The sequence below is a fragment of the Onychomys torridus genome, chromosome 4, assembly GCF_903995425.1.
Source record: "Onychomys torridus chromosome 4, mOncTor1.1, whole genome shotgun sequence".
Lineage (NCBI taxonomy): Eukaryota > Metazoa > Chordata > Mammalia > Rodentia > Cricetidae > Onychomys > Onychomys torridus.
Window position 1 is genome coordinate 99,944,512 of NC_050446.1, and position 124,850 is coordinate 100,069,361.

Consider the following 124,850-nt stretch of genomic DNA (forward strand, 5'->3'; position numbering starts at 1 on the left):
ACAGACTCATCTTAGTCGTACATTTCTTCTACTATAGCAAAATTTAGAAGCTGATTCTGAATTCCTGAGCAATGTTTGCTGATGCTGCAGCTGTCCTCTACTCCAGCCAAAGGATCTGAAATATGCTCTGACCACCAGCATACCCTGGACAGTCACTTGACACAGCAGAATCTAGCAGCATCACTTCTTGGTTTCGACATGATATGGCCTTGGTATTCAGGAGGAGGTGGCAGAACAGGAAAGACTTCTCTAAAAGTCCTTCTTTTGTATACATGCATCCCCTACAGACAGTCTGGCCAGAAATAAACGTAACTTTCCCTGTGTGTCTCCATCACAGGAGGAGCATATGGTTGGATGCAATTGGCTTCTCTGAAAGCCTTTCCAAAGAACACAGTCTAGTACTCAGCAAATATTTACTGAGCAACATGGAAGGAGGAAGAGCATTCCAGGGAGAGGCCAGTGAAAGGGAAGAGACTGAATAAATTAAAAAGGGATAAAGCAACAACAAGGCTATGTAAAGGGCACAGTGAGCAGTAAAAGTCGAGAAGAAAGGGAACAAGCAGGTCCAGCTCTGGATGACTGGGAAAGGTCTTTGAGCTTACTTCTACAGGTAAGAGCGACTCAAAAAAGATGGAGAACAAGCAAGAGCCATGCTCACAATGATCAGTAGAACTAAACGGGACCAAAGTAAAGAATAGTCTAATAAAACAGCCATCAATAGCTAAGTTCTTACTTCGCACCAGCAGACTATCAAGGTCTCGACACAGAGTATCTTGCTTATGACATACTGCCTGCCGACCCAGGTGTCTTCAGTCCTCACAGTCATCTCCTGAGCTGAGCTGAGAGTTACTGTCTCAATTTGGCAGATGATGCCTGCGCTTGAAAGATAAATGTATTATACTCAAGGTCAGGCGGCTACAATGGCAGAGCCAAGATTTAATTTCGGTTATTCTGACTCCAAAGCTGACTTTTGAGGAGATGCTAAATAACAACTGCAAGATTCTGGCAAGTGGTGAAGAATTGTAGAAGGGGCGAGAGGGACACAGACAGGAAAATAGATATGCAACTAAGTTACGGATGCATAACGGGCATGTCATGGCAACTGATAAAACTTCAAATAGTGGTGAAATCTGAGCCAAGGTTTTGAACAAGGTAGCTAACAGAAAGATAGATGTACACTAAAACTCAAGAACACAGGAAGCATCGGGCGGTGGTGGCACACACCTTTAATCCCAGCACTCGGGAGGCAGAGGCAGAGGCAGGTGGATCTCTGTGAGTTTGAGGCCAGCCTGGTCTACAGAGTGTATTCCAGAACAGCCAGGTATACACATGAAACCCTGTTTTCAAAACAAAACAACAACAACAAAGAACACAGGAGCCAGCTAAGTGCTGTGGCTGAAATGAAATGTCCTCCACAGGCTCATAATTGGGTGTTCACTCCCCAAGAGCACTATTTGGGGATGCTGTGGAACCTTAGGAGGGAGACATGGCTAGCTGGACTAGGCCAATAGGAATGGGCCTTTGAAGGTTATACCTAGCTCGCTCTCGCTCTCTCTCTCTCTCTCTCTCTCTCTCTCTCTCTCTCTCTCCTCTCTGGCTAGCAATGATATGAAAGTCTCTGCCCCATGTTCCTGCTGCCACGCCTTCCTTACCACAGTCTGAAACCCTCTAAAACCATAACAAATAAAACAAATCCTAACCTAAATGTTTCTGGAAGATGTTACAGTCACAGTAATGCAGACACAACTAATACAGTAGGTTAAAGGATTCCAAATACGTTAAATTTGACATAATGGTGGCATAAACAAGAAGAGGTATTCTGCAAACATTTGGAAAAATCACCTTACTTATCAACTCCTTATTTATCTATCTAAAAGTTTTTAAAACATGATAAAATTTAACATGTTAACCACTTAAATTATATTGATTAGCAGTTTCTTATCCAGTGTGTGAAGAGCTGGGAGGTCATCTCAGCAAGTAAAAACCTGAACAACCTGAAAAATCAGCAACCTGAAAAATTGCTTTGGATCTCTCAAAGCAATGGGGTCCCATCAGAAATGTAGATACAGAGAGTGACAGGTAGCGCAGAACCGGAGTAGAAAGCTCCCTCGGAGGCACAGGAGAAAACCTGGACTGTGACGGGGGACTTGCCAGCCCTCGGGGTGGAACCAGCTTGAGCACCAGCTGCAGCAGCTCCCAGGCAGTGGGCAGAGTGGGGGAGTCGTCATTAGCTCTAGTCCAGGAGTGCGTCTACTTCCCAGGCAGTGGGCAGAGTGGGGAAGTCGTCATTAGCTCTAGTCCAGGAGTGCTTCTACTCTCTCCCAGTACCCCTTTGGGGGTCAAACGACCCTTTCACAGGGGTCACCTAAGACCACTGGAAAACACAGATATTTACATTACGATCATAATAGAGCAAAATTACAGTTAGAAAGTAGTAATGAAAATAATTTTAGGGTTGGGGGTCACCACAACATGAGGAACTATATTAAAGGGTCACAGCATTAGGAAGGTTAAGAACCACGCTATAGAAAAAAAATAATAATCTGACACTTCTGGTGATGAGCAGCCTTGAAATACCAAGGCCAGAACACTGTGTTTAAGGACTGCCCTCCAGAGTCTCACCTAATAAATAAAGTTTTACCAGTGTCTAATAACACAGAGAAGGGAAATACTCAGCCACGAGCAGTAAGGAGTATGTGAGCAGAGCCCAGGGAGCACAGTATGATCATAGCTCGTTGACCAGATTGCTTCTGAATATTTGCTCCCAATATGTACACATCTGCACACAAGAATGGCCTCTTTCCCAGAGTTCCTTTCACCAGAACATCCCATCTGAGATAGAAAGGGGAATGAATGGTAATGAATAAACAAGCATCAACAGTAACAAAAACTACACCTACTAGATTTAAACTTCAGAAAATTAAAACAAAAAAAAAAAAAATGAAAGCCAGAGGATAAAGAGCCTTATCTATTCAGGAGCAAAGACAGGAATTATTACATTGAATTTCTCTGAAACCAACCAAATGAGAAGAGCGTGGAATGAAATGCTTACCATGTTGAAAGGGAGAGGAAAAACTAGTCTAGAGTCTGAGAAAGGAGCCTTCAAAAGTGAAGCAAGTGGGCACTGTGGCATATTCCTGGAGACCTGGCTACAGAAAGCCCGGTGAAGGATAACTTGAGCCCAGGAGTACAAGACCAGCCTGGGCAACATTCAAGATTCCATTTTTTAAAGGGGGGTGAAGAAGAAGTAAAGATTTCTCAGATGAACAAAAACTGAGGAAATTTGTTGACTGCCTTGCATGAAATGTTAAAAGATCTTCAGAGATAAGAAAAGCAGCAGAGATCATAGACAGACCTCCCTGAAGAAAGAGTCAGAGAAGGACGACACTTCTCTGTCATGTGTGTATGACTAAAGTGTGTAATTAGAGTAATTAAGGTGACAGTAATTAAAACTTCAATTCCAAAAATCTTAGTTAACTTACAGTTTGTTCAAAATAATAGCAATAATATATTACGTATGTTTCCAAGTATAAACTTATGAATCAGGATAGGAGGGAGAAATTAGGAATATTTTGTTATTATGAGATATTTACAATATGAAAAAAATTTTAAAGAGGAAAAAGTAATAAAACAAAAGTGTTTAAAATGAAGAAAAATAAAAAATGAAAGAGATATTATATAAATATGGATTTGGATTAGTTGTAAATGTATATTGCAAACTCTAGAGCAATTACTAAAAGTACATTTTTGTTTTTGTTTTGTTTTCTGAGATAGGGTTTCTCTGTGAAACATTCTTGGCTGTCCTGGAACTTACTCTGTAGACCAGGCTGGCCTCGAACTCACAGAGATCCACCTGCCTCTGCCTCCCAAGTGTTGGGATTAAATGTATGCACCATCTCTGCCTGGCTAAAAATACATTTTTTAAGAGAAAGGTAAAAAAAAAATTTTTTAATGTAATTGATAGTTGGGGAGTTAGCTCAGTGGTAGAGCACTTGCCTAACAAGTCCAAGGCCCTGGGTTCCGTCCTCAGCTCTGGCAAAAAAAAAAAAAAAATGTAATTGATACAAAAAAAAGTAAGGAAATTTGGGGGAACATGGTCTAGGGATATAGTTCAGTTGATAGTGTGCCTACCTAGCACGCCCTAGGTTCAAGTATTGGCACCATATCAACCAGGTATAATAGCACATACCTGATACCTGTAATCCCATCATTTTGGATGTAGAGGTAAGATGATCAAGGTTATCCCCCAGGCTATATAGAGTTCAAATGAGGTCATGAGGGTAAAGCATCCACAATGATCAGTGTCCTTATAAGAAGAGACACCAGCACTTTCTCCACCATGTGAGGCTATTGCAAGAAGGAAAGAAAAAGTAAAAAAAGAAAGTGAAAGCCAGGAAGGGGACCCTCAGGAGAGTCCACCAATGACAGCATCCGGACCTTGAACTTCCCAGTCTCCAAAAGAGTGAAAAATCAATGAACATTATATCCCTATGTCCAGCATGTCAGAAAGCAAAGCAGAGACCAATCAAAGAGCCATAGGTTGACTTGGTCCTACAGTTGTCTCCTGGACACCAGTTATTGAAACTTTAGGTGATCTCTCCTAATTTGTACCTTTTGAGGTTTAATTTTCTGTAGATCACCTACAGACTCTTAATGACTTTCAAAGATTATTTGGGGACATTTCTCATCTACGAACTACTTACTAAAAGATACACTCCTTGTGCATCACAAGGACTTTTACCTTAACGTTGTGTCTTAGTCATGATTCTATTATTGTGAAGAGGCATCATGACCAAGGCCACTCTTACAAAAGAATGCTTTTAACTGGGGACTTGTATAGATGTAACTGTCTTGTTAAATAAGAAACACAGAGCCAATTGCAGAGTTAAAAGCCAAGAGGTCAGAGCAATAGTTGAGAGCTGAAAACCTTACCCTTCACTGCTGCTCTGTCTTTCCTCTCTGCCTGAGAGCTACTTCTGTGTGTTTTTTCTTTTTTATGGATTTTCTGTTCTGCTTTCTCTTTGGTTGTAAACCCAGCCACATGACCTCCTCATCACTGCCTGTCTGTACAGACCTCCAGGTCTTCTATGGTTGGTATTGAGATTAAAGGCGTGTGTCGCCAGCTGGCTGTATCCTTGAACACACAGAGATCCTGCCTAGCTCTGCCTCCCAAGTTCTGGGATTAAAGGTGTGCACCACCACCACCCAGTTTCTGCTATGGCTTGCTCTGACCCCAAGGCAACTTTATTAACATACAAATAAAATCACATTTCAATACAAATAAAATATCACTACATTTCCCCTTTTCTATTTTAATAAAAAGGAAAAAGGAAAAAAAAATATAACTAATATAAGAAAAACTATATACAAAAGTACAATAACTATATACCATATATACAAGCAATAAATACCTAAACAATGTCTAGTCCATTTGCATTTGACAAATTCAGAGAAAATAATTCCATTATCTATCCTATTTTGGTAAGTCCAAAATGTACCTGATTCACTTTCTATCCTAACTTATATTACTAACGGAACTGTCTCATAACGTCTTTCAAATTTATACACTTACACCTCTAGTGAGTTTCTTTTCTGAAATTCTTAACAAGGAAAACTATAACTATAACTAACTGATCTTCAACTCCCTCAGTGACCCAAGAAGGAAATAATACTACCTAATAAAAAATAAAAGCAGGAAGTGCATGCAAGCAGCTTCCAAAAAAAAAAAAAAAAAAATTGTGAGTTGACAGAAACAGCCAGCTGCTTGGACAATCAACTGAGGTTTCTCCACAGTGTTGGGGCATCATCTTCAGCCTATAGGCTTAGCGTATCTGACAGACGCATTTGTGAAGTAGGATGTATGCAAGGTCAACAGTTCAACCTCACATTTGGTGAGAGCAGTCCATGTACCAGAAACACCCGAATTCCATTAGTGTCATGTCATGATTCAGGATTTTAAATTCTGAAAATTATTGATTTTTTTTAATTCAGCTGTCCATTCTTCTTGGCTCTGTGTGTGTGTGTGTGTGTGTGTGTGTGTGTGTGTGTGTGTGTGTGTGTGTGTGTGGCTTCATCTTGGCATCCTGTTCTTCTCCACATCCCTCTATTAAATGCCAGTCTACTATTGAGAGGGGTGAGCTTAGTTATTCTTCAAGAATAACTGTTTCATATGCTGTTCCACTGCACCTCAGAAGCCATTGGACCACTGCCTGTTCAGCTGCCTTCGAAGAAAAGGGCATGGTACCTTTTCCAGATTGCAAAGGCCACTCACTTCAGGGATGGTGCCATATTGTCCTGGCTTCAGAAGATGCCTTTTGTTAAAGCCACAACCACACTTGTTTTGGCAAGAATTGGTAGTCCTTGGTTTCATGTCCTGTCTGTCCTGTCTGTCAACAGTTGATTCGAGGATACTTTGTTGTCCAGTGGCTAATTTTTGCCACAATGAAAGTTAACTCCATATGCAGTTTCTTCAATGCCCATATTTTCTCTGAAGTAGATTGGTACTGCCAGGAGCCAACATGTCTCATAGTCATAGCAAAAAAGAAAAATTCCTAAGTTATTAAAACATTTTAAATGCCATATTCTGTAGATCTTTGAAGGGTTTGAAGATGACCTGTCTATTTAAAATATATCTGTTTGATCTTGAAAACACACCTTATATGACTACAAGTTTGATTGTAATGTCTAACTACTAACTTTCATTTCTATATATCCTAATAGTTGGTAATAATAACATTCAAGGATTAGCAAATGGCATTACATTGTTAAATGAATGGTATAAGTACAATATCTCGAGCAAGATTCTAAATATGTGTATGGCATATTCTAACAATATATGTATTTATGTTATGTATTAACAATATATATGTATGTTAATAAAGTTGCCTTGGGGTCAGAGCAAGCCATAGCAGAAGCTGGGTGGTGGTGGTGCACACCTTTAATCCCAGCACTTGGGAGGCAGAGCTAGGCAGGATCTCTGTGTGTTCAAGGATACAGCCAGCTGGCAACACACGCCTTTAATCTCAATACCAACCATAGATGACCTGGAGGTCTGTATAGACAGGCATTGATGAGGAGGTCATGTGGCTGGGTTTACAACCAATGAGAAAGCAGAACAGAAAATCTATAAAAAAGAAATATAAATATATAAAATTTGTATACAATATAAAACAATCCAATCCAATGTAAAGTATTTAAAACCAGTAATTGTCCTTTCCTTTTTTCCTCTTTTCTTTTAAACAAGCACCTTAAATCTAATCTCCTTTGCTGAGCCCTTTCCTAACCCTTAACAACAACTTGTAACCAACCCTCCTAAACAATGAAAACTATCCCAGACCCAAAACCCATTAAAAGACCAAAAAACCACCCGCTCCACACCACCCCTTTGGGAATGTGGGTGTCGTATTCTTAAAATTGCTTCCCGCTGGGTATGGGCGAAGGTATCTTTATTCTGAAAAGAAAAATTTTGGGTTAATTGACAAACTCTAGGAAAGGTAACTATATTCTTTGTTATCCATAATGCCAAAGTTCAGGGTTTATCTCAAGTCCTTATTCAAGTAGTCTTTGAAACTGGATCATCTCAGCTAGTCATCTCAGAATTGCTCTAAGCACTTTGTAATCCAGAGCTGATCTGTAGATGATGTTTGTCAGCTTAATGATACTACTATTGTCTACGTGGAATTGTCGTTGTGGGGCCCCATCTTCTTCCCAGAGATTTCAGTTGATGTTAGGCCTGGCCGTGATTTCCTGCAGAAAACTGATAAGAGACTCCAACACAAAGACATGGATAGGCAGCTAATTGAAGCCTTTTCTCTAGAATTAATTAGTACTCTATATGACCATTATTATCTTAACCAAGTTTATATATATTTATATATTGTAAATTTTGATATAAAATTCATACTCTAAGAAAAGTTTAAAGAATCAGAATAGAATCAAAGAATTGAGATTAGTAATAGAATAGTCCCTTAATTAATTTGGTTTTTCTCCTGTCCCATGTCAGAAGATGGCTCTTTCTTCTGGTATGATACAGGGAGTTTGCATGTTCCTTTTAACAACATGCTTGAGTTTAAAGAAGGAAAGAGCCATTCTCCAACTGCAAAGTCAGCTTTAAATTTTAATTGAACTGGGACTACGAGAAGACCAATAGTGTTGATTTTTTTTTTTTTTTTTGAGAAGAGCTGAAACAAACATTTAGGAAGACTTATGAAATTTTGTAGATGATATACCAATAGGCCATTTTACTGTTTCCTGGATAGATGATTTGTCCCTTTTCTTCAGTTGTCTCATTTGTCCAGTGTTCTTCAGATTCCTTAGCCTTCATTCTCCTAAAAGACAAAAACAAAAACCCTTCCCCAAGACTAATTTTGTGGAGGTTCCCTTTTGGCAAGTTATATCTGATTAAATGAAAAGGCATGTATTAATGGTATAAGTTAGTTTAAATTGGATGGTCATGTCGGTTGATGAACTATTACCTCCTCTAATTAAGAGATCTCTCTTGTTCAAACCAAACCTTCATCAATTTTGATGGTACCCACAGCTTATCTTCTCCTGAAGAAACAAAAGCAAAACCTCATCCTCAACGTAACACATACCCTGGTTTCCATTCTGAGGCCAGCACATCCTTGAAGTGTATAGGCTGATTTAATTCTGCAGTTTTTTATATTATCCAATGTCTCTCTGCAGCTGTTGTTCCTTTCTCATTAGCACTGAGAAAATTCAAAGTTAATAGAGCATTGTGAAGTCTATTCTGGGGGGTTTTTGTTACCCCTTTCTGTTTATTTATCATGTCCTTTAGAGTTCCGTTTAATCTTTCTATAACTGCTTGGCCTGTAGGATTATGTGGTATACCTGTAATATGCTTTATATTATAATAAGCAAAAAACTGTTTCATTTTAACAGAGACATATGCTGAGCATTGTCAGTTTTAATTTGTGCAGGTATACCCATGATGGCCATAACTTCTAGCAAATGAGTGATTACAGAAATCAGCTTTTTCAGAACTCAAGGCAGTTGCCCATTGAAATCCTGAATAAGTATCAATGGTATGATGTACGTATTTCAATTTTCCAAATTCTGCAAAGTGAAACACATTCATCTGCTAGATTTCATTCCTCTGAGTACCCTTTGGGTTACATCCTGCTGGCAATGGCATCTGATTGTAGAAGGAACAAGTAGGACATTTCTTTATAATTTCCTTGGCTTGTTGCCAGGTTATGGAAAAATCCTTTTTTAAACCTTTACTATTGACATGTTTTTTTTTTTTTTTATGAAATTCTGAGGCCTCCTGTCGCGCCCGCCTCGACCAGCAAGGAAGACTCGACACCGGGATCCTTCTCATCACAGTTTATTCAGACCTTTGATTAATTGCATTGTGTCTCTCTCTCTGGGGCAAGCCTCTCCCAGCACCTAAGTAGGGCTGGGCTGCCAACCCCAAGCAGCCACGTGGGCACTGTCCACAGGTTCACGCATATGCCAGCAACACACGAATCCAGCCACAGCCAAATAAGGAGCTGTTTACCATAAAGAGTGTTTGCCATCGGGAAGGCAGAGGGTAGAAGCCAGAGCCATCTTTAGGGTGCGGCTACACGCGGCTCTCTACAGCCTCCAGCACATTTCCTATCAACGGTTTATCATTCTCATCATTACCTTGTGCTAGAGGGCCTGGCAGACCAGTATGAGATCAGATGTGAGTTATATATAAAGGATGACTCCTTTCCCTGATTATATCTTGTAATTGAATAAATAGTGAAGTTAATTCTGAAGCATCAGGGATAAATTCTTCAGTCTCAATATGAAATACCACTCTTTCAGCATACTGAGAGTCAGTAACTATGTTGAAAGGTTCTGAAAAATCCATTAATACCAACAGAATAGCATACAATTCTGATTTTTGAACTGAATTATAAGGACTTTGAACCACTTTACTTAAATTTTCTGATTTGTAACCTGCCTTTCCTTATTTGTTGGCATCTGTATAATATGTACAAACTCTAGATATGGGTTTCCTCATACAATTCGAGGCAAGATCCAATCAGCTCTCTTTATAAGATCAATTATATTGCTTTTGGGAAATTTGCTGTTAATTTCTCCCAAAAAGTTACTGCAAGCTCTTTGCCAAGGTTCACTTTCTGTCCATAATTTTTCAATGTCCTCTTTAGTTAAAGGTACAACAATTTCTGCTGGGTCTATTCTTGCTAATTGATCAAGTCTCAATTTTCCTTTCAAAATTAAGTCAGAGATTTTTTTTCCACATTTTTAATTTTTTATTTGGTTTATTTGGTAAAAATATCCATTCCAATATAATACCTTCTCTCTGAATTAATATTCCTGTAGGAGAATATCTAGAAGGTAAAACAACCAAAATGCAGTCCAGCTTTGGATCAATACGATCCACGTGTCCTTCATGTACTTTCTCTTCTACCAATGCCAATTCTTTCTCAGCTTCAGGTGATAATTCTCTTGGACTATTTAAGTCCTTGTCACCTTCTAAGGTTTTGAACCAGTTATTCAGTTCATCATTTTTTATCCCAACAATAATTCGTAGATGAGAAATGTCTCTAAATAATCTTTGAAAGCCATTAAGAGTCTGTAGGCGATCTCTCCTAATTTGCACCTTTTGAGGTCTAATTTTTTGTAGCTCTATTTTATATCCTAAATAATTAATAGAATCTCCTCTTTGTATCTTTTCAGGAGCAATTTGTAATCCCCAGCAAGGCAATATTTTCTTTACTTCTTCAAACATTCTTTCTAAAGTATCTGCATTTGAGTCAGCTAGTAAAATATCATCCATATAATGATAAATTATAGAGTTAGGAAATTTTTTTCGTATCACTTCCAAGGGCTGTTGTACAAAATATTGGCACAGGGTTGGACTATTCAACATTCCCTGTGGGAGGACTCTCCATTGAAATCTTCTAACCGGTTGAGAATTATTGTAAGTAGGCACTGTGAAAGCAAATCTTTCTCTGTCTTTTTCTTGTAGAGGTATTGAAAAGAAACAGTCTTTTAAATCGATAACTATGAGAGGCCATCCTTTAGGTAACAGAGTAGGCAAAGGAATTCCAGATTGTAGAGAGCCCTTTGGCTGAATTTCTTTGTTAATTGCTCTAAGGTCTGTTACCATTCTTCATTTACTAGATTTCTTTTTAATAACAAATACAGGAGAATTCCAAGGGCTGGTAGATTCTTCAATATGCTGAGCATTTAACTGTTCTTCTACCAGCTCTTCTAAAGCCTAGAGTTTCTCTGTTGTTAAAGGCCATTGCTGAACCCATACCGGCTTGTCTGTTAACCATTTTAAAGGTAGAGCTGTTGGTGTCTTTGGAAGATCATTAGTTTTTGTGACCTGTTCTTGTATAATATGGATGGCTGGTGACCACTCATTAGAATAATACCTTCTAATATTTCTCTCAGAAACATGTGCTGGTTTATGATTTATTTCTGAGGTTGGAGGGATGTTAATCTGAGTATTCCATTGTTGCAACAGGTCTCGACCCACAGGTTCATAGCTATGTTAGCCACATATGGTTTTAATTTTCCTCTCTGTCCTTCTGGGCCTATACATTCGAGACATCTTGCACTCTTTTTCACTTGAGATAATGTTTCAATTCCTAACAGCTGAACATTTACCTCCTGAAGAGGCCAAGATAGATGCTAAAATTCTGGTGCAATTATGGTCACGTCAGTACCTGTGTCTACCAGACCAGACAATAAAACACCATTTATTTTTATTGTTAATTTTGGTCTTTGTTCATTTATGGAAGTTTGCCAAACATTTTTCTTTATGGTTTCTCCTGAATTTTCTGTTCTCTCTGTCTCAGTTGTTCCATTACTCTGAGTAGCCTGGTTTATTCCAATAGGCATTTGGTCATTTAACTGCTCTGAGTAGGGTTCTCCTCTATGATTGCAGGAAAGGTCTGTACTGGATTCACTGTAGGGGCCTGCCTGAGGCCCCTCTGGGAGTTTCCCAAAGACTGAGGCAAAGTATTACCTTGTCTGTCCCTTGTTGATCTACATTCGTTAGTCCAGTGTTTTCCCTTACCACACCTTCTACATACTCCAGAAGGAAGGGGTATTCTGTTGCCATTGTTCCTTGAAGAAACATTGTTTCTAGAAGTGCCCTGTTTACAGTCCCTTTTCAAATGTCCTCGCTTTCCACATCCAAAACACCTGACATTTCTCAAACCTCTTGAAATTGCTTTTCCTACCCACATATTATCATGATCATGAGCTTCAACATTAACCGTGTTGTTGCATGAATCTTAAAAGTCTTATTAATAAAATCAAACCTGAGGCCAGTTATTGGGGTGAATGCTGGAAGATCAGAGAAGCAGAACAAGCCACAGTTTCCTCACCTTGCCAGTTCCTCAGCTGGTCTTGTTTCCTCAGACTGCAAGCTTCTGTGTCCTCATCCAAATGAATCTCAGCTGAACTGTGCTGCTCAAAAGCCTAAAAGCTTAACCAGCCAAATGCTTCTAGTTTCTGGTCTTCATGACTTATATATCTTTCTGGTTTCTACCATCACTCCCTGGGATTAAAGGCTGGATTTCTGGGATTAAAGGCATGTGTCACTATGCCTGGCTGTTTCTAATGTGGCCTTGAACTCAGAAATCCAGAGGTATTTCTGTCTCTGGAGTGCTAGAATTAAAGGTGTGTGCTACCACTGTCTATCCTCATGTTTAATATTATGGCCACCCTGTTCTCTGACCCCAGATAAGTTTATTAGCCTGCACAATATTTTGGGGAACACAATACCACCATACCTTGTCTCTAATCCAATCTTCCAAGGATGCAGATCTTGCCTTTAATGTCCTGATTATTCTCTTGCATGCTGCATTTGTGTTTTCAAAAGCCAAAGATTCGATTATTATCTGGCTAGCTTCTGAATTCAGGACCATTCTATTTACTGCTGAAGTTAGTCTTTGTAAGAAATTTGTGAAAGATTCTTTTGGGCCCTGTATAACCTTTGTAAATGACTCAGTTTTCTTTCCTGGTTCCTCAACTCTGTTCCATGCATTCGAGACTGCCATTTGACATAGAATTAGGGTTTGGATATCATATAAACATTGTGTTTGTGCTGCAGCATATTGGCTTTCTCCAACAAGCTGATCCTGGAAGACTTGTATACCTTTATCCCTACATTGTTTTGCTATGCTTTTAGCTTCCTCTTTGAACCACATTTCCACTGGAGTTGTTGTCCGGGTTCCAGAACAGCCTGTGCCAGCTCCCACCAGTCCTGTAGTATAATCCTATTATAAGTTGACCAGGAGTTTAACATTTGCTTTACATATGGGGAATGCATGCCATAAGATACTATTGCCTCCTTAAACCTTTGTAAATCTAACATTTCAACCTGAGTTCAAATATTTTGTGTATTCACTTAACCAGGTAGCTGTTGTATAGTTACCAGATAAATTAAGGGTGATTGTGTGAAAACAGGCTTTATTTCTGTAGCCTTATAATCCAATCCTAAAACAACTTCACTGTTAATTTCTTCTGTCTGAATCTGAATATCTCTATAATTAATTTTAACAGGTTTAACAAGTTTTTCTAAAATTTTTATCCTGGCACTTAAATGGACTATCTTTTTAAATTGTAAAATAAGGATAAGAAGAATAATGATATAATTCGATCAACATTAATCTTCTCATATAGTTGTTCTATTGTCAGACTGTCTAAAATTTCAAACAAAGCCCAATTTTCTTCCAATGTACACATAAAACCCATTTTTTTTTAATGTGGAAAAAATTCTCTTTTAAATAGTTTCCACAACTCCCCAGGATCAGCTGTGACCCCCATCCCAGGACCTTCCACGGCTCCTCAGGATCAGCTGTACCCCCATCCCAAGACCCTCCACAGCTCCTATATGCAGCCATATGGCTCTCCAGATTCTATATCTGCTTTCACCCTCTCCCTTCTCCTGGGCCCAAGAGAACTGCATTCTGCTTGTGGTTTCTCTATCCTTTAAACATACCTTAAATACCCTTTATTAATCTCTCCTCAGATTACTATGTTTGAGTGAACCATCTGTTTCCTGTCAAGACACTGATCCACCACACATATGATAAATTTCCAAGTCCCAAATACCAGACATATAGTGTCAGTGGTCACAAAGCAATATTCATTTATTTTTTAGAAAAGGCATTTACAGATATTTACAGGCAAATGAACCACCATTTTAAAATAGAGGTTGAGAATATGAGATTAAGTAGCATGCAGACATTTCTTGCATCTTGGGTGTGTGTGAACTTTAGTGTCTTTAGTATCAGAAAGTGCAGTATTTGCTTCCCTAGCTACAACACCACTGGAGTCCAGTGTTGACTGCCCATGTGTGCTGCTTACACTATCAGTGCTCCCTGCATCTGGACCTCCTGGCTATCCCGTCTCTGTGCATCTGCTGGAAGGAGACCATAGTCTTGCCCTGTGTCTGATGCAGGTTGCCTACAAGTTCCTATCACTACACTGATCCATTTTATGAAGAAAAAATTATTAAGACCTAAGATATATGGGGGAAATCAATGACATATATATTATTTTCTAACTGTGGAAAGGAAACCTACATAAGAAGCCAATGGTAGCGGAAATAAAAATGGTAGCTGTTACATAAAAACGTCAGACTTCAATGTATTTGATTTCTGATGATTTCTATCCAAAATAACTATTCCATATTGTACTCAAAACTTACCAAATATATCATAAACCACAAAGGTTAAGTTGTATCTACTTAGCCAAAGTGAAGTAGTATTGAGATAACTATCCAGAAAACTCAGAATTAATTCAGAATTTATCTCTCTCTCTCTCTCTCTCTCTCTCTCTCTCTCTCTCTCTCTCTCTCTCTCCCTTCCTCCCTCCCTCCCTCTCCATCTCTCCTTTAGTAATGGCCATTTCTTTATATGCAAATGCAAGTAAGAACTGACTGAGTATTTCTGCTATTACTAAAAACAACCAGATCCACTTATATCAACATTACCTGCTTTACACTGAAACTCTTGGGGTGGAGCTATGTGAGTGATGACTTGTTTAAACCCTTGATCAGTTGAGTATAGACACAGAATAAGGGAAAGTCCTAAGTGTTTCCCCTTCACTACACAAGCTGCTTATCAGTATTAATTTCTAACAAAGGAAAAATTATGTTAGGATGCCAAAGGACCTTGGAATGCACCTCTGAGCTCCCTCAGCTTATAAACAAGAAAACGGGAATCCAGACAGGTTTAGCAACCTGCCAAGAGCCACAGAGATGAATAGTCTGAGCCTAGAGCTTCTCTGAGGATTCTTAATTTCACCACCAGTTTAACCATTGGGCTGTGTGTGGCAGGCCTTTCCAAACCCTTCACCCTATGTGTTTTCTCACTCTGCATTTTGTCTGATCACATGTAGAGAGGGAGATAGGACACATATAGAGGTGACACTTGGATTCGGTGGCAGCCAATCAAAAGGAAAGTTTCCTATACTTTGAATTACCTTCTCAGTAAGCATGGCACCAGTGCGGACTGAGCATGAACACTGGTTTTGTTTACCGTCTTTTATATCCATGTACTCAAAATCAGAAGTAAGCAAGAGATTTGGCCTCATGAACTTGCCCTATGCTGCATAAGAACAGTTCAGGTAGCAAAGATTGAGGAACACTGGCCAGTGAATTTGGGCCCCAACCTTCTCATCATCAAATGAGACAGAATGATGAAGCCTCCATTGGCTTTTGCTTTCATTGCGCAACATAGAACCAGTCTGAATTTGATGTCAGTGTCATATTTAACATGGCAGCAACAGTGCTACTAAACAGAAAATGGTTCAAGTCAACACTGCTCATCAAATTGCTTCCCCTTGCTTTTTTAGCAAGGAAAAGCTTTTTTGGCAACTGGTTCTGTAGCTATAGACCACGAAAACACCTGGTAATACTCTCCCCCCATATGAAAATGGCCCCAGATTATCAAGTCGAAGGCACATATCACTGCCTGAGCAGTTCAAGTTATCTTTAGCATATGAAATTGTAGTTGTGCTTTTAGCTTTTAATCAATGCAATGTGACCTTTAAAAGTGACCTCCGTGCATATGCATAAGTCCTTTTCCAATGGATTGAAATTCTTCCTCTCTGATTTTCATATTTAGAGGGTATTTTATTAGTTCTCTGTTTTACAAAAGACATAGTCCATGGTGGTCTCAGAAAGACATGTTTCACAGTTTGTGTTCTATTTCATCTGGAGAAAAAGCTTGAATTGTCATTGTCCCTGACAAAAAAAGGATATTCTTCTGATGTCACTGCCACAGTGTCTGGAGCGGTCATTTCCTGGAATGCCAAAGTCCTGTAGTATTACCTTTCCTTACTGGCTGTTTAAGGCTTACTTCACTTCCAGAAGAGATGATTGGCAAACTATTATCCATATGGTATTTGATAAGGTGGCCAACATTATCAAACACATGGTCCTTGGTCCTCACCTGGAAAAGGAAGCACAAATATATTCCGGTTTAATACTAGTAGTTCTTCTGAAAGATGTAAACGATTGTGGAGGGTGTGTCCCTAGCGTAGATATTTCACAGAGTAAAGGAAAGGTGCTTTTTCACTCTATCCTCCTTAATAAACCGTTTTATCACTCCCCACTACCCTTTTACAGTGGCGTTCCTATAGGCTCAGAGGATGGCAAGCCCTTGTCATTTAATCCAAGTCTACTGACTGTCAGCCTCTCTGCAGTGCTGTTGCTTGATCAATTCCATCATATCACCACTTCCATAAATCTCCGGGTGATCTGTGGACAGGCACATTACCAGGATTACAGTTATCTTCCATAGAATGGAGTGTTCCACGTTACCCCGTCTCTAACAAAAGCAGGCCTCTTGGAGGAGTCCTGCCTCTCCCTAGAGCCTCAACACAAATCCTATCTCCTCCAAGAAGGCTCCTTGGACCTTCCCAACAGGCATTCATTCATGTCACCTTCCTGCAAGCTTCATTAACTGTAGCTGACTCAGAAATGTCTGTTTCATGGTATTTACTGTCCGCATGCTGAAGGAAATGGATTTGTAGTATTTCCTCCAGGATTGCCATGCACCTACCATCTGCATGCTTTTCTGTCTCCTGGGCTCACTGCCTTGGTCACCTGACCCCATGCATGCTCCTGTGTGGAGGACAGTGAAGCCTTCCAGGAGAGAGAAGGCCTGCCACCAGCACACACCTACTTAATAATTTTGCCAGCTTCCTACAGGGGATTCTGAGTTCTGCCTGCATACTGGTTTCAGCATACTGGAATAACCGGCAGAATTTGAATGTGGACTATAACTTAGAGAATGAATTTACAATTGAATTTCCTGATTTTGATTACTACACTAGAGCTATGAAAGAAGTGTCCTTAGTTTTTGTAAGCACAAGACAAGGAAAAGGAGACAAGGACTTCAGTATATTCTCTATGGCCTTCGAACCTTAGTGAAGGTTTTCTCTCTTCCTGTTCCAGTTTAGCTGAGGAATCCTGCTGCATTCTTAATTCCAACTCATTCTGTTTCTTCTCCCTCCATGTTTCTCCAGCCAACACTGTGGTCTGGGATTTCACAGTTCCCACCCCGAGGTACCAGTTATTGTCCCTGTGTATCCCACACACTCCCCTGTATTTTCTAACCAATCCTGCAGATGTTAAGTTACCCCTCCTAGCCCAGAGACCACAAACTAGCCACTGGACAAATGTACAGATGCTGTTAAACCAGAAGTTTTAAAGTACTGTAAGTTGAAAAAGCAGAGAGTGTACATAAAACTCTATCTGGTGACCCTACCAGCCCCTACTCTGCATGGCAGCAGTCGGGTATCACTGAGTGGTGACTGTTTTTTCAGTTCGGCAGAGTCAGCCACACCTTGTGCTCACCCCATTATTTACCCACTTCTTCCTTATATACAGTTGGGCCCAGTAATATTTGCATTTGTAAACCCACCTACAAAAGCTTTCAAAAACTGTGTGATTAAAAAAAACAAAAACAAAAACAAAACAAAACAAAACCATAAGCTGGTCGGTGGTGGCGCAGACCTTTAATCCCAGCACTTGGGAGGCAGAGGCAGATCTCTGTGAGTTCAAGGCCAGCCTGGTCTATAGAGCGAGATCCAAGCCAGGCACCAAAATGACACAGAGAAACTGTCTCAAAAAACCAAAACAAACAAGCAAACAAACAAACACATTACATGAGACTTGAAATATGTAGTCCAATACTGTCAACTCAGACTTTCTCCAACTGAAACTATGCTACTTTCAGAACCACAGCTCATTTCCCCAGACGGTGGCAACCATCCTTCTACTTTGTGATTTTAGGAGCCTGGCTTCCTAAGACACCTCGTTTAAGTGGAATCATGTGACATTTGTCCAGCGACTGGCTGATTTTTACTTAACCAAACTTAACGTGCTCTCAATATCCTAGAACATGGTGGCATGTGACAGGCTGTCCTTCGCATGTTTCAGCAGTGTTCCTTTGCATGTCTACAGCATCCCTTCTCTCTCCTCTCACCCATGAACTTTGACGTTACTTCCACCTCTTGGCTATGAGCACAGTGGAGTTCTCCTGAAGATCTCCATTCTCCTGCCCAGAAGTGAGGCTGCGACTTTGCATGGCCGTTATATTTTTAAGTTTCTGAGAAACTTTCCAACTGTTTTCTGTTTTTAGGGATGGATAATATAGCCGGCTTAGTAGACTTGAGGTGGACACTCAGTGTGGCTTTGATTCAAATACGTGTTGATTAGAAATGTTGGGTACTTTACACCATCTATCACTCGGCTGGCTGTGTGCCTTCTCTGGAGAAATGGTTCATCCTGGAGGGGTGTTTTGTTTTGTTTTTGTGAGTTGCAGGGTTTCCTTATGAATATTAACACCACCAAACTTATAGTTGGCAAACATTTACCTCATTCTGTGGTTGACTATTAACTTGGTAGTACAAAGCATTTAGTTTAGTGCAGACCCACTTCTCTATGCTTGCTTTTTTTTTTTTTTAATATTTGGTCCATTTCTTTATTGTCCTTCAGGATCTCAGAATTCCCCGACACAAGGAGGCTACCAATTCCAGCTCATTTATTGGAACATCTATTCCAATTTGGTGGCAAACTTTTTAAAAACAAGAATTATCAAAGATTTAGTCACAATAAATACAAGTGGCAGCAGCTGCCCCAGCCCCCCATACCCTGAACTACTGTAACTGTTATACATGAGGACTTAGAAAATACTTTTTGGCAATAGTCCAAGGTCTTCAGGCTGACATGATTTGGAATGGTGAGGACCACCCTTCCTCAAACATCATTCATTCTGATACTCATCCTGGTTCTCTGCTTCCAATTAAATGTGGCATGGGTGTATTATAGCCAGCATTGCCCCTTTACTCCTCCTGCCTGGGATAAGCTTTGGCTTCCCTAAGGTGGGGGAAGAGGTCCCAGGATGCTCAGGGCCACTGTTCCCCTGACCCAGGTAACACTTGGGAGTCTGACAGAGGTCTGGTTCCTGATGTTTCCACAAACTTGGCACCAAGCTGGGGAGTGGTTCAATGGGCAAGTGTCTTGCACTTGGTCCCTTCAAACCTGTACATGTGCCCCCACTGACCAGAGCCATTGATAAGTTTGTGATTGCCTCTGGGCAATCAATGAAAGAGGGACCATCACCTCACCTTCAACTCCCAAGTATAGGCATGAAAGTACCATTCAACTCCCAAGTATAGGCATGAAAGTACCATGCCAACCACATTTAACTTTAAGTTATTTTTAAGTCAGGTGTGGAAGTGCAAGCCATTAATCCCAACACTCAGGAGGCAGAGGATGGCAGATCTCTAGGAGCTGCAAGGAGCCCAGGATCCAGGTCATCAGAATAGGGATGGGAGCCAGCTTTGTAGCTGGCACAGCACCCTAAATACCTAGTCCTTCCGGCCAAGTCCTCAGCTCTAGTGTTCCTCTGAGGCTGGCTGTATGTTTGCTTTTTGACGCTTGAATTCTGGCAATCTGTTTGTTTGGTTGGTTGTTTGGTTGGTTTTTGGTTTTTCAAGACAGGCCTTCTCTGTATCACAAACAGTCCTGGCTGTCCTGGAACTCACTCTGTGGACCAGGCTGGCCTCAGACTCACAGAGATCCTCCTGCCTCTGCCTCCCAAGTGCTGGGATTACAGGCGTGCGCCACCGTCACCTGGCTTCCGGCAATCTTGTCTGATAAATAGTTAATAAGACCATTGTTATAGAAGCACTCTCCTTCGCTTCCTCCTGGGATTTTTGTTGTTTCATGTCTTACAGCTGAGTCTTTGACCCATTTTGAGTTAACGTTTGTTGGTAGTGTAAGAATCCAGTTTCATCTTTCAGTTTCCCATTGGCATTTGGAGAGCATCACTTCTCTGATGTTTGCTTTGAGAAGATTTAGTGATCTTCTTAAAGATCACTTGACTGCACATATAAATTTGTTCCTAGGTCCACTCTACTGGTCCATTGGTCTAGTTGTCTAACTTTATGTCAACACTACTGTTTTGATTAATGTAGCACTGTCCTGTGTTTTGAGGTCTTCAGCTTTATTATTCTTAAAAAAAAAAAAAAAAAAAAAAAGAGGGAGAGGGTTTGGTTATTCAGACCTCTTTGTACCAGTTGACCATGAATTTTAGGATTTCCTTTGCCTATAAAATGCCATCAGGAGTTTTATAAGAATTGTAATTGCGTGTGTAGATTGCTTTGGGTAGTGTGGACATTTAGTGATACTCAGTCTTCTAACCCACTCAGGAGATGTCTTCCCATTTATTTGCATCTTTTTCAGTTCCTTTCATCAGTGTTTTAGAGTTCTCCCTGCAGAAATATTTCTGTTGTTGTTGTTCTTGTTTTCTTGTGTGTGTGTGTGTGTGTGTGTGTGTGTGTGTGTGTGTGTGTGTGTGTATGTTTTGTTTTCCATACAAGGTTTCTCTATATAGCCCTGGCTGTCCTGGAACTTGCTTTGTAGACCAGGCTGGCCTCAAACTCAGAGATCTGCCTGCCTCTGCTTCCCAAGGGCTGGAATTAAAGGTGTGCACCACCACTTCCAGGCTGTATTTCTTCTTGGTTGAGTTTATTCCTAAGTACCTTTTTATTGTTGGTGCCATTATAAGTGTAACTGTTTTAATTTCTTTCTGGATAGTTTTCATTTGTGTGTAGAAACTCAACTAATTTTGCATAAAAATGTGCTGTCTGATGTGAATTCTTCCTATATGACATTTACTATGTCCTTCCTATTATTGTTTTTGTAATTTTATTACTATTAATTTCTTCCTTGAGTGTGTGTGTGTGTGTGTGTGTGTGTGTGTGTGTGTGTGTCTGTATGGGTGTGTTTCCATCATGAAAGGATTGAAATTCTGTCAAATGCCTTTTCTACATTCATGGAGATGATCATGCAGTTTTTAACCTTCTTCCCATTTCTGACAGATAATCTTGGTTGTCAACATCCAAAACACCTAAAACCCAAGCAGCTGGGCACACCTGTGAGAGATTTTCTTGACTGGGTCATTTGAGGTGAGAAGACCCACTCTATATGGCCTTGGTGTCTAGATAACACTCATCAAAAAAGATGAGTTCAAATGTCCCTTTCAGCATGAGCTTGAAAAGGGTCAAGGCTCATTCTCTAGATAACATTATCTAATAACATATCATTCACCAGTAAAGCCACTTGGCCCAGAGCCTTTCTCTGGTCGGGAGTTTTGATTATTGAGTCCACCTTCCTAGCAACTTTATTATGTTTAGATTCTCCATTTCCTTGTGCTTCAATCCTGGGGTATGATGTGTTTTTAGATACCTGTCCATTTCTTCTAGCTTATCCAGCTTGTTGGCATATAGTTGAATATAGAAATCTTTTCTATCTTAATTACTTGATACCCATTATAGTGCATTTCCTATTTTATTTGTATCTTAGCTAAAAGTTTATCAGTTTTCTTAATACTTGAAAAAGATCTTGTTCTAGACTTTATGTCATTTAATTCTGCATTGCTGTGACTTGGCTGTGCTATTCACCTGCAGGAGTCCTGCTACAGCTACAGGTTTGTCCTACTGAGCTGAACTGAAAAGGACAGAAGAGGCTGCCCTCCACATCGCATTCCAGGGTGGCTTCAGGCTCTAACCACACCACTTGTTCTGGCTGTATGGCTCAAGGAAAAGTAAACCCTTAGCCTTGACCTCTGCTGAATACTATGTGTAGATGCGAACTGTGATGTACAATGAAAACACAGCCATACCTTGCCTTCGGGATCCACCAAGAGGAGGTGCTTTGCCTGGCCACCCTGTAGTCCGCTCAGCACATACTGGCCAGGAGAAGTTATGCTCTCTCGAACCAGAAAGTCCCCATCCTTCACCAGCAGTCTCTCCGCTGCCTTCCTGCTCAGCCTGCCGTGGAAGCATTCCTCATTCCACAGCTGCTGCTTAATGTGTGGCAACGAGTGTGCGCTTACAGGCTGGGCTGTGGCTCCTGGCTGCACAGTTTCTGGTGCCTCTAAAAGCAAAACACAAAAGAGATACCACAAAGTATCTCCTCATCAGTCCATTCATCCTTCCATGCTCAAGGCCCTGTTTAAACAATGCTGTAGAACAAAAGTCCTGCCTGGCAGGCCCTAAGTTAGAAGTGAATTTAAACACTGTCACTAGGAAAGGTGACCAGGCACAAGAGTGTCTCCTTCAGTGGGAAGGGGAATCAGCCTCTGAGAACGGCTTCTAGAACTGTGGAAAGGGGCTCTTTTCTGGGGCTTCACGTTAGAAAGGAAACAGCTAATGTTCAGCCTGGCTCATGAATAGCTTCCACAATGTTTCTAAACTTTTTTTAAAGCCACAACAGAAATTTTGAATTGTGCTCATTTTTTTTTTTTTTTTTTTTTTTTACATTTTAGCTTTTATCATTTTTTTTTCTTTTGGCTTTTTTGAGACAGGGTTTCTCTGTGTAATAGTCCTGGCTGCCCTGAAACTCCCTTTGTGGACCAGGCTGGCCTCGAACTCACAGAGATTCTCCTGCCTCTGCCTCCCCACACACCCGAGTGCTGGGATTAAAGGTGGGCAACACCACCATCCAGCTCATTTTCATTTTTATGCTATTTTAAAAATTTATAAATTTAGTGCACCTAGACATTCTTCACAGCGAACATTTTAGCTTAGCATTGTTAAGTGGCCCTGCTGTAGTAAGTAACCTTCACCTGTCTGAACTGCAGAGGTGGGGAGAGAAAAGAAAACATAGTATTAGTGGAGCTCGGCCTACAGCAGCTGCCCGGGGTCCTAAAGAAAGCGTTGTCCCAAACTGGGAGTGTTGGGGATTCCAACATTGGTTTGTCAGGTAAACACAGTGCTACTGTGGACTGTGGTGACGGTAACTACTGTGGTTCCCATTCATTATAGAAGGTGCTTGTAGGGGCTTTACATAGTTCGTGTTATTTTATTGTCACAATTAGACAGGCCCCCACATTGGATTTTAAGAAAGTATAAGTTTCTTGTTCAAAGCCTCTCTGTTAATGTTGTAGATCTGGGATTCCAAACAAGGACCATCTGACTCCAAAGCTTGGGCTTTTTAGTCCACAAACGCCAAGGCACTGGCGTTGGATGTAAAACTCTTTACATTTTCCAAATTTGTCTAGCTACCCTCCCTATCTCTGTAGTGCCCGTGAAGGTCCCTAGGAGACAGCAATGGTGTCAGGATGATACACAGCATCTTCTAGACATAGCACACTTAGAGGCTGAGACAGGAAGATTGCTGAAAATTTAAGTCTAGCCTGGGCTACACAGCAAGTTTGAGACAAGCCTATACAACTCAATGAGGTCTTTCCTCAAAGCAAAATAAATGGCTCAGAGGTTAAGAGCACTTGCTGTTCTTGGAGAGGACCCTGAGTTCAATTCCTATGACTCACAGGTGCGCATGCAACTACCTATAACTCTTAATTCCAAGGGATCTGGTTCCCTCTTCTGGCCACCATGGGCACTACATGCATGTGATGTACTAGGCAGGGCCCAGGGCTTGACACACATGACACACACACTCACATATATGTATATGTATATATGTATGTACATATATATATATAATTAAAATAAATAAATCTTTTATAAATCCACCAAAATAGTTAACTATCCATTTTTATGATTGAATTTTGATAAAAGTCATATATTTAATGGCAAATTAACACAAAATAAACCACAGAAACCAGCACTGTGTTTTAGGAAAGGCTCTTTGCATAGAGACCAGTCTTCATTTCACTAACACAAAGGAGCATTTACAGGCCCTTAGGGAAGGGTCTCATCAAGAGGAATGCACTGGATTCAAACTGTGGAACTTACATTCCACCATGCTTCGACATCACTGGTGTCAACAACCTGCAGTACCCTATAGATAGCCCAAGTCCCCTGTCAGTATGCTGGAGCCCTGCCCTACTTAAGAATGTCTGTGCACATGACAATTATAGTCAGCACCACGAACATATCTTGTAAAAAAATCTTCAGTCTAAAAGCTAACGGTTGGAAAGAATGTTCCCACCAATCACCACCTCTTCCACTGCTGCCAGAAAGGGCCTGAGGAAATGTGTCCAGACACTGACTAATACTTGTAGTTGGCCTTGGTACTGCCTGTTCTTGGGTACGATGGAAAATGTCTAATGAGCAGTCCTGTGTATGTTTGTGTCAGGGACAGATGCCACACAAGTGCAGAGCAATGCATGCAGGCATGCATCATGTCAGGGACATGCTCTGCACAAGTGCGAGGCAGTGTACACAGACATACATTGTGAGGGTGCAGGCAGCTTAATGTGGTGTGTGCTTCTGGCTTGTTCTGAGATTATGAACAGCTTTTGGACAAGGACAAAACAAAAGAAAACAGACATTATATCATCTTGAAAAGAGTCAACAGTCATGGGCCAGCCTGGGGATGCAGACAGCATTTTCTAACACAGGTTCCCAGATTAGGATACGACACAGTGCACTGAGCAATTTCAAATGTTCTCTTAGCATCAAATTCTGTTAGAAGCAAACTATGTGATAGATTTTCCAATTCATTTTAACTTGAAAAGTTATATATGTTCATTTGTTTTAATTTGGGAAACAAAAACAAAGAAAAAGTCAACCTTGGTCTCATCACCGGCTGTCATGGCTCAGTGCTGTGGTGCGTTACTCAATACCTTGTTTCTGTGTGATAACTGACGCTAAGTGAACTGCATGCTTATGATATGCCGCGCACAGACACACTTATTCTAAAACAGAAGGGCAGGTTCAGAGGGGAGTGCTCATTTTTTAAAGACAGGCAGAGGGGTAAGTAGTAGGTCCTTAGTAATTCATCAGCATGGAGAGTAATCAGAGGAAACTGTTGACATAAAACAATAAGCCTAACAAAGGGCCACTCAAGTAATGAGAAAGCAGCTTAAGAGAGGATAGATTACCAGAGATCCACAAGACAATAAAGCAACAAGAAAAGGATGATTCTGTACCAAGTTTCTGAAGAAATGACATTGCCAAGGAATTGACATGCCTTCCTGTTCTGTGTTGTGACTCCTAAAACAAACTTCAAACTCTCATGGCCGTGGCAGTGTGAAACAGGCTGGAAAGAGGTGAAGACTCCCGAGAGGCACCCATGCTGGCATCTGGTCCAGGTGAAACGTGGAGGGTGGTGGCAGGAACAAGCCAGGGGGCACAGCAGAGACCTCAGGACAAGAGGCATCTCGCAGAAGTGGGCCAGGGTGGAAGCAAGTGATGCCTGTCTCTGGCTCAGAAAGTCTTCAGAGTCCCTGCCATCAGGACTCCCAGTGCTGCTGTCCCTTGGTGAATGTGAGTGTTCAGGGCAGTTGTATACCTACGCCACCATCGGGCTTGAGTACAGATGTAAGGCAGTTTGGTGGGTGATAAGGACAGCACAGCCATTGGATGCTGTGTGATATGTTGTATAGAGCGTCACTTGGCTGTTTCAGAGGTAGAAATGTACACAGCGGCCGAGATAGCTAGTTGTCAACAGGTAATGTCCTCCCTGCCACCTCACTACTGAACCCAGATAGAGTAACTTCTAGCTTCCTTTACAGAGAGGTGGCCATGTGTCTGGGTTCTACAATGGTGAGTGAAAAAATGAATGATGTCTTCCAGTGAGAAGAGATGATGTCTGCCACTTTGGGTTACATCATTTAAAGGAATATTTATGCACTGCTTGTCTTTCCTTTCATTGTGTAAATACAGATAAGGACCCACAAAGACACCTTGAACCAGCCATGGAAGACAGATGTTCTGCCTAGTCCCAGCCCTGGGCCCCCAATTCCTGAATAAGTAGGAAAAATAAATAAGCCAGTCAATTCTACACTACAGTATCTGGGAGCCTGTGCTGTGTCCGGCCTTCCCTCTGCCCAGGCATATCCTCTTCCTTTGCATCCAGATACGGGTGCCCTGAGACCTGAAATGCCGACCCCCACTTTAGTACTTGCTTCCACACAATGAGCCTGGCTGGACTGTGTGAGAAGAGTCATCTTTCTTTTCTGCCAAAAGATAGACTACCTGTCATACAGTTGACAGTGAGGGCCACTTCATCTAAGGCTCTGTTGAAGGCCAGGCCCAACCAAATTTTGAAATGTCTCAGCCCACAGCCTCCCTAGCTGAAATGCTGAATTTTGGCAGCTCTGAGGAAGCTTCCTTGGCAATGACAGGCCCCCCTCAGCTTTGGAGCAAGCCAAGTTTAGTATCACACTGCTGAGCCCAGTACTTTGTGAAAAACATTGTTGTTTATTTTTCAAAAGATTTTAGGCTTTAGGCTTATTTAGCTTTTATTTATCTGTGTTTCTACTTACACATTCACCACCCCAAGCAAGTTGGCAGAAAAACAATTGCTCGCCTCATAGTGTTTGACCCACAATTGAAGTGTATGACTGGAGAACAGAACATCTGTACATTTCAATGTTGTACAGATGCCTTATCTAGGGGTTTGATGGGGTTAAAAATAGCACGGTCACTAAACAGAACAGATATAGTGGCCATTGTCTCTCTTGCAAAGAAACAAATGCAGGATTACCGTCTGGCTTTGAGAGCCCTTCCTTGATTAAAAATACACACCAGAGACTCAAAAGAAATGGAAGTGAATTCAATGTTGGAAGAATTATTTAAAAACCATGTGCTAAATCCTTAAAATTCACAGCATGTCCATAGAGATCTGATTGTCATTAACTACAGCAAAGGACTGAGGTCAAGAGTTAGCAGGTAAAAGCACTTGCCTACAATCCCCACACTCGTGTGCAAGACCCAGACCCACAATGTGAACAGAGAAAACCCGCTCCTGAAAATTGTCCTGAGTGCCTTTGTATGTATTTGTGCATGTGTATGAACACACAAAAATAAATAAATAAATAAATAAATAAAATTAAAAAAAAATTTTTTTAACTTTTTTTTTTTTTTTTTTTTTTTAAAGACAGGGTTCTCTGTGTAGCTTTGTGCCTTTCCTGGAACTCACTCTGTAGCCCAGGCTGGCCTCTAACTTACAGAGAACTGCCTGGCTCTGCCTCTCGAGTGCTGGGATTAAAGGTGTGCACCACCATCGCCCGACAAAAAAAAAAAAAAAGAAAGAAAAAAAGAAAAGATGAAGCCAAGGCGATAGATTTTAAAAGTGAGAGACTGCCTATGTGTAGTGTCCCCTCAAAAGATATGTTCAAGCCCTAATCGCCTGTCTAATTTGGCAAAAGGGTCTCTTCAGATATAACCAAATTAAGGATCGGTCACAACTACCTCATCTCACCCAAAATGCAGTGACTTGTCCTGTTGGACAAAGAGAAGGGAGCCACAGGAAGAAGAGAGGTGAGGCCGACACAGGGATTGGAGTGCCTGTAAGCTAGGCATTGTTGACATTTCCCAATTCGCGGCAGACACAAGGACAGGGGCGCCGGGCAGATCGCTCAGGGCACAGAGAGGAGTCCGTGCTGCCAACAGCTTGATTTGGACATGCGAGCTTCATAACCAGGAGAATCGGGAGCTACTGCGCTCAGACGCCAAGCGCATGGTAATCGGTAGTGACCAGTTGCCACAACACCAGGATACTAAGAACACAGGCAGTGGGAAGGCACTTACTTCCAAGGTGCCATGGGCTCCCTTGTAGCTGAGTTGACCTTTGATTTCCAGCATAGCCAGGGGTACTCTGAAGAGCCTGTGTATTGACGTAGCAGGGGTCATCAAAGAGATCCACCCGACAGTTCTTCATGGTTGCAGCGTCACTGTGCGTCCCGCTCTCATGGGGAATACCTGGCGTGGTGAGCAGTGAACATTCTAATTTTGCTATGTAAATCATGTCAGAATTGAAGAGCAACAGGAAGCTGTGCATCACGCATGCCCACCCCAAACAAGGACTGAACTCTGACCCCAACAAGGTCTGGCCTCCCTTCGCCTCTCTGCCACAGTTCCTTTCCTCAGCGGCACCACTGACAGAAGCAGCCACGAGCTAACAGGAAACCCTGAAATAAATGGCCAGGGAACACAGGCACCTGGCGAGCAAACAGCGCCAGCGCAGGGGGATAGTCTGGGAGGACGGAAAATTTATCATGCTGAACTGAATGAACATCGGTCGCTAACCCCCTTTTAAGGACTTGTGATTTAATACACAGTCTTATTTCCTTTGCACTGTTACCTTAAAAGTAATCAATGAGTGGATCGAGTGAAGTTCTTATATTTTTGCTGTGAGCCCAGCCTTTTTTAAGGACTGAGCCGTCTCTCCAGCCCTTGAGTACAGAAAGGACAGAAAGTCTAGTGCTTGTCTCCTCTCTCAGGTTTTTCTCGTCAATTTCAGCCTCCCACTGATGGTTAGCTATATTCGGTAGAATGGATTCTACCCTCCCACCACTCAGCCTGTTCTCTCCACTTCATCCCAGTCGACCACCGTGGCCAAATGCTCTCTTAAGACTGAAAATCCAATCACAGTTCCCAGAGCTTTAAAAACCTTCTTGTTGCTTCCCACACTCTGCTGGGCTCCTCTGTCTACCTGGCCTCACTTGCACGGCCCTGCCAGAGTCCCATTGGCCTTCAGCAGTATGTATGATGGCCACTTAAGCCTCAAATGTCAATTCAAACCTTTTCTCAGTAGAGCCGTCCCTTACCCTCCAGACTAGATGGCTCTCTGCCTCCCTGGAAGTTTGGACTTAAGCTTTGAAGGCCATTCCATGGGAGTAATTAATTCTCTCATGTCTGTTACTGGCTAAGGTCTGTACTGCATCAAGGCTGCATGTTCTGTAAAAGCAAGGGTAATGTCCACCTTGCTCACAGCTGCAAGCCTTCCCATGTCTGTTATGTGATGCATGGGTATTAGCACAATCTTTCATGATCTGATGGCATGAAGGACTGACTCCACATCATCCAGATGGTTGTGACCTAAGGATGCCAGGGTGAATTTTTTGGCGTCTCTGTTTAAATGAGCACATTTATAAGTTTCAGCTGTACATGCTCCAGGATCGGCATGAGGTTGTACCCGAAGCAGTGATGTTCCCTGCACCCAGTGCCGTAGCTCTTGACTGCCTAACTGTAAAACAGCATTTCTTCTTCTATTTCTTCGGCCCTGCGACCCCTTTGATGTGGTCCGAACAGGACAAGCTCACACCAGACTTCACACGATGGTGAAGAGAGAGGCCCAGCGGTACAACTACACTCTTAATGCTGCTCCTCGTTCCCTGTTTCCATCTGTCAGCTGTTCCTGTCATCTCTCCAAGGTTACACTTTGTATGTAGGAAATCCCAAGGGAGGTACCAGTCTCTGTAGAGGGAGGGGCCACCAGGGCATTGTATTTGTGCATTCTGTGACTGCTTGCTTGGTCAAGTGGATGTAGGGTTGGGGGTGCCAACTTTAAACTTATTTCACAAATAAAAGGCGACTAGAAGATCACTGCAAGACAGTGAAGGCCTGGAGACAATGCTTCTACTGGTAGGGCAAGCTCTCTCTCTAAGCATCATTATGAGCTTAGAGATGATAATGACCTAACCAGGTTAGACTTCTGCTCCCAAATTCTAATTCTTCCCATACTCAAAATTATCAAGAGCTGAAATGTAGATGCACATCTACTTTTATAATTAAGTGCGGTGAGAGGCCTCAATAATATCACTGAGGAGATTGTAGAGTAAATACAGACTACATGAGATACAGCAGTCACCTCCAGCTCGGGGGAACATGTGAGAGTATTGTGGAGTGGGAAAGGTCCAGCCCATTGCTAAATCTAGCTGGGAACTCCCAGGAGGGGAAGGAGGAGTTACCGTTCTGAGAGAGCACGGTTTCAGAGGTACTTGCACTTAGCGTCAGTTCGTTTCATTTTTCAGATGCGGAACTAAGAATTAGTTTAGAGTTTTACATTTGATCTCAGCCAAAAGGCTAAGAAGAAATTAACTTAGGGTTTTAATTGACTATAAGGAATTTCTTGGACAAAATTTTTTTTGAGACACAGTCTCACTATGTAGCTGTGGCTGGCCCCAAATTGGTATGTACACCAGGCTGGCCTTGAACTCATAGAGCTCTGTCTGACTTACTTCAGAGTGCTGGGATTTAAGGCAAGTACCAGTATGGAATTTAATTTCTATCAAAAGGAATTATGTTTTTAGGAGGTTAAAATGCTGCCTTAGCTCACGAATCTTTTGGTACAACATGTAGAATGGTGATAATCAAAGATATTCTACAAACAAAAGACCTTCGTGTGTCTCCAATTGTATAAAAATGGTGAGTAGGCTATACTGGCAAAAATAGATATGAAAGGTGATTAATGGTCTGCTGAGTCCTTAAAAGTTATCTAATTCCTTCCCCACCTAACCCTGAAAGACTTACCTTCCTAAATAAATAAATAGTTCTGACAATTAATTAGAATGAAACCACTAGCTGGCAGTACAACTGCTTTTATAAACATATTTCTAATACGACAGTTGAAGCCTTGCATTTGTGTAACAGGAACTTCTGTCCTGTAGCCGTGAGTACACACAGTGATGAGCACAGAGCTCCTGGGCAAGGTTATGGTGGGAGGTTATCGATACACTCACATCTCAGTTATCTCCCCAGTTCCCTCTGCCAAACCAGAACACAGGTTACATCTTAATCACAGTGGAATCGGCATCTGTTTCTATACTAACTCATCACCTAGTCTTTGGAGTGGAACTTCCTTGAGCTTTGCACAGAAGACATCCCTTTCCAGTGAGAGCTTTCATGATGTCAAAGTAGTGCAAAAGCCCAGAGGTGCAGCCCCCAGCTTGGGGACCACATGAGATCAAGGGAGAAGCGTGAAGCTGTTGAATGATACATGATGACATCCTGGCTACTCTGAGAAACATGCAGCCCAAAGACTGCATGTTTAGTCTGATGTCTGCCATTTAAGAGCAGGGGCCCACACATTCATATGACTTCAAAGGAGTTGGAGTGGCAGCTGGGACTGCAGTGTACCTACCTATTGACCCGCTCTGTCCCATACAGTTCTCGTACACACCGCTGCACTTAGAGTTCCCGGGCTGCACAAACAACAGGTTGCAGGATGTTTATCAAAAGGACACATTCATAAAATTCACCAAGAAAAAAAAAATACCTTTCAAGTAAATAGAGCAGGCAACTTCACTTTCTGGCACAGAAGTCTGACAAGCTGGGAACAGAGAATCTTGTACTTGATGGTTTTCCTTTTGGAATTAGCTGCAGAAGTGATGGGGGGGGGTCTCAAAAGGGTTGTCCACATCCTGTGTCTTAAGAGCCCCTCTGCTCCAGAAGTCACATTCCAGCACTCAGAGTCTAAGCTAGAAAGTGATGCTTAATTCATTTGTGTGGATGTTTGTGGATGTGTGTTGTGAGTGTGTGTTCTCATAAGTATGGAAGACAGAAGACGATCTTGGGTGTGGTTCTTTGGGAGCTGTCCACTTGGGTTTTTTGAGACATGGTCTCCCACTGGAACCAGGGGCCTCACTGATTAGGCCAGGCTCGCTGGCTAGCTGAAGAGCCCCAGTTAGCTGTCTCTTGCACCCCCCACCCCCCGTAGTACTGGGACTATAAGCACATGCCACTTCACCTGACTTTCTTTTTTAATGTGGGTTCGGGGGATTAAGGTCAGGGCCCCATGCTTTGCATTGCAAGCACTTTACAAGCTGAGCCATCCTGATCTCTACCTCATTTTGAGACGACAAACTAGAACCCTCCTCTACTGAGGTTTGTGCTAGACTCACTTGTCACTCTTGCAAACCTCAGCCAATTAGAGGGCTTCAGTCATCCTCATCTTCACATGTATGCTCTTCATCAATGGAATGAAGATGTGCTGGTGCCTTGAAGAAGTGCAGCGTGCATGCTTTAGAAAGATTTATCTGGGGCTGGAGAGGTGAGGGCTCAATGCTGCATAAGTTGTAAAGGCTGGAGTTTGGATTCTCAGAGTCCATGCAAAGCCCTATGCAGTAGAACTCTGTAATCCCAGTGCATGTGTGGGAGAAATGGGAGGCAGAGGTGGGTGAATGCCCAGAACCTCCCAGAACATCTAGCCTATGGTATAAAGCCAAACAAACAAAAGACACCCTGTCTCAGCAAGTAGAAGACAAGGTTACTCACCCTCATATTGTCCTTTGACCTTTATGTTCATGCTGCAGCATGCACATATCCTCACACATGAATGTGTGCACAACACACACACACACACACACACACACACACACACACACACACATTTTTAAAATTAAAATAAATGAATAGACTTATAGACTTATCTACCAATAGCATGTAAGATGATCTGCGGTCATGAAATCAGTGACAGGCATGTGGCTTTCAGAGTCATTTAGGCAAGTAAGACCAGAACTTGATTAGGTTCAGCAAAGTCTGAGTGGCTAAAAAGGATATTCACATGGTGGAAGCCTGGATACTGGACGCCAGCTGATATGGGCTCCAAAATGTAAGAAAAGACAAAGTCTATTGATGATAGAAAAAGGGAGAGTAGCGTGAGTAAACATGACTAGGGGAATGGAGTGTGGCATGGTAGTGCACCTTTAACCCCTGCACTCATGAGGCAGGTGGATTTCAGTGAGTTCAAGCCAGGGCTACATAGTTTGGTATTGGAGCTGAAGAGAGAGGTAAGGGCTGAACGGTAGAAAAGGTAGAGGACAGAGGTATACTCGGGCTAGAGGTAAGATCTAAGCCCAGGAGGAGCCACGGACATGTTTACATGGTGGCAAGTAGGTCTGGGTTTTCAAGGGGGAAACAGAAGAAAACATGGTAGAAGGGAAGGACTGAACTTGCCTTTGAAAGCATCAGAAAAAGGTGGAGGCATACCTCAGTGGATAGAAAGCTTTCCAGAGAAGCCAGGGGACTGTGGTCTAGGTCTCTAGCACCCATGTAAATACCAGACAGCTCCCAGCCATCCCAACACATGAAGAAGGGAGAGAGAATCTGTTGAGCAAGCTGAGTGCTTGACTAGCTGAACGGGCAAGCCCTGGGTTCAGCAAAAGACCTTGCCTCAGTAAATATGGTGAAGAGTGCTGGACATCAACCTCTGGCTCCATGTGTGCTCACAGACATACAATTACACATATATGAACAGATCTAGACACAACAAATATGCAAAAACAAATTTCAAGCTGGATCATGGATGATAAATGTTACACATGTGAGTGTTCACTGTCAGGATTCTTTCAACTACAATGAAAATGTCCGGCGAGAGACGACACAGGAGCAGAAATGAAAGGTTCGATAAGGGAGGACCAAGATGAAAATGATGTTTAGGAAGCCAACAGAAGAGGACTCTCGGAACAGCATCCAATAGGTGCCAGCCTTAAAGATGCAGGAGAAGGTCATTTAACAAGTAAGTCAGTAGGGGCCATTGTAAGTCATTTACACCAGGTTGTCTGTCGGCATTGGGGGGTCTCAAAGTCACAGTGTCCATGTGAGAGCAAGGATAAAGATGGTGGTCCTTACAAGCGGGAGTGCAAGGAGGTGAGGCAGTGTTGGTTGGGTTGCAGTGGCCAAAGCTTATCCACAGGCAGAAGAGAGAGAACCAACGGGGTGACTTTGAGACAGAGATTGGACAGAACGAAGGCACAGGGCTGGCAGGAGGGTTGCGTCAGCACAGGGGAGGGTCATATTTGGACACAGTGGCTCATGAAGAGAAGCGGGAACATGGGAAGACTGGGGAATGCGGAAAGATAAAGATGATAGTGATGCATTGGATGGTTTTAGTCTTCCTAGTGAAGACAGACATGACGCCATCTGCAGAAGCTGTGGGTAGGGTAATGGGAGCGTTAGACTGTAGATCACCCTGCTTTTGAGGAAGATGGTACTTTTGCTAAACTCACTTTTGAAAAATCCTCAAATCGAGGGCTCTAGTGGTAAGAACAGACTCATGTCTATGGTACCAGTAACAATAAAACATCACTTACTAAATAGCACAACTTTTCACACCGGATAGGGCAGTAAGCCATTTGGTCTGCAGCTTGAACTTTGATCCGCACATCTGAAATGCCTCCTGCAGGTGGCTGCTTCCCTGGAATTGCGTTGTAGTAGTCATGATCTCTGTCTTCAGGTGTGCCGTCGACGTGTACCTCCTCGCTGTAAGGGGAAAAAAGAAGTCCCAGGAGGCTGGGTTGGGATTCAAAGGCTATAGGAAATACAAAGAGATCAGAGCCAAGCAAATCATCCTGAGAAACTGTGTGTTTGAGTTTTAAGTTTATTGCTGTGATTAAGCAATGTCAAACATCTGGACTGCTGTGTGCTGAATTGTTTAGAAGTCTGTAGATAATCCAAATGGAGGAAGCCAATGAAGAGTGTCAAGAGTGAGACTTTTGCATTTCTCTCTAGCAGTAATAATATTGATAGTAAACAATGCCTTGCATCACAAAAATGTAAAGTCTTCTTGAGTATCTCTGGCTTACTCCAATTGTTTCATTTTGGAAATGTTTTGGTCAAAGAAAATCTATATATTGTTCTTTGGGTAGAGGGTCTAGCCGAGTTTACCAAACTAAGATGAAATAGAATAAGAGATCTATGGCCACTATCTTGTCTGCACAAACCTAGACAAGTATGGCTTTCATAAAGAACTATTAGAGTCACATGTGGCAAGTGGGAGAATTCTATAAACATGCAATTGATTTAAAAATTGAAACAGGATAAAAAAAGAAACAAATAGGCTTTTCTTCCAAATTGGAATTAACAAAAGTTTCTTATAAAAAGAATAAGTCAAATCAAATCTCTTTGTGATTTTGCATGCCTATGAAGGGCGATGTGATTGAGTGCAGGCGTGTGTGTGCCGTGGCACGCATGTGGGAAGTCAGTTCTGCCTTCACCCTTGTTTGGGGGAACAGTTCTTATTTCTGCTGCTTCACTGTGGACTCCAGGCGAGCTTCTCCTGACTCCACCTCCCAGCTCACCATAGGAGTTCCAGGATGGCAGGTGCATGCCCCAGGGCCATCTTCTTACTTGGTCTCTTGGGATCAGAACTCAGGTCATCAGGCTTGAGTGCTGAGTGCTTTTACCCACTGAGCCATCTTCCCAAGCCAAATCAAGTCTTTTTAGAATGAGCCAACCTGCCATTCCACATGACCATGTAGGACTATTGGTAAAAGTTAGCATCAAGGGCGACCCTTTCCTCTGTTGCCCTGGATGATCTACCTCATGGAGAGGCAGCCCCAGACCCAGCGCTTCTTGATATACGGGATGACAATTTGGGAAAGGGAACATTTTAAAATGCTCAAGGATTTAACTTCTTGAGCGTGAACTTGGTGGCAGGTGGTGGCCTGAAAAGATCAGCTTTCATGGCCTCAGACACCAGCTTTTTGGGTCACATCTGCTTCAGCCCACAGACTATTAACAATAGCAATGAACAGCTTCCCGCCGAGATTTGATCTTACTGGTTTACTCTTCAGTTTGGTTCTTGCTAATATGCACGAGATCCAGGGTTAAAGAAAACCAGGGGAGCTTGTTAATGTTCGTTATTTTAGAACTCCATGCTGTCCATAGCTTTGTGTAACCCTGGAGAAACACAGTTGATTCCTTCCACTTCAGTGTCAGAAGAGTGTCTGAATAAACGTGAGTGGAAGAAAAGTAAGCAGCTCTGATTTTCGTACTGAAACTTACTTGTAAGAAAAAATATTCATCGCATTAGTGGACTTCAAAACATCATAGTAAGTGTTTTGGTGTTTTGTTTTCAGATGGGGCCTCACCATGTAGCCTTGACTGGCCTAGAATTTGCTGTGTAGACCAGGCTGACCTTGGACTCACAGAGATGCACCTGCCTCTGCCTCCCCAGTGCAGAGATCAAAAGCATACGCCCTATGCCCCACCATCATAGTAACGTTCCAAATATTCAGAAAGAAAGAAAGTTAAATAATTATGTAACTCCTGACTGACCTTTCCCAAGTGTTCAAGGAAGGGTTTTTCAAGTACTGTTTGAATCGGAGTTCAAAGGCCTGCCCTATGGTGCTTATGACATCTTGGGCCATTCCACTGTGACACTCCAGGATGTGGCATGCTGTGAGGAGATACACAAAGAGTATCATGAGAACGTTATACAAGTCAAAATAGTTCCAGAACACGAATTTGTAGTCACATTAAAAAAAATCAGGCTTACAAACTCATCTCTAAAATGGCTTAATCAAACCTCATATTCCGTGGGAATCAGTGAGAAAAATACTCAGAATCTACATATCTAAAAACTTAGAAAATTTGGTCTCAAGGCAGATATTTAGGGCTCACACTTTAGGAAGATCATCTTAGAGAGAGAGAGAGAGAGAGTAGCTCTGAGGACAACTTGTGAAAGTCTGTTCACTCCTTCCACCATGTGAGTCCCCGGGATCAAACTCAGGCTTGGTCCCAGGTATCCTTACCCACTGAGCCACCACTCTGGGCCTGGAAGAGCATCGTGACTGAATGATGTTACTACCAGTGAGAAGTGCAGCAGTCACACCGGAAGTAGTCACATGGGTTTGAGGCCTCGTGTTGTGTGGTAGACCACAGAAGTCAGAAGCAAAGACGAATGTCCAAACCTATCCCCTAAATGAGCGGCTGTCAGGACACAATTGAGGAGACCCTTCCTCCACTCACCCTTCACCTTATCATTTCTGCCCTAAACCAGTGACGCAGATGGGGAGCCTCACTGAAACCCCTCTTAAGAACTTTGCAGTAAGACTGAAATTCCAGATTTGGTGACGATGTCATTGCCAGACACTGACAGGTTCACTGGATGTATTCTCACAGAAGCAGCTACTAACACTAATTTTCACATGTTAAATAAACAAGGTAGAGCCATTAATAAATCGTTTGCTACTCTGTTGCCACATGCAACTGCCTTCTTCTTGTCTCATGTAGCTCAGGCTAGCTGCCACCTCTCTGTAGCTAACCTTGAACTCCTGATCTTCCTTACCTCCATGCCCAGGTGCTGGAACTGCATCAATGGTACCCAGCTGTAATGTCATTCTTGGCTTGGTTAGAGTATGGTGTCATGCTTAGGACCTTGCAATATGGAGAGTTAACTGGCTGAGGTTTTCTAAGGATGACTAGGGAGAATAATTAATTTATAGACAGAAGCAATAATAGCAAGAAGGTTACATAGAGAGGAGTAATAAGCCCCATGAGAAATAAAAGATAATAAAGCAGAATATTTGTATACTTTAAAGAATAGAGGCATAAGGGTGTAGTGGATAGCCATTCCAGCCTTGGCCTGGAAGTTCCAACCCTCATTGAGGCTTCGGTAATGGTCACATCTACAAGCTGGGGCTGAGGGAGGAAGCTGAAGACCCAGGATCAAGAGGAGAGGCTTCTCTTGGTTTCAGGACCCTGGACACTGGAGGTAGACCAAGCAGAGTTCTCCAAAGAACACTGCCAGACTGCACCATACCTTTGCCAGACCCTGCAACCTACCTACCCCTTCATTTGTAAGTTACCCCACAAAATAAACCTCCCTTTTGACTACATGGAGTGGCCTTAATAATTTCACCAATATAAGGGAAAGTTTGATAGTAGTTCAATATATGTGAGACTGTTGTTCTGTTTTATGTGAACTATTTCCTTAGAACCGGAAAGGTCGGGGAGGCTAAAGAGGGCACATAGGGAATTAGATGAAGTACTGGGGACCCATTGGGACGTTCTTTATTGTGACTTTGTCACTGGAACAAATTCATCACAGGGGAATCTGGGGAAGGAGGGAGGCCTGCTTTTGTGAGACCTTAAGAGTTCTAACCTGCAGCCTGAGTCTTGGGAGAGACATCAGCTATGTGAATGTAGAAAGCCATTCACACCCCCTGCCAGAACCCTCAGAGCTGACGGTGACTGATAAAAGGCTCTGGAGCAGGGTTTCTTCAGCTTGACAACAACTCAAGAGATCTCCCATAGTCTCACTCCGGAATTAACCTGACTTTTGGACGAATGATTTTGCTAACTTGAACATTTTGTCTGAATCTCTTTCAGGGCTTTTAGCGGTGTGTATTCGTTGTGCGTAGTGTTGGGTTTCATCCACGTGTTCATCATGTAATTTGACCAGAGTCATACATTCCCTCTTCCCCCCTTGTCTGTCCCTCTCCAGGTCTCATCCCTTCCCTCAGACTCCCTTTGCTTTCATGTCGTGTGTGTGTGTGTGTGTGTGTGTGCGCATGCGCAGATGTGTGGGCGTGTAGGTGTGCACGTGTGTGTACATGTATGTGTGCACCTATATGTGCGTGTAAAGGTTTTATGTATCTGTAGAGAATCTCAGTACTCACAATTGAGAGAAAACACATATTTATCTTTCCACACCTTTATTGAAAAGATTTATGTCTCTGAACACCTTCAGAAGGAATGTGCTCTCAGAAACTGAAACTGACAGGAGCTAATTATAATTTTTGAAAACTCAAAATATCTTTAAATTTACATCACTTCTACAAACAGAAAATGTTTTGTCTCTCTTTAGACTGTCCTTTCATATTGCCCCTATATTTTTCTCTATTTTTCTTTACAGGGTAAAAACACATAGGAGCGGTTTTAAGGATATTTTATTGAATGCATATTTGGTTCATCACATCAACCTCACTGTTGTGAGAAACAGTTGTGGAGTTTACTGAAGTAAGAAGTGAGTGATAGATATTTGCTTTGATTGCCTGAGGAAAGAAAAGTCTCTCCCTGCAGGTAGTCTCATATACTGAGAAGTGCCAAGTACCCTTAGAGGTGTTCTCCAGCTACAGCAAGACAAGTTCGGCCATGTTATAGAAAAAGGCCATTTACTTGAGGTTTTCTGGTTTGTTCATTTCTAATCTCATACATCTGTGGCTTAATTAGAAATGAAATCGAAATGAAAATGATACCAAAGTAGAACCAACAATTGTAACTTTTTTTCCTTCGGTTGAGAAGATGTCAAGAGGTAAAACTCAGGAAGACAGAGAGGCAGGAGATTCCAGCACAAATAAGCAAACAGACAACACTGGCTTCTGCTGAGAGAAGTGGAGGAGGAGAAACTCGAGGTGCTCTGTGAAAGGATTTCGAGCCGAGTTCCAATTCCAGTCAATCATCACCTGTGTATCCCTGGACATGCAGCTTGTGAGGCTTGAATGAGAACGGCCCCCACAAGCTCCTGTACTTTAATGATTGGTCCTGAGTTGATGGAACTCTTTGGGAAGGATTAGGAAGTGTGGCCTTGTTAGGGGAGGTGTGCTGCTGGGGGTGGGCTTGGAGGCCTCAAAAGCCCCTGCCATCCCGGTGTGTTCTCTGCCTTGTGCTTGTGGATCAAAATGTGAGCTCTCAGCTACGGCTCCAGTGCCAGGCCCGCCTGCTTGATGCCATGCTCCCCACCGTGATGATCACGGTCTCACCCTCTGAAACTAGAAATCCTTCATAAGATGCTGTAGTTGTGGCGTTTTGTCACAACAATAGAAAAGACTTATGACACTACTGCATGGTGAGGTCCTCACTTGCAAGGACAATAGAGTGGTGATCTGTTTACTTTGGAGGAAGTCTGGCTTTTCTTGTTCATAGTAGCTTAAGCTCTCTGAGGAACAGGACAAGCACACAGGAAGAATTAAAGCCAATTACCATCCTGTGGTAGTTTGAAAGAAAATGGCCCCCAAAGAGAGTGGCTCTATTAGGAGGTGTGGCCTTGTTGGGGTGGGTGTGGTCTTGTTGGAGTGGGTGTGGGCTTGTTGGGGTGGGTGTGGGCTTATTGGAGTGAGTATGGGCTTGTTGGAGTAGGTGTGGTCTTGTTGGAGTGGGTGTGGGCTTGTTGAAGTGGGTTTGCTCTTGTTGGAGTGGGTATGACCTTGTTGGAGGAGGTTTGGTCTTGTTGGAGTGAGTATGGTCTTGTTGGAGGAGATATGGTCTTGTTGGGGTGGGTGTGGTCTTGTTGGGGTCGGTGTGGTCTTGTTGGAGGAGATGTGGTCTTGTTGGGGTGGGTGTGGTCTTGTTGGGGTCGGTGTGGTCTTGTTGGAGGAGATGTGGTCTTGTTGGGGTGGGTGTGGTCTTGTTGGAGTGGGTGTGGTCTTGTTGGAGTGGGTGTGGTCTTGTTGGAGTGGGTGTGGTCTTGTTGGAGTGGGTGTGGTCTTGTTGGAGTGGGTGTGGTCTTGTTGGAGGAAGTGTGTCACTGTGGGGGCAGGCTTCAAGGTCTCTTTTGCTCAAGTTCCCCTCAGTGTGACTGTCAGTTGACTTCCTGTTGCTAGCAAGATGGAGGACTTTCAGCTACTGCAGCACTACATCTGTCTGCATGCTGCCATTTTCCCTGTCATGATGATGGACTGAACCTCTGAAACCGTAAGCAAGCCACCACAATTGAATGTTTTCTTTATGAGAGTTGCTGTGGTCACGGTGTCTCCTCACAGCAATGAAAACCTTAACTAAGATACATCCTTAGCCACTTGAGCACACTCTAGGTTGCTCTGGCATTTGTGTTGTTTTGGTTTGGTTTTGGGTTTGGTTTTTCCCAACTTCTCTGATTTGAATGCCTAGAGATTTGGGTTTTGTCTGTCCATAGGCAGATTCTCCAAAATAATTTTCTGCTTTGCTTTGATAACCCTGTTGCAGGCCTATTACTTTTTAAGAAGATTGAATAGAATAAAGAAAAGAAAGAAAAAGAAAACAGAAAAAAAAAATAAAGGAAAAAAAGCAAGGGCACCCATCTCTGTCCATGGAAATGGCACTGGATGGCAAGCTGGCCCTGGACAGGTGCCACGCCCAACCTCCCCTTGTGAAACACCCCGATTCTGACAGCGCTACTCTGTGAACTGTCTCTTTTAGTTTGATCACAGGCCAGCAGCACAGGAGTAGACTTCGAATCTATACAAAAATGCCAAGCTGGAATGCTTGGTCAGGATCCGCCCCCACCCCCACCCCCTCTGTAGCTACCAGGCAAAGGAAGAAAGATGAACACATAAGAAGTTCCATATTCCCAAGCAGAGAGTGACTCTTGGTGACATCAAAAATAGCCATGGCAGTCTGAGCTTTACTGTCCATACCTGGAATTAGTGCAGACCTGGTTTCTTTGCCAAGCCCACAGCCTGTGTATATCAGTAAGAGTTAGAAAGAGTCATAGGAGCCCGGCAGTGGTGGCACACACCTTTGATGGCAGCACTCGGGAGGCAGAGGCAGGCGGATTGCAGTGAGTTCGAGGCCAGCCTGGTCCACAGAGTGAGTCCACATCAGTCAGGGCTGTTACACAGAGAAACCCTGTCTTGGAAAAACAAACAAACAGCAAACAAAAGGGGGGGGGGTTGTTTCTTTAAGTTCCTCAGAGGATGAGTCTGTGACCCTCAAGGCTAGGAGTATGGTAGCAGGGAGGCAGGCTTGGCAATGATACAGCTGAGAGATTGCATCTTGATCTACAGCATGAAGCAGAGAGAGAACTGGGAATGATGTGAGCTTCTGAAACCTCAAAGTCCACCCCTGTGACACACCTCCTCTAGGATCTCACTCTGTACCCCTGGCTGTCCTGGAACTCACTCTGTAGACCAGGCTGGCCTCCACTCACAGAGATCCTCCTGCCTCTGCCTCCCGAGTGCTGATATTGAAGGCATGCACCACCGCTCTCAGCTAGCCGTGTGTTCGTTTTTCATAAAGACCAGCATTTGTCTAGCATTAGATCTTGAGAAAACGATACTGTCCATAGGTCAGTGGCTCAGATCATCCACCAGATGGTGCTGTGGGACGCAAGTACAGTACATGCCTTCCAAAGCAACTGACTGAAAAGACAACAGTAGATTCACAGACATCGGCCTGTGTACTTTCTAACCACAGGCATGAGTTAGCAGGTCCGTTTAGGTTGGTTTTCCTTGGGCTTTGGTTTTACAATTCTCCTTCAGTATTCAGCCCATGGCTTTCCTATACACAAATAGTCCAGGTAAACAAGGGCCTCTTTTCAGACTAACTTGAGACAAACCTCCTTAGCCTGCCACAACTTTGGAGAGCTGAGGACAGCACGGACTTCTCCCAGCCACTACAGGAGAAGGCTGGCCTTGCCACTGACGTTTTGACTGGAACTTGCCTTCTCTACAAAGAAGGCCTTTCATAAACTGAAGGGTTCATGAAAGGGCCTTAGCCAAGATAGGAAAATGTGAGACCAGCTTGATCTGAACACAAAAGTTGAACTAGGTATCCGGGGCGGCACATGGAGGAGTGTTAGCAGGAAGCCTGTTCCCTGTGCCCATCTCCACTTCCGGCCAGCCGTACTTCCTCCTCACCCTTGCCCACGCTCCTGCCTTTCTAAGGTCGCCTCGTCTGTCTGCTCTCTGCTGGACTGAATGGTGCTCTCTTCCCTTCAGCCCCGACCTCTCAGTGGGTGACCATTCCCGGTGTCTTTTCCAGGACAAAGTGCTATTCCTCCTAGGTCATTCTTAGCCGCCTTCCTCCCCTTCCCCTCAAGTTGTGTCTCCTCTGGCTTCCCCACTCTCCGGGAGCCTTCGTCCTCTCCATTCTGGATTCCTCTGTTGGTGATCTTACTCTCAGCTAAGAAGTTCTCATTATTTTCCCAAACCTGGCCCTGCATCTGGCTCTTGTTTCCTCTTCCCGTCTTCCTTCTTCTCGTCCACCTCGTCTTAGTCAGGGTTTCTATGGCTGTGACAAAACACGGTGACCAAAAGCAAGCTAGAGAGAAAAGGGTTTGTTTGGCTTACACTTCCATATTACTGTTTGTTGTTGAAGGAAGTCGAGACAGGAACTCAAGCAGGGCAGGAACCTGGAGACAGGAGCTGATGCAGAGGCCATGGAGGGGTGCTGCTTACTGGCTTGCTCCTCATGGCTTGCTCAGCCTGCTTTCTTATAGAACCCAGGACCAGCAGCCCAGGGATGGCAGTGCCCACCATGGGATGGGCCATCGTCCAATGATCACTAATTGAGAAGATGCCTTACAGTTGGATCTCATGGCAGCATTTCCTCAACTGAGGCTCCTTCCTCTCTGATGACTCTAGCTTGTGTCAAGTTGACACACAACACCAGCCAGCACACTCCTCTTCCCTCTCTACTTCTCCCTCCCCTGCCTCTGGCTCTCCCCATCTCCCACCCCTCAAGACCTGCTCCTGACGTTAGGCACTTGATAGGTATTAGCAGACTTGGAGTCCATAAGGCCAGATGCCTACCTCATGGTCAGTTTTGGGCCCCACCTCCTCCCATTTACCAGGTGAAAAGGTGGAGGTATCAGGGCTTTATTGAGGCCCATGAGGGGAAAGGTATTTCCTCCTGGACCGAGGAACAAAATCTGGCCCTGGGAGGACACATGGCATTTCCAGACACCCCAAAGATTAGAGCATTGTATACTACTGAATCCAAGTGGGCCTATGGGTCACCTGGCCAGGAGGCCAACCCTCAGGAAAGTGGGAGATAAGCTGAGCAGATAGAAGGGATGATTACCCCCTCAAAAAATGATGTGCTTGTAGCCCCCAGAAGTCTCTCCTTCCATGCAGATGTTCGCAGATCGTCATTGCTAAGCATTCTGCTTTCTGAGTTCTACCTAAAAAGCTTAACTTTTCTTTCCCCCACTTTCTATCATCCCTTCACTGGATACCGACCAAAATCTTAGGCACATTTGGCATGTCTAGGCTTTCTCACTGCGTTCTGTGAAGGCTAATCCCCCTTCTACAGCTGCTTGCAGACTCCCGTTGCTGATCCAAATTCAAAGGCTAACTCTCTTGATCTGCTCCACCTCCTCTTCCAGGCAGCTGTCGGGATTTACAGCCTATCTGTCCTGTGGTTATTCTCTCAGGCTTTAATAAAATGGTTTTTGAATTTCAGAGTCTGTTTAAACTAAGAGCCTATGAAAGGGGCTCCCCAACCCTAGTGACCCCTGGAGAGGAGAACTTCCCTTCTCTCAGGATAACTCTAACTTACTGGGTAATTGTATGTCACCTTCCCATTCCACTATTTTATTCAAGGAGTTGGGACATTTAAAATATATAATAAATATTCATTTTAAGAACTGTGGAAAATAAAAGGCACCAAAAGAAAGTTGAAATCACCCCAAATCTCAGGGGTAGTCACGGTTTAAAGGTCAGTTGGGGCAATAGACTTTTGATGCAAATTGCCAAATGTTTGGATCTGTGCTCTTGTTGGTGAGACTCAAAATGAACTGCTTCTCTAGACCACACTTGCCATTTCCCAATAGTAGAAATGTAAAGATGAAATATGACATCTATAACTCTTATGTTCCTGAGGGGGAAATGTCTTTTGGTATGCTGTGAAAATATGTTGCTCTCATTGGTTGATAAATAAAGCTGTTTGGCCAATGGTGAGGCAGAATAGGGTTAGGCAGGACATTCTAACTAGAGAAGAGGAAGGAGAAAGGCAGAACAACGGAGAAGCAAGATGTAAAGACACGGGTGAACCACGAGCCACATGGCAAAGTATAGATTTATAGAAATGGGTTAATTTAAGATATAAGAACTAGGGTTGGGGATTTAGCTCAGTGGTAGAGCGCTTGCCTAGCAAGCACAAGGCCCTGGGTTCAATCCTCATCTCAAAAAAAAAAAAAAAAAAAAAAAAGATGAGAACTAGATAGCGAGAAGCCTGGGCCAATAGGCCATACAGCTTTAATTAATACAAGCTTCTGAGTGATTATTTTATAAGTGGCTGCAGGGTCCGTGGGGCTAGGCAGGACTGGAGAAAACTTTAGCTACACAGCTCCTTAGTGGCAACTTCACAACAGCTCATGCTGGATGATGCTAGCCAGCAGGGAGCAACTGGGAGCCAGTCCCTGAGCTAGTGGGCTGCATACAACACCTCCCCAAGCTCCCCAGGAACATGCACCCCCATTCCTTCATCAGCCCCTCTGTGCAAAGGTTCATCAGATACTATTAGTCCACAGATTTGGTTCAGACTGTCCCTCCATCCTTGAGGCATTAGACCATTAATGACCTTTTCTAGAACAAATGAGATCTTATCTGAATTGGCATCTACGATTCCAGACTGCTTTTCTGCTCTTCAGTATCACTATCCAGATACAACTGCAAGAAGCAGAAACTACAATTGCAGTGCAATGGCCTGGAACTCACTGTGTAGACCAGGCTGGCCTCGAACTCACAGAGATCCCCCTGCCTCTGCATCCTGAGTGCAGCCCAGACATGATACTTTTTATAAAGCTCAAAATCTTTGCTGGCACCTGGTGACCTACCACCATCCTTCCTTTTCTGGCCTGTCTTTCTAGCTGCGGCTGGCTCCCTGGCTTCCCTTCTTTTCTCTTCTCTGAAATCCTATCTTTATGGATGCCCTAACCAGTCACACATACAGCTATCTCATTACACTGTTTCGCCTGCACAGATCCTGAGCACAGACCCTAGGCTTCTAATCTCTTGATACCTCTTCTCTCCCAAGCACATCCTACAGGTTATCTTTGTCCCTCTCAATAGACGATGAGTCTCTGCCAGCCACACTTTTCTTCCACATCAGCTAGCTCACCCTTGCGCATTAGGATGCAATTAACCTCTCTCTCTCTCTCTCTCTCTCTCTCTCTCTCTCTCTCTCTCTCTCTTTGTGTGTGTGTGTGTGTGTGTGTGTGTGTGTGTGTGTACTCAAAACTGTGATGGTTCTTCTCTCTGCCGATACATAAAACTGGAAAGGGAGGAACAGGTAAATAGGGAAATAACTAATTTTTAAACCCAGGAAAATCACCTTATGACTCTAAGTCATCTGTTTTGATAGGCCTGTTTTCCAGAGGAAAGAAGGATGAAAGAAAAACAAAATTTTGCTTTCTAGGTGTTTTCTGTTATTTATCCCAAAACACCAGGAGCTACATTTAAAAGACAACTAATATCTGGCAAGATGTTTCAGCAGGTAAAGGCACCTGCTGCCGAGTATGATGATCTGAGTTCGATTTATTTCTGGGCCCATACAGCAGAAGGAAAGAATGACTCCCACTAATTGTCCTCTGACCCCCACTGCCCACCATGGCACATGTATGTGAACATACAACAGACAAACAAATACAGGCCACCACACTGAGGCTTGGGAATTTGAATCAATCTATCATCTCACACGCTGAAATGGGGGAACATTACTATTCCACCCAGTCTTTCTGACTTCGCCCAGCTCTAATTACCCTATCACAAGCTGACACATAAAGAAAAAAATTGAACCCTCTGTACTGTTGGTTTCTGAAAACCTCTCCACGAGCTCGGTCAACAACGCTCAAGAATGCCTTCTCAAAGCCCACATGCCACTAGCTGTGGGCTCCCTTCATGCAGCCCAGCTCTACCAAGCCACTCAGCCTAGAAGGAGCATTCTGCATGAACATGCTGTATCATAATGTTTTCTGCTTGTTCCCACTTAATTAATCAAGAAGAATGATTTGCAATTACATGGCCCTCACCCTCAGCACCTAACTCTGAACTTTGAACACTCACTATAGTTGACTCAAAATCAAAAGCAACAACATGTCTGCCGATAGCCATTGACTCTGATGTTTGTGCCAACTATCAACTTGACAGAATGCAGAACCACCTGGCAGGTGGCTTCTGGGCATCCTGTAAGGAATTACTTTGATTGTATTAAGTGAGATGGGAAGATCCACCCACTATGGGTGGCGCCATTCCCAGGTTGGGATCCTGGACAGTATATAGAGAGAAAGGGAACAGAGCAGCAAGCATGTGTTCGCCTTTCTCTGCTTCCTGATGATGGATGTGACGTGACTTGGTGTTTCAGGCTCATGATACCTTGACTTCCCTGCCTTGAAAGCCACCCTTAAACAGTGAGCTGGAATAAACCCTTTCTCCTTTAAGTTGCTCTGGCTGGGTACTTGATCACAGAGACAGAAAACAAACGAAGACAGTGAGAGATGCCAAAGTAAATACACATCTGGATTCCAGATGCTGTTCTTTATCCTCTTTTTAACGAGGTATCAGGGTCTCAGACTGGCCTGGAGCACAGTGCATAGCTCAGTCTAATCTCATCTGGGCAGTGATTCTCCTTCCTCATCTGTACTTTGTGGTAAGAAACAAATGTTCAGAGGACTTCCAAAATACAGCAGGCAGTTAGCGGTGGCTCTCTCTGCTGGAAGCTTTTCCTGTGCTCTGCTCCTTCATTTCCTAACTCTTCTCTGACCATCAAACACGATGCTGCTTAGAGTGACTCAGTGTCAATGGACTAAAGTGTCTGTCACCTGCTCTTTCCTTTCTACCTTCTCAGGACTAAGTCCTTCTTGGCAAGCAATTCCCAAGCATCTACTATATGCCAAGCTCTATGCCAATGGCTGCTTCTCTTAATTTCACTCTGACAATCATACTGCTTCCATGGCTTCAAGTTTCTCCATGAATGCACCTACTACAGCCTGCCAGACCAGTCTTTCTAGACCTCTGCTTTTAAACAACACCTCTACCCGTCTACCCATGGAATCAAGACCCTGCTTGTTATTAGCTCTTTCCTATCTGCCCTGGTAGAGTGTTTTCCTTCATCCATATGCACTCTGAAATGTGCTTCCCAATATGCCTTGGACATGTCCATCTTTCAATTCCCAAATACCACTCCATGGTAATTTAATCCATTACTTGGGAGCAAATCCCATCACTATCGGGGAAGTAGTTCTCCAACTCCCAGTTTCTAATTAAGGGGAACTGGCCTAAACCCATCTCTAAGAGGAGTCTGGATGTCCCAGGCTAAGGACAAGAAACAGGACTAACCACATCTGTCCAGAGAGGACCTCAGGCCTTTAATGCAAAGCATGGCCAGGAGATGCATTTCTTCAGCATCCTTCTTATACCCTGGGATGAGACATTCACTCAACTCTTCCACTAAGTCATTCAAAACACAGTTTCTGAGCATCACTTATGTCTGAGCCATTGTGAACAGTGTCTGAGAAACAGCAGTGAGAGAGATAGGTCCCTGCCTCCGTAGGGATCTCAGCCTGATAGAAGACATGAAGCATTCAAACAAGTATGTGAGGAAAGCAAGTAACAAAGTGTGGCTTCTTTATAAGAAGAGAAATACAGTGTCATGGTAGGAGAGGGGAGCACATGACGAGAGGCAGGAGATGCTGTCAGTCAAAGGCCTCTCAAACATTGGAGCTGAGACCTAGAGGAGAGCAGGGCTTGCCTAGCACCCACCAACCCCTGAGTTCTAGCCCCAGCACTGCATAAGGCTGGGCATGGTAATGCATGCCTACAATCACACTCAGGAGGTGAAAGCAGGAGGATCAGAAGTTCAAAGTTATCCTTAGCCACATGGTGAGTTCAAGACCAGGCTTGTCTGAAAAAGAGGCCATACTGTAATTCAAAGTAACATTCCAGGCTCTTCAGCAGCAAGTGCATAGGGACGGACACACACACACACACACACACACACACACACACACACACACACACCAATGCCTCCTTGAGTTTTATGCGCAAATTCTTATCATCCAGGGATATGGGAGCCCCGCTACCACAACAAAACAGCCTCTTTTCTGAGTGTGTAAATACATAAGCTTTTTAGTTTGTGAATCTTTCTAGTGATTGAGCTTCAAATTCTGCCTGTGAATTTTTCCACTTTTCTCTGCTGGTAGGATTATTCATTTCCAATTCAAATTTACAGTTTTCTTGGAGTCCTTCAATATCACACTACAGTGATGGTACACCATTACTCTTTGTGACGCTCATTCCTGTGTGCATTAGAAACAACCATTGGCTTTTATAGTTGACACTTAACAGCTCTTAATGAAAAACTGGAAGTTACTTTTCCATACCTCGTTGGTTGACTGGATCTTTAGCTACATAGGCAACATAGTCTGTGGTATCCTATTAAAAAGAGAAACAATTGCATTTAAAATCAATGAACTGTAACCACTGGAAGACAAGACTTCCTTAGGGCCCAACATTTAGTCATAGCTTTCTCTAGGCCAGTGGTGCTCAACCTTCCTGATGCTGTGGCCCTTTAATACAGTGCCTCAGGTTGTGGTGACCCCCAACCATAAAATTATTTTCATTGCTGCTTCATAACTGTAATGTTGCTGCTATCTGTGTTTTCCAATGGTCTTAGAAAACCTCAAAAGGGGTCAAATCCCACCAGTTGAGAACCACTGCTCTTCAGCCTACATTGTAGAGTTTAACAATTAAATCTGCATTTTCTGGCCCTCATGGGGAGGGTGTGAAGACTGGAGATTCAGAGGCAGATTGTATCATTAAAAATAAAAGAGAGCACACCTAAGGAGTTCTTTAAAACTGTGTAGGAACTGCCTTCCCAAGCTTGGTTGAAATGTGCATGAGATTGTACAGCCACACAGCTAACAGAAGCTGAGATGTGGCATCGAGATTGGCCTGTGTACAGCAGACTCGTGTGTATCAGAAAATGAATCAGTCAGAGACCTTTCTTTGGTTGCTCGCTTGCATGTGTGTGATGCGAGCTAGCTTACAGAATAATACTGCAAAAATACAAATTATTTCATCAATAGATGGGGCAAATGGTTTTCAAGCAGAGAACCTATGAATAACTTAAGTTCAAAAAGAGTTGCTGCTGACCTCATAAAAACAGGCAAAAGGGTGCTTGGAATTTCCAGATTTTACTGAAAACAGTAAGCTGATGAATGGTAAGATTTTAATAATTAAATATGCTTTCATTATCTTAACTCTCAGAGGGAAAAATACCTACAATGCCATTTCGGAGTATAAAAAAGGTCTCTAGAGGGAATATGCAGCCTACCGGTAGGAAGTAAAAGCCTTGTAGGTAATGCCCTTCAGGACAGCCACTTAACAGCCACAATGAATCACACAGGAAGCAGATCTCAGAGTCAGCAGAACTGTCTTAAGTCATTTTTAAAAATAGCACACACCTAAGTAGATGTCTCCAGCAAAGAGAAAGATGGGTGGAAGTGGCTTCTAAATAAGTAAGGTCCGATCTGTGCACTGCGTTCTGTTTTCTCAGACTCAGGGTCACTGCCCACCTGAGAAACCCCAAGACCACTCCCGGCCTGGCTCATCATCTTCCAAATGCTCTCCAACTTTCTAATAGTTTTAAAATTCTATGACTGCAAATATCTGGGAGACACTGCAGAACAGTTAAATGGGAAGAACACATGTCAGGAAATAACTGCAATTTTTCCACAAATCTGTGCCATGCTCTCAAAACAGAGAAAATACAGCAGCTGTAGAAGCGTTTGCAAGAGCTGCTGGAGCAGTGGCAGACAGACACAGGCTCTGAGAGAGAACAAAAACGAAGGCGAGCAGACATCACGGCTTAGGAGGAGCGGTCCACATTTTTGAAAACTGGAGAAATCTGGTAGAAAACAGATGACACTGCCGGACCACAAGGGAACTTCTCACTCAGCTTCACCTTCCCCGTGCCCAGTTAGCGAGTCAGCTGAAGTAGGGCAATCGGAGGGCATCCTAAAGCAGATGTGGATAGGAATCCTCTTTGTGAGCGCATGCCCTGCTTGTGCATTATCTCACTTGACTCTTGCAACACTGAGGTGACAGGAACTATCCCTATCCTGTAAAGGAAGACCTCAAACCTTAGAAAAGTTAGTACCTCAAATCTACTTGACTCTAATGTTTAACACTAGCCTACACTGCTTTCCTGACACGATGGGGAGAAAACATCCTTGGCGGGGGTGGGGGTCCTAATGCCATCGCTGAGGATAGAGTCAGATCGTCATTTAAAACCCAAACCAGTGCATTTTTCACCTGCAGAGATGTGCGAATTTTCCCACAGTGGTTGCGGATGATTAGATTTTGGCAAGGACAATCCTTGAATGAATTTAAAGCTTCGAAGCTATTTGAAGACAGGATAGAAAGCCTTACAGTTCAGAAGAACAATAACAAATCATGTTGGATGTAGAGTAAATGAGGGTCTGTGCACCAGCCCTAACATGACAGCAACCCTGGAACCCTGAACAGGGTCAGTTCAGGACAAACACCAATCATTTTTTTTTTTTTTCTCCAAAGATTTATTATGTATACAGCATTCTGCCTGCATGCCAGAAGAGGGCGCCAGATCTCATTCCAAATGGTTGGGAACCACCATTTGCTAGGACTTGAACTCAGGACCTCTGTAAGAATAGCCAATGCTTTTAAACCACTGAGCCATCTCTCCAGCCCCAATTTTTTTTAAGTACTTCATAAATAGTAAGTCTCTTTAAAAAGTGCCTGAGTCCCTTCCCGATAGAGCTTGGAGGAGAAGAGAAAGCACCAGTGTTCTATCATCTAGACTCACTGCCCCTGCCCCCCATATCCAACTTTTGGTTTCATAGTTGAGGACAAATTATGAAGTTGAATAGAGTATAAATATACCGCTGGGCACATGGTGAAGCAAAAGCCATCCTGCACGCCCTGTTTGCTAATGGATCAACAATTAATTAACCATGTGTAGAGCCCTTCTCTAAAGACTGATCCAGAAATGAAGCAGTGAGGAACCAAGGAATGACATCTGAAAAGCAGTCTTGGAGAGAAACCCTGCACAACATGTGGGAAATGAACACTACACAGCCTCTTGATAGAGAGGATCTGCAAATTCTCCCTCCATAGGCTTTTGCAAATCTGGATGGTCATTATAGATTGGCCTTGGCTGACAACAATGATGGTGAATGGAATTCCCATTGTGTATTAAATCCAACTGGTAGTTTGCTCAGAATGCTCTTGGGATGATTCTGGAAGAGGATAGCAATACACTTAGGGCACATACACCTCTCACAACTTCGATGTTAACAACAAAAATTTATCAGACAATTACTAACACCACAGGGTGCTAGCAGTCTTTCTAGTCAAGCCTAAGCTTTTAAAATCCAGGCGCAGGAAACTTGCCCAAATGATTTTGTTTTGTTTTGCTTTGCTTTCTATCTGATACATGTAGCATTTAACAAATTGCAATTCTGGAAATGACATATAACAGTTAACACTCTGTATATGGGAGTTCGTAGGAGTCACAAAAAGAACTTCTATGAATCCATACTTACAGGGTCCCCTCCAGAGGCAAATGAAATCGATTGCATTTGATGCTTTGCAATAATCTGGAAAAACAAAAACAAATTAAACATGTATAATGCTATAATGTAGTTGTTCTATCTCCCTAGCTTAGGGTCCCTTTAGAAACCAGTCTGCCTACATTCTGAACCCTGTTTGTTGTTTTTTAGTATAGGGGTTGAAATCAAAGTTTTGTGTATCCAAAGCATTTATTCTACCACTAAACTGTCCCCAAACCCTGAATAATCTCATTTAACCCATGGATTTGGCATGCCTTTCTCTCTGTCCCTCCCCAGCTAAACATATATATGATTCCCATCCAATCAACAAATACCAGTCTCTCAATTAGCCAATCAGTGTTTTATGGGAGGAACTGAGATAGACAGTAGGAATGAGGGCAGCTCTCTCTTTCACTAAGGACCATACTGGCCTAAGATTTCTAGGGGCCATCTTTGCTGTCATGTGGGCAAAGCCTGCTGGAATATGAAATTTTCCATCTGGAAAAACTAAGAGCTGAGAGTTAAAAACAGAAAAAAATAACTGGTGGGGACATGTGTTTCATCTTTTTAAACAGCACTTTTCCCCACTCCCCCTTATATTTTTAACAATTTTTTTCTGTTTATAGACCCATTATATTTACTTTTGGTTTAGTCATTCACTACCATGTATCCAAACTAATATTAAGACTTCTAACATGGGACTGGAAAGGTTTCTCAGTGTTTAAGGACCAAGGTTCCAATCCCAGCACCCACACGTTGGCTCACAACCATGTGTAACTCTGATTCCAGAGGATCCATTGCCCTCTTCTGGCCTCTTGGGGCACCAAGCATGCACATAGTACACAAACATATGGATAGGCAAAACATCCACACAAATAAAAGTGAAATAAATCTAAAAACAATCTAAAATTTAAAGATTTCTAACGTGAAACATAACCTGCCAAATTAATTAGCCCAAAATTACTGTTTTATTTGAGATATTAATTTGTTTGTGTTTGGAAAACCAATGCAATACAATGCAGTACAATAACTGATTTGTAGGGGTTAATTAGTATATAGTTTTAAAGGTTCATTAAAATACCAACTGTGCAACTACTGATGAATCCTGATGGCAGAACGGTGTGGTAGAACCTACAACCTGGACATATAAGACAGCCAAGCACATCAGCTCCTAGACGGGCATCCAACGAGAATTGAAGAAGTATGTGCAACAAAATGGATTCTCGGAAATAAATGACTATTTAAATAGCCCTGAATTAGAAGCAGTCCCAAAGGTGACTGTTGTGATACTCAAATAGTAGACTACTTACACTGTAACGACACGTTTGTGAGGTTAGAAAAAAGAGTCAAAGACAAAGAATAAATTAATGCATCGTTTAGTTTATGAACAATGGCAAAGATTTTATTGAAGTATTTGCTTAAAGTCTGTTCAGTGCTTATTCACGAGGCACAAGAAAAGGGAAAGTGATTTTCTGGGGTTCACAAATGGCTCCTTTTTTCTTCTGGTTAGTAGGTAAACAAACACATTCAGTTTGTGATAATTAATTAAACCACACACATTACTTGGGCACTTTCCTGTATAAATATTTCAGTAAGAACAAAATCGGGGTTGGGGATTTAGCTCAGTGGTAGAGTGCTTGCCTAGCAAGCACAAGGCTCTGAGTTTGATCCTCAGCTCCACAAAAAAAGAAAAACAGAAAAAGAAAAAAAGAGAACAAAATCAACATGCAGGGATCATATATCAATAATTGCTCATCAGAAACTGCATTTAATGGGCAAAAAGGAAGATTTCATACAAATATGCCCAAATATAAAACCAGTAAGAATCATGTAACACTTTAGGGAAAACATCATTGAAAGGTATAAAAAATGACCTTTGGCAGAAGAGAAGGTAAAAATTATGTACGGCCAGAGGATAAAGAGGAGAGCTGTGAAATGCTGTCTTCTGGACACGACAGAGCCATTGCCCCCATGAATTCACAGCAGCTGTGGTTATCCTCACAGTTCCTGCATGAGATCAAACCAGCCCAAATCCCAGCATTGGGAGGGAAGTGCTCTCAAGGCCGGATGCCTAACTGAGGAGCCATTAGCAGAGGATAGTTTCTGGGAGAAGAGCCATTCTTCTTTGGAGGGATGATTACTGGTAAGATGCCCATTCTCCAATGAATGTCCCCGCATTCAAGCACAGATGGGCAGCACTAAATGGGTCATTAAAAAAACAAAACAAAAAAGGGGATATTAATTTTGGAGGGGATATGACATGTTGGGAGGCCTGAGGGGAGTTGGTGGGCAGAAATGGGGAATTAATGAAATCATGTGTCATTGCATAAATGTATGAAGTCCTAAAAGAATAAAATTTAAATCTGCTTAAGTAAAAAGATATATATCACTTTATTATTATTATAAAGATGTCAATGATTGTCCCCTAAACTAATTTACAAATAGCATGAAATTCTATTAGAAATTCTACCAGTCATTAGTGTAGCTTCTCAAGCTGCTTAAAAAATGTATAATGAAGGATAACAGCCAGGGTATTTTTTTCAAAAAAGCAGACAAGGGTTACCTTGTGAGGTGGCAAGGCATATTACTAAAGTTGGAAAAGCCATCTTAATAGTACAAAGAGAGGGAGGGAGGGAGGAAGGGAGGGAGGGAGAGAGAACTTACTTGATTACATAAAAACTAATTTTTAAAGTTTTATATAAGACTCCTTCAGCATACAGACTCAAAGAATATATGTGTAAAATGAAAAACGGTATTCATACATTTTCAAAGAATTCCTACAAATCAGCAAAACAAACATAAAGCAAGGCCTGTTAATGCATTGAAAGAAAGCAACCGTTCCCTATACCTACTGAAAGATAATTGTCCTCCAAAAAATTAAAGCCATGGGAGGATTATAAAGATACAGTCAGGGCTGGAGAGCCAGCTCCACAATAAACAGCATCAACTGCTCACACTAAGGACCAGAATTCCAGTTCCAGCACCCACAGGGCAGTGCACAACTGTGACCTCATTTGCAGATCAACAGCCTCTTCTGGTCTCCGCAGGTGATGCACACACATGACATGCAGACATTACAAGCAGGCAAAACACGCTTACACATAAAAGAGAACAAATTCATAAAACTGAAGTTTAATTTTATTAATTCAATAAAACAACAGATGACAAGGGTGTGGATAGTCTCAAACACAGCAGCTTAAGTTGGTGGAGCAACTGTGGAACGTTATTACCTGTGTTTATGTAAAATATGCATAGCCTATGATCCACCTTTCCTGGTCCTAGGAAAAGTGGCTTCCGTTTCCCCATTGTGTCTGAATGCGCACAGGCGGAAACACACACACACACACACACACACACACACGCCAAATTCAGTTTATTCAGGGGGAAAAAATGGAAAGCTGAATTTTCACACTGCGCAGGCTGGCGGGCGAGGTGTTTTTGAAATGATGCTCGGTAGCGGACACCCTGATCACGGGATGCTGGGGAGACCGGGTGGTGGGGGCAGAGGCGACTGTCCGTCCCTGAAGCCCAAGGAATTTAGAGCCGGTCCGCAGGAGGAAAGGTCCAGACCCCGCAGCAGCTCCCCGGAGCCCGGTCCGGGGCCCGGGGTGAGGGTGGGGGATGGTGGGGGGGGGGGGGGGGGGTGTTGGCGGGGCACAGAGCTCGCGCACGCGCACCACGCCCACCGCGCGCGCCAGGCCGCCCAGCTCGCCTGCGCACGCGCGCCAGGCTGGGCACGCGCGCCACGCCCGCCTCCTCGACCGCGCACGGGTGTCCCGAGCTTTCCCGCACGCGCACCACGCATGCCCCGCCCCCCGCCTCGCCTGCGCACGCACGCACGCGCACCACGCCCGCCCGCCCGCCCGCTCGTCTGCGCACGCGCACTACGCCGGCTCCTGCCGGCCACGCACGAGCGCCGCGCCCGCCCACTGGCCTGCGCACGCGCACCACGCCCGTCCGCGCGTCCATCGCCGTGGAAGCTCTGGGTTTTTTTTCGGTATTTTTTTTTTTTTTTTTGCCTTGCCTGAGTGAAGCGGCTTCCACCATGGCGGAGATGGCGGAGCTTTGCGAGCTGTACGAAGAGAGCAACGAGCTGCAGATGGACGAGGGCGACATGGAGGTAGGCCGCGGGGCTCGCGGGCCGGCCCCGGAGGAGGGCCCCATGGAGGAGGAGGCCGCGCCGGCCGCCGCCCGCGCCCAGCGCGGCCTGTTCGCCGAGGCTGGCGCAGACCTGGAGGGCGACGAGTTTGATGATTGGGAGGACGACTACGACTTCCCGGAAGAGGAGCGCTGGAGCGGCGCGATGCACAGGGTGTCCGCCGCCCTGGAGGAAGCCAACAAGGTGTTCCTGAGAACGGCGCGAGCCGGCGATGCCCTGGATGGCGGCTTTCAGGCGCGCTGCGAGAAGAGCCCTTTCGACCAGCTCGCGTTTATCGAGGAGCTGTTTTCGCTGATGGTTGTCAATCGACTGACCGAAGAGCTCGGTTGTGATGAGATCATTGATCGAGAGTAAATGCTGACGAAAGAGGAGGAAACTACCTGAGAGGGAGAGATTCAACATTCTGCTGTTTTTGGGTTCATTCCAAATAGTTTTGTGCAACAAAAAAAATAAATAAATAAGAACGGTTTTTGTTTCTCGGAAGAGAAGACCAGACAGTGAGTGACCTTGCAGTTGTGGAAAAGGAGAATCGAGGAAGGAGGGGCTCGGCAAAAAGCTCTGGCTCGGACTGTTGAACGAGATGGTTTTCCCTGCGTTGGAGGAGAGCTTTCCTGGGTTAAGCTTGTAAAGATGGGTTTGCAAGAGAAAATCGTGACTGCCGATACAAGAATCTAATTACAGAATGAGGAAAAATACATCCACAAGATACCTTTGATTCGAACTGAAAGCCTGTTGAGAAAACTTTCCAAATTCTGTTTTATGGTTTATATAAATCAGTTATCAAAAACTAAATTTGAGATTTAAGATTGAGTATTCATCAACCCCAAAGGATAAGCAAAGTAAATACGTGTGGTGTATAAGTGTAGACGTGTTATCATGTGTGCTGTTATCTTAAAATGTGTTACAAAAGCTTCTGGAATTTTGACTGCACATGTATCTTTATGATTTATAAAGCTACTGGAATCTGTAATTTGGAAAAGTGCATTGTAGTGGTTTTTAAAGTTTAAAAAAACAACAACTAGGATGTCTTTTTAAAAACGTTTTAAGTTCATGCATTAAAATGTATGGGAAAGCCCAAAGATAAAACTTTCTAATACCTTTTATACTAGGGAAATTTTGCTTGCTGTTTTTTACCTCCACAGATGGTAAGACTATAGCTGAACTTCATATTGTAAGAATTGTTTGTGAAGATTGTGAAGTAAAAGGAAACCCTGTATCTATAAAAGATTTTATGTGCTGTCCAACTTGGAAGGATTTAAACCTGCTCAGAAGTCCACCTGGGTACCTGATGCTCATAGGCTCTCTCTCTCTCCCTCTCTTCCTTTCTCCACATCCCTCCTTCTAATTATGCTTGTTAGTCCTTATGCACCAGCATTGGCGATAATAAATGTTCCTGCTCTGTGTGTATTGTTTTGTCTAATAGCTCTGCATACAAACTTCATACAAAATTATTTTACAATGTGTATCATTGCATCCACCTTAAGATCTAAACAGCCAGTGCTTACAACATAAAGTGAACCGTTTGCAGTCACCTGACAAATGGATTCTGAGAAGTCAAGATTAAGTAAACTTGGGAATTTTCAGAAAGAATTGACCAGCCTAGGGAAACCTGCTCAGTGTACGTGTTGCTGTGGGTTATTTGGTGAAGATGCAAAAATTCCTTGAGTGGTAATTGCATCAAAGGCCACACCAAGGGAAATGATGTATTAGCACATCTTTTATGGTGAATTTAAAAAGTCCTGAATGTCCCTGTGTCACAATGGCAGTATAGGACAGTAGGATAACTCCTCGGGTTTTTGTGGGGGTTTTCTGTTTCCTCTTGTTTGGGAGGCTGGGCTGGGGAGATGGCTCTGGGTAAAGGCACCTGCTGTCATACAGCCAAGCCTTATGACCAAGTATGATTTCAGGAGCCCGTATGATGCGGGGACCTGTTAGTAATTTTAGACCCTCCTTTGGGGTTCTAGTCAGTCCCTCCTGTTCCTCCATGGTACCTGTACCTAATTCTCCGGTTGCATGTGGTTTCAGTAGGTACTAAAATACATTAAAGAAGTTGACTGACGTGGGACTCTGTTTATGTGACATTTGGGAGACATTTGGGTGCCATGTTAGTATGGGACCTTTTGGTAGTGCAGCTATAAACACTTCTGTGAGTAACCCCTTAACCCTCTTTTTTACTCACCCAGTAAATTCACTGGCTCACTGGTTGGATTTGGGGGGGGGGATCATTCATTTATTTGATTTACTGGTGTCTATTTGGGGTAAATAGTCCTTTGCTCATCCTCTCCCCTGGAAAAGTAATACAATGTCCATAAAATTGGATATATTTGTGTATATATTGGAGCAAAGTGTATCTTGGAAGTTAGAAGGAACCATGCATTGGTATTTCTTTGTATTGGTTTTTAACTGTGTATGTATTTATTTGTGTGTCTATGGGGAGGGTGCCAGCTGTAGCAAGCAGAGGGCAAAGGCTAGCCTTCAGAAGTTTGTTCACTCCTGCCATGTGGGCCTGGGAATTAAACAGGACATCAGGCTTAGTAGCCTATCTCTCCAGCCCATATTCCCTTAAATTTAATAACCTTTAAATACTTAGTCATTTTCTCATGCTGTGTCCATGGGGACTCTTCTCCACTGGTTTCATCCATTGAACATTTTAACTGTCCTTTCATGGTATATATGAAACATCTCAGAAATCTGAGGCCCCTGCTCAAGGTTCTGCAAGCTGTAACAATGGGCAGAGGAGTCTCAACAGCCCAGCTAGAGCTAGTTGTTCAGGGAGCCTCAGAGATGCAGCTTTTGTGAGTCCTCATCCATCCTGGATGGGCTTTTAGTTTCTCATTGGTGCAGCTGCCTTTGAGGTCATCTATGCACCTATAAATAACCCCTCCTCACCCACTGTCTTTTAAGTGTGCTCAATAAACTCACTGCCCACCAAGCTAGATTTCAGTGGAACTGATGGTTCTGTCATTGGTGCCTTACCCAGAGCAAACATGTTTGTTGACGGATGCCCCAGCAAAAGTCACAACACAGCTCTAACTGCTATGGTTAAGGATAGTGAAGAGAAGAAAGAGAGCCTGGGTGATGCCTTGCCACCACATTCACCACAGCCCCGTTGTTCAGATCCCCCAACCCAGTTTAATCTCCTCATGGAAAGGGCCCTTAGAAAACAATTATTAGTCAGGGTGGTGGCATACACTTTTAATTCCCACACTCAAGAGGCAGAGGCAGGATCTCTGAGTTCAAGGCTAGCCTGATCTATATAGCAAGTTCCAGGACTACCATACAGAGACCCTGTCTCAAAAAACAAAAAGCAAAACAAAAACCGATGATTGGATTCTGCACATACGGCTGTCACCATGGTATCTCTAGCTCTGCCTCTTAAAAAATAGTGGGGAATTGGAGTTGTTAATAAGATGTCATCTGTAAACACAGTGAGTCTCCATGGTAACATCTGCAAGTAAAACCAGAACTGCAATGTACATATACAAACACCTTGAGGTCAGAATGGATGAATGAATGAAATTTCACTTGTGTTGCATCTTCCACACTGGCCCCTCAAAACTATGCAGCCATTCACCTACTGTAGGTATCACTGACACTTGGATAGATAAATCAACACCCAACTAAACAGGAGTATTAAGTAATTTCATATTTGACAGTGTCCTCTGAGGACACTACTAAATGAGCTGTGCATTTCATCATTAGAAAAAAGCAGCAATGAAGTTGCTGACAATTTTACATATGCTTTTGCCCTCTTGAGCACTAGGAATGTATCTGAAAAGGCCTTGGAGAAAGAATGAGTAAACAACAGTGGGCAGCACATTGCCAGTGTTGTGCTAAGTGATTTGCTCTCATTGCCTCCCTTAATCCTCTAAATAACCTTGTAACAGCATTCAAATGCAAGAAGCCTTGTAAATAGGTACTGTGACCCACAGGTCACCTTTGAGAAAAACTAAAGCTAAGAGATGGAGGGAAACTGTCACCAAGTGGCAAAAACCTTATGTGGTCTCAAGGGTCTTAAATGCTTTGTCATTGCCAGTGAGACTGAGCCATCCACGAGTCCTTGGTAAACAGCATTCCCTGTAGAAAGAGCCTCTGTCACTATATATTAGTCAGAGAGCAACATCAGGCTCCAGCAAGTATAAGTAACCTGGCATAAGGATCTTACATTGTAGTTCCCATGTCTATTTAGCCCAGGGTCTGTGCATCTTCTACATTTGTTGCAGTAGTGTGCTTCTCTAGTGAGTCACATTTGCAGGAAACCCAGGCAGACCACAGTGTTATAAACCAAGAAAGGAAAATAATGTCCACATTGTTACATCTCCGAGAGCTTTTCAACTAAAAACCTGAAAGGTAACATTTTTTGCACAAATTTCAGTTAGCTGCTTTTGCTAAAGATGGAGCCAAACTGCCTCCATCTTCAAGAATTCAGCTGTACCCATTTGCAAAAGATCAGTCAACAAGACTTGACATTCCCTCACAAGTAGGAGGAACAGGGAGGGTCACGGGACCCTCAGCAGAGTATCCAGCCACTCCTTCCAACCAGTAGAATGCAATTCTACCCTAACTGCATGTGGTCTCCAAAAGGGGCTTCCATAAGGTGGGAAGAACTAGGGCCGGGGCTCTGTCTACACAATAGGAGAGTCACCATCCATGCTGGATGCAGACTTTTCAGTGTGACTGTTTTAAGGTCATCCATGCTCCTGCCTGGAAGCCTTCCCCTATGCTTCATAGGGGAGCCAAGTCCATTAGTTCTCCAGGGTAAACTATGGGGGACTATACAATTTGTCAGTGGGACCTCCTGAGGAGGGGAGGTAAATGTTGCCTAGTCCCCCACCTGTGGAGAAAATTCTCAGAACATGGTAACCTAACGCGTTAACCCAACACCACCTTTGCTCTTTGTTCTTCATCTGATCCCAGTCCAATAACCACATCAGGGATATTAATTGGCAAGCAATACTAGCTATGCCCTTTTGTCTTCGGTTCTTTATACAGAGCCAATCACGGACAACAAATGGTTTTGCAGGCAATTAAACTCCCCAGCAATAGTTAATCATGCTGTTAGGATCTCTGAGTGCATAAATGTTGGATATTTTTCCCTGTGTGGCTTATTAAATTGTAAGCACAATCTGACACCTTATTCTCTTAATAACCACAGACATCCAGGAAAAAAAATATACTAAACTATAATCCCTGGCTACCTTACCTGTTGGTTGTCAAGATTCATCAGTATGAGGCTGCATGTCGAAATGGTCAGTTTTATATTCATTCCCGAAAACTGAAGATTGCTTTTGCCAAGAACCGTTGACAGGACCTTAACAGGAGCCTTTAAAGATAACAAAACACCGCTGTAAGTTATGGATGTGCACCACCTCCTCTCTGATTTCAGATAAACCAAATGACCTGGAATGGTTGTGTGGTAGTACTTCACCGAAACTGTGGTTCTTCAAGTGATATGTGGATATCAAAGTGCATGTGTCAGAACTCACAGCACCATTGCATGTTGCACCAATGTATGCCGCCTAAAACTTCTTGACACAGATTAGAAATGATGTCATGCTATGGCCACTGCAGTATTTCACCATACCTACAGAGTTTCTGCTCTTATGAAAAATAGTGGTTTGAATACAGAAGAGAAAAAGACACAGTATTTTCCAACTGTTGTTCCTTAGCATATTGGTATCAAATTATTATATCTTTGTATTGTGTTATATTTCAATGTTGGATTATGAAAGAAAGATTGGTGTTTGAATCATTCACTTGAGTTTCATAAAATATCATTAAGTGAATTTTGGCTTGAGAATAGGTCAAAATATCAAAGAATTTATGAAATGTCCCTAGACATACTTCTGCCACTTAGTACTATGTATTTATATGAAGTGACATTCTCAGTCACTTCAGTAACAAAATAAAATAGTGACCAAATCTGAAGAATGTATAAGATGTCCTATATCCTGCATTATCAAATATGCAGCCAAAATTTAACTCTTTATATGAAAACAAATAAGCACACTCTCTTTAGTAAGCAAATTTGCTTTCATCATTAATAATGTCTTCAAAAATCATATGTATACCAGACATATGATTTTTTATTTATTATTATCATTTTATGTGTGTGTTTCAAAGTGTGTTTGTGGGCATGTGCATGTCACAGCATATATGTGGAGGTCCAAGAACAACTTTCAGGAGTTGGTTCTATCCATCCACCAGGGGATCCTGGGACAGAATTTAAGTCATCAGGATTTTTGGTGGCAAGTGTGTTTTTGTTTGCTTGTTTGTTTTTTAAAGATTTATTTATATAGTATACAGAAGAGGGTGCCAGATCTCATTACAGATGGTTGTGAGCCACCATGTGGTTGCTGGGAATTGAACTCAGGACTTCTGGAAGAGCAGTCAGTGCTCTCAACCTCTGAGCCATCTCTCCAGCCCGGTGGCAAGTGTTTTTTACATTCTGAGCTATCTCTCCAGTCTAGAGAATTGTTTTACAATAAATCTCTTATGTCTTTCTATCAGTAAATGTTTGGTTTGTATACTTACACCTCTATAGCTGGGGTTGTGTAAACTCTTAGGCTGGGGATCTCCCCAGCTATCTAGCTCAGCCTGGAAAAATTCAAATTCAAGGACCCAACTTCTAACCTCAGAACACACACACACACACACACACACACACACACTTTGGGTTGTGCATGCTTGTAATACCCACAATGGTGGGGCAGAGACAGATCCCTTGGGCTCACTGGCCAGCTAGCCTAGCCTACTTGGCAAGTCCAAGGCCAGTGAAAGACCCTGTCTCCAAAATAAATAAATAATAGATAGATAGATAGATAGATAGATAGATAGATAGATAGATAGATAGATATTGGAGGGAGACTGAGCCTCCACAACCATGGGCACATGTGTACACCCACACCCACATACAAACATGCACACACATACATAAAATTCTCAGGCAAAAAGGGGCCAGATTTAAAAAAAAAAAAAAAAAAGAGTAAAGAAGCTTGAGAATAGGATGACCACTTTTATATTATTTTCCATAGTTAAATTGACATAAAACAAGAAGCTCCCATAAATATTCACCTTTCGCTTTTTAATGGCTCCATGGGCCCCAGGGACAGCGTCACACAGGCGGCTTATTGCTTCCCTAAAGACAGAAACCGGAGAGAGTCTGAACATTCTACCTGAGGACTGTAAGAGATCAAGAACAGCATTCAAAGGGGTATACAGACAGGACAATGGTGTGGCTGGTGTAGTGACTTCAGCTCAGTCCCACACTATTAGGCACTGTACTTGATTTTTCTGCAGCTCAAACCCAGGAAGACTTCGCAACAGTCTAATACTGAAAAGGTGTCTTACAAGGAGTCCTATGATTCACTTTATTGCTCTCCCCCATCCCCCTTTTGGGTTTTCAGATTTATTTTATTGTGATGTTGATTTTTATCAAGCAAGGACAAAGCATTTTCTTGGAATAAATCACAATTCCACCCTGAGCAAAGTCCTCACCATGGGGTTAGGACTCAAGGTCATACTATTTCACCACAAAAGACAATTAAATATGAATGAATCTGACAGGAGAGGAAGCTTATGAGGGATGGGAAAAGCATTGAACTTCAAGGTGGGGCCGTATTGACTCAGTCACTGTGGCAAGCCGTTGAACTCCCATGTAACCTCACAGAGCAGAAGAAAATCAATTTCAAGTTCTCTCCTTTGCTTATTTTATGACCTTACTGTATACTGTGCTTCCTGAGCACTACTGATAAATAAGAGTTGCTGTTAATGGAGGTGCTGAAGGAGCAGGCGCCTCCTCCCTGGAAGGGTGGTTATGATGAGAAGCTTCTGGTCCAGGGTTGAACATTCATAACCAACCAGGCTTTCCTTCTATAAGTGGAACACCCAGGCTGTTCGCAACGCAGAGGGAAAAGATCGTTGTTAAAATTAACGAATTCCATCTGTACATACATAACAATGATGTAGTGCAGCTTTTAAAGATATTTTATGATGATTCAAAGAATGGTTAGGAGCCATCAGAGCAAGACTGCAGACATGCTGCTAAAAAGCCAGCTAGGACAGGTTGGAGATCCCTGTTCTAAAGGATACTTTGCAGAAGTAAGCAGAATTTCCAGAGAGTCTCAGCATCGTTTCTTCATAACGTTTTGGCTCAGAATCTCTGGTTTTCTCTGAATAAATGAAACTTTCTTCCAAGGCATTCTTCTTCTTTCACATAACTACTTCCGCAATTCACCAAAGAAAAGAACTGCTCACTGGTTTAGTATTCTCTTGGGAGGCCACAGTTATTGTTCCTCCAATATTCCAGCCTTTGTTTTCTGGAATTAACTGAAGGATGTTGCAGAAGGTTGTGCTTTCTTGCTTGGTTGTTTGTTTGATATTTTAGTCATCTAAATGATTATTTGAATTGATGAGATTCTTATAATTGGTCCAAGTTGACCTCTGGTATCACTAAAATAACTCATCTATGCTCCTTACTGTATTGATAGAATTCAATAGAGTATTTTAAGAAATGGAAGACTGCTCCCTGGGAGCCATCAGAAGTGCCAGGTAAGTGGTTTGAAATAACAATAGAAACGGTGATGGAGGTAGATGCTGCCACATAAAATAATTGCTAATTTGCATTAAATTGCTACTTTATATAGTATCTTGTATTTTTACAAAGTGCTTTTCCAAACACTCTGATTCTTATACATCCACTGGCAGTATCATCTAATGAAATCAGCAATGTTAATCTGACTTGAAGGGCTCTCTCAGAAGGTGAACTATCCTGGCAGAGTGGAATTGGGATCTCAGCACAGAAGTATGAGCAAAGACAAGTGGGCATCCAGTACTGGATGAAGGGAGCTCAAGCACGTGACAGCACTGGAGCCTGGTGTGGGAAGATGAGGGACAGATTACCTGTTAAAGGCCAGATAGCAACTGTGTTAGGGTTTAGTTCCAACAAAAAGCAGCCCAAGACAATATATAAACAAGTGAACACAGCGATGTGCCAATACAACTTCATTTTTAGGAATAAGGGCTGGCCAGGCCATAGTGTGCCATCCCCTGAATTAAACCACTTACACAACAATAGAAAAACTTGGTCTTAGAAAACAAAGCTGGGTATGGCAGCTTCATATCCTAGCACTCAGGAGACAGCCTGGAAGAGCTTCCGTTCTACACCAGCCTGAGCTACAAGCAAGTCATTGTGTCAAAGGACAAAGGAAAACAAAATGGGAGCATGTTCATAGTCATCGTGCTTTTAAAACTGAAAATTAAAACAAAACAAAACAAACAAACAAACAAAAACCAAACTGCAAGGTACCTCATGCACATTTAAATTAGGGGGAAAAAGAAAATACAAAATTGGTTTTTAGGAAAAATGGGAAATTCTAGTTGAAACATATTTACCTGCTGTTAGGAACCTACCAAATTATTCTAAAGGTAATTTGGTAAAATTTGACAAATATTGGGCCTGTGAGGTAACTCAGTTCAGAAAGGCATTTACTATGACCTGAGTTTGATCCCTGGGACCCACATGGTGGAAGGAGAGAATCAACCCCTACAAGCTGTCCTCTGACCTCCACAAGTGAACATGGCATGCATGCCCTCACACACGTACCCAATAAATAAAGTGTAAAACATTTTTTTAAAATATTTTTTAACTTTATTTTATGTGCATTGGTGTGAGGGTGTCAGATGCCCTGGAACTGGAGTTACAGACAGTTGTGAGCTGCCATATGGGTTCTGGGAATTGAATCTGGGTCCTCTGGAAGAACAGTCAGTGCTCTTAACCTCTGAGCCATTTCTCCAGCCCAAACATTTAAAAATAACAAATATAAAGTTGACCAAGAGTTTGATGGGGGAGAATGTGATTGAAATAGTTGAATACTGTGTATGTAACAGAAACTCTTTAATGAATACTGACCCGCAATCAAGTGATAGATAAAATGTAAAAGCTAGATACTGTGATTTGGGATGTTAGCTACAGAGGTACTAGGGGGAGAATCACATAAAGCACGGGGGAAAAGGGAGATGTTCAAATGTGACATGCTGGTTACATTCATCCTGTACAAACAACATTACAGAAAGTGAGTATGAAGTTATGTGACTGTGCTGCCAGCCTGGGAGCCCAGCACTTGGTCACTTGGTCACAGCACTTGGTTGGGAATTGGCAGCCAGCCTGGGCTACATAGCAACATTGTCTCCAAAATCCAAACAAGCATACAAACACTAACTTGGGTTATTTATTGGCATTTGTGACTTAAGGTTACTCTTGCTTTTAAATGTTTATTATGTATCTTAATTTTTATGGGTAAGTGTGTGTATGTATACCATGTATATGCAGAAGTTCACAGAGCTCAGAAGCAAGAAGACATCAATCAGATCCTCTGGAACTGGAGTTACAGACATTGTGAGCCACCATGTGGATGCTGGGAAATAAACCTAGATCTTCTGAAAACTGCTCTCCTCATTCTTTTGAGGATGGCTCTAGTTAAGAGACCTTCACACTCTCAGAAGCTACAGGAACCTCAGTTGGCCTAGGCTGTATGAATGTATCTTTCGCGAATGTTCTTGACAAGGCTGGGAGAAAGCTAGTCTACCACCCATGCCTGTACTGGGTAAACTGCCGTAGCTCCCCAGTCCGTGCTCACCACCAGCTGAGCCATCTCTCTAGCTCTGGATTATTTCTTGCTTCAGATTCTTGTATTTAGATATAGGCAATATAAAAAATGTTTTACTTCCATTTGAAGTTGGTTGGATAAACAATCTTTTAAAAATATTTTTGGTGGTTGTTACTTGCTTCGTTTCGGTTCCGTTGTTTTTTGAGACAAGGTTTCATGGTATAGCTCAGGCTAGCTCTGAATTCCTAATTCTCTGGCATGCTGGAATTAATGAACTGCCCCGTAGCTAGGCTTGCTTTGTTGGCCACTCTCTGATCTGGCCTCTGAGTACTTCAACTTTGGTCTCCCCAACACCATTTCAAGGCAAGTATTTGATCCATTTTGTAAAGAGGAATCGACACTTGAACAAATCCAAATTTTACCGTTTTCTAATAAGGCAGCAAATGATGCCAGGGAGCAAATCCAGACCCACACTTGGCAGGGGGAAAAAACAGAAGGAGCTTCCAGCTCTGGGACTAGAGCAATGTGTGTTGGTTGTTCTTTGCTGACAAATGCCCCCAATAGAGAGATGGGTCTACACTCTGGACAGCCCCTTACAGCAGTGAGGCTCAGATAAACTGCTAAGGGAAAAAGGCTACAGCGGTCTACCCAGTACAGGAGCTATTGGTGGACTAGCTTTCTCCCAGAACATTCGTGCAAGGTACATTCACACAACCTAAGCCCGGTGAGGTTCCTGTGACTTCTGAGAGTGTGAAGGTCTCTGACTGTGTCCATCCTCAAAAGAATGAAGAGAGCCTGTGCCTTTGTGCCTGTGAACTTGGCTTTCACAAATATGTATTTATGGATGTATGTGATGGCACATACCTACAGTTTCAGCTCTCATGAGGCAGAGACAGGAGAATTGCTGAAAGTTCAAAGTCAGCCTGGGCTATATAGTCTCTTTCTGTGTCTGTCTGTCTGTCTGTCTGTCTCTCTCTGTCTCTGTCTCTGTCTCTCTCTCTCTACACACACACACACTTGGATTTGAGACTCCAAAATCAACCATGGGTTATCTCTCCCAAAGCAGACCTATTGTACAAACTTTATTCAAATTTAAAAGACCAGTTTCCCACCCTGGCCTCACAGAAAACATTCTAGAAATTGCTTCAAAATAACCTTTCACATTTCTGCTTTCTTTGCTTGCTATCTGGGCTAACTAACCTAGAATCCCAGTCATGGGAGACAAAAGCCCCCGCATTTGAGGCATTTTGTTGCTTTTTTTTTTTTTTTCTTTTCCACAAAGATCTTTTCTGTCCCTGAGACGGAGACCAAGAAATTAACTGTAACGTTGCCAAGGATGAGTATGACTCTTAGTGACTTTGGGAGCCTCAGCCACACCCCAAGCCCAAGGCACTGACTAGAAAGGCAGTGGGGGACAGAAAAGGATCTCTCCCAGGGCCCAGAGTGCCAGGCTGTACTCTGCCTGACCACCCTGCAGAGGCCTTTTAGGAGCTGGGGCTGGAACACACACACACACACACACACACACACACACACACACACACACACAGAGAGAGAGAGAGAGAGAGAGAGAGAGAGAGAGAGAGAGAGAGAGAGAGAGAGAGAGAGCGAGCCTCTGACCACAGCTCCAACAGTGGCCACTTTGTTCATTGATTCTCCACGCGAGAGGGAAAGGCAGTGTGGGCTGATGTAAGGGGATGAGAATGCGGCTGAAGCTTTGCTGTTGAGACTGCAAAACTCCGCCCACGCCAGAAGACAGAAAAAGAAATTTTGCCTATCTCCACAAAGTCCAAACTAATCATCCCAACAAAACCATCTTTCTTTACAGACTCTGCCCACTCCAGGACTTAAGTTAGATTTTATTTTTTCCTATGTCTTTAGCACTTAAACAGTTGTCCTCCTCTGGGAGCCATGTTGCCTAGCAGTCCTCTCCCTGCCCGGCCGCCGCCCTCCACCCTACTTCAAGTTTGTAAGACAGTCCAGACACTGCAGCACTTTTCATGCGGGAAGTGCCATAGAGCAACCCCTTTGCCTAGTGAAAATGCAGTTCTTCAATAAATAGGAAAGCCAGAAAGTAAGTATGGGGTGGTGGGGTGGGGGTGGAAATGGATGGACCCCAGGTAAAGGACGAGGGGGAACCATTCAAGGATCTTTACCACGCACACCCCACACCCCCATAGAAAGAGACAGATCATGTCGAGCTCCGCCTCAGTTTTGTCTAGGCCAACAGACATGCGACTCAAATTTCAATCATAGCAAGAGCCTTTCCAGATTATTGTCAAAAATAGTCAAGTCAAATAAAATTGCCTGGAATTCCCAGGGGCATTCCCTGACTTTTGATCTACCCAGGAATCCTGAAACAGTGGCTGGCTGTGCCCCTGCAGCCTGTGATTGCTGTGCCCCTGCAGCAACCACGGGCACTCACTCCACATCCATGCCTCCTGAAGTGGTTGGGATCATCCCGGGGAAACATGAAATCTTTTCCTACAGAACACCAAGACTTGGCTACCTCTGTGTTCAGTTTTGTTCGGCGTGGTGAAGCGAAAGACAGGCTGTGAAAGCCCCCAGACAGGACGCTTGAGAACGGAGCCTGCCTTCACCAACGCGAGAACACAATGAACGCAGTCAGGGCCCTCAGACTGGGGAACAGTGAAAGGCTTCACACTCTCTTTGTGCCCTTATCAAGGGGGCATCACCAGCACCCCAGGAAGGTACACCCAGCTCTTAAAATATATCCTTTCACTTTAGAAGCTGGCCTCTCTGGTCCCAGAGCAGTAAATAAAGCCTTTCAGTGTGCCCAGCATTTACCCTCGCAAGGACTTACCACCCTACTCTGATCGCTTGAATTGAATTATGCTTAAAATCTGATTCCGGAGAGCATTTGCAACCTAACCCAGCTCATTGTCCGTGGGTTGCTCTGTCTACCCTGGTGTTCTCTTTTGGCTTGGATGTAGACTCGTGAATCACACTAGAATCTGGTGGAACACCCGTTTCTCTCCTAAGTAGCACATTTCCCCAAGTCTCTCAAACTAACCAGCAGGATGATGTCTGGCACCCCTTCGTCATGATCTCTTGTAAGAGATTCATATGGCTCAAAATGTGAACACCTACACCCACAAAGGATGGCTCACAGGGTTTGCAAATGGTTAAACTTTGTGAAAATGGCAATACAGAAATAGAGTTGGTTCAAGAAACAACAACAAATTGTCTATCCAAAGTTTTCCTTTACTTTAGGATATGCTGGGCCTCCTTAAGACAACTCTGCTTTACATAAAATATTTAAAATATTATGAATCTCTGTCTTTTTGGATTTAGCAGCTGCACTGACTTGCTGTGTGACTGCTGACCTCATGTTTCCTGGTCTCCAGGTGTAGCAGTTCTGGCCTTGTACATAGGAGCACTGATTTGATCCCCGGCTCTGAAGAAACCGAGGGAGGCAAGAGCTTATTTTTAAAAGGCAAGGTCAGCCAATTCAATCAGCCACTTTATTTACCCCAATTCATTTAAATGGTGAGCATGCACTTCTAAAAGTCAGGCCTATCTTCAAAGAAGGAAGATTTAGCCCCGTTTAATCTTGCTATGGACAGTTTGCCGTAGAGATGTCTGTGATACTTAGAGACAGCAACTGATGGAGTGAATGGGTAGCTTCTGTTATGTCTTCCTTTTTAAAGAATGAGCTCTCCTAAAAGCAAGGTTGGCATATCTGCCACAGACATCGTGTGGGAGCCTCCACCGTGTGGATACATAACCCTGAGAGGAGTCGCTAACTGGCCTGGCTAGTGAAGCCCATAATGGTAAATAGTGGGAGAACAACCCTGACCTGCACATCTGCCAAGAATGTATGATATCATAGCTATTCAGGTAAGCGTGACTGAGCTGAGGTGATCTTAGCTCACTAGTAGCTGGTTCAAATGCAGATGTCTGGAGCCATTCCTAGAGACATTAACTTTGCACATCTGAGCTGGGGCCTAGCAACATGCAGCTTAACCAGCTGTGCAGGCATAGCTCACAGCCAGGATTGCACAGCGGATGAAACCTTCTCTTGGCCACACTGTACAGGATGACAGCTGCTCTACAGCTTTGACCAGATGGCTGTATTTATGGACATGAAGGAATTAGGGTACCCACTCCTAGAGGCTAGGGTAGGGAGGGCTGTACTGCCTTTACATTTAATGATAGTCCATTTTGGAGAAAACCTGCTAGGATGGATATTTGGCGTGATTCTCCCTCTGGCTCTTCCCAGCCTGCTCTGGAAGAGGGATTTTATTTTAGGTCCTTCCACACACAGGTGGTGATGGTGACCTGAACTTTCTTTTACCTAGCAGCCTGGGGGCAGACAGGCCTCCAATCTGCCCATTCAAAGGCTTGCAGGCATTAAGCCTTATTCCTTGACTGTGGCTACACAGAGCAGAAACACCAGAAAGTGTTGGCACGCACTGCAGACCGAATCTCACCTCCAGGCATTCTAATTAGATTAGTGAAGGATAGGCCTGCAGGCCTGTGAGGTTTGTGTTTGATTCTTTGCTTTTGAGACAGGATCTTATGCAACCAAGGCTGCTCTCAAACTCACTATAGCTGAGGATGAACATGAACTCCTAATGCTCCTGCTTCTGTTTCTCAATTATGGAACTACAAGTTTTCAACTCTCTTCCAAGTCCTTCCAACAGAGCCTTAGCTTCATAGCACTCAAGGGCAGCAGTCCATAAACCTTTTCTGGAAAAGTCTAGAAATCAAATATTTTAGGCTTTTCAAGCCAGACAGTCTGTCACAATTCTGCTACTATGACTTTAAGAACAGCCACAAGCAATATATAAAGAGTAGAAAGGCACAAACAACATACATCGTCATAATGCCAGGATCACTCATGGACACTCTTATTTAAATTTAATTCCTGCACAGTGCAGAATTACTTTTCTGGTTTCTTTTTAACTAGTTAAAAGTATCCAAAGCACTCTGGGCTGAGAAGGTGGCAAGATAAAACCCAGGCAGGAGGTCAAATTTAGCTCACAAGGTCAGAAGAGAGGGTTGGATTCCTTGGAACTGGAGCTGGATGGTTGTGAGCCACCTTGTGGGTGCTGGGACCAAACCCAGGTCCTCTACAAGAGAAACAAGTGCTCTTAGTCACTGAGCATTCTCTCCACTTCCATTCTGTTTCTTCTGTGTGGAGGCTAGAGCAGGAAACCATTTTGGGGGGGAGGAGGGCTTTAGTATCAACTAACTTTCATCAAGCTATATCACACACATGATGCTACAGTGTAAGGTTCATAAGGATTCAGGAGTAAAACAGAAACATAAAATTATAGAAGGTGCTACAAGGCACCCAAGTGAGGAGCTTAATGTCTCTCATCTTGCTCCCATGATAATGAGGAGTGAGGAAGGCTGTTCATTCAGAGGTCACACTCCAGTGGCCTTTATCATTATCTATGGCCTTGAACACGTTTCTAAATCTCTCTGCGTGGTTTAAATGAGATGGCCTCATAGGCTCACAGATTTCAATTCTCTGTCACCAGGGAGTGGCACTATTTGAAAGGATTAGAAAGATTAGGAGGGGTGGCTTGGTTGGAGGAAGTGTGTCCCTAGGGGTGGGCTTTGAGGGTTCAAAAACCCATGCTGAACCCAGAGTCTCTCTCTCTCTGCCTGTGGATCAGGATGTAGCTCTCAGCTACGTCTCCAGGACCACACCTGCTTGCATGGTGCTGTGCTGCCGCAGTGATGATAATGGACTAAGCCTCTGAAAGTGTAAGCCAGCCCCCAATTAAATGCTTTCTTTCATAAGAGTTGCCTTGGTCGTGGTGTCTCTTCACAATAATAGAACAGTGACTGAAATAGTGTGTTTCAAACCCTTAAATATATAAAGTAGAAGTCAATAGTGCTTTGAACAGTGTCTCAATAAATGACATTTTCTTATTTTCATGGCTACCTTAAGACCTGGATCTAACCTTTGTAAAATGCCCAATAAAGAATTCTACCAAGTAACTGTGTGTGTGTGTGTGTGTGTGTGTGTGTGTGTGTGTGTGTGTGTGTGTAATGGGGCAAATTCTGCCTGCTCTCCACTCATAATAGATAACACAAGTCTCTTTAAAGATAGATCATGTACCTGATTTCCTTCAGGTACCCCATGGCACCTAGCAGGCTATGTTGGAACAGCAATGCATTCAGGGTCTAATGTAATTTCAGCATGTCTGTGGACACTGGTACAAGGCACAACCCTCATCTTCCTACAGAAGCCAGAGACTAATCCACAACTTGACACAACCTACAGTCACCTGGGAAGAGAGTATCAATCATGTGATGATCAGGTTGGTATGGGGGAATGTCTGTGGGGTCTGTTTTGGTTGTCAATTGATACAGGAAGAACAAGCCCATTGTGTGTGGTGCCATTTCACGGGACAGGCCCTGATCTATAGAAGGGTAGAGAAAGCTAGCAAGTGTTTATTCTCTTTCTGCCCTTGACTGTAGATGTGATGTGACTAGCTGCTTGACCTCTCCAAAATGATGGACTGTAACTTGCACCTGTACGGCGGATAAAACCTCTCATGCTGCTCTTCAGTGTGTCTTATCGCAGCAACAGCACCGATGCCAGGAGAGCCAGCCCCCTCAGTGTGGGTGCACTAATTCCCTCCAGTGCTGGAATGTTTACGGCTGGTGATTCACAACTAAGTTCCTGTCACACAGAGATATTGCCCTGTCTGAGATGTCATCTTACTCATGCATTTGTTCCATCTTCACAGAGAGCAGGCATTGGACAACACCTAGACACTTTGTTTCAATTCAACACTGAAGGGCTAGTCAAGTCCCAGAACTGTCCATCGAGTCTGGGGTGACAGTATTCTTCACCCACTACTTTGTGTAGACCTGTGCCCTCAGTGTGTCAAGGGATAGCTTCAAGAGCCCTCCCCACCCCCCCAGTTCTCCATCTACCTGAGACCCAACAAAGAGCTGCTGTTACAGTCCTCACATTTGCAAGCACCTTCATCCCATGCTGTCTTCTTTCCTCCCTAAGAATTCATGCTACCACAGCAGTGGAGACATAATTTTCAAGAATAAATCATAATAAATTAAAAGACCCTGCTATGGTTCAGACATCCACAAAATGCACAGCTCCCATATGTACAGCTCAATGGTACATCATTAAAAGGGACTAGGGACTAGTAGTATTTATCCTACTAGGCAAGGCTCAAGTTTCTGAGAGGAACAGCAGCAGGAAATGAAGAAGCCTGTCATTCCAGCAGATGCACTAACTGGCTCCCGTCTCCTTTGGCCACAAGCTCTCTATTAATCAAAGTAAGGTCTTTCTCTGGATGCAATTCATGTTTAATGAGTTCTAGAGACCTCTTAGCATATGTCTCTGAAAGAACCATATCACTAATTTCTGTCTATATGAGATGTTGAAGAATGGAGACCCACTATTCTCATATCCCCACTACACCCATTCGGTCCTATAAACAAAAAAGCCCCACATGGTTTTAAGATTTTTCAAAGAGCCACCCATTCCAAAATAAGGGCTTGCTATGTGACACACAGTCTAACTGGAGACCTCACTTTCAAATCACTGGATAGGCAGGCGTCCCTTACATCTAAGTCTTAAAGTGTGGCCCTTGGGCCAGTACACATGCAAATTCCTGACACAAAACTTCCAGGGGCCATGCTCCAACATTCTGTTTCTAAAAAGTCCTTTTATAATAGTTGAGAATGTCTGTCTAAAGCTATTTTTTTTTCTCTCTTTAGTCAAGAGTTGGAAAAATAAACACTAAAATATCCTCGGCTGCAGATCTTCAAAGCCTCATGAAGGTGTTTTAGAGAGAGCTCACACATGAGGAAGGAGTCTGACATTTGAAAGCCAGGTCCAATTCCAACTGAGGATTAAATGTCCTCTTACTCTGTTACATCTGGGTCACATCTGGCTTTTAATATCTTCCTAAGATTTGGTTCTTAAATTTTCTCCCTTGGAGGTCAAGAGCTGAAGAGTCACCAGACCAGGTTTCCACTCTTACCTATACACCTCAGAAGTTGCATAGGTATCGCAATAGACAGTGACATTTGGCTTATGGATGTTAGAGTTTATGCTGAGAAAGATGATGGTAATAGAATCTACTAATTAACAAACTTCTGGCCACCGTTTGAGAGCTGGACACCGCATCTTGTCCCTTCACAATGAAAAAGGTTGGGGCGCGGCCTGTTGCACTCAGACTGAGAAGTCACTCTTGTGCTCACAGCCACATTTCCAGACCTCGAGCCCATCAGAACCACACTGAGGATCTGTGGTACACTTATTCTTTTCCTTTGCACAAAAATACATATGCACAGCACCAACAGGCCAAACGCTGGATTGAACAGCCACGTACCTGAGCAATTTCCCAAGAGCTCATTATTCTAGAATTCTGGCTCACTTCAAGATTCCAGATCCTGTGAATTAGGTTCTCTTTATCTTTTTTGCCTTTTTCTAGGACCATGAAGGACCATGAAGCTTTAAGAACTCCAGAGTCACTTGAAGATGTGAGTTATGACCAAAAGTCATAAATATTTACTGATGGTTTGAATGAGAACAGCCCTCATAGACTCATGTACTTGAACGCTTGGTCCCTAGTTGGTGGAACTCTTTGGAAGAATAAGGAGGCGTGGCCTTGGTGGAGGAGGTTTGTCACCTGGGGTGGGCTTTGAGGTTTCAAAAACTTACACCAAATCTAGTCTCTCACTCTCTGCCTCCAACTTACAGATCCAATGTAAGCTTTCAGCTACTGCTCAGTGCCATGTCCACCTGCCTGTTATCCCTGCTATGATCATGGGCTCACCTTCTGAAACTGTAAGCAAGCCCCCAAATAAATGCTTTCTTTTATAAGTCTCCTTACTCATGGTGTTTCTTCCCAGCAACAGAAAAGTAACTACGACACCTGTCAACCACGTCCCAGACATATGGGTGGCCCCAAACTCAGAGAGAACCCTGAAACTCAAGGAGTGGACAACAAAGTGCCCTGGTAGCTCCAAACAGGAGCTCGGGGAGCTGTCCATGAGTCTCAGTGGCTGAACATGTGCTTTGCATGCCCAGATCCAGGATTTAAGCCACAACAAAACACAGAGATTTGTTTCTGAAGAACTGCCTTAAATGTCCCATTGATGTCCATTGCTAGCCCCTTGCTCCCTACCCTGCGCTCTCCTGGTACTTAGCACCCTGCGTTTGTAAGTCATATTTCAAAATGAAACCAGCTATGCTTAGTCAAAAGGCAGAGGATTGGCCCACTTTGGGGCTGCAGGGGCAGCTAGGAGGTAATGGCCCACAGCATCAACGTTTTCAAGACAGCAAGTTGAACTTGCAGGGTCACTGCTCTAGAAAGGAAGAAGAGGAAAGGAGTGTGATGACAGTCCTTCTGGGTTCTAATCCCTGCTCCCTTACTTAGTACCCCAAATTCCTGCCTTTTATCTGTACTCAAAGGTTCCCACCCTGCCCCTCATGGAGTAGGGTTGGGCAGATAAGCCCTCATGTGCAGCCTGTTGCTATCAGCTAGAGAACATGAATCTTAAACCAAGACCTCCAAAGGGAGCACTCACCACCCATTCTCTGGCAGCTCTCCATTTTCCCTCAGAGAACCTGGTGAAACTGATGCCCTTCACTGTGAGCCATTACCTTTAGCTGCCTCTGGATACCCATGGTAAGATGATCCTGTGCTGTTGGCTCAGCATGGCTGGTTTCGTTCTCAAATATGAGTTATAAATGTGGGGTGCTAAATACTGGGAGAGGGCAGGGCAGTGAACAAAGGGCTGGAGGTCCCACACTCTGGAGTTACTATGTACCATGATGATGAACCAAATGTGCTGTGGCGGTTTGAATGAGAAAGGCCCCCCATAGGCTCATATATCTGAATGCCTGGTCTCTAGTTGGTGGAACCGTTTGGGAAGGATTGGGAGGTGGAAGCCTCCAATTAAATGCTTTCTTTTATAAGTTGTCTTGGTCATGGTGTCTCTTCACAGCCATAGAAAAATGACTAGGATACATGGCCTCTGAAATTTCCTTGAAGCTCAAAATATCAAGTTCTGTTCTTCAGGATGAAAGCTAAGCCTTTCCCACCAGCCCTCCCCTGGGATTACCCTGGTACATCTGTTCTTCCTTCACCACCAGGCAGGTTCCCATCTAGACCTGTATGATGAGGAATTCCAAGGAGAGTGAAGATTGGTTCTTCTGTCATTATGTAGATAGTTAATTCAGGGGAGAAAGGTGGACTTTATTTACTAATGACTTGATTCCTGGTTTACCTGTTTCTTGATTTACGGCAAACTGAGGTCTTTTGTTTAACTTTGTTTTTAAAATCATGGGGAAGATATTTTCCTCTAATTTTTTTTAACTTTTATTGATTCTTTGTCGATTTTACATCATGCGTTCTGACCCCACTCCTCTCCCTGCCTCTCCAAATCTGCCCCTCAAACCAAAGCCAAATTTAAAAATAAAACTAAAAACCAAACAATGCAAAGAAACAAAACAAAACAAAACAAAAACAAATGTTTTGGTTTTTTTTTAAAAAAAAGGAAGAAGAATCTTATCATGGAAGCTGTAGTGTGGCCTGTTGAGATACACAGTTTACCCTTTAGTCCATTCATCTATACTTGAAAGTGTTCATTGCCATGAATCAAGGCCCCTGGTTTCTGCTACCCCACGTTAATGGGCTATCACTGGGGCTCCTCTTGGACATCCTGCCATTGTCCTGTGTCATGGAGATCCTGCCGTTTTGGATCTGTAGATTTGCATGTTTGTCCTTCACATGCTCCAACAGTTCATAGACTTGGTGGGTGTTGGGGTGGGCCAGCTCATAGCCCTGGCTCTGGGCCTGGATGGTAGCTGGATTGGTCAGCCTGCTAGTCTCCATGGGGAGGGTATTTTTATGAAGGAGAGAAAATGACCATACTGTCTGCAACATGCTTTTTACTTTCCCTTTCTCTCTTTTCTATTTGTTTTTGTTTTCCAGATATTTGGAGACAAGTGTGACTGTGTCTCTGCTTTCTTAATAATCTTATTTCTCTGTACTAGCAGGAAATGCCTGCTTCCTTGCCCTTTCACACTTGCTAACAATTCATTAACAACTGAGATCTGGGCCAGCATCAGGGCTAGGAGCTGGGGTAAGAATTATGAGGGAGGGAATGGAGAGATGGCCCAGAGGTTCAGCTCAGCGGCTGCTCTTTCAAGGACTCTGGTTTGATTCCCAACATCCACGTGATGCTTCACAACTATCTGTAACTCCAGTCCTAGGAGATCTGATCCTTTCTTCTGGTCTCCACTGGCACCAGGCATGCACATGGTACACAGACACAGACATGGAGACAAAGAAAAACAAGTTTAAACAAGGCAAAAATAAATGAGAACGGAGAGCAGGAAGCATCAGAAACCTAGATGGGAAATAGATGCTACAGAGAAGTGAACCATTGTCTTATTCTGATCACATGAGAGGGATGAACAGTTTGCTCTGGGGCTTGATGCAACTCCAAGATGCCCGTTTGCCTGGCTGCATTGCTCCTAATGTCCATGGGGGAGGGGGACCTAGAGGGAAAAAATTCTGGACTCAGATAAAATGTTCCCATCCTAATAATACACAGGGTGAACCTATTATTGGTGTACTAACATCCAAGCTCACAGCCACATGGAGAATGTCTCCAGAAGATTTGCATTTTCAGAGAAAAGTTTTTAAAAAAAAATTACCATTACTTTCAGCAATATGTGAAACACCGTAAAAATTTTTTTTGGTTCTTTTTTTTGTTATGTTATGTTTTGTTTTGTTCTTTTTTGTGTTTTGGGTTTCTGTTCTGTTTGGGTTTTGTATTTTTGTATTTTGGTGCACAGGGTTTCTCTGTGTAGCTCTGGCTGTCCTGGAACTCCATTTGTAGATCAGGCTGGCTAACAGCTTCCCAAGTGCTGGGATTAAAGACGTGTGCCATCACCTCCTGGCATAAAAATAATTTTTAAATATTTTTTACACAGGTTTCACTATGTAGACCAGGCCAGCCTCAAACTTACAGAGATTGGCTTGCCCCCCCACAGCTGGTATATGAAGTTGTTTTTGTTGCTGGTGGTGGTGGTGGTGGTGATGGTGAAGGTGGTAGTGGTTTCCTTCTTTCCTTTTTGTTTTGTTTTGGTTGGATGTTTGAATGGTTGATTGGTTGGGTGGCTGGGTTGGTGGGTGAGGTTTTTTGGTGGGGAGGGGAGTACTGAGAATCAAATTCAAGGTCTTATACATATTAGAACAAGTAGTAGCCAGCCCTTAAAATATATTTTTTAAAGCAATGTATGGGTAGTAACTAAGAGTATAAACTATACTGTTCAGAGCAAACCAGTAATACAAATCAAAAGCTTTTCAAACATCTAACTATTTGATCTAACAGAGACAGAAAGCAGAAGGGAGTTGGCAGAGACTGTGGGGTAGAGGGGAAGGAAGTGGGGAGTTAGTGTTTAATGGGGGTACACAATGTTCTTCTGGGGAGATGAATGCATTCTGGGGGTGGATGCTAGTGATGATTATACAGTAGTGTGAATCAACATATAGTTCCTGAACTTAAAAGATGGTTAAAATGGTAACTTTGTTCTATATATTTAAGCACAATAAAAAAAATGGAGCGCTAGGAAAATGTTTACTGTGGTAGAGGCATTATACAATGTTGTTTATATGTTTGTAATCTTGTGTGTAGAAGTAAAGGCTGGAAAGATTCTGAACACAAAATGATAGTAGATATCGTCTCTGGGTAAGATTATAGGCAGTCTTTCCTTTTATGTGTTTCTTAATGTTCTAATAACTATTCAATATTTGTGTAATTAGGAAACAATAAAGTTTGAAGCGCTCTGCTCACAGGCCCATCTCTTGAGCGTTATTTAGAGCAATAGTGCTAGTTGTTACCTGCAAACACACAGTATTGTTACTTCCTTTTAATAGTCTGTTTCCCACCTCGAATGTTAAGTTCCACAGGAGCAGACCCTTGTCTTCTTCATGCAGGACCCATAATGCTTAAGCAGTTTGGAGGCCCTCTGTAAAAACTCAGGTAAAAGATGAGTCCGTGTGTAAACAGGCAGATCAATAGAAAATAAGACTATCTCAGTCTAGGGCTCTTACTCCTATAGCAAATATTTTTTTTTTAATTTTTATTTTATGTGCATTGGAGTTTCACCTGCATATATGCCTGTGTGAGGGTGTGAGATCCTCTGGAACTGGAGTTACAGACAAGTGTGAGCAGCCATGAGGTGCTGGAAATTGAACCCGGATCCCCTGGAAGAACAGTCAATGCTCTTAACTGCTGAGCCATCTGTCCAGCCCCCATAGCAAATATTAAAACTGAGAAATTTATAAATTATACAGATTTATTTCTTACAGTCCTGAAAGCTGGCAAGTCCAAGATGAAAATGCCAGCAGATTCAATGTCTGGCAAAGTCACCTTCTTTCATAGCAGAGAGCCCCTTCTGTACCTTCATGGGGAAAAAGGGGCCAGCAGCTCCCTTTACTTCTTTGAAAAGGGGACTAATTTCACTTAAAAGCAGAGCTCTGTCATTGTTACTTAATCCCTTCCAAAAGGTATTGAATCTTAACATGACCACACTACAAATAAGCCTCACTGTATAAATGGGGGCACACTCAGACTGCAGCACTCAGGTCGGAAGAGTTGGCATTATTCTGTCCTATGCACCCTCCCAAGGCACCCAGGATCAACCTACTTCCCAGCATCTGTAGGGAGGATTACAGGAAGGGTTTTCTCAGGTGCAGGATCATTGAAAAGAAGCCCAAACAGGTTTACAGGATGGAAAGTAGTCTAGAACCAGGTGGAAAGACGCATCTAATTAATAAACATCCTCCAAGCCTATTCTACAGTCCAAGGTCTGAGGTAGGTGCCACAAACACAATTCTGTGTCATTTATTTGATGTCTGACAAAAGATGATAAGATCTTGACGCTACTAAATTCTGTGTTTTTGTGCATTTATGTGCCTGTTACAGCACTTGAGGAGTTGGACATTCCTGTGTTATTTGTCCCCCATGTATTTCTGCTTCCTCTGACATTTGTACAATTGTGCCTATTAAGCAGAGGAATGCTAACAATTGCTGAGGAGAAATTAGGAAAGGCAGAATTGAATGCTTCAGAAGGCAGAGTCCAAGTCAGCATCCCCTAGGGTGCATTTCCTGGAACCCTGGAGATACGTGGGTTCATTTTATTATATCAAAAAATCTAGTTTGGTCTAAATAGCCTAAGAACATTTTGAGATAAGGGTTTTTTTTCTTTTTTCTTTTTTTTTTTTTTTTTAACCACAGCACAGGATTAATTGTATACTGCAAGTCTGCTAGATGGGAGAAGGTCTTTGCTCTCAGGCTTCTGGGTACCAGGGCACTTTTATGTATAGAATCGCATCAGATGAGCATCAGGAAAGGTCGTTCTCTCTCCATAATGAGAACATTCACCTTTAAACAGGTGGCTCACAGTCACAGATCCAGATGGGAGCTGTGGCATGCCTCTGAGGTACCCTTGGCACCCTGCTCAACAGACGCCCCAATCTTCACTCTGAACCATTTATCAGACCATTCCGCTTCACCTCATCTCCTCCCATCACAGCCTTCCCAGCTGCTGCTGTCTCTCATCTCTTTTTCCATCCTTGTTTTAAAGTGGACTCTAAGGAAGCATGCCATGTACTGATGCTCCTTACAAGGGCTCTAGTTTCTTGTATTGAGCTACATGGAGCAACTCTGGGTAGACGTCCGCCCACTTCATTGTACAAGATGGAAAACTCTCCAGACAGGTTCTCCTGTCAGAGAACCAATGAACAGGGTAGCCTGGCCTTTATGATGTTGAAAGTTCTTGCTTGGTCTCATTTTGAGTGACTTCTTTGATGTGTTAGAGACTCTTAATATCTTATTTCTAGGCATACTTTTAAACACTTTGGTACCTAGGAAAAGTTACCTCTGTAGACTGAACCACCAGTCACCTTGTAAATCCTCGTATGTGATGCTAATGCTTGTCTATACAGGCCTTAAGCTTTCACACAATGAGATTGAGGCAGTCACGAAAGGTCAATGGGGCAGTTCTCCCTTCTGGCCACATAAGTGACTTTGAAGACATCATAAGAGATGCACAGGAGACATTACGGTGACTTTAAACTACAGTCCCTTAAAGCCTCTCTAGTTTCAATCTCTTACCTTGTAACTTGGGTTCTCATTCCAAAATCCAGAGACCTCATTGATTGTAGCACTTCAATGCAGCCCATGTACTAGAAAAAAAAAAAAAAAGAAAGAAAGAAAGGAGAAGTAGAAGGATGCAAATACCAAAATGCCATCTCTGAATTACACGGTGATTTACTGAGCAGTACCCACAGTCGACTCCTGATGGCAACTACGTATGTGCCCATCACCTGCGTCAATACTTCTGACCACCAATGTGCACACATGTCCCCTTGACTATAAAACACTAATTAACTACAAAGTAAATACAAACTTAGGCATTGGGAATGCCAGTGACATGGATGACCGTGGGCTCAGAAGTTGGTGAGTGTGGATCTGAGGTCTTCATATTGTGCGTGGTGCAAGATTCATACACTGGCTTTGCAAATCTTCATTTTAAAGCCTCAGTTAGTGACCCAACTTTTCTACATTGGTTTTGTCCTTGGTAAAATGAAAATACAATTGGAATTGTTGGGAGAGCTAAATTATTTCACCTATAGAAAGCTTTAAGAACAATGCTTAGTAGGCATAACGGCACAGATGTCAGAGGAAACAAAAATAAATACAAATAATACAGGACTTTTCAGTCTCCTGAGTGCTGGCAGAAGCTTATTTAAAAACAAAAACCACACAAAAGACAGAATTTAGTAATGTTAAGAAGGTTAAGAAGGCTGGAGAGATGGCTCAACAGTTAGAAGCACTAGCTGCTCTTAGAGAGGACCCGGGTTCCAGTCTCAGCACCCACATGGCACCACTGTCTGTAATGCCAGCTCCAGGGGATCTGAGACCCTCACACAGACATGCATGCAGGCAAACTACCCAATGCACATAAGATAAAAAAAAATTATCATCTTTTGTAAGATCACTGTAGCTCAAAAGAAAAAGAAAATAATCGTGCCCTAAAACAGTGCTTGGTAAGTTTAGCTTGAACACGGGACATTGGAAAAGATGTTGTGACTTCAAAAACAAAAACATGTTCTTATTCAACATGACAGCAGGGGAGTCAAATGAGGGATGTGGTTAAAGAGGCTTCAGCCAATGTGAAGGCAGGTAAACAGTGAGAGGATGCAGTAGGATCTCCCTACCCCAGACAGGGAAGGAATGCTAGCCCACTCGGATGAGGGACTGTGGCAATGAGAAGGAGACAGATTCAAGTGACATCATGGAAAGACATACCACAGGATTCAGCAGTTAATTTGCTACTAGAGTAGAAGAGTGAGTCAAGGCTGACTCAGCTGCTTCCAGCCTGGGCACAGAGGAACCTGTAGTTTCATCGACAGGACTGGGGGGGGGGGGGGGGGCAGGGAGGACAGGAAAGAAAGGTTGTGAATTGCTTTGGAGACTACTGATTGCAAGACACCAGTTGGGGAGCCAGGAAGTAAGAGGGTGACAGCAAAAATTGAATTCAGTGTTCCCGAGAGGACAGAGCAGAGGAAGGGACAAGGCGGGGACACAGTCTCAGCTTTCTAAGCATCTCCACAGGTGAGGCTTCGTGATCCTCTCAGCAGAGCAGCACTGACAGGTCAAGGTCCACTGAAAATGGCCTTGGAAAGGTTGTGAGTACTGACTGGTGTGGATGAAAGGACTCTCAGGGCCTCCGAAATGAGGCACTTCCTGTTTTTGCTGTCCCTTGGAAGGCATCAGCCTCCCTTGGTGATGGAAAAAGCAAGGGGCATTCCTCAGATACTTTTTGGAATGTTTCTGAGTGGATTTTTATAGATACCTCATTCCCAAGCTGGCTGGGTGCTCGGCTGCTGCCATAAGTCTGGCTCGGGGGAGACAGTCTCAGCCAGTCCCCATTAGTTGTACTGCTCTGGGGGTCTCTGATCAAAACCACTCTCTGTTCTTAACTTTCTAGGTTTGAGCACTGCAGGGAGATGAGCTGTCTGGGGACAGGGACTGACTGCCACTTCAGACTTACTAGACAACGGAAGGTCACTTGAGGGGCTCTGCTGGGAAGCACGTTTCAGAATTGTAGTGAAAGAGGATGCTGCAGTCCTCCATCCACAATGAGGCAGATGGAAGGACCGCCTGAGAGTCCTCATTGGCTGCTCGACTATATGAGCCTCTTCACCCTCCTCACCCCAGAACCTGACGCTTTCACCCCAAATTCCTACACACCCATCTGGGGAATCATGGGTTCTATACACAAGTGGGGAGCAGGTCTGGGCTACCCTTCCAATTCTCCAGGATGCCCCTTTGGTGCTGAGGTGAGTGCCTGCCAGGCAGTTATACATGACTAACTCAAGCTGATATGGTACACTGACCTATCTGTACATGCCTGAAAGGTGACAGGCACTCCATTTTCACATTCCAACACAGAGATTTCTAAAATATAAATAAATACATATTCATATGTATATATTTATTTTTATATATTTGTATATATATTCAAGCAGTGAGGGTGTGATATTGTAAATATAATATAGTATAAATATTATATACAATATAATATACAGTATAAATATTGTATATAATATAATTGATATAATATTATATATTTATATATAAATAATATAATAAGTCACTTACCCCCTGCTGCTGATATCGCTTCACATCTATTACCAAAGCTGTTTATCAGTGCCTAGACCTTTGCTTTCTTTGCTGCCGTTACTAAGTGTCCCACTCCCACACTTTGGTAGAATCTTGGCCTCCCTTCCCATCCTCATATCCGCCCAACCCTTCCCAAGGGCAGGGACTTCCCCCTAGCCATTCTCCCTGACTAACTTGTCTCTCTCCACTTGACAGAGCTGATTATTCTTCTTCCTGCAGGTTTTAATTAGCAGGAAACATCCTTAGGTCCTCTCCTGCCGCTCTTGAGCACAGACAACCCTTACTCATCGCTTCCAAGACACTGAGCATCATCTGTCAATTGGCTTGGTCATTTCCTTGGCTATGAGCGCTGTTGGAGGAAGGGACTGAGACTGTTCCCAGCACCCAGGAGTACTTAGCAAACACACACACACACACACACACCACACACACACACACACACAGAGAGAGAGAGAGAGAGAGAGAGAGAGAGAGAGAGAGAGAGAGAGAGAGAGAACACACTACAGTATCTGGTGTTCTACTATATTTGCCTTTATTATTTTATTTTTATTTTTTCCATTGTACCTTTAAAATGAGTAGAGAGAAGGGACGTGGCAGAGGGTGATGAAGGTTTGGCCAAGTCTCTCTACCCTGTGCTAAAGGAGAATAGGCACACCAAGGTCTCATAAAAAGATGTGAGTACTGCTCCAGTCTCATTTCCTGTTGTTGTAATAAAAGACCCTGACAAAATTGACTTAAGAGACTAAGGTTCTGTTTTGGTTCAGAGTTCCAGGGTATGGTCCATCATGGTGGGAAATTCAAGGTAGAAGGAGTTTGAAGCCGCTGATCACATAACATTCTTTTCTTTTCTTTTCCTTTTATCTCATCTGTATTTTTAAAGCAGAATGTGACTGGGCACTCTATTTGCATTCACAAGCCTTGCTGGGTTATAAGACCTAGGGAAGCTTAGGGTTTTGTTCTTGATCCTTTGGAAAACAAACCACATGGGGAATTCCTCTGGTCACATAACATTCTTTAGGCAGAAAATGATAAATGATTGTGCTCATTTTCTTTGTCCGATTTATGCAAGACAGAACCCCAACTAGGGAATGGGGCCACCCACAATAGGTGGGTCTTCCCACCTCAATACAATCAAGGTAACTGCATCCCCTGGCCCTACACACTTAACATTTCATCTGCAGGGACCATAGCTTACTAACAAGAGTTAAAGACCTCCAAATCGACCCACAGACCCTTCTGTGATGGTTGGTGTTTGTCAACTTGACACAAACTGATGTCACTTGGGAAGAGAGAACCTCACTTAAATTCGCCATTTAATTCGCTCATGGGCATGTTGGGGGCATGCGTTTTCTTTCTTTTTTTTTTAATTGTAATTTTTTTTTAAAAAACAAATATACAACTTGGAATGGATTTGAGGCAAATTGTGCCATAAGCAGATTTTCTTTAAGTGGCTAAACAAAGTTTAAAAAGCAAGTAACAATAAAAGAAAATGTTTCTGGTACAAGACCAGCAGTACAAAAAAAGAATGTCCGAGTACCTGGATAAAAGACCCGTTTTGCAATAGTGCAACTTTTTTTAAGTACTTATTGTTGACTGTCCACGGTCCACGCTTCAACAACTATATGCTGACAGTTCCTAAAACGACTTTAAAAAGGCATAACCCAGATGTTCCCTCATTTGACCAACTCCATCTAAGTTCAGATGTGCAGAGGGCTTGGATATATCCAGAGTAAGCCACATGCAACATGTGACTTGTTTTCTAAAATAAGGTTTAAGGACAATGACAGAAGATAAGGGAAGAAAACATGGAGGAATGAAGTCCTAATTACTATACATATATACTTTTTGGACAGTAGGGGAACCTTTTACAGATAAGTTACAAACAAAAGAAAGGCAAATAAACAATTTTGTACAAGAAATTTAACACATTCTGTACAATGTCTTCACTTTGCTGTCATCATTTGTACAAACCCTTCCTAGTTTACCTGACCGTCCCCATCGATGTCTGCTTCCCTGATCCCATCCACCTCTTCATCTGTTAACTTCTCTCCACGGTTTGTCGTCACATGGCGGAGCTCTGCTGCACTGATATAGCCATTGCCATCCTTATCAAACACGCGGAATGCTTCTCTACTTTCCTCTTCCCTGTCTGTATCTTTCATTTTTCTTGCCATCATTGTCAGAAATTCAGGGAAGTCAATTGTGCCATTACCATCTGCATCTACTTCATGAATCATGTCCTGAAGCTCTGCTTCTGTGGGGTTCTGCCCCGGAGACCTCACCACAGTCCCCAGCTCCTTTGCTGTTATAGTCCCATCGCCATCCTTGTCAAAGAGTGAGAAGGCGTCTTTGAATTCTGCAATCTCCTCTTCGGTCAGTTGGTCAGCCATGCTGCAAGGGCTACCGGTTTCCGAGACGCGACCACACAACCACTCAGCTCGTTCGCTGCGCTCGGACTAATTCTCCTCCTCGGCCCCCAGCTCCTCATAAACACCTCCCTCCTGCATTTTCTTGATAAGCGATTGCTTTCGGAGGGCCCAGCTACTGTGGGCAGTGCCACCCCTACGCAGGTGGGTCTGGGTTGTATAAGAAAAGTAGTCTGGGCAAGTTATGAGAGTGAGCCAGTAGGTAGCATTCCTCTAAGGTTTCTGATTCAGTTCCTGCCTCTACGCTCCTGCCTTGAGTTCTTCTTGTCTCGGATTCCCTCATCAACAGATTATAGCCTATAAGCTAAAACAAACCCTTTCCCACCCAGGTTGGTTTTGGTCATGGGGTTTTATCACAGCGATAAATAACAAACAAGGACACCATCGTTACAGTGAACTACCCCCGGGCTCGGAGTGGGGAAGACTGTCATGCTCATGTGCCAGGCCCTGCAGTTAGTAAGTATAAAATGAGACAAAAGAAGAAAACGCATCGGGAAGAAACACTAAAGACTTTCATCAAAGTACCACAGAACAAAGTTGCCCTTGGAGCAGATACCCAACCACCGCAGAGGCTGCCACACCAGCAAGAAGACACTGCAGGGTTCTCCTGCCATCTTTAAACAAGTTCTAGTCCTCCTCATTTAAAAAAAACGAAAAACAAAAAGTCAGTTCATGCACCTGGGATAAGTCCTGGTCCTGCTGCTAGGGACCCCACAAGCAGATCAAGCCACACAACTGTCACCCACATTCACCTAGTTCTGTCCCATGCAGGTTGCCGGGCTGTCAGTCCAGAGTCAGTGAGCTCCAACTAGCACTGGTCAGCTGTCTCTTTGGGTTTCCCCATCGTGATCTTGATCCCTCCTTCTTCTTCTTCTTCTTTTTCTTCTTCTTCTTCTTCTTCTTCTTCTTCTTCTTCTTCTTCTTCTTCTTCTTCTTCCTCCTCCTCCTCCTCTTCCTCCTCCTCCTCTTCCTCCTCCTCCTCTTCCTCCTCCTCCTCTCCTCTCCTCCTCCTCCTCCTCCTCTTCCTCCTCCTCCTCTTCCTCCTCCTCTTCCTCCTCCTCCTCCTCCTCCTCCTCCTCCTCCTCCTTCTTCTTCTTCTTCTTTTCTTCTTCATTTTTGAATGCCGAATGCCGTTTATTGAAGGAGGGAGGAGGTCTTAAATACAGGCTTACAGCACAATGGAGCCCATTCCCTGTGGTGGGATATTTTGCTCAGCCTTGATACAATGGGGAGGGGCTAGGCTCTCCTTCAACTTGGTATGCCAGACTTCGTTGACTACCATGGGAGGCCTTACCCACTCTGAGGAGTGGATGGGGGTAGAGTGGGAGGGAGGTGAGGAGGCGGGAGAAGGGGAGGGAGGGTGAACTGGGGTTGGTATGTAAAATGAAAAAAATATATATATATTTAAAAAAACAAACAAAAAACAAAACACACACACACACACACACACACACACACACACACACAGCATCAAGAAGGGAGGTGAGACATCCCTTTAGCGCCATGAGGCTGTCTGCACTTCTAGCCCTGCTCCTGTGTGGAGGGGTAGACTCCTGAAGGTCCTTAGGCTCATGCAGGGCTGGTGAGAAAGCTCAGGTGCCTTCCACACTCACTGAAACTGCCTGAGCCACCAACTGCTTCCTCCTCCTCCTCCTCCTCCTCCTCCTCCTCCTCCTCCTCCTCACCTCCCTACTGCTTGCTTTCCTCTGAACCTCTCTCTTTCTTGGGCTTTTGTGAGAACATGTTCCCCCAATTTATCATCTTTGTCTTTGGACCACCTTTCCTCGGTGGTCGCTGTTGGGTTCTTTTCATCCGGTCTGTATTTCCTCTAAATGATGATTCCTGCTCTTCTCTGCCTGTGAAAATGCTTTCCAACCCCACTAGAACCAGGAGGGAAGCTTTAAAAATAGCTAATCTGGGTCAGTGAGATAGCTCAGTGGTAAGAGCCCCTGTCACTGAGCCTGATGATCTGAGTTTGAAATTACTCCAGAGAAGATGTTTAAGTGGCCAGTAAGCATATGGCAAGGCATCCAACATGATCCATCAATTAGAGAAATGCAAATCTAGCCACTTCGTAACCTCTGGGAGGCATGATTTAAAACAAACAAAAAAGCCAATATTAGTAAAGATGTGTAGAAACTGGAATTGCCTCACACTACTAAAAAAATGCTAAATAAGCTGGGTGGTGGTGGCACACGCCTTTAATCCCAGCCTTCAGGAGGCAGAGCCAGGTGGATCTCTGTGAGTTTGAGGCCAGCTTAGTCTACAGAGTGAGTTCCAGGACAGGCTCCAAAACTACTAGAGAAACCCTGTCTGGGGGTGGGGAGGGGGAACCACAACTAAACAATGTGATGCAGCCCTGAGGGAAAGTAGCTGAGCAATGCTTCAAGAAAACTAAAGAGACTCGATGTCCAAACCAGCATTCCCACCTCCAAAAGAGACCCAGGAAAACAGAAAATACACAGCAACACAAAAAGTGCCCATAATTGTTCATAGAAGTTGTATTCATAATAGTCCCAAGCTAGAAGCATCCCAATGTCCATCAACTGACGTGTGGAGAAAGGACTTATAACCATGCCCCAACATGGTGTCTGGCAATGAAAAGGAATGAGATGTGGAAGTATGCTACAACATAAATAAACTCTGAAAAAACATGGGGGGGGGGCAGTGACAAAAAATGCCTATTGTATGATTTCATCTATACAAAATAAACCAGCATGCTGTCTTCCCTCCCGCCATCCTCTTCCATTTCTCTTCACGCATCTGTTGCTGAAAAGACCACATATTTGTCCATTCTCTGTCTCCCATACCAGAAGATCAGTAACTAGGAAACAGAACTGGGAAATATGGGGACAGCGTGTGGCTCCTGGAAAGTGTGGCTTCTTTCAGAGCTGATGACAATGTTCTAAAGTTGGTAATGGTTGCACAACTCAATGAAGATACAAAAATAAGCCCTAGTCTAGGGTTTGCTTGGAATACTGTTATGAATGAACCATATGGTTCGACACAATAAATGAACTGTATGGCACTCGAACTACGTCCCAGTAAAGCAATTGCCCAGAGACGATGACAGATAAGAAGCCAGGTAAGCCATATCTGTACGCAGTACATGACCCTGGAATTAACCACTCAGGTATGAATGGCTGACTAATGAGTAAATGACCCAAGAATCAGAAGTCATCACAGTCTGAAATGTTACCCACTACCCTGGAGGCAGTGTTCTCTGTTTGCCCTTTGGGGTCCCAGAGAATTTTTGTCACATCTCCATGCTGCACTGACCCAGTGAGTCCGAAATTTGTTTCAGTGTCTAAACTCCAGATGCACTACAGGCTTCTCAAGGACGGGGCAGCAGCAGTGGGGGGGGGGCATGTCTTAGTCATCATTCCGCCCTGCACCTCTAACAGTGCAATACATGATTTATTTCAAGGAATTTGCCAAGAAATGATGTTCAGGATGTCTCAAAATAGCCTGTATCCTGGCTGGACCACCTAAATCATGTCATCTTTAAAGGAGTATGGCATCCGTTAAGATAACCCTGGAGCTAGGTCACCTGAAACGGTCCAGACAGATTTGATTTGAAAGGTGGGTCTTCTGGAAGTGGATGGGGAATATCCTTCCTCTGGACTGGGAAAATGCGCCACTCAGAACATACCCCCCTCCCCTCCAGAAGTCACCTGGTAGTGATTGACAAACACTGCCTCCCTTGGAGTGATGGGGCAGCTAGGAAAACAAAGCCCCCCACTTCCCTCCCCCTTGTTCTCTGTCCTATTCTGTTTCTCTTCGTGCCCCTGTTACTGAAAACACTATGTATTGTCCGTTTTCTGTCTCCCTCACTTGAAGCAAATAATGAAAAACAGGATTGCTCTGCGGACATCATCTGGAGTACTGCCTGGCACCCTGCAGCTCCTCAAATACATCTTGATTAATTAAATTGAACCTTTAAAAAAAGAAGAAAACAGAAAACCAAAAGCATGAACTGAAAACTCCTCTTTCTACACCAAAGTCAAAGCTTAGAAACCTGGACTTCTTCACTCACTTACAAATAGGAACTTGGCATACAGGGAATTTCAACCTTCTGGAGTCCTTAGTGCTCACAAAAATGGAGTCTTCTAAAAGTAAGTTGTGCCTTCTGCTGATTCTGCCAAGAGGGAGACCTCATGCTCCAGGAGAGAGCCCAAGCCAGACGGCAAGACTAGGGCTGGACAGGCCTGTTGTTCTGGGACCAGTTCCCTGTCTTTCTCTCCTCTACTGAGCAGACCCCATCACTTAGAGACTATGGAGGGAACTGTCTCCATTCTACTTCTGTCCCTGGGTTCCCGGAAGTCAGCAGAGCTGGGGACATCTAAAGTAGCATTTCTGATGATTTTTAGATACAAGTGAGGCTTGCAGTTGATTCAAAGGAGTTTCTCTTTGATGGAGGGAAATCCAGGACCCTGCAAATAAAATAGTTTGGGGGCAGAAGTCAGAATATACAATAAAAATCTTAGTCTTGGTGTCACCTTAAAATGACTAATAGACTGAGTTGCCTAAGGTTGTGCATGGGAACCTTCTAACTCATTTGAAAAAGGCTCTGGTCATCAGTGGGCAAGGCAAGAATGCTGACCATTTCTTCCCTCATTCCAACCGTCCTACTCACATTGAAAATCCCTTACATGAGAAATGTTTTGAACTGAGGGAGGTCTCATCTCTGCCTACAGACCTGAACACAGATGAAACCACCCAACTGGAGGTCATCCCAGAGGCAAATCCCACACAGAGAGCATTTTCAGGGCTGTGACTTCGCCGAGGAACAACAGTGAAGCCACAAGTAGTTCTTTCTGTTACTGTGCCTAGGCAGAACAATCCTTCTATGTTACCGTGTGCTTTTGCACAAACAGGGATGTGCTCCATCTACTCTCAGGGGTATGGCTTCATTTGATCCTCAGGATGAAACTGGAGCAGGACCTAAAGAAATGGGCAATCCCTTTTGACATCTGGAAAAACTGATTGTCAGAGGCTTAGTGCTCTGCTCAAGGGTCCTGAGGCTGGTTAATGTAGAGCTCAGATCTTCTGATGTTTGAAGCCGTCCATATCATGACACCTCCCTACCCCCAAAGAAGTTTATCAGGTAGGAGAAATGCTACCTTCTAGGTCTATGAAAAAGTACAAGACAGACACTTTGATATTTGAAAAAGTGTAACATAGTGTGTGTGTGTGTGTGTGTGTGTGTGTGTGTGTGTGTGTATGCATATGTATGTGTGCCTGTGCACACAGGTGTTGAACACTGCTTTAAAGTCAAGATTATGGCATCTTACCCATGAGACAGCTATTAATAACAGTTCTCCTTGGGGTCCTGGATCACATAGAGGTTTCCCCATAATGACTACCCTCTTAAAGTATGCCATGTACCTAAATTGGTGTAATATAGGGGAGATATTTAAAATGAAAATGAATCCAGGAACTTGAACATCTATAGATTAAAAATACTGCATTGTGTCTCTCCTCCACCTATCCATCCACTAGACCCTAAACTAGCACACTAGCTCTGTCTCACCATGTCATCCCCTTCGCCACATTATGGTATAGCAAGATGGCCCTAGCTGGATAGTGAGCACCATGTTCTTGGACTTTCCAGACTCCAGAACCACAAGCCATTTAAATTTTTTTGTTTTGTTTTGTTTTGTTTTTTGAGACAGGGTTTCTCTGTGTAGCTTTGCACCTTTCCTGGATCTCACTCTGTAGACCAGGCTGGCCTCAAGCTCACAGAGATCCGCCTGGCTCTGCCTTCAGAGTGCTGCCTCCCGAGTTAAAGGTGTGCGCCACCATCGCCTGGTGCCAATAAAATTTTTATTCTTTATAAACTGTCCCATCTTGAGTATTATGTTATAGTATAACCACTCTGTCAAGGATGAAGATATTCCAAGTAGAGACAATTGTGCCCCCTCCCTTTAGTTACCAGATTATGGAATCAATGGACCCAAATAAATAGACTATTCCTAAGAATCTCATACTGTGAGAAGGAAAAAGCTAAAGGCCAGTGCCAGCCAGAAGAGGAATTTGTCTTCCGGGAAGAGATTCCCCACAGTTCTGACACATTCTCAGACCACTGCACAAGAAAGGACAGGCATTGGGCCAACGGTCAGTGATGAGCAAGTGTGCACCTTGCCTGATCTGCTTGGTTGTACATACTTCCTGCCTTCCACCTACCCATACACCTAATGCCCAGACTCTAAAGATGGGCTTGGGGGACACTGGGCCCTCTTTATTCATATCTCTTACCTAAGTGGCCAAACTGAACACATCTGCTTGCTCTGTTTTCACTATTCCTCTGTCTTTTCAGTTGGCCAACTGAGGACGGGCTAAAGCCAGGCTGCTAGCATTGCTGGGACTCAGGCCCTGACTCTAAGATCTCCAGTAACAACAGCATCCGAATATGAACTCAGCCACCTCAGATGGTAAATATGTCTTCAGTTCCACCTCATACCAATCATCCTTTGTGTTCCAAGAAAGCAGGAATTGGAGCCGACAAAGGTGAATTCTCTCTGACAAAAATTCTCATTGTAGTCTTTGTAGAGAATCCCTAGACCTTGGATTTTGCATTCAGTAGCTTTAATTTTGCGACTAAAATTCAAAAGTTGCAACTAATACCTTTAAGCAAGCCTTTGTGGCCCTGTGCCCAAGGCTTCTAGGCAGCTGTTAAGAGATTTTTATCAGTGTGTAAAGGCCTAATCCAAGAGATCAGGAATGCTAGCCTCTTGTTCCAGGAGAAAGTCTTCAGCCTTCTGGCACTGATGGCATATAATGCAAATGGGAATTGAGATCCTGGCTTGCAAAACCTGCCTCACTTTGTTCAATCTTGTGATATCAGTTGGCTGCTTTCTCCTGGTTCTTTCCTGATGCAGGCAGGGGAATCCCCCAGTGTGTCAAAGAATTAATACATTCAGAGGAGGAAAAGCTTTAAAAGTACTAATTTGGGGGGGGGGGGCACGACTGAATAATTGATGCCTAGCAGCTGCTAAATCAGAGGCCGTGGTGAGAGAGGCAGGGCTTTCTTCCTCCCCAAGGGTTCATTCCTCTAAACATAGTCTCCTTCTTTTATTTTCATTTTTCTGCTTCCTTTTGTACACGTGGGAATCATTAGTGCCAATCCAAAAATAGTCCCAACTTTTCCCTTCCCTGCATATGGATTTTACTCCATTAGCCTCTTTGAAGGTGGACACAGCTCCTCATTTGGTGGATGACATCACACACAGCAGTGACCAGTCCTGTCTCTTTCCTCTTAGAAATCTGAAGTCACTGCTGACCCTGGTGGTTGAGTGAGGATGCTCCAGAACAGAGTCTCAGGCAGTGTGCTGTGAGGAAGAAACACTGAGCCCCACACTGACATATTAACACAGACCAAGCTGACTGACCCTGCCAGGGTCCACATGACAAGGAAGTGAGAATATCACAGTCTAAGAAGAGTATGGACGTCAAAACTCAGACAGGCTTGGGCTTGATCAGAACTTTCCATGTACTTACTAGCTGTTCAATTGTGCAAACCATGTGTCTGGCCTATGGAGAGTCTTCAGCGAATAGAAGTCCCTACGTTGGGATGACAGTGTTCTTCTTGGGCATCTCCAGTGCCACCTGCTTAGTTTGGAGAGCTGGTAAAAAAAAACCTCAACTACTGTGAAGGGACTTCAGTCAGGAGCACTTTCTGTAGATGTGACAACAGCAGACTGCAGGGCTGTGTAATAGGAGGGGCTTCAGCTCAGGAGCTTCAGGGAGCCAGAAGATTCCTCAGAACAAGGGATGTGGGAGGAGTCGGGAAGGGCAAGCAAGGAAGGCTGGAAGAGGGGTTACCAGGTAGTGGGTGCAAGCAAGAATAAGGGGTGGTCCACAATTCCAAGTAGTGCCGTGAGACTGAAGCCTGGAGATGTGGCAGGGAGTATCAGCAGGGAGTATAATAACAATCCTTTCCAAACCAGATGCGATGGTGCACACCTTTGATCCCAGCAACTGGGAGGCAGAGGCAGGCAGATCCCTGAGTTCAAGGCCAGCCTAGACTATAGAGCAACTTCCAGGACTACACAGAGAAACCCTTTCTCAAAAAAACAGAAACAATACATTCATGATGAACTGTTTGACAATTAGAGTGTGGAAGCTGAGTCTTCTGAAGTCTTCTATTCTCAGAACCTAGATCAGTGTGGAGCCACCGTGGACTTTCTAAACAATTGCTGAATGCCTGATTATTATTACCAAACTTCAGCCAAGCCTCGCTTAAACGTGATAGCAATTTCTCCTCGTTCTTCCATGGGATTCCAAACTACATTTCCTTCCAACCCACTTCTTAGGCCCAAATAAATAAAGCTAAAAATACAGTCCAGGTCATGAATCATAAATGAGATGGAAAAGCAGAGACTCACAGAGGCTAATCTGTTCCCCGGAGAGGCCTGCTGGATATCCTTTGCTCTGAAAGGCTAGGCAAAAAGCCAGCACCGTATTCTTCAGACCCTCAGTGTGATTTGCAGGCCTGCTACCCAGAGTTTAAGCTTGCCAGGCTCAGAGGTAAAGGACTGGAACCTTGTGAAACCCATTATAGAGATGCAGGCTCAGAGGCAGGTGTCAGTAAGGATGCTAACGGGTGTAGACAAAGAAATGGCATGACTATTGTCCTTGTGGTCCAGGATGTCCACCACGGCTTTTGTTTGTTTCTTCTTTTTGGCTATGGCTTCAATACTGTTGCTTCTATAGCCAAGGCAGCACCATAACTATGTCAATCATTCCAATGGCTTAATGAATGACCTACCAGTTATATTTTGTATACATGTTTAATTAAATTGGGATGTAATACAACCAATAACGATGTGTCTGTATGATCTCTCCTGACCACCCATTACCCACTTAAAGTGGAACATCTTTTTTATGACATTATTTCTCAATTTTATTTCTATAAATAGAATAATTTTGTTTCTCAATTCTTGAAAAAATTAATTATGACCTCTATTCACAAATCTGACTGAGTCTTGAGAAGTGAGAACCTAGAGTATGTGTTGCATCAAAATAAGGAACGACCAGCTGACCCTTTCTCTCCACACTCCCCAGATCAAAAAACCCATGAATCTTTCTAAGCCCCTCCCCATTCCTTCCTGTCCTCTCTATCATATCCTGGGTCCTCCAAAATCTCTATGGCCAATTCCAGTCAACTAGTCATTGACTCTGTCCTCTGATTCAAGGTTAACTTTATTAACAGTCTCAGAGTGTCACAGTATGATCAAATATCCCACAACAGCTCTGTAGTGGAGTCTAATTCTGGTGGTAGACTGAAGGAAAGCCCAAGCTTGGAGGAATCTCAGAGGTTATCCATCACATCTCCTCTACTTTTCATCAACAAAATAGTCATCGTGCATCTCAGCAAAGGGGAGGCAGAGACAAGCTCACTAAACACAAGGGTTTGGTTTGTTTGTTTTTTCTTTTTTCTTGTAGGAATCTGTATTTCAAGGAAAGAAAAAATAAGCTAAGGAGAAGAGTGATTTTAAGGGTAGTCTAGCCTTGAGCATGCTCAGTGGCAGTGTTGACAATCACTGGAAAGAGGAGAGACCATGGTAAGTTCATAGTTCTTGGGCGAGGAGAGAATGGAAACATTCATAAAGCTCGAAAGGCCTAAATTGATCTTTTTTTTTTCTTTTGGTTTATCCAGACAGGGTTTCTCTGTGTAATTCTGGTGCCTGTCCTGGATCTTGCTCTGTAGACCAGGCTGGCCTCAAACTCACAGAGATCCGCCTGCCTCTGCCTCCCGGGTGCTGGGATTAAAGGTGTGCACCACCACAGTCCAGCTCAGATAAATCATTTTTAATGATGAGTTGGGTTCAACTGAGTTCCTGAATCAAACAGCTTCTGGAATGGGAAGGAACATCTGCCCTTTCTGTGTGTCTGGGTAGTTTTCAGAGCATCCTACACCTTATGAGGAACAGGGGCAGAGCCTCTGTATTAAATCCAAAAGCTGCTGTGGAATGTGGCAGCAGGACCCAGGCCTTCAACAGCCATAGTTGTTACTTCAGGATTAGACCAAAGACTCACTGTGATGGCATTTCAGAAAGGGCAATCAATCTTGCTAGTCAGTATTTAAAAAAATAGACAGTATTGAGCCTGGGATGGCTCAGCAGATAAAGGCTCTAGAAACTAATTCTGATAACCTGAGTTCAGTCTCCAGGAGGACCCACATGGAAGAAGGAGAGCGCTGATTCTCCTCTAAGCTCCTCACATACACTAGGGTGCATGTACCCTCATACACATGCACACACAGGAAGGAAGGAAGGAAGGATGGAAGGAAGGAAGGAAGGGAGGGAGGGAGGGAGAGGGGAGGGAGGGAGGGAGGGAGAAAGAAAGAAAAAAGAAATGTAATGTAAAACAAAGAAACAAAAGTCCCAATTTGAGTATAAACCCTTTGTTTCTGAGGCCAAAGTGACCAGAACAAGGTCCCATCATTGGGCTCTCTAACTGAGCATGGCAGTTTGTCTAGTTGTTCACTTACCATAGACAGGAAGTTCCTGATGCATCTACCCTACAACTATGATTCCGACTTAAATAATGCCCTCTATTAGGTTAGTACCTTCAGAATGAATCTCTAATAGGACCTTAGGTTCAGTTGTATGTTTTATGGCCTGTACTCTTTAGAGGGAGAAAACCCAGCATTTTTCAGCTGAGGAAGAAAAAAGAGTACAAGGAAGTTCTATGTCTCCTTTTGCTTGGTTGCATGTTTAGGAGTTTTTGTTTTGTTTTGTTTTTATTGACCTTTTTTGAGATAGAATCACGACATAGCCATGGCTGGTTGGGAACTTCCTAAGTAGACCAGGCTGGGCTTGAACTCTCAGAGATCTACCTGCCTCCTGACACCAGGCCCTGCCCTTGCCATCTCTTTTACAGTCCCCTAGTGTGAGGTGGATCATGACAGAGAATAACAACTCTGTAGAAACATAATTCAGCATAATAGCACAAGTGTGTGGTGGTTGGTCATCAGTGACAATTTGTTTGGCTTTGGAATCACCCAAGAGACACATACCTCTGTGCTTGTCTGTGAGAGTTTGCAAAGAGGCTTAACTGTGAGGGCACCCACCTGCAATTCAGGCAACAGCATTCCAGGGGCTGGAGTCCAGAACTCAATGCTAAGGGCAGGGGGAGGAAGTAATTGAACCCACCCAATTCCTAACTGCCTTCCATTATGCCTTCCAGCCACAATGGGTGGGCTGTATTCCCTTTTCCATGGTGAGCCCAGATGAACCCTTCTTCTCCCAGTCTCTTATGTTGGGTATTTTGTCATGAAAAGAGTAGCTAACACAAAAGACACGCTCACGTACAGTGCTAGGGCCCGAGAGAACTCAGGGAGTCATGCACAATGAAGAGTCCATCTCAAAGTTGACTCCCATGGAACCAAGCAGTCCCCCCCCCCACACACACACACACCTACACTCCACGCCTGTAGCTATGATCCCTAACTAGCGGCATTCATGAATCAAACAGTGGGAACCACGAGGAGTAGGTGGTAGCGTGCCGGGTGTAAGCCAGACACTCCTGTGACCTCCAAAGATGGCTTGCTCACTGAATCATTTCCTTTAACGTCCTCCTGAAGTATCCTATGCTGAGAGTCCTCTGATCCTCCCACTGAAGAACAGAGATGGCCAGTGCGGCATGACTGGAAGATTACCCTTGTTGGCGATCTTTCTGTATGTTTGGTAAGAGGGTGTGAAATCTACCTGCGGAGCAAATTTCCAGTATCCAATAGAAAATTACTAATGTTAGCCCTGTGCTGAATGCTAGAGCTTTAGACCTAGTCATCATGCTCACCTGAAAGTTTGTATCCTTTGATATACATTTCCCTGTCTGTCCTTCCTCATCCTGGTAACTCCTGTTCTGCTCTTCATATCCGTGTTTTCAAAATGTGTATATGTTTACGTGTGTATATTTGTGTGTGTTTGTTTGTGTGTGTCTGTGTGTGTGTTTGCGTGTGCATGTGTGTGCATGTATGGTACAGTGAATGAATCTGGGGCTTTATGCACTCCACCTAGGCAAGCACTCCACCATTGAGCCACATTCCCAACCCTATATTCAACATTTTTTGAATTACATATAAGTAAGAAATGTACCCTCAAATGTATCCAGTTTTTAAACAAGCATTTTTCCAGCTTCCTCTTTCAAAACCACAAGACAAATGTAGAAGGATGTCATTAGGAGGACTTGAAGGGGAATTACTTAAAAGGTGGCTATCTCAGCCAGAAGGTGCAGCATTTTACCTTCACCCTTCTTTTCTCCTACTACCTAGAAAACAAATGTGGTGGGGGGGGGGGTGGGGGGGGTGCTCCAGCAGCAATGCTACAACCTTGAGAGAACCCAAAGATGGAAGCCATGAGTTAAGGATGGCCAAAACAGAAAAATGGAAGGAGCCTGAGCTGATGACTTGGTGGCAACCTTGTAACCCTGATCCCTCCACCTGCAAACATTTTTCTAACTGAGCGAACAAGGGGACCCTCTGTCTTGGTGAAATCCATTACTCTCAGAACGTCTTCACCCAAATGTCCAGGGCCCCTTAATCTGTGCTCTGCAGGTGGTGACGGGGAGTTTTGCCTCCCTTGGTCCCCCTTTCCCGGAGAGTTCATCAAAGAGCTTTCTCATGAGGGGCTTGATGGTTCTTCAACAGCAAGTAACATTTGAACTACTGTTGACTGAAAGTGGAGCCTTCTATGAAATGACTGGACGTTCCAGACCCACAACTCTCAGACTGTCCTAAGCTCAGTGGAGAACACACAACTCTGTCTCCAGCCATCTTCGACATTTCAGAGAAACACAATGATGAAAACGTCAATAGACAAACCAAGAGGAAAAACTAGAAAAGTTTTCTAGTCATTGTCATTGTTGCCCTTTTCCGGCCAAGTGAGACAACGTTAGGAGACACAGGTCTGTGCCAACAGCTGGAGCACTGGGGTCAAAGATGAACTAACCTGCATCCACATGATGGGGTAAAGCAGCTGGGGGTGGACCAAACAGATAAGGAAAAGCAAATTGGTTAAAGGGCATTTCTTTTTTTCAGTGTTTCTCCTCTGTGTGTGTGTGTGTGTGTGTGTGTGTGTGTGTGTGTGTGTGTGTGTATACATACATACATACACACACATATTAGGGCCAATCATTTGGGTTTGGATAACCATTTAGGGTACTTGACTCTGGGAAAGACTAATTCTTCACTACATGGTATTACTAATTGCTAACACTGTCCTACTTGAGAGAAGTATTCTCTCCAAATGACAAAAACTGTTGAGAACAAGTTATACCTTCTTAATAAACTTTATCTGAACTTGGTTAACGTTTACAAAATGCTGCGGAAATGTATAGGGCACGCAGGAGACCAGAGGCTGTCATTGAGAAAAACAAACATCAAGGCATCATCAACTTCGAAGGCACTGGTTCTTAGTTCTCAGCAGGTGAAAGCAGCAGGCCTCCAGGGAACTTCTACCTTCCAAATAACGGGGCAGGCCCTCAAATGAGCCATGGATCACCACTAAGAGACAATGCACATCAAGCCAAAAGCTGCAGGTGCCTTGTGAGTCGTGTCGACAAATCATGTCCCAGAATTACTAACATGTGACACTACAATAAAATTCCCTGTCTGGGTTTGCCTTGACCCACCTCTTGCACTGAGCAGAGTACTGGTGTGTCTACACCCACACAGAAATCTGTCACTAGACTGATGTCTTTGGCTGTGAACTGCGAGTTCACTGGGAATCGTCTGTGTTTATGCCACATCTTCATTTAGCAATAACTATATATATATATATATATAATCTACACAGACATTACACACACATTGATAAGGGTAAATGTTGGATTAAATTTTTTAAAAGTCATTCTGTGAAAATAGGTCAAAAGTTTGGTTAAAATGACTCTGTGATGACAAGTTGCTTTTAAAAAATAATGTTAAGTTGCAGGCAGCTAAGACTATTCAAAAATGCAATAAAACATGAAGTGCTACTGTCTCCTCCCTCATCTGCTTTGAAGAGTCTGCAAGAACCCTTTCACCTTAGAGAAATGAAGAAGTGGGATGCAGATGGGATGCTGTGGGCAGAGTTTACCAAAAAGAATATGAATCATTGCATGTGGCATTCAAATAAAGAACCTTGACTTCACAGCACAAATGTGTACTTATATAAGCTACGTCTGTGTCAAAATTACGTACGTAACGTTTTCTGCTTTTCTTTTCCAGTCTCAAGGGTACCAGAGGAGTGGCTTCTGCTGTGCAGCATTAGGAGGCTCTCTAGTCTCCACCACTCACTGAAATCAGCTACAGTCCCTTCGTTTAATGGAATAGTTTTCAGGTAAAGGTGGCTGACCCCTGATCTACAAAGCACAACACAAGGCAGATAGATGTTCTCCACACTTCTGCCTGCTGCTGGTTACCTCTCTCTCATGCCCAGTTCAGCTTGTCTAAAATGGAACCTCCCTCCTGATGCTTCTTCTCTTGCTGGGGTCCCCATGTCTTTCACTGGCATCGCCCTCCACCCCAAGGTACCTCTGATGCCTTATTTGAAGATATGATTCTGTACATTAGAGACCATGAAGACTCCACCAGTAAACTCTTGGACCTAATAAATAGCGAAGTAGTAGGATATAAAATTACTAGTAAAACTGGTAGCCTCCCTTCATAACAATTTCAAAACCACTCTTCACAGAAGAAAAATCTTAAAATTCCTATGGAACCAAAAATCTGAGATAACCAAAGCAATTCTGAGCAAAAAGAATGATTCTGGAGGTGTGGCCACAGTTGATTTCAAGGTGTACTACAGAACCATCAGAATAAAAACAGCTTTAGTAATGACACAAAAGTAGCCACATAAGTCCATGGAGTAAAGCCCCACATATAAACCTACACAGCCACAGCTACCTGATTTTTGACAAAGATGCCAAAACTATGCACTGGAGAAAAGACTGTCTTGGGCAAACGGCGTGTGGGCATACATACGTAGAGTGATGAGACCAGATCTGTCTGTATCTTCCACTCCACACAAAATCAACTCCAAATAGATCAAAGACCTTCATGCAAGACCCGAAACTCTGGAACTACCAGACAGGAAAAGACTTCAAGATCTAGGCATAAATAAGGACTTTCTGAACAAGTCTCCAGTCATTCAGGAAATAACTCCGACACTTGACAAATGGGACCCTATGACTACTTCTGCTCAGCAAAGGAATCAGTCAACTGAAGGAAGAGACAGCAGACAGGATGAAAGAAAATCTTTGCTATTTATGAACATTATAGGAGGCTAATATCTAGACTATAGAAAAAAACTAAGAAAACTAAACAAGAACTCAAATAACTCAATAATAGATGAGCTAATGAAATAGACAGGTCTCAAAGGATGAAATGGCTCATAAATAATCAACCTCACTGGGCATCAGAAAAAATACAAACCATGTTTAAATTCCATCTCACTCCAGTCAGATGGCAGTTACGAAGAAAATAACAAATGCTGGGGAGGATGTGGCAAAGAGAACCTTTACACACCACTGACGGGATCGGAAATTTGTCCAGCCGCTGTGGAAATCAGTATGGAGCCTCCTCTGAAAACTAAAATTAGATCTTGCATAGGACCTGGGTACACCCCTCCTGGGTTTTTTTCAAAGTCAACACATCTCAGAGACACTTGCACATCATGGTTATTGTAGCACAGAACACAACAGCATGGAACTAAGCTAGGTGCCCATCTACAGAGGAATGGGTTAGGGAAATGTGGTGTGTGTACAGCTGTGCATGTGTGTCTGTGAAAGCCAAAGTCAATGTCCAGTGTCCTCCTCTATTGTTCTCAACCTTTGTTTTTGAGATAGCTTCTCTCACTGAACATAAAAATGCACTGACTGGCTAGGGTGGCTGACCAACTAGCCTGAGGAATCCACCTGTTTCCCTCCCCACCACACACATATACACACATGCATACACACACATATGCATAGACACACATGCACACACACTTACACACATATACATACAGGCAGACACACACATAACACATACACACATGCATACATATACACATATACACACACACATGCATACACACATATCCACTCATATGCACACACACATACACACATAGATACACATACACATATAGATACACACACACTCTTTGCATAAACTCTAGGGGTCTAAACTTAGGTATTCACTCTTCCAAAGCAAGCACTTCACTGAGCCATTTCCTCCTCCCTCCAACTAAGTTTGAATTATGTGTTTGATCATTTTCCAATAAACAGCTCAAACAAATTATTTTCTAATGCTGTGATAGATAATTTTATGTCAGTTTGACACAAGCTAACATCACCTGAATAAGGTCTCCATAATATCCAACTATAGGGCATTTTCTTAATTAGTGGTTGATGGGGAAGAATCCACCCCATGGTGGGTGGGGCCACCCCTGGGCTGGTGGTCCTGGGTTCTATAAGAAAGCAGGCTGAGCAAGCCATGAGAAGCAAGCCAGTAAGCAGTGCTACTGCACGGCTTCTGCATCGGCTCCTGCCTCCGGGTTCCTGCCCTGTTTGAGTTCCTGCCCTGACTTCCCTCAGTGATGGATTGTGATGTGGAAGTGTAAGCCACATAAACCCTTTCCTTCCAAACTTGCGTTTGGTCATGGTGTTTCATCACGGCAATAGTAACTAAATCAGTTGTTGAGAAGAAAAGTCCAAGTTCTAATATTATTCTTGTAGTACATGATCTGAAGGTTTTTGCTTTATGTCATGTCTTCTCAACTAGAGGGAATCTCCAACCTCAGAGTAGGTTTGGGGCCTGTAAATTAGTTGTTAAAGCTCTGAAAGTGCTGCCCTACTAAAATGCTGGTGCCAATAGTGGTAGCACGTGACACTTACCATATTTAGTCACATTGTTCTACTGCTGTGAAGACACACCATGACAAGGCAACCGTGTTGGACCATTAACATCACGGTGGGTGCACGGTGGGAGTAAGTCAGCACTCACAGCTCTGGAGCAGTCACCAGCTACATCCTGGTGCACAGGCAAAGAGCAAGAGACTGGGCCTGGCAAAGGCTCAATGAGGCCACACCTACTCCAGCAAGGTGGCATCTACAGAACCTATGGGGGCCATTCTTATTCAAACCACCACACATACCAACCTAGCCTCTGAATGCTGTTCACGTTGGGGTGTGCCTGTTACAGTAGAATCTGCTGCTAACGTGAGCATACTTTGTCTTGCTGTGAGTGTGTTCGATATCCTGAGGGGCTGGGGTACCGCTGGGACAGAAGCAGAATGGGAAAGTATGCATTTCAGAAAGAGTATGGAGAGGAGAAAGAAGGAAGAATACAAGATGCAACTTAGGCGACAGTTTCTAGGGACCCCTAGGCTATTCTTCCTTCCATGATGAGCTCCTGACTCACACCCAGGCTGGTTTTCTTTCTCTGAGTGACTAGGCACTATTGGCCAGTTAGGCCTCACCAGGCTCCTTATGGGAGCTGTCTGTGCACGGAGAGATGTTTGGCTGCACCTAAACCCTAAGGCCAGAACTCCTTCCCTCCCGGTTGTAACTCCAGGTATTGCCAAATGGCCTGAGGGGTAAAATAAAACCATCCCTGGCTGTGAATGGCAACACTCATCAGAGACAACATTTTCCATTGTATGTGCAGAAGAATCATGTAGAGGGCTTAACAAAACGCAGGGTCCTGGGCCTCTGCCTCATATATTCTGGTCTAGGATGTACGTTGGAAATCAAGATTTTTGCTCGGTGGTGGTGGTGCACGCCTTTAATCCCAGCACTCTGGAGGCAGAGCCAGGCGGATCTCTGTGAGTTCGAGATCCAGGACAGGCACCAAAACTACATGGAGAAACTCTGTCTCAAAAAAAAAAAAGAAAGAAAGAAAGAAAGAAAGAAAGAAAGAAAGAAAGAAGGAAGGAAGGAAAGAAAGAAAAGAAAGAAAGAAAGAAGGAAAGAAAGAAAGAAAAGAAAAAGAAATCAAGATTTTTAACAGATGTAGGAGTTCCTTGGAAGACTTTTGGAAATAATACAATGAGGAGTTAGTAAGATAAACAAATACCTTCATCTTGCAGAAGGTTTCTACTCTAGTAGGGGCATGGAAGGGACATGATGAGGTAAAGGTCAGATTTAGTCACACACACACACACACACACACACACACACACACACACACACCCCTAGCCTCAAAGTATACCTTTGAATGTCCATTCCTCCCCAAAATGAACCGATTTTGTTTGTACAAAGCTTTTGCATCCTGTTCTCTTCTCATTTTATCCTGTCCCTAACCACATGAGAAATCTTATCAAGTTCAAGCAAAATTTGTTTTAAAAGTTTGCTCGCTCCCAAACAACTGCTGTACAAAGTGACTGCTGACACACAGACTCTTTGTGAAATGTGGACAGCCTGTTCCAGGGTACTGCCACATTTACCGGACAGCAAAGGCTCTTCCCACAGAGGAGGCAGGGGCCCTCCCTCAGTTCTGTCCCCAAGTACTCTTTGTCCCACTACATAAAAGAAAGAAAGCCCAGTATGCTGACTCAAAAAGACATCTCAGTTTGTCAGTCAGGTTTTCTCATTTGGAAAACGAAAGATAAAGAAAGGGGTTGGAAACTTCTTCACATGGCCATGCCACAGGCTGATGTGCAAACTGAGCCACCTGTGGGTATAGACAACCAACGGGGGTGAGTGGAGCTGAGCAGAAGGGGTATAGAGCCACCTTGACCTGTAAGTGAAGTGCAATCTGCAGGTCATTTGCTAGACTGTGTGCTGGGAACCACAGCTGGCTCATTCTTGCAGCATGGATTGAGTGGAAGGTATGCACACAAGACGAAGTCATAGTCAGGAAATGGCGGCCAAAGATCTCGGCACACTGTGTCACTCTGCTCCAACATGGACACATGCTACGCACAAAATGCTCCTTAAACAAGAGTGGAATGGGCAAAGCCTGTGTTCTCTGGGGTCTGCTACGGTTTGGATATGGTTTGACTGTGTCCCCAAAGATTCAGGTATTGAAGTGTGGGTCTTAGTGTGGCACTGTTAGTCAGGAGGTGATGGGATCTTTGAAAACTGGAACCCAGCAGGAGGAGAGGACAGAGAAATTGGTCTTTGCATGCGTTCCCTCAGAAAGTTCTCATAGCACCCTAATTAGTTCCCACAAAAGTGAATTGCTATGAAAGAGGAAGCCTGGACCCTGAATCATTACGCCTTTTTATCTCTCCAATAACCTCTCTCTCACTGTGTTTTCACCAAGATGCCATCTACCACATTATGATACAGTCAAGGGGCCGTCACCTGAGACCAACTAGTCGGGGTTGTCCGGTCCTGGACTTACCACCTCCAAAGGTGTGAACTGAGTCCACCTCTTTTCTTTATATGCTATTCCAACACTGGATAATTCTTACAGCAATGGAAAACAGACTAACACAGGCTCCTTCCCACTCTCCCACACTCTTTTACTTCCTTGGTATTATTTTAGGACTACTTTCCTATAAGAAAAAAAGCTCTCATTTTGATCACTGGTGCTTACAAAAGCACACCCACCATCTTAACCAGGTAGAGCCAACCTGAAGGAGAACATTCAGTGCAGGGAACCAGGAGAAATAAGCAAGGTGAGCTTAGGAAACAAGAGCGTTAGCCAGTTATCTGGATTCTACCACTAAGGGGATGTGTGGTCTGAGGCAAGGCGCTACTTATAATTAAGCCTCTGTTTGCTCAACTGTAAGAGCTTAGACTTATTGATCTCTATGACTGTTTTGCACTATTGTCCAGTGGTGTGAAAGAACTGGGATGTGTAAGGGTCTCAAGAGAAGCCATTTCCCATATGCATTGCCCTGCTCCCCCACACTCCCTATATTCCACCCCCTACCCTCTACATCCACCAGCTCCACTCAGGAGTAATATGCCTTTCCTGCCTCAATGGTGGCAGCCAGCTGAGGACCACACAGAAAGGGACAAGAGCCACCCACTGTGTCCCTGAGGCCATTCCTTCAAATGGCCACCAAGAAGCTACAAATAATTTCCTTCAGGAAGTTCAAATAACAGAGATCCTGATAATACAGATGAATGGAAAGGAAGCCCTGGACCCAGGCTTCAAGACAGCATTTTATTCCAGCTTCTGGTTTTAAACAGGGGCAAAAGAAGCCCCGGGGGTGAAGTGACCCACCCAAGGTCATACAGCCAGTTAGTATCAGAGCCCCTGCTTTAGTTCAGTCCTGTAAAGAGAAAGGAGACCTGGAGTCACCGAGTGCTGGTGCCGGGACATGGGAGCACTGTCTTTGGTGTAACTCTAGTCCTGGGTTCCCCACAAAGTTCACAGGTAGCATTGCGGACTATATCCAGATCAGACAAAGAGGATTCAGAGTGTTAGCCTATTGGCTCACAAATCAGAGACATCCTTAGACAGGGGTCATCTCAGGAAAGGAGAAGGCTATGATTTCTACAAAGGAAAGGAAGAGACTCCTCAACTCACGTACAGCTGCTGAACAGTGGTGAGGCCCATGTGAGCAGACATGTAATTAAAGTGAGTCCTCCCAACAGGAGCAGGCCTTAATCCAGCTGTTCCTGTTCCTGAAGGAGAGGATTTGGCCATGGGCACCAAGCAAGACTGATGTATGAAAACAGTGGCTATGAGGAGAGGGATGCACCTGTCACCACAAAATACCCAGAACTGTTGGCACTTACCAGAAGCTTTAAGAGGTGAGAAAGGATTCCTCTCACAGAGCCATGGTAGAGAGCTGGCCCTTCTAATGTTTTTGCCTGAAGCTTCTTGACTCCTTAACTAGAGTCAAGTTCTGTTGTATAAACCACCCAGTTTGTGGCACTTGCCACAGCAGCCCCTGGGTAGCTATTTCAGTTTTGTTGAGAGATAGTAGGCAAAGTGAGGAGTCTATAACCATGCAGATACGCAGCAAGGCCAGGTGTGTGAGCTGATCCTGAGAGAGCCTTCTCTGCACAGCCCTTCATCGACTTGGCTCCATTAATAAGCTTCTAGGCGATATGTTTGAGGGGGGTTGCTAATGGAAAGAGAAGGGGGTGAGAGTAAGGCAAGCCTGGATGAGAACCCCAGTCTGCTACTTACTAGCTGTCATGTACAGACATCATACACTCTCTGGGCTGTTTTAGAGAAAACAGTCTTCTGCAGAGGATAATAGCAAGGACCACTAGTGGAGGTCTCCAAGGTGCCTCTTTCTGCCTTAGTCTTTGAATTCTGTTAGAGTTGGAGAGTGGTGGGAAATAAAACTAACATTCTGAAGGAGAGAGAAGGAAGAAAGGGTCCTGGAGTCATTAGATGCTGGCGCAAGATTCTCAAGAACTCAGAGCTTTCTCCTTTCGATTTCACACTCACTGAAGGTTGTACAGGGCACCTCAGACCAACATGAGTGCCCATTGATGACTAGAGTGCCTTGGGAAGACCTCAGACAGGTGAGCCTTTGTCTTATGGTGAAGACAAAAGTCATCATTTGACCCTATGTGATGAACTTCACCCACTCCACTACTTTACCCAGACTAGTGTTCCATTCCTGGCTTACTGGCTCACAAAGAATGGGTCATTAGGCCTCCTTCCCCAAGAACCTTCCAAGAGAATCAAAATTCTAGCTAAGTGAAAGTTCCTTAAAAATAGGTTCCTAGGAGTCATAGAAAAAAAATTGATAGCATTACTAATTCTTCATCTGAAGACCAGGAGAAGAATCATTTCATTTTTTTAAAGGTTGTTTAACCCAAAGTCAACTCTAACTTAGGGTAGATGGAAAACAGAGTCTGTTGCAATGAATGAAGATGCCATCACAATGCTGATCCTGACCCAAAGGATATAGCATCTCCACCCAAGTGCCTGGCTTTCTGTCTACCCTGCTTTCCCACTCTCCATGGCATCACTAACATTTGAAAAGGAGACTGACTTGTCTGTCTATTAAAAGCTCTCCACAGGGATGAGACCCATCTGACACTTAGCGTTTGTCTATTTTGTTAGCCAGTGTCCAGGTTCTACAACAGTTCCTGCATTGGGATTGGTTCACAACCTGTGTAAGTCAGACAAATGAGTGACTGGGAGTAGAGGGTAAGACATATGTGAATAAGGATGCAGAACATGGAGCTCCTTTTGACTACAAAATTTGCCCCTAAGTCCTCACTGGACCCATGTCTACTTGCCATTCAGGACATCTCTTATCCCCTGACCTGAATCTATTGCTCCAAGCAAGCTTTAATTCACATCTTCCACATGCTTGTGCCCATAGAAAAGAGTACAGCATTCATGGTATGTCTTGCTAATATAATCATTTTCACTGAAAATTAAGAGGTTGGTGCTTCATTTTTAGAAATTGGTTCACATCCCAACAGAATTTTTGGGAACAGAAGGCCAGCCAGGGTGGGGCCTGTGGGGAAGAGAGCTAAGAATGGTAAACAGGAGACATGAGTCCAGACCTCACTCTCCTGTCTTGAAAAATTAATTCTTTGGAATTCAGTTTCCTCAGAGATATTTTTACCTGATAACACGTCAAATGTAATCCTTTTGTTTTTCAAGTTAGGATCTATAAACATTAAGATATTTTAGGCTTTGTGAGAAAGGCACCTAAAGCCAGAGATGCACGTCACAATATTGTAGCAATATTGTGAGTTCATCAGGGTCATGGGGTCAGCACTTCTCCTGAGGTAAGTTATTATCACTATGAGAAGACAGCTGGCCTCCTCATTGAAAACTCAGAAACACTGGTAAGGGTACCTCCCAGGGAACATGGACATCACCCAGCAACTCTTCACCCTTAAAATTATACAGGTATGTGAGTGTGGGGAGTCGGCAGGGGATGCTCGACAGAAGGAAAGGTGGGGCTGAGGGTAGGCATCTGAAGCAATGGACAGGTGCCAAGAGTACAGATTTGGGAATCGCTCCAAACCATAAAGGGTTGGCACCCTACAGCTTGACCAATGCAAAGCACTTGTGAACTTTCCATAAACATGCAAGCCTGGCCAGGGTGTGCTACTCCCCGTGGAGAGCAGGAGCTGGGCTCCACATGCTTATCTTTATTGGGGGCTGTATCAAGTTGTCCCCAAACCCTGTTCTCTTTGCAATCCTTCCAGCATCCATCATTAAGCCTTCCTTGAGATCTATGTGGTCGGTTTGCAATGCGGTTACTTACACTTCAGTTTCTACCATCTGTTCCAACGTTTTAAGCTCAATGCTGAGCTGAGGAGACTGCTTACCTGTAAATCAGCACCTCTAGATATCACTGCTGTAATCTGGTAAGTCAAAAGTAAACTTAGGAATTCCCTTTCCTAATTCACTCCATTTCTGTCTCTGGCACTGTGTCACCCAACACTTAACTTTGGAAGTCACTCTTCATTCACCAGTCTTCATCCTAACTCTTCTACACCCTCCGTGAAGAACAGCAAGCAATCTCACTGGTCCCGGGCATGTCTTCCTGATCCCACAGGAGCTAAATAACCAGCAGGTGGATCTTTTAAAAACCACATTCATGATTTGCCTGTGAACCTATGAGGGTCTTGCTCACCAGTGTTGATAGCCTCTTCATTTGGCCCTTGGGGAACTTGATGACCACTCTCTTTTCCCTGCTCTAATTTGTTCAGTTCTGAGGACTATTTGCTAGCCACCCCCTCCCCCACACACACCTGCTTCTCTCACTCTTCAGGACAAACCCCCATGTTTCCCTGAAGGTCCCACAGTGATTTGCCATTGCCATGGCACACCTCATAAATCTCAGAACCCGGGGGATGGAGAGATGGCTTAGGAGTTAAGAGCATTGGTTGTTCTTCCAAGGGACCTGGGTTAAATCCCCAGTACCTACATGGCAGCTCACAACTGCCTGTAACTCCCCAGTTCCAGGGGATCTGACACCCTCACACAGACATACATGCAGGCGAAACACCAATGCACATAAAATAAAAATAAACAAATTATTTTTAAAAAAAAATCTCAGAACCCAGAGACATCTGCTCTTCCCAAGCTCCCCGAGTACTCTCACAATACACATCAGTCACTGAACATTGCCCTCCTGTTACCGCATACCTTGAGACCTGAGCTCTGAAAGACAGAGGCTCCGGCTCTACTTACTCAGGTTGGGCAAAGACAGAAACAATGCCAGTGAGGAGCCTGGCTGTAGACATAGCCCAGGATCAGGCCTACCTCTTCCTGTGCAGGCTACTGCTAAGGCTAGCTCCAGCGACAACACTCAGGACTTTTCTAGGCTTTCAGAACTGCTTGTTAAATGTCAAATTGAAAAAATAAATAAATAAACAGAGCCCAGTTTCTTGTATACCACACATTCCTCTATCTTAGCACAGAAATCTCTACTGTATTCACCTCAGGTATAACAGCCAGAATAACCTATTAGGTTTCAACTATGAATCCAACAAGAAATCCTTGACACTGGACCAGAAGAGACCAGAAGTTGCCACCTTGTCTGTCTCTATGAGAAGATAAGCTGCCTACCGGTCAGCAACAGCTCACATCCTTGGAGCAAAGAGGGTCTAACTCTGGTACATGCCAGGTCCCTGTAGGTACAGCCTAGTCCCTTCTGTAGATACAACAGTAGGTATGTCTTCTTGCAACCTAGACCCCAGCCAGGTAAGGGGAAGCCCCTGAGGAGAACAAAGCTGCCCTCTTGCCAGTTCCCATGGAGCAGACCTTAGGGACTTACCCTCACAGAGTAGTTCAGACCGGACCCCAACAGGTGCTGCACAGAGTGCCTGTCCTGCCTGCTCCTGGGGGTTGGCTGTCCAGGGCCAGGCAGTGGGCAAGCATCAGGAGGCGAGGGGGTTGCCCTGTGTCCCACCTGGTCCGGATGCGGTGTCGGAGCAGGCCCAGTCCTATTTAGACTGGTTTCTGGGGAAGCTGGAGTGCTTGGAGCTTGATCCTGGTTCTCCTGGAGCTTCAGCCGGGGCACTTCTTTGGAACCCAGGCAAAAGGCTTTCAGACTCAGAAAAGTGACTGGGTTGGCCAGCTTCATGCTTGCCATACGGGGGATCAAGGTGCACAGCGCGGTGGGGCTCTCTTGGGTGGGCACAGCGGCATCTTCAGCCGGCAGGTGAGGGGCCAGGGCAGGGTAGGGAGGCGGCGACGAGCCCTTGTTTCCAACCGAGCCTCCGGGGCTCCCTTCATCCAAAGACGTGATGGACTCGTTCCGAAAGCGGCTGTACTTGGCCCTGTGAAGCATCCCCAGGTGCGCAAAGAGTCCTACATACAGAGCGAGTCCTGCCTGGCTGTCCTGGCTGCGTTCTCGCATAGCCTTGGAAGTGCTGAGACGGGGCACGGAAGCCTAAACTGCTCCGCTGTCCGGTAGACCCACAGGACAGCCACTTTTCACTTCTGCCCCGGGGAGGCCACCCGCCCGGGTCCCTGACTGCTCAAGGATGACAGCCCAGGAAGATGCCTCCCGGCTCAGATTGCAGTCCCTTCCCGGCCCTGGCAGAGGCCCCGGGGCGGGGGGGGGGGGGGGGGAGGGGTTCCTCACCCCGGAGTCCCCCAGGCTGGGGCAGCCGGTGCCACCAAGTCTTTAGCCTTAGCAAAAATAGTTATCCCCCTTCTCTCTGCGCACAGGAACTTTCAAACCTGCTCCCTCCAGCTCCCACGGGGCGGGGCAGCGACTGGCCCATTAACCCTTTATTTGTTCCCGTGATTGTTCATTTCAAAGGGAAAAATAAAAAAGCACATCAAGAGTCAAAGGCCCTTCTGTATGGGCTGGGGTTATGACGGCTGCCCTCTCTCGGAGGATCTTGGTTCTGGGCCACCAGCCAGGAGTCCTAGCGACGGGCGCTGGTCCGCATTGTTCCTCCAGCTTGAGGTCCGGGCATCCTCGGTGCAGCTCGGGTCCGGTCCCCGCGGGCCCACCCCTTCTCAGGCCTCCCTTCCCTCCCGGACCCTCCTGCCGTCTCCTTCAGGACCCTGTGCACAACACGACGCTGAGCTGAGCGGATGATACGCAGGCGGTTGAAATTTTTATGAATGAATTTTGCCGAATGAATTTCCCTCGTTGTGTGAGAGCTAATAAATCTGTGAATGGAGCCGAGAATAGCTGTAATTGACTGACCGGTTGGGGTGGGGTGGGGGTGCTGCTTGGTTTTCGTCCAATCAGGCTGCAGCGTCATGAGTCATGCACAGTGAATATACTAAACTAGTAGCCGGGAGAAATGAAGCCTGGCGGAGAAGAGGGAGGGTGGTATCTGAAGAACAGGTTAGAAGTAAAGGCAGTCTTTGCTCCTGGATCGTCATTATGCTGGGAAGCGGAAGATTAAAAATCGATTTCTTTCTTGTTGAGACGGGGAGGGGCGAGAAAAGAGCTAGAAATTAGATATATAGTACCATGGACATTAGGGCATATGGTATACAAACAACTCTTGTGCGAAGCCTAGATTCATTTTCCTTAGGAACGTAATTTTTTTTTTAATTGATTGCCGCTCCATCTTCCGTCTGGTGTAATTTCCTGAGCCCATCAAATGCCCGGGGAAGACGACAGTGAAGTCAGAGCACACAGGAAGCCAGGGCCCCAGCTGGGCAGAGGAAATGCAGGTTCATTCAGGAGCTGAGAAGAGAGAATGGCTGAGACCCTGGGGTGGGGGTGGGGTGAGATTCTGGGAGGAAGCAGCTGAGGTTGCACTTCTCTGTGAGCCTTGGCTCTAGTACCTGAGACTATTCATGAATTCAAATACCAAGGCAGCAGCCAAGAGAATCTGGGAAGAGGGCCACCTCATCTTCCCACTGACCACAGACTGCTTTAGCTCCTGAGTGCTCAGGACTTGGCCAGAACTCCAAGGCCATCCAAACACGGGTTTGAATGAACCGGGTGCAGGTGACCAGGAGAAGGGCCGCTTCACGCCAGCTTCCTTTGCTCTTGGACTCAGAATGGCTTTTCAGCACCCTGTCTGCTAACTTTGTTAGCACGTGTTTTTCTCTGGGAAGGTCTTCTGTTGCTTCGGATGCTTTCTTTTCAGTCCTTACGTTCCTTCTGCTTCTCCACCCTTGGAGAAATCGAAGGGAATGGCTAAATCAGAACCCATATGCCCAGGACCTGGGGAGACAGGATGAGTCAAGACAGAAACAATCTGCTTGGTACTTCTGACTGTTCCTCATTCCTCTCTTTCACCTCCTCTGCTTTCTCCTCCCCACTCTCCATCCCTCCCTTACTAACCCTCTGCCCCAGTACCCATCACACTGTCTTGAGAAAGTCCCTTGCCTACGTGAGTGGTAATGGCCTTGTCTGTGAGAAGCAGCTAGTGAATGGTGTGAGGGGGCTTCTGAAATAACTTTAATCCCCATAAAGTCTTGGCACAATGCTCCAGAGAGTATCTGCCTCCTTAAGCATCCTGGACAGCATTTTTAAAAGGCCACTGGAGGGCCTGGAGAGATAGCTCAGCAGTTGAGAACATGTTCTGCTCTCTCAAAGGACCTGAGCTGGGATCTGTGTCAGGCAGCACACAGTACCTCCAGCCAGGAAACCCGATGCCCTCTTCCGGACTCCATGGCTACCTGCACACACACACACACACACACACACACACACACACACACACACACTTAAAAATAATAAAACAAATCTTTAAAATAAGTAAGTAAATAAAAGGCCATCAGAACCAGGGTGGCCCCACTTAGTCAGTGCCCCTCTCTGCTAGAGTATGCTAGGTCATCTTAGGCAATCACAAAGAAAAAGTATCACAAGTAGAGGACACCAAGAAAGGAATACTGTCTCAAGAAACTATTCCCAGTGCTCATGTGGGGCCGGGGAAAGTGGGTAACACCACCAACTTCTACAAGGCCTGGTGAGGTTGTCCAGCCTGCAGGCCTGAGTGACATGGAAGGCCTCTCACCCAGCTTTGAGCTGTGCTGACCAGATCAACATAATAGGGCATTCTGGAAGCTGCGGACAGAGCTAAGTGGGGACAAACAGATAAGCAAGCAAGCATAACTACTGTGAGCCACTTCGTCCCGGGAGCCTGGAAGACCTTGACCTGCAGCAGCCCCGGAGAAGGCTGGTTAAGGGAGCGGGCTCCTCTGCAGGTAAGTAGGAGGGCAAGAGGGACAATACATCATCTCCCGCTAGAAACAGGAACAAATACAACACTAAGTAATGTTCACTGGAGCTGCTGCTGCTGCTGCTGCTGCTGCTGCTGCTGCTGCTGCTGAATGCCTACCTGTTAGCTACTAGTCTGCCTGGCAGGATTAGCAACTGACTGTGCCGGGCTATGTTACACATGCACAGACCCAAAAGAAAGCAAGTTCAGCAGGCTGGCTCTGGCTACAGCCACTGCCTGCTCTGGTGGCCACTGTCTGCTGAAGACCAGAAAGCCCACATCTAGATTCTGGCCCCTGTTGAGACCACAGGCACCTATCTCATTATTCCCCAGAGCTCTGGCAAACACTTGAAGGAGAAGAAGTGGGGTTTCTTCTTACAGGTTCCAGAACTGTGGAGAAGCCTGAGTCTGCTGTCAGAAAGTAACTGCTCCACCACCAATTTCTTTCCTGTCTCTGCTCTGCAAAACTGCCTGTAGAAAAGAAAGTGTTATGTGGCCCACCAAGACTTCTTAGAAGTGAGCGTAACGTGAGACCAGCGATTGTAAGAAACCCTAATGGTCAGACCACTATCCACACACTCTGTGCACTCGGCAGCTTGATGTTGGGGAAAGACCCTTAGCTGGGCTGGCTTGGTGGAACGGGCTGTGACCCCAGCTCCTCAGGAGATGTGGGGTAGGAGGACACAAGTTCAAGGCTAGCCTGGAGTTCAAAGCCAACAACTCAATAGCTTCAAAGGAGACCGAACTAGGTGCTTGCCTTGCATGTGTGAGGCCGTGGGTTCAATCCTTACTACAGTTAGGAGAGAGGGGAGGAAAAGCCACTAGCCTGGGAGTTAGAGAGCCAGGGGAGGGCTGTTGAGGAAGCTGTTCTGCTTTCTTATCTGTCTGAGGACAGTCATGGGACAGTCACATGGCAGCGGTACGCAGCAGGCTCCTCCTGCAGAGCAGATTCTAAGGTGAATGCTTCCCAACTGCACCTGCCCTCTGTCACTTCTGTCAGCGTTCCGGGAATGATGCCTTCACAGAGGTCTCATTTTGTCCTGGCCTCCAACACGGCACAGTATCAAGCTGCTATTCCACTAGCCTCCTGTCCCCACACTGAAACCCCTCACAGGATGATCCAGCCGCAATCTCTCCCTTCTTCAATGCATTACGCCACCGTGAGAACCGCATCTCCTTTCTCCAGATAGTTTTAAATAGCTTTTCAAAAATGTTCCCCACTGCAGCTGAATGTGGAAACTTGTAGCTGTTGTGAAAGGCTCCACAAAGGTGGTTATCAATGTCTACTCCAAGGCTACCATCTATCTAGCTTAAGACAGACAAAAGGACTTGGAGGACTGACACACGTACCTCCTACGTCTGTTCCCAGGCCTTCGAACATGGGTTTGCCAGGGCATATTTGTAAACTGCTTGGAACACAATACTCTTTGCTACTAACTTTCTTCTTTCTCAAAGCTGGGCTTTCTCCAGCTCTTCTCCCATGCCTACTCTACTGTTTTATTTTAAGAGCAGACAATTTGTTCCTTCACTTTCAGGTCCCCAAAGGGCGGATACTTTGTCCCAGGTTGGCTCCTTCTCAGCCATTCCTAATTTAGATGGCTTAATGAGATTTGGGACAACTGAGCAGATGAATTAGATGAGATTCTAGACTTTGAGTCAGTAGGATAATGAGCAGGGAATTTTGAGGACCTTGGGATGAGATGAATGAATGTTGCACATGAAATAAAGAAACCTACAGTGGACAGAGAACGGACTAATTAACCTATGGAAAACTGGCACCTTTGGGTAAGTTAAACCGCTAACTTTATGATGAAGTTTTTTGTTTCGTTTTATTCTTAATGCCAACATAGTGACTTTTTGTGTTACATCAGAAAGAAAGGAACATATTGCACCTGATATTAAGAAAATAGTAGGCTCAGCCTGGGTTGGAAAGTTAACTCTTCCTATTCTCCCTCAAAGCAGATCAAGGTGAAAAGGAAAATCCGTCATGGGAACTTCATCCACCAGTCTGCCTTGAAGTCATGTGTGGAGAGTGAAGAGAGACTGACCCGAAGGTCAGGTGTTGGAATAGTTCACAGGCACGGTATCTTTTCCAAAACCACCTAGGTTCTCAGGTCCTTCAGCATCAGGGTAAATGAAAAGCTCTCAGGCCACTGCATAGTGTGTGGGTCATGGTTAAAGAAATCCTGGAGCCATGTCTAAATGCATGAGAGTAAGGCCAGCCTGGTCTACAGGGTGAGTTCCAGGATAGGCTTCAAAGCTACACAGGGAAACTCTGCCTCAAACAAACAAACAAACAAACAAAAAAACCCAACAACATTACCGTCACAGCATCTGACATAACATCTACAACCCCAGCTGGTGGAGAGGCTAAAGCAGGAAGACCATCAATTCAAGTCCTGCCTGGGCTTCAGACAGAAGGCAAGGCCAACCTTCACAACTTTGCAAGAGTTTGTTACTAAAAGGAAAGTAAGGGGCCAATAAAATGGCGCAGTGGGGTGAAAGTACTTGCTGCCAAGGACAAACTGAGTCTGCAAGTTTCCCCCGACCTCCACATGTATTTACACACACACACACACACACACACACACACACACACACACCAAACAAACAAATAAATAAACAAATAAAAGGCCAAACAGATGGCTCTACAGTTAAGAGCACTGACTGCTCTTCCAGAGGACCTGGGTTCCCAGCACCCACATGGCGGCTCACACTGTCTACAACTACAATTCCAGGGAGATTAGTTTGGTGTCACTTCCAGGGTAACTTGAAGACTTTGTCTGGAATAGAGACAAATCATTTCTCAAATGTTATCACTCTGTGTAGTGAAATGTAAAGTAAAGCCTGTATGTCCAGCTTGAAGTCTTTGTTCTGCTTTTGAGAGAAATGTTTCAGCAAAGCCTTTGCGGTGTTTGGGTTAATCAGAAGAGGCTGAGAAATTGTTTTGAGATGGTCTGAATCTTGAAGAAATGTTTCTCCGGAGAGCCTGCACCTATGAGGGCTTGCAGCGGCACTGACCTTGGTCTGAAGACACTCCAGGCAGACCTGGGGTTTATGGCTCATCATAATCGAAAGGGGCTGAGATTTGTGTGGATCATCTGCTTTCATGGGCAGCAAGAGCAAGAAGACTGTGGTGGTTGGAGCCTTTCCCAGTTAACCTTCTAATTGTTTGAACAAAGTAACTGGAGTGAGCTAGCTGGCTGCCAGTCTTTCCTGAGAAGGCTGTACCCTTCTGCTCCTTCAGAAAATGAAGGCTTTGCATCTTGGTGAGCTTCTCTACTGTGGCACCTACAACCCAACATCAAACAATAACTCTACCGCCTTTTTACCCAGTTTGGTCTCTAACTTGACAGGCTCACTTCATAATGACTCTCCTGATAGACTATGTGAACTTCATGTTTAATTTCTGTTTGAAACCTACCATATGCGTAGTTCATTGCCTCTTTTAGGATTTTTGTTTGTTTTTGTTTTTTGAGGCAGGGGTCTTGCTGCGCAGCCCAGGCTGGCTTCAGGGAACAAAGCTGGTATGCAGGCATAGACCAATAATCTTAGCGCTTAAGAGGTCGAGACAGGAGAATTGTGAATTCACCCAGCTAATCCTAAGTGTTGCCAAATTACTTTCTGTAAAGTGAGGGTTCTAGGTGAGGGTTTAAGCTGGAAAAGCCTCGTAGCATAGAGAGAACTCAGGGCCTCTTAGTGTTGCCTCTAAGCTAAGCCAGAGAACTTTAGGGATTCTTTTGATAAAGCCTTATGTCTGTTGGTTCCTCCCTTGCAGAGACTGAGGTTGAGGCTGGGGGGGGGGGCGGAGCTCAGAAGAGGTGATATGAACAGGGTATGCAGTTTGTGGAGCTAGTGTAAGGCCCAGAAAAAGAAAGGCAGACATGGTATGGTGCCCTAATCCCTGCTGGGCCCGTGGAAGTGCAAATGGCCAGGGGTAGTGACCCGGCCAGGCGTGTGGGCCCTGTAGAAGAGGCCAACTTCCACCAGCACACCACCATAAAGCCTGCTGTTGTAATCCCATGAGCCTTTTTGGCCTCTCGAGCTGACTTCACATCTTAAGCCTCCTTTTCATTTAATATAGAAGCGCCTTATTGGTAGAGATAAAAGCAAGTCAGAGATGAAAATTAAATTCATCCACATCGTAATTTAGACATGGTTCTTGCTGGTATTTTAGTCTCACAAAAAGTACAACAGCATATTCTCCCTCATACATAACCATGGTTTTTTTCTTTCCCTAACAACAACAACAGCAACAACAACAACAACAAAACCCCATAACATCACACTCAATTTTCTACCTTTTTTTCCCGTTTGGAAAAATCCTCATATTTCTCATGCAATTACAGATGGGTTATTTTAGTGGCTATCTAGTAGTACCATTGTGCAAATGCACCATAATTTACCAGTGGGGCACTGAGGTTCACACAGAGGTTGAGCGCTCTAAATAAACCTTCATGAGTGTCCGCTCTCCCTGGCTTCCGTCTTTTCTGCCATGTTTGGGTTTTTTTTTTTTTACAGTAAGATTTGTGTGATTTCTTCTAGTAAGCCGGTTTCTTGGAATGATTTTCTAGAAGTTGGTTGCTTACTTAGGTATGAGTCTCTCCCAGTGCAGCGCTGCGCACTCTGGTGGCGGCGGCGGGAACTGCGTCTCTGGGCAGCCATCGGCTGTGGCCTAGGCTGAGCAGAAGCTGGGGCCGTCAGGGGAGCGCGGCTCCGTGCTTTTGCAGGGACTGAGCCACTGAGCCAGGCGGCCAGGCCCGCAGCACCGAAGCTGCAAGAACCTGAGAAGAAAGAGCCAGTGTGCGCCGGGCAAATCCAAAGGCTTCTCCAGGCACAGAGATTCGCGGGGAGGGGCGCGGGCAGGGAGGCCACAGTCCCCCACCAGGACAAAGGGGCCTCAGTGCTGGCGAGCAGGCGACTCCCGGGGCCTGGTGGTAGCACAAAAGGAAGCTGTGTCTCTGCAGCACTCAAGATCACCTTTGTCTTCTGAGTCCAAGTCAAAGAAAGGTTACAGAAGGAGCCTGCAGGCTCTCCTCCCTCTGCAGAGGTCGGTCCAGAGTAAGAGCCAAGTTCTTTCCCAAGATGCTGGGAATTGAGATGAAAATAGAATGTGCCTGCCTGGTAGCTGCGACAGTGGCCAGTTGTGTAGAAGGCACGTCCTTTGGCCAGGGCTCCCTTGGAGGGAGAGCCAGATCAAAGGACTGAAACCCGTGGTCCGGAAGGGGCCCAAGCACAGGAGATACACAACGCAGCAATGAGAATTCACCCTGGTTGGGAAGTGGGGGTTGATCTGGAGGTGGGCCCATTTCTTCTCTGCAGACTAACTAGCCAGCCGTTCACTCATAGCTGTTCCTCTTCCTATCAAAGCAGCGGCTCGGTGCTGGCCAGTTGGAGAAAGCCAGCAGGACAAGGGTAAAGGCCACCATCCTCACATTTGGTCTTTGCTTGGTCTTCGGGAGTCGGCACAAGATTAAGTGTCTTACACCAGACCTCTGTTGACACTCAAGGCCAACAGAGGCGAAGCGCTCTTGGCTTAACTCCCTCAGTCACCCCAAGTAGCTTGCAGCAGAATGAGAAGCTACGGTGAGCAATGTGAATCCCCCTCCAACACACACCCACACACCCAAATGGGCGTCAAGTTTGTAACCCTACAGCGGCCATCTTTCCACATTCACTAATACACCCCCTCTCTCACAGTCCAGCGATTTCGTCAAGACCCACTATCTGAAAAACAGCAAAGCCACGACTCCAGATGTTCTACACTTGTACACTGACTTCCCTGACACCGAGTAACTCATGGGCAAATGTCAAAAGACACAAGGGAATAAGTGGCCCACTGCCTTATAATGATAATATCCGTTAATGATGATATAATAGCCATTAAAAAGCTGGTAAGAAACTCAATTAGCAGAGGGCGTGTAAGTCAGTCATAGGGGAAGGATTTCGGGTGAGAGGCTATGTAGAGACAGGGGCTTAAGCCATTGCACCCATTTCTCCTTGTATCGCCCTTTATGAACACTGCTGTACACAGCTTGGAGGTTTGCGCTGACCCTCGGCTGAGCACATCTGTTGGCAATACGCAACTTACTTCAGCTCTCAGTCCCTTCGTTTCAGCAATCCTACCAATGTTTCAAATGTGTTCATTATCCTTACATTTGTCCTGGTGATCGGGGCTCAGTGACATTTGATGGCGCTGTGTTATGTCTATTCTCCAAGATAGAACAATATTGAAATTAGTAACCATACAATGGTTTGTAAGGGTTGAACTGAAAGGAGAATCTCTCGTTTTCAATCAAAAGCTAGAAATGATGAAGCTTGGAGAAGAAGGCATGTCCAAGACCAAGACAGCCTGGAAGCTAGGCTTCTGGTACCAGCTGGCCAAGCAGTGCACGCGAAGGGAAGGCTCCTGAGGGAAACCTGAAGTGCCAGTCCAGTGCACGCATGAAGGACAGCAGGGGACAGATGACTGATGGAGGTTTAGTGGTCTGGACAGAAACAATGCAACCAGCTCCAGCACTCCTGTAAGAGAAAGCCCAAGCCAGAGAAAGACGCTTTACTTTCCTCAACTCCATGAAGCTGTGCGACGTGGGAAGTGTGCAGATGTTTGCTCATGGGGATTCAGGAAGGCTGCTGCCTCTGTAACAAGAAAGAACAAGGTGAAATGGCACCTGGGGTAGAAGCTGTGGCAAGCTGGCTGGGTGTGGCAGCCCAGATCTGGAAAGTGTAGGAAGTGGAGGCAACTTAGTGAGGCATCTCAAGGCAGACCAAACTAGGGTGGCAAACACAAAACCCCTCTTTACTTTATACATAAATACCTTATTATAGCAACAGAAAGCTAATACATCTTTGGAAAGGCCCTAGCTGCCATAGATAGTGATTCCTCTGATGGATCTGGGTGAAATAACTTAAAAACCTTCTGGGAATGACCACTCCATATGTTATCAGGAAGTCATGGGCTGGGAGTGTGCCTCACAGACAGAGTATTCACCTAATGTACGCAGGAATTTGGGTCCAATCCCTAGCACCACATACAGAAATGGGACTCATGGGAGAAGGTTTTAAGTGTCAGCACTGACTCCAGCTCTTGTGGATGATGTTGAAGGGCTTCAGACTTCAGCAGAGAGTTAACTGTGGACGTGGCAGAACTAGCAAAAGAACCAGAACCAGCCTTGGAGTGAGATGGATGAACTGCTCTCTCACACAAAGCTTCAGTAATGAGTTACTTCTTACACATGTGCAAAAGCAGTGGTTTCCTGAAAGGGATTAGATGCCTGGCAGAAGCTCTAAGTCCTGCTGTCATGGCAACAAAATGGAATATTCATAATCAGAAGCAGCAGCAGCAGCAGGATTCACTCCAACTTGTCATGTTTTACATGAAAATGCCATTGAACCATGCTGTGGCTCGGGGCTGGGCTTGCTTAGCACTCAGGAGAGTATGGGCGTAATCCCAGACTCCACAAAAACAACAGCTTGACATGCTAACGAAACCTTGGTGAAAGGAGAGCCGAAGGAGGCAGTGACTTCACTGCCCTGTGTAAACAACTGCCAGAGGCACCCCACATCAGAACCAACACTCATCCATTACCAGCCACCAGCATCAAGGTTTCATTTTTCCAATTACAGCTCATTGGAGGTTTTTTGTTTGTTTGTTTGTTTGTTTGTTTTTTAAGTAATAGAGTATTCTGGAATTGTCACATGCATTGTTTAGACAGAATTCTATCACATAACCAATAAACTACAGTATAGTGTATACACAAAGAGAAACCAAATGTGTCATGTGACTTGCTTTAGGGAGGTATTTGCTTTCTTGGGTGATCTGGAACTGCTCTGGTTTAGAGACCTCACAGGGCATTACTCAACAGATGATCCAAATGCCTCCTTGAAATAAAACAATGCCTGTGGACATGGTTCCCAAGTTATAGCATGCCAGACTAGAAACTAAGTACATGACAGAAGACCAGATATTTAATATACTTCTGTGGTGGTTTGATTATGTATGGCCTCCATAGAATCACATGTGTGAATGCTTGGCCCGTAGGAAATGGCACTATTAGGAGGTGTGTGTGGCCTTGTTAGAGGAAGTGTGTCACTATGGAGTGTGGTAATATTGTGTTCCCCAATATATTGTGAACACTAATAAACTTATCTGGGGTCACAGAACAGAACAGCCACTAGATACAGAGGCCAGAAAATGGTGGCACACATGCCTTTAATCCTAGCATTCTGGATCTCTCTGAGTTCAAAGCTACACTGGAAACAGCCAGGCATGGTGAAACACTCCTTTAATCCCAGGAAGTGATGGCAGAAAGCAGGTATATAAGGCATGAAAACCAGGAACTAGAGCTAGTTAAGCTTTTTGGCTTTTAGCAGCAGTTCAGCTGAGATTCATTCCAGATGAGGACACAGAGGCTTCCAGTTTGAGGAAACAGGATCAGCTGAGGAACTGGCAAGGTGAGGTGGCTGTGGCTTGTTCTGCTTCTCTGATCTTCCAGTGTTCACCCCAATACTTGGTTCCGGATTTGTTTTTTATTAATAAGATCTTTTAAGATTCGTGCTACAATGGAGGTGGGCTTTGAGGTCTTATATGCTCGGACTAGGCTTCATGTTACATAACTACTTCTGTTGCCTGTGGATTAAGATGTAGAACTCTCAGCTCCTTCTCCAGCATCATATCTGCCTGCACACCGCCATGCCCTCCATGGATGATAAACCATGAAACTGTAAGCCAGCCCCAATTAAATGTTTTCTTTGTAAGAGTTGCTGTGGTCATGGTGTCTCTTCACAGCAATTAAAAACACTAAGAGAACTCCCTTTCCCTTTTCATCAGAAAAGTAGTACTTCAGGGCAGTTTTCAACTGTCTTCAGGAGCTATGCACACCCTCTTCTGGTCAATTTGAAGAAAAGCCAAGTGACAAGTTTCTACATCTCAACATTTTCGTGGGACAGACATGAGCAGGTGTGGCAGAGTCCACTGCTCAAGGTCCATACTGCCCCAGAAGCACTGTGCATATCTGGGCACTCTAACACAGTAGAGTGAAACAGCCTTTTTTGGACCACCAGCCCCCAAACCATGACACAGAGACTTATTATTATGAAAGCTCGACCTTAGCTTAGGCTTGTTTCTAACTAGCTCTTATAACTTAAATTAACCCATTTCTATTAATCTACTATGGTGGTATTTCATTTATATATTAATAAAGTTTACCTAGAGATTAGAGGAAATAGCAAGCCATTTTAAGTAAACACAAAAGTCAGGCAGTGGTAGCACATGCCCTTAATCCAATCACTTATCAGGCAGGATCTCTGTGTGGCCACACTAGGAAACAGAACCAAACGTGGTGACACATGCCTTTAATCCCAGTACCAACCATAGAGACTTGGAGGTCTGTACAGACAGGCAGTGACAAGGAAGTGAAGTAGCTGGGCTAAGATAGCCAATAACAAGGCAGAACAGCAAGGCAAGGGCAAGACAGAACTCGCATTTTGGAAGCTGCAGAGCTGGTTAGCTAAGGTTGGCTGGTGGCTCTCACTATTTCCCTGATCTAAGGCTTTCACTCCTGTATTTGGCTCCGTGTTTAGTTAATAAGGCCATTTAGAAATTCATCTACAATACACATGCTGTCACATGGCTCGTGGCTTTTACTTCTCTTGTATGTCCTGCTTCCTCTCCTTTTCCTGGTGTCTCTCCTGCACCTAGAATCATCTCTCTGCCCAGAAGTCCTGCC

General features: G+C 44.1%; 3 protein-coding genes across 3 annotated transcripts; 1 reads left to right on the forward strand and 2 right to left on the reverse strand.

Moving 5' to 3' along the window:
• Window positions 1–14,838: 14,838 nt before the first annotated feature.
• On the reverse strand, window positions 14,839–113,078 carry Shc4 (SHC adaptor protein 4). The gene is made up of 12 exons (XM_036184176.1): window positions 111,756–113,078; window positions 82,118–82,188; window positions 63,435–63,498; window positions 61,564–61,683; window positions 52,196–52,249; window positions 48,995–49,046; window positions 36,250–36,370; window positions 34,284–34,452; window positions 31,334–31,394; window positions 28,000–28,170; window positions 22,179–22,432; window positions 14,839–16,433 (listed from the first exon to the last, which is right to left on the reverse strand). Exons 1-12 carry the CDS (start codon window positions 112,338–112,340, stop codon window positions 16,278–16,280), a joined length of 1,878 nt encoding a protein of 625 aa, XP_036040069.1. The 5' UTR covers window positions 112,341–113,078; the 3' UTR covers window positions 14,839–16,277.
• Eid1 (EP300 interacting inhibitor of differentiation 1) lies at window positions 56,189–57,765 on the forward strand. The gene has a single exon (XM_036184177.1). The coding sequence runs from the start codon at window positions 56,247–56,249 to the stop codon at window positions 56,712–56,714; it is 468 nt and encodes a 155-aa protein (XP_036040070.1). The 5' UTR covers window positions 56,189–56,246; the 3' UTR covers window positions 56,715–57,765.
• Window positions 86,549–87,144, reverse strand: LOC118581706 (calmodulin-alpha-like). The gene has a single exon (XM_036184178.1). The coding sequence runs from the start codon at window positions 87,079–87,081 to the stop codon at window positions 86,668–86,670; it is 414 nt and encodes a 137-aa protein (XP_036040071.1). The 5' UTR covers window positions 87,082–87,144; the 3' UTR covers window positions 86,549–86,667.
• Window positions 113,079–124,850: the final 11,772 nt, after the last annotated feature.

What these genes read in the sequence shown, in the direction of transcription:
- Eid1 (XM_036184177.1), top strand. Translation starts at nt 56,247, where the DNA reads ATGGCGGAGATGGCGGAGCTTTGCGAGCTGTACGAAGAGAGCAACGAG.
- LOC118581706 (XM_036184178.1), bottom strand. Translation starts at nt 87,081, where the DNA reads ATGGCTGACCAACTGACCGAAGAGGAGATTGCAGAATTCAAAGACGCC.
- Shc4 (XM_036184176.1), bottom strand. Translation starts at nt 112,340, where the DNA reads ATGCGAGAACGCAGCCAGGACAGCCAGGCAGGACTCGCTCTGTATGTA. An exon ending in GTGAAAAGTTGTGCTATTTA is followed by an intron (nt 31,395 to 34,283) that starts GTAAGTGATGTT and finishes TTGTTTGTGCAG; the next exon opens with CCCGGGAACTCTAAGTGCAG. An exon ending in TGGTGGATCCCGAAGGCAAG is followed by an intron (nt 16,434 to 22,178) that starts GTATGGCTGTGT and finishes TTCCTTTTCCAG; the next exon opens with GTGAGGACCAAGGACCATGT.